This window comes from Apteryx mantelli, chromosome 1, assembly GCF_036417845.1.
Source record: "Apteryx mantelli isolate bAptMan1 chromosome 1, bAptMan1.hap1, whole genome shotgun sequence".
In the NCBI taxonomy this organism is placed as follows: domain Eukaryota; kingdom Metazoa; phylum Chordata; class Aves; order Apterygiformes; family Apterygidae; genus Apteryx; species Apteryx mantelli.
Genome location: NC_089978.1, coordinates 13609879 through 13754057, shown reverse-complemented (window position 1 = coordinate 13754057; position 144179 = coordinate 13609879). Strand labels below are relative to the sequence as shown.

The 144179-nt window shown below is 43.4% G+C and overlaps 2 protein-coding genes and 1 long non-coding RNA gene across 6 annotated transcripts; 1 reads left to right on the top strand and 2 right to left on the bottom strand.

Annotated features, from left to right (window-relative positions):
- Window positions 1–57864: 57864 nt before the first annotated feature.
- Window positions 57865–66383, bottom strand: LOC136991108 (uncharacterized). Of its 2 annotated transcripts, none has more exons than XR_010883138.1 (5): window positions 65980–66383; window positions 64834–64973; window positions 64355–64454; window positions 60465–60643; window positions 57865–58949 (listed from the first exon to the last, which is right to left on the bottom strand). It is a non-coding gene; the product is annotated as an uncharacterized lncRNA (long non-coding RNA). The 2 variants fall into 2 exon arrangements; XR_010883139.1 differs by having other exon boundaries at window positions 64834–64882.
- Window positions 66384–66925: 542 nt separating this feature from the next.
- On the top strand, window positions 66926–106947 carry SESN3 (sestrin 3). 3 transcript variants are annotated; one of them, XM_067289666.1, is made up of 10 exons: window positions 66926–67042; window positions 92627–92692; window positions 95993–96190; window positions 96962–97144; window positions 97523–97759; window positions 99321–99468; window positions 101719–101834; window positions 104529–104719; window positions 105090–105234; window positions 106036–106947. In XM_067289666.1, exons 1-10 carry the CDS (start codon window positions 66944–66946, stop codon window positions 106120–106122), a joined length of 1470 nt encoding a protein of 489 aa, XP_067145767.1. In that variant the 5' UTR covers window positions 66926–66943; the 3' UTR covers window positions 106123–106947. The 3 variants fall into 3 exon arrangements, with proteins under 3 accessions (XP_067145767.1, XP_067145760.1, XP_067145774.1); XM_067289659.1 differs by having other exon boundaries at window positions 99300–99468; XM_067289673.1 differs by lacking the exon at window positions 92627–92692 and having other exon boundaries at window positions 99300–99468.
- Window positions 106948–128225: 21278 nt separating this feature from the next.
- ENDOD1 (endonuclease domain containing 1) lies at window positions 128226–137060 on the bottom strand. The gene is made up of 2 exons (XM_013955980.2): window positions 136747–137060; window positions 128226–129806 (listed from the first exon to the last, which is right to left on the bottom strand). Exons 1-2 carry the CDS (start codon window positions 137038–137040, stop codon window positions 128673–128675), a joined length of 1428 nt encoding a protein of 475 aa, XP_013811434.1. The 5' UTR covers window positions 137041–137060; the 3' UTR covers window positions 128226–128672.
- Window positions 137061–144179: the final 7119 nt, after the last annotated feature.

Here is a 144179-nt window from a genome sequence, read left to right as displayed (position 1 = left end):
CTTTACTGAAAATGATATTTATTAAAATAAATGATGGCTGAATCTCCAAAAGCTTGAAGTTGAATTTGGTTCCCACTGCTTGTATGTTTACCTTGAACAAAGTTGAATACCTGAATCTGAAGCACAGCTCAAAAAATCCCATGGGAAAATAAGACTTTTAATAAGAACCAGAAATATGAAGGGGACACAACTTCTTTGACAGAAATGGGCTCTTTCATCATGAATCCCATCCAAAATCCCAATGTGCAAAGGCAAAATGGGCAGACACTCTTCTGCACTGAAATGAAGTTCATCTCAGGGTCAGTAATCAACATGGTGAAGGGTGGTGGTGGGTGGAGGAAGAGGCACTCCATTTTATCTAAAGGTTTTATCCTTTAATACCTGCCTTACATCATATATTTTAAGAGACAGATAAGGGAAGAGCATCCCCTATGGCTGCTTACACATATTAAGTTACAGATCATTATGTGGAGGAGAGGAGCTGTTAGCCTGCAGCAGTTTCAGGCTATTCATCCTGTAGTGGTGAATGAATTAGGTGGTCTCTCAAGATCTTCCTGTGATTCATTAACCCTTAGGCATACTACTGTGAAGAACCAGAAGGTGGGATTATTTAGTTAAATAGTAGATACAGTTTTAATTAAAGAAAGGTCCATACTGAGGCATCCCAATCAATATCTGAGTTTTCTCAATGCTCAAATATATTTGATAATCTAGAATTCCACTTTGGAAGCAACCCTTTACATTTCATTGAGTATCTACAAAAACAGCTGTCTTCTGCATAACCAGGCAGAGACTGATTCATCTCATCTCTCATTATTTTTATTGCCAACTTCATAGCTTTTGATTGCACAATGTAAAAGTGATAACAACACTGCAGGGCAGCAGAATGACTCAACAGGCACTATTGCTTGCTGTTAGCAAAGTCTTTTCTATTTACCTAGGTGCTTATGTGGCCTTCATCACCATGGTGTTTGAGTGCTTCCCAAACAAATAAAACTGTCTCTGCCCCTGCTCCCTCTGCAGACCCAGCTGGAGCATTGGACTGCCTAGCAGCTTGGGGAGCCATGGGGCGACCTGGGACTCTACCCACCATCCGTATCCCAGGGACCGGAGACTTGTAAATCACAAAGCAGGTCCCCACTGGACCCTGACACAGGCCCTTGCCAGCTGTGAGATGAAGGCCAGGAATGCACTCCCCAAGCAGAGAGGTGAAGAGTGAATAGAGGCAGTGCCTGTTAGTGGCACTCACAAATGTAATTAGCCCAGCACCTTTGTTTTTTTAGACCAATAAAATTCGATATGTTCAAAAAATTCCTTCCTAATCACAGATTTTCCAAGTGGGAATGGAGTCAAATTTAACTCCTGGTTCACTGGACACTGGGTATTCCAGGATAAGAGCAGAGAAAGTAATACATTTTCAGCTTTGTTCTGAGCAGAGATATTCCCAGATGCACGTGTCTCTCAGGGGAAATTGAGGATGGTAGCAAACAGGATTACCCTCATGTTGTCCTGTGGGAAGGGGTAGGAAACAGCTGCCTGCTGAGTGCTGAAAATGAGGACAAGTCCTCTCTGGAAAACCTCTTACACACGTGAACGTTCACTACCATCCCCTTCGGATGCTGAAGGTCAAAAAAGTCACCGCTGTGCGGTAACAGGAGAGAAAAGTTACTCTTGAATTCTGGACCTGTGCAAACACTGATGGCCCAAGGGAAGTGCAGGTCCTGAATGATTATCCCACTGTTTTCAGCCCTTGGCTTACAAAATCAGCATGAAACCTAAGCTGCAGCTTTCAGACACTTTGGGGCAGTGGGTTTAAGTTATGTTCAAGCATGAGCAATTGCAATTGGGCTCAAACCAGAGGATAATTGCACAGAGACTTCTTTGGCATTTTACAGTTACGGCAGGCCATGATATTGAGGACCAAATCAAATCTGAGCTATCCTATGGCCCCAGGAGCATTTAGTCCTGGGTTCAGCTCAGGTACCGCAGGGATCAGCCTAGGTCTGAAATCCTGGCTTTCCCAGTGACCAGATCTAGTTCTGGGACTCCACATCACACCTATCTCTAAAGAAATGATGGCCCAAAACTCCTGATGAGAAGAGGTGCTCACACATGCTAACGGGGCTAGTTCAGGCAGCGCTGCTGCCAACCTGCAGAGCCTCCAGAAGCATCTGCTTCACCAGTCTGGCAAAGCAACTGCCTGAAATCCCAGTGGTGGCCACAGCGTTGTCCTGGTGCAAAGGCAAACCGAGGCCTCGCAGAGGGGAGTGGGCAACAGCTGTGCGTCCTGCATCTGATGTGCAGGATCCAAGGGGCTGGGAGCTGGGCAAGGACTGAGGTCGCCAACCGAGCTGCTCTGAGTCACGAGTGGTTTCCTTCTTCCCTCTCACCCCCAAACATCAGAGGGAAGCCTAGCTTCTTAATGTGCAGAAACAAGATGATACTGAGACATCCAGGTCCTGTGCAAAGGCAATACGTTGCCCTAAATTATAAAGCAGAGGCAACAACTGTTTTGGTTTGTTTTTATGAGAAAATACAGTTTGAGGTTATGGGAATTCCATAAGGGACAATGTCTCACAGTAGTAAAAGATAATAAAACTGAATTACTGTTCAAACCAGTAAGTGTTACATTATGCACGGAGACACGTAGACTGTAAAGCTTAACAATACTCTGAAGCCGCCAACACTAGAAAAAGGCAAAGGGCCTCCTTTTAAAACTCAGTTTAATAGTGCCTGACATAGAATGAGTAATAATGTTAAGCAACAGAGTGGACCATAAAACACTGCTATATGCCATAGTTATTATCCTATGTGCTAATCTTCATATCACATTATTTCCTCAAATAATCATAATATTGTGCCAATAGCCCCTCCATTCTACCTCATTATTTCTTGGCCTTACTTCCTTCACAAGGAATATAGCTTGCTCTAACAATGCCCTCAGGGTCTGTAAGCAAAGCAGTGCACTGCAATATACCCGTAACAGAGGAAGTCTTTTTCTTGGTCGTTCATATTGGTCTTGTTTTCAATTGTCTATGTTTTTTCCTTCATCCAGTTATGAGGTAATAGGAAAAACTTTTGTGGAATAATATATAGAAATCCTCTATTATCACAAGTCTTTCAGGCACTGACCGCTGTTCTGTTTTGTCCGCTGGTTGTATGTTTTCCTCCTTATTCTCACTTTTAATCAATTGGGATCTTATGTTTGCACCTCTCTTTGTGCAGAGTCTCTTCTAACACTGTACAATGTGTTCCTGCTGTGAACTATCAGCATTTACTTTCTGCAAATAAAAAACTCTTGTCATTATTTTGTCACACTTTCAGCTTCTACTAAATAAATAATTCACGACAATAAACCTCCTGGTTGCCATTAAAGGCAGGCTGCCAAGCAGTTTAGATGAAATCTTCTGTTATGTTGTTTTTATAAAGGTTTCCCAAAACCTAATGTGAATAGACTTTGGTTTTGTGACTTAAAGTAGAACATTTGTTTAATTTTGTATTCAAAATATTACTACCCAGGGCTGGAAATGCAAATGTAATGATTTTGGGCTCTTATGCCAGCACAAACAAACTTTTCATGCAGTTCATACACAAAACCAAATGTCTGTTAGTCTACATGGAATGTATTAAAATAAGATTGCCTCGTTCTTTGTGTTTCCCCATCTACCCATGTGCTTTCCCCTATGGCCTGGTCTTACATTTCAACTTCTGGCACTGGCTCTGGGGTTTTGTTTGGTGTTTCGTACAGCACCTACCACAAAGGGAGCCTGGCCTGTGCAGTAAGGGGAAGCAAGTGTTAACAAAAGCAAAGTTGTCACTTGAGAGCACCATGGGCACATGTGTCCTCCCGGCAGCCTGTGTCAGGGGTGAGTGCATCGGGGTACCTGCTGCGCAGGAAAAAAGCCCTGGAAGCTCATCAGAAACAAGGACCGGGTGAAATGCTGATAAGGCAGAGGGAGGTGCAGGGCCCAGGACAGGATCGAACAACCTGACATCCCTGACTGCGCTGAATGAGCAAAATGGTTTTGAGCAACATCAGCAGCACAGTGCAAATTGCATTTTGGAGAACTTGGTTTCAGTGATCTCAGAGGGTGCAAAACCATTGCTCGCATTTTCCTATACTCTTGTTTATGTCTTTCATTTCCACACAGTCCTACCAACCAAGAGGGAACGGCTCTTGTAAGGTTTTTCTTCCACTTGTGTCTTAACCAATTCATTGCCTCCTGCCTGCCTGTTCCATCCATCCAATGACCAAACTCCATGAGTCTTTGCAGGTTTCATGCAGTAAATGTGGCAGCCATTCACTTTCCCTGCTGTTGGGTGCTTGGGAAGATAAAAATCATCTCTTTTTGCAGTAAATTTCTGCTATAAATCCACAGATGCAATTGCACACAATCTAATTTCTGACTCCTGGGCCCACATTCATCCTCGTCCAACTATTCCTCTTGACTGAACTGATTAGATTATGGGCAAGGGCAGGCTCTCTAAATGCAAGGTCATATAGCTTAAATTAAATCTAAAGAAGCTACAGTAATATATATAACAGAGCTTCGACAACTTTACTATAAAAGAGGTGGGCAAAGGCATTCAGACAGCTCCACTCCAGGGGTCATTTGGCCTTGAGAAGAGCAAAGTGGCTTGGCCATCATTTGGAAGTCCTTAGGGACCTGGATCCCATAAAGGATCATACTGTGATTGCTCCCATAAACCAGGTTTCTGGAGCCATTTGATGTTCCTACAGGTAATGTGTAACCTACAGGTGACATGCTATCCACATCACTGTCTGTGGAACAGCAGAGCAGGAGGAAAGGGGACAGACACTGAAAGAAGAAATAATGCGGTCTCCCACAGCAGCGCCTGTCGGAGACTCTGGGTTGTGGTGTATTGTGTGTGCTGGATGGAGAATGAATAAACCTGGACCAAAATCCAGATGCTTCTTTCATACACAGAGGTACTTTTCTACTACAAAACAGGTTTAAAACCTTTTATTTGAAGAGACTTTTTGGCCTGGCATATCATACAGTTATTTTATCTTATAAACAAAGCAGCTTGCCATTTTCTGGCTATCGCTGATTTTTTTTTTCTTTTAAAACAAATGGATGATGGAGTTACACAATTTTTGACAAACGCTGCTTATTTACGAGGAACATAAAAGGCTGCTATTTCCCAACACACAGCACAAACTGGACATGTTTCTGTGCTCAGAGTTCCCAGCCCTGGTCTGGCCAGCAATCAGCCCAAAAGCACTTCCTTTAAGAGTGCTTCTCTGGCTCTTCCTTTCTGCCTTGCTTGCACTCCTTTCTGGTGTTTCTGCTCTTTCTCACTCCCCTGCATTCAGCTTCATCCAACAAAGCATTTTCACTCAGACCCCATCAGTATTGCCATTGTTAACAAGCACCAGAAATGAAAACTGAGATTTCATTCATGGGAATTAAAATGAGAACAAAATGATTTGGCAGAACTAGAAGAGCATTTGAACTGAAAGGTCGACCTGCCGAAGAGATGAGAACAGGGCAAGAGTGGTATGGAAAGGGTAGCTAAACTGCATTTTTCTAAGCTGATCTAGCCAAAGAGCCAAGAGAAGCAATTCTTAAAGCAGAACAAATGTTGAACACTCATTCATTTCTGAAACTTGCCATCATCAGCTTGCAGCTCAGAAAAAGAATTGTTCTGGTTCTTTAACTAGAAGCAACTAAAATTCTAGAATTGGATCTGAAATTGTGCTTTCAGTAAGAACTCAGTCAGAACTACAGCTGAACTGTTGCACAAGGAATAGAATAGGATCTGTAACTCCTTCCTTGCTATAATGAACCGCGTTGTCGCTAGACCCCACAGCAGCCTCGTCAGACACCGTGGCTCAATCCCCAGCGCTGTGTCACACTTCGGACTGCTGTTGCCGTTGTTCTGGCTGCCCAGAGAGACTCCATCAGTAGTTTGGTGGTGATCTAGCATATGAATGAGAACAATTCGGGAGTTAAGTACCTGGAAGAAGCAGGAACCTTGTCTTTCTGAACCCAGCTCTTCCTCCAAGAGCCTGAGCACAGGGGAAGCTGCACGGCCTCTATCAGTTTCGGAAAAGGGGAGTAGCAGCAGAAAGGCTGGAGCTAAAAACCGAGCCTCCTCTCTCAAGTATTTGAGGTGAAGCAGAAACCATTTAGGCACACGTTATCAGATGGGACTGAAAGGCTGGAAACAGTGTTGGCCCTAGTTGCTGCAAGAGGCCAGGTGTCAACAATAGGCCTCTTTCTTTTCGGCACAAGTGTTTTTGGGAGCTTAATGGGGGCAGAGGAGATTTTACCTGGCTGTTCCTTTGCTGTGAGGGAGCAGAGCTAAAGGACAGGGGCATCCAGCAGAAAAGACCAGAGTGCCAGGAAGCCAGAGTGGCAACGCTGTCACCAGTGTGTGCCGGGGCATGTGGGGCTGCTGATTAGCTGCAGCAGGGCCCCGTGCAAGCTGGAGGGACTGATCTATCTTGCCAGAGTTTCTTCTGTCAGCAAAAGAAATGAGAGGTTATGAGCAATATGCTCAACCTGTCAGAGCTGCTCAACCTGACAGGGTAATGTTGTTTTCATAAGAAGGGCTGGTTTTCTGTAGTCATCTTCAATACTGCCCTTGAGTGGGGAAACCACAGCTGAAGACCTTCTGGGAGGCTTTCTGAGGAGGCAGAGCCATACTGGGGCAGCAATGCAGCATCCTCCCATTTTTTTGGTGACTTGAGTTTGGAAAAGTCTGGCACATACAAACTCAGTGATTCTGAACTGACGTTATCCAAAGCAGAAAATGGAAGGGCAAAAGGAGGAAGGAAAACATCAAAGCCAAGAAAAGACCAGAATGAAAAATAGAGTGAAAAAGGGAAGGAACAGCTGAGGAGACCTGACACAGATGGGGAAACATGATACTGAAGACCTGCAAAAGGCACAGCAAAAACCTGCCTTGCAGGTGCCTTTTCTTCTCTTTCACCTGCATGTACCTTTTGACTTCTGTTGTGGATTAAGTTTAAAATTATCAGGTCACAAAACTTGCAAAGGAACATGCCTGGGTTTTCCTTCAAACTCTGATCAGTCACACCAACAAGAATCCCAAGCAAAAGCCATCATTTTGTTTGCTGCAGGTGTAAAGGTTAGCCTCAGTCAGATCTCAGATCAGGCCAGGGGCACAGCAGAACATTTACCCTGCCAGAAGGAGAGATAAATTCAATCCAAATGGTTCATATGCAGGTGGCTTTTTATTATTATTTTCTGCTCTTTAGGGGACAAAATGAAGACGCACATCTTGGGAACAGCTGGTAGCTGCTGATGCATTGTTTAATGCCACGTCTCTACTACCAAGTCTTGCCAGATCCAACCCAGCCAGCTCGACTCCCACCACATAGATACAACTTAAACTAGAATCAAAGTCTGTTCCCCAGACAAACTCTATATGTCTATACAGATATGCCCTGAACAGTCCCATTCAGTTTTCAAGAGTGCTAAATATTCATCCAAAAATGTGCAGCTTATCATGCAGAAAACCCATCCATGTGACCGCTGGGAGCATTTGTTCACAGAAACTTGACTGCTGTTTTCCATGTGGATGCAGTATGACAAAGAGATGCCCCAGCTCAGGACTCACTGAATCTTCACACTCTGGCTAATCTTTATATCCACGTAACATGATTTGGGGTGAGAGAGCCCTGGGCTCAGGTTTGGCATGGTATTCTGGAGTCCAGGGGGAACTGAGCTACCTTGTGCAGAAATAGTCCACCTCAACCTTTGGTGTAAATAAATGAAAAGGGCAAAAGAGGTTCTGCAAGCAGTAGCTGTTTTCATTGATGGGCTCCTAGTATTTCAACTGCTTCGCCCCACTGGCAAAGCCTTTGGAGCATCCATCAGACCCATATCCATCACCGAGTGACCTGTCCCTGATACACAGAGCGGAAGAGCCCAAGCCAACTCCTCTTTTCTGCCTTTCGAATCAAACAGATCTTCATGGGAATTGAAGGGAAGAGGGATATGAGTCCAAGGTCCAGCAGAAACTCCTTGGCGCCTGGGTGGACCAGACCCTGGAGATATTGCAGGGGAAACCTGTCTGAATTTCAGTGCAGCCTCAGGAAAGAAGGCTATAGGTCTGCGGAAATGTTTGCGAACCCTGGATCTGCACAGGAATTGGCTCATAGAGCAGACTCTACTAAGGGCTCTGTTCGCCTCTGGGACCAGCAGAGCTCCCCAGCTGTAGGTGCTGTGGTGGCCAAGGGGAGGCTGCATCTGAGCCTTCAGAAAGGGACGGTTTGGGTGTAAAGAACAAAGCAGAAATTGTATTTTATAGCAAACAAAGAAACTAGATTTCAAGGGAAGGAACATAACTGTAAGTACTCTGCCCTGTGACAGAAGTACTGGGTGAATCAAAAGAATCTTATGGGAAGAGACTAAGGTCCCGTTCCCACTCCAATGGGTACAGCTAGATACTCCACCCTCACTCACAGAATAAGAAAAGAAAATGTGGCAATCCCAGGGAAGAGGCAAGGAAACCAACCTGTAATAGCCCTGAGCAAAACTTCAGTGTCTGTGTTTACAACACAGGCAATATCTTGAAGCATAATTACCTAACTCAGGAAAGCAAGACAGACCCGATCACAGAGACACAGAAGGGTTTGCTGCAGCTTCTGTATTTTCCACAAGGACCACAGATGTCCTTCCTTCCGCCTGACCTCCTGCACTCGAGGACTGAACACCAAAGGACTGAACTCTATGAGCTTTCCGAATGCCATGCCCCCAAAGCCACACAGTACGTGCATGCACGTTTCGGCCTGGGAAATCCCAAGCAACCCTCTGACAGCCCGAGCCACTGGTCTGGCTCATGCACAGAGGGAAAGGTCTGGCATACACAGTTCATACGAGTTGATGAAATGCAGTTCAACTCTTTAAGGCCCTTTCCTGCTGGGACTGTACTGATGGAAACAGGATCCGAAACATTCACGTTTGCAGCTTGATCATCTGCAAAACATACAGTTTGCTCTCTCTCACCGAACAGTCCCCATCATGTTGGAGCTCCTCCTTTTTCTGTCATTCCCCCAGCACCCACCCATCTTGATTCAGGTTAAGGCTGGTGGGAAATGACAAATCCTTTCCACATAAATCTTAACACTGGCTTGAGTTCGTTGAGAAACTGTGGTGATTTATGGGGGATTAACAGATCAGAGTTGAGGAATGTAAAGAGGTTTAGGCTAACTAAGTGGAACGCTTAAGAGCTGGGTCACAGAGAATTGGATTCAGATTTAGGACTATTAAGTGGTGCGCAATAAAAAGTAGAAGAGAGAAGCATGCATTTCAAATGCTCCTTAAAGCATGGAAGGTTGTTTTCTTGTGTTACAATCTGGAGAAAATACTTAAGCAACTTTGTGTGATGCTATTTCTTGGGTCTTAAAGGCCAGCATAAACATAACTGTAAAGGTGCACTTATTTTTGCTGTTGTTTGTAATTATGCATTTCCAGCAGGTGGAGGGATAGTATGATAGGAAAGATAGTAAATTCAGTAGGACAGTGAGTCTATATGAGATGTTAAAGGTAATGCACTCAAGAAAAGGTTAACAGATCACTCTTATGGGAGAAGAAACTGAGTCAAAGAAGAGCACCTGGGAAAAGTGTTCTTTTTTTTTACTCAGGATGGGAAAAGTGAGGAACCATCACCTTGTGCCTCGCTTTGATTTTTCTCTCTTTTGCTTTGGTTTTGTGATTTTTATGGTGCTCTGCATAATAAATAAGCACATGACATTTCCTGAAGCTTAAAGCTTAATTTCAAATCCCCAGGCTCATAAAACAGCAGCTCCTGACTGGGCTTCTGAACAGCTGGGTTCTGCTTTTGGCTTGGCCCAAAATTTCCAAGTGCACCACTGCCTAGCCCTGCACATCACATCCCACACAGAAGGATAAGCACCTCCTTCCCTACCTCTGTGCATGACAGGAGAGTACAACTAGAGAATATCAGTCAGGCAATCAAATACTGAGGTTCAGAAGGCCAGGTGAATAATTACAGATTGGCCAGCTTGAGTAAAATTATTTGGAATGATGCAAGTTGATGCAAAATAATATTCATGTCAGAAGTCCTGATGAAGCCAGTAGTCTTACTGCGATTACTCATGTGATTTATATTATACAGAACTAGACCCTACTTATTGCATAACATTTATATATTTTGCTGCCCTCTAACTTCTAAATAATCTCTTTATTCAAATAGTGATATTTCTTACATATTTTGCAGTAAAACTGCAGGACGCTGCTAGACAGTTCTCTTCCAGAATTATCCTTTTTATTTATTTTTTCTTAAAACCAAAATTTGCTTTAATTTTACCAACTACAAGACAGAGGAACAGCAATTGAGTTCAACTGTATAAACATTTTAATGTGGTTTTAGGGGATTCTTTAATGTTTGTATGCCAGTAGATAAGCTATGCATCCACCCATCCACTTAATTATAGGCTTAGTACCTCTAGTCACTCTGTTTTTTAATTTAATTTGTTGCCCAGTTAGAATCTGCAGGAACCTTTGCCATAACATATCTACCACCTGCATCTTCAATCTATTTTCTTAAGTATAAACTTCAAAAATGAGCAGTTCTTTACCTATGCAAGACAGGGTGAGTAGGTTTATTTTACAGTACTTCATTCTTTCTTCTTATCAAACGTGCAAGAAATAGCATTTCTGTATCCTGAACTCTGAGCAGAGACATATATGCATGGTGGGTTAAATGATTACTTGTCACCTCCATGTTAATGTCATCAGTATTTTCAAATGTGACCAGTAATTCTGATTTGACTTTGCTTCCAGGCGCACAACTTAAGACACTTTCAGAGGACCAAGCTTTCAAGGCTGGGGCATGACTGAAGAACTCTGAACAGCTCAATCTAGGCAATTTACTGATGGTTAACACTTGTCCAAAACAGGGAGTAAAACCAAGATAGGCAGGGAAGAACTGAGAGGAGAAACCTTCCTTCTTTGGAAGGCTCAGTGGCTACCCAGGCAGGGTAGCACTTCTCTTTCAGCTGTTCTGTTTATCAATTGTGATTAGTTCAGACACATTTTACTGGTTGCTGACATTTCCAACCATCCTTGAGGGATAGAGCAATGTGTATTTGAATAACAATCTTCATATCACCACAGACTTTTACTGAGCAAGGTTTCATAAGTGGCTGTTAGCAAAAGCTTGAGCTTGGTGTAATGGGCACATTCATCACAGAGATGTGAAGGTCTGTTGCTGCAGTGTAGCTCTTTGTGTCAGCTGAAAAAAACCCAACCATCATTAGGATATTAAAAAGGAAACAGATCCAATTAACACATGGCTTCTCTACTCATTTACTGCGTCACTGCATGAATTGTCAAGGATCACTTATCTGAACCCAAGGACAGCAGATACAACTTGTTTAAAATGCGTTTATGCATTTTACTTTACAAAAAAGATTATCAATAATAGCATAAGTCGTTAAAAGAATGATTTTGTTATAGTCAGAATGACAGGGCTGGAATGTGGCATCTTAAACAAGTTGATGGACTCTCAGCGATGATACCCCTTACAGAGAATTGCATTTCTACTAGTACAAGGGGAATTTCTACCATTTGACACCAGTGTCAGCAGAGTCACAGCAAAGATGAGAAACTGGTCTCTGAATATTTGACTGCCAAATATCTGTGCCAAGAGGCAATTGCTAAGGGTTTGGGTTTTTTTTCCCCCTCTGCATCAGCAGCTCCCAGGGCACTAATGCAAAATTGACTTAATGAAATGCAAAACCCATATGGGGAAATTCATCTGACTTAGTGCTTCAGATCTCAAGTCTGCACTGCCAGTGACACCTGTATAAACCTCAAACTGAAGCGTCACTGAAGCTTGTACTTGGCCTGTTGGGATGGGGAGCAGCAGAGAAAGGATTAAGCACAGAACTGGATCCAACAAGCAGTAACACAAGCCTCAGTTTGGCTATAGAGTAGATGGGGTGGGAAATACTACAGACAGTATGATGTAGCGTTGTAACAAAACCACAGTTTGTATCACTGCAGGAACATGCAGAAGGTCCTTGAGGAGGATCTTTTTTTTACCCTTCTGGAGTCAAGCTTCAGCCTGAAACCAGCTCACTTCCAGGATGCTTGGATGGGAGAGCAGAAAATCCTTCGTAAGGCTTGGGCATCGCTAGTTAGCCAGACTGATCAAGGCGGGCTCTTTGCATTAGAAAAGGCGCATGACAGTAATAACCTGAGCATGGGGACAGCAGTCCTAACCCTGGCTCTGTCACTGACATTGGTAAAATCATGTCACCTCAGGGGGTATTATTCCACGAGAGAGCTAGTTTCGATGGGTGGCATAAGGGCCTGAATGGCAGAAGCCAAAGCTGTTTGTGTGCCTGACACCCCGGAGCTCGTGTATGAGGTCATGCTGAGGGTGTCGGATACCCTGCAGAGTGGTGGCTGGACAGGACTGATATAGGGACTTTGAGCAGTATCAACCAAGCCTTAAATCAGTGTTGTAATGACCAGCCAAACTACTGCTCTGTACACTGACTCTCCCCTAACAGATACAACTATTGCAAGGTTTAATTAATCAATATCTGTAAAGATCCTTGGACGAATGTTTCTCTAGAAGTACATAGTCCCAGACTGATCCCATACTTGCTCTTCAGGGCAAGGACTATGCTAACATGAGTGGGTTTGCACTGTGCTTAGCGGACAGAGCCTCAGCTCTATCTTGGGATCAGGGTCCTACTGCAAAGTAAATAATGAAGAGTAATGATTACCAGGAAAAGAGTTCTTGAAAGACTCCATCTCTCTCAGCAGATATGTTTGACAGCCAGTGACTAAATGTTCTGTCTTTCATAACCATAATGACTCACAGCCCTAGAAGGGAGAATGAGTGCAAGACAGTGAGTGCTATTGTTCAGAGCCCATCAAAATAAGCAAGGTCATTTTCAGCATTTAAAACAAAATGACAACCCATTGGAATAATTTGTGGGAAAAAAAAGACCACAGGAAAAAATAGGAATGATGAGTAAATCTTCAGAGATTAAAGTTCACAAGCAGATGCAAATCCAAATTTTATAACCACAAGCAAGACAGAACGCGAGCTTGACTTTGATACCATTTGCTCAGCTATAAATCACAAATAAGTGTATGTGAATTTATAATTAACCTTATGTGGATTTATAATGGGGTAAGTCTGACATAAAACAAGAAACACATCAGGCTTAGAGTACTAAGTGCATCTGGGTACCTTCTGCATTGCCTGCCACTACTAGTATCGGAGACAATGTTCCTCATCACTGTGCAGCCTTACAACTTACAGATACATCTTAAGATAAGTAAATCATCTCTATACATGCAAGAGGGATGGCATAAACACAGGACATAACTAGTGTCAGCTGTAACACTCCCTAGAGTATGTTCTGAACAATCTACAACTGCTAGAGTCAGATTGTAAGGTTAAAATTTGAGGCAGCTGAAGCAATACATTTTGGAAGTTGTATTTTGTTGTAATTAAAAAAAAATATGTAATGACTTGAGTATCAGCTCTAGATGAGAATCTGGAGACAGATCTTTCGCTATGATAAACAGACGTAAAGCCATGGATTTCCAATTTACCCTAATTGAGGATACGGATTCTAGCCTCCACTGGACCACAGTCAGCACAAGCCTGTAACTTCTATCAAATAAATAAACTGAGCACTGTGCTAGCTTCTGAACAAGGTGGACTGTGTTTTTTAATGGATTCCTAAAATGGAAATCCATTTGTCTAAGTGGCCTAGTTTCCCTGAATTGCTGAGTATCTATCAGGAGGTGACTGGGTAATTTATGCATCTGAAAATCAGACCATTTTGATGATAACTTTAGAACTAAGAGCTTCTTTTGTGGGACCATTTCTGGGATTCTGATCTGATGGGCAAGATTTTTAAAGTCCAGTGGTAGCCTCCATAAAAAAGGAATTTTACTTGTGGATGCTACATAAAAATCAGTCTCAGCTCATTCTTTCACAGTGTTTCTGCACACCATTTGGTTTCTGTCTTTCACAGAATAAGTTACACCAGAATGGATAAATGATCCATCTAGTCTGACTGATAATTCAGCAATGTTTATATCCTTCCTAAGAGACATGAGATATTCTCTCCTAATCTAAGAAGGCATTCCATACTGCATTTCAGCCAGAAGCATCATCAGATCAGTTTTCTAGATCACAAGAAAGCTATTCCTTCATGTTGGTGTCATATGGCCTGATCCTGCTAACCTCACTCAGGCAAAATGTCACTGATGAATATTCCATGGTATTTGGACTCATCAGAGAAATGGGAATGCTTTGGGTGAGGTGACAAATGCCAAGAGGAAAACATCAGTTATAATTTTCCATCAAGATTCTCAGAGACATACAAACACAGCCCAGCATGCCCCAAAGAATTTTATAATTCTGCAAGAGACAGCTCCCACCAAGGCTCCAGCTGCAGAAGAGGGCTTGTTAGGTCTCTGGCTTGCAGAGTGGCAATCTGATACCTCAGAGACAAGGCCAGAATAAAATTGTGAAATGTAGCTTACCTGGTCATTGATTAAGTGTGATGCCTTTTAGGGTTCCCTGGCACTGCTTGCGGGACAATGAGCCCTATGCCTTACCCTTTAGAAGAGGAAATAACGCCTACAAACTTCAAACAAGGAGAGGAATAAGGGGCAAGTTCGGCATTTGATTCCTGGTGGTAGGCATTACCTAAGCAAATATTTGTTAAAGATAGCTCTGTTCCTTTGAACAAAGAAGGAAAGCAGAGGGGCAGAGACTTGCCCAAGGTCAGCCAGCCAAACTGCAGCAGATCCAGAGTCCTTTGGGTCCCAGACCAACCCTCCGCTCTAGATAGTACCACGTCTTCCCAAGAACCAACAGCTTCACGTCTTGCTTTGAATGTTATGTTTTTCTTCTTTTCGTTACTTGGTCCTTGCATTGAAATTCTGGATGTTATCCCACTTTCCTGAATCATGTCTCTAATTCCTTTTTATCACAGTGAGCAGTGCTTTTGGATGTAATTGCCTGGGACAGAGAGTCCAAAGCATTTTAGAATTAGGAGCAATATCAGCCTTCAAGATATTTAATCAGCAGCTCTTCCCTCTCATCACTTGAAAATGCCATAAAGCTAATATACTGCTTTTCTGTGGACAACCTGATGTCCTCAGTTACCATGGATCTCTGACTAAAAAAGACTGGCATAGAAATGATCATTTCATGAAGGACAGAAATTGCATCTCCATAACTTATGGGTAGCTCACTGGGATTTCTGAGACATGGTGCTGTACCCAGAGCATTATGAGTGGGCTACATTAATATCTGATTAATATCAATGACTTGAGTTTCCCACTCGCCGGAAGAGAGAATAAAGCTGACTAACATTCGGATGAAGAAGAAAGCAAGCCATACTGTTTCCATGGATAAGATATGGTTAGAGATCTAACACAACTTCATCCAATGTTTGGTGAAAGCTGTGGGATTCTCCATTGCCTTCTCTGGGCTTGGGCAGGCACATAGTCTGGAAGAACCAAAATGGTACCAGCTTGATACCAGGCTTCAAAACCCTGCTGGGGAAGCTTTACTTCAGGGTTTCCTTAATGGAAATGAGGTGCACCAACAGCAGTACAGAAACCTTATAAAATCCCACAGCAAGCCTCATTTATCGAAATACTAAAAACAGCTCCCATTCTGTGATACTTTCTGATCTACATTTTACCTGAAACCTGCAGATAATTTGCTAAGATGCACTCAGCTCCACACAGTGGCCACCCACTCTCGCCTGCCCACTCACTGACACACGGGAGTAATGATCAGGAGAGACGGAGAGAAGAAAGGAGAGCTCCTTGCTACAGGTAGGCACTTCCAGGAGCTGCTCTTTTAGTGTAAAGAATAATTGCTGCTGAAATCAATCCTCCCTTTTCCTTGATTTTCCTTAGAGTCTTCTTCTTTCTGCTCTGACATGCAAAATGTCAGCTGATAGTTACAACCACATTGCTCTTAAGTAGTCACACACTGTCTTTAGGGGCTTCCCATATTCCCAGCGCATTCGCTTTGCCTTCTCGTTAAATGAGGAAGCTTCCCGAGGCGCAGGGCATCCTGGCGTTGTCTGCCTGCACGGCGCAAAGAGGTGGCTTTCCTGCGGGCTCCTTTCCCATCCGTCAGCAAGAGAGGGCCGAGCTAAGCTTTCAGCAAACTCAGTTTCTGTGCTTTCAAGCTTGCCAGGCAGCTGACTCCGACTCAGACAAAACAGCAGTAACAAACAGCAGCTACAAATGCATTGCTTCCTGAAACTTAGATTTGGCCTCTCTATATTTACAGCTTCAAACTGCTGCGATGTCTTTTCCGATTGTCTTTGAATTAAAATAAATGAAAATAATAGATGCACTTCATGTTTGCAGTGTTTCTGCCCTTCCTGAGCAGTGAAAATTCAACATAGGGCAGGGTTTTGTTTTTAAAATAATTTCTATTGGGATTTTTGACCCACTTGGGGGAAATATTTGTTGCATAGGCAGTTGGGATTTTGAAGCAAGAGGGTCCAGTGCTGGGAGTAGCCCTGTCAGGGTGGAAAGGCCTTTTTGGAAGTGGAAAGCTTTGCAGCCATCCCCAAAGAGACTCAGATACTGAACTAATTTTTAAGCATCCGTTAGTGAGGCCGCTCTGTGAGTAGCCTCGGTTGCCCCACGGCCAGCGGCGCCCTGCCAAACCTCGCCTTGGCACCTGGCGGCAGCGTGCATTTGAGGGCTCTGCCAGTGGCTAGTGGGCACAGCTCAGAAGGCAGGATGGACGTGTTGCTGGTGGCCTGCTGGGCGCCGCACTCCTGCATATTTCCATCAGCAGTCTGGAATGAACCATAAAGCCACCGCCGATAAGATATGTGGATGGTCCCAATACAGACATAGAAGTAAATAATGAGGCCATTATACAAAGCAATCAGGATCCATTCAAACAAAATATGTTTTAATAAATCCTGATTTGTACCTCTGCCTGTGCATGGAATACAGCTCCGATGATTTACAGCCAGAGCTGAGGAGCAGCTCTCCAAAGCACATAGCAAGAGGGGTTATATGACCTTTGGATATTTAAACAGGAGAATAATGTTTAGAACAAGGAAGGTGATTTTACCTCTTCATATAGATTTGATGAGATCAATACCACAACTGTACACAAGTTAAATGCCAGTATTTTTAAAGGGCTTTTGAAAAATTGTAGAGGTGTTGGAAAATACAGGGTTGTGAGGGTTCCTGCAAGGAGAATTACGGGAATCTTGAGCTGTTCAGTTTATCAGAAAGAAAACTGAGAGGCGGCTTTGACTGGAGCGTGTAAGTACCTTGGAGAGAAATGGAGGGTCTCAGCTAGCTGTTTTGTCTGGCAGGGAAAGACATCAAAAGCCAGAAAGCTCCTCTCAGGGAAACAAAACAGGAATCAAAACACATCAAGCACGCTTCAGGCAAAGCTTTGGGTTGGTTGGTTGTGTTTCTTTTTTTTCTTTTCTTTCTTTCTTTTTTTTTTTTTTTGCAAAATAGTAAATAAGTTTTAAACCTGGCAGGTGAAAGTGTTGCTCAGCAGGGAAGGCCTGTGCTGGGGCCTGTTTCTCTTGCTTTCTTCTTGGTGGAAGGAGCCGCTGGCACTGCGGGATCACAGCTCCCGGGCCCGGCGGGTAACACGCCTGCTGCTTCTCTGGGAAGCCCTGCGCTGCCTTTCGGGATCCCTTCCAGCACTGGCTTGCATTAACCAATCTCTGCAGCAATTGCCGGGCAGGAATCAGTGCACAAGTATAGAGGCGACTGTCAGCGCAACCTCCGTAGCGCGAACAGGAGGTTGGGGACTTTTCGCTGGAGAAAAACTAAATATCTAAAATGATTCTGCATTGGCACCCTGTGTCTCAGACCAGAGCTATAACCCAAGGGCAAAAGCAGTGCCCAACAATGGCTTGGGGAGGTTTTATGCCAATTAAGCAAAGATTTTTCTGTGCACTCTTGTGTATAACTTCGTACAATTAACCTGGGAGATGTCCAAGCTCTCAAACAAGAATTATTTCCAGTGTTTGCTGTGCAGTACACACTGATGAAAAATCCAGCACAGGCCAGTAAAATATCTGAAACAGCTAAATTGAGGCTGATTCTTTCTGCCCACACGACCATGCATGGTAACCCCTGTTTGTCCAAAGCGGATGGCAGTAGGCGGTGTATGTTTTGCTAGGGTTTAGGAGGAGAGCAGTCAAAGAAGTATCTAAAAATTGATAGGACTCAGAGTTCCCACACTCAGAGCAGACCTTTGTACTGCAAAAAGCTCCCTCTCCAGGTCCCCCAGGCGGCTGGTGAGGGCCGTAGCTGGGCCCCTCTCTCACACCCAGCAGGTTTTGTCCTCCAGGTCTCTGCTACCCATGCATGGGTCAGCCACTGGGTCCTCTTGCTCCAGCTGGGGCCTCCTTCTCCCTCTCACTGCTCTGTTGGAGAGGCACAGGAGCTGGGGACAACTCAGCACTGACCCACCGCCACGCTTTGTTGAACTTCATCTTCAAAGGAACGATGGTTTTGATCTTGCTCCAGTTTCACCCTGCTGTGGTTCCAGTGGCATCACAGGAGTCTCTGCTCTGGACACGCACAAACAAGAGCAGAGTCAGCCCCTGTGTCCCTTCCCCCTCAGCCACCCCATCGCTGCACCAGTCCTTACAGATTCCTGAAGCAGGCAGAGATAAGACATCATGCTCAGCTGAGAAGATATCAGTGTCAGCTGCCCAGCAGGTAACAACAGGCAATCGAGTTTGGACCTGTGCACTGAATGAGGTAAATGCTTGACAGGATACACAATTTTGTCCTGCTTTCAACAAGAAGATAATGGTTTCTTTTAAATATCACCAAGTCCATGCTGGTTAGGTGAAGAATATATAACATACCTCAGAACTAATGCAACTAATTTGGATGCGAAAGTTTTACAGACATCCTGCACCCTACAGAAATCACTGTATCTGCTATGGAGGGGAACCAAGCTGTCCACAGCTCTGCCTCCCTGCCCCAGGTCTGTCCTGGGAGTTTGGTCTGCTCTGGCTAAATAGGCTGGTAAAATCGCAGACGTGTCCTTCACTCGCCTCAGAAAACCTGCCTCCAACACATGCTAATCCCCACTATGGCTGCTGCCCCTTTCCCAAGACTTAAAGTGACAGTATTTATCTTGGTATGTGGCTCACTCTTCCAACACTGTCTTGAACTTCAGGCTAGCACTACTGGCTAGAAGTTCAGGCTTGAACTTCTAGGGCCCGCTCCAGGGGAGGAATCTCTACTGCCTATCGTCCTTCCCCTGTGAACCCAGAGCCAGCTGATATTCAGGGACAGCACAAACCTACATTCACCCTTGTTGTAAACAGGAACTCATAAGAACTTCAACTCAGAGCGTTCTGCAGTCAATATTAACTGCAGTCAATATTTAAGACCAGGATTTATATGCCATTTCCTTTACGAGAGCCATCTGGAGATGGCCATGGGGTTCTGTTGCTCTCTAAGACCTGGAAGAGAAGATATGGCTAAATGACTGCAAAACAGGCATTCCAGATTCAAACGTTATCCCTCAGCCTAATGGGATTTTTATCTAGTTTTCTAATTTGGGTCATCACAGAAAAAAATAAAAAGCCAGTAGGGGAGCTGAAATCTGCACTGGGACCTTGCCTAAAATGGATGACTTTGGCACTGGTGGTTCTGCTAGGTCTGTTGCTCAAGATGCTGTCATAACTTCAGGAAAACAAAGTAGGGACAGATTTACTGGGTGGACTTAGGGGATTTCAGCTTTCTTAACAGATCACATCAGTGATGTGGTCCTATTTGTATTTCCCCTACTTGCCTCTATTTCTTTGACATCATCTGCTAGACTTAAGAAGTAAGGTGGGACTTGCTGTGAGATACCAGGGAAATGGGCTCACACCTTTGCCTTGCCACAGTCCCACTCTGCAGACCCTTCCTTACCACGTCATTCAGTGTGGGATGTGTCCCACCATGTCACAGGTATGGAAGCTCACCTCCTTCATTTGCTTGAGAGCTGTGTCCAAGCTGCCTTGTGTGCACCTACAGATGTCTAGTTCTCAGTGAAACAAGGACCTTGCACCCTTCATCCTGTGTCTTCCCTTCACTGAGCAGGTCAGTTAAAATTAAAACTCCTTCTGGAAATCTCTGGGGACAGAATGGGCTGTAGGTGGGTGTTAAAGAGAGACAAGTCTGGCTAGAGCAGGGTGGTTCATGAAATAAATGTTCTTGTGCACATGAAGGACTGAGGAGTACAGCTGGGCCCTGCGGTGCTTTAAATACAGAGCTCTTTGCTCTGCTCCTCCTTGTTTCATATTCCTCACTGAGCACCCATATCTACTGGAGCAGAACTGTAGTAGAATTAATGATGTTCTTTCCTGTGCCTTCCTTGGCCCAGCTGCCTCTGTATTGTCCACTTTTTGTGGCAAAGAGCTACACGCCACTCTGACTGGAGCGGAGCTCAGGATTGTGTGAGGAAAAGAGCAAGCCCACATGCATGGTGCCTTCATTAGCAGAAGGGTTATTTACTTTGGAAGAGCACAAGGTAAAATGGCTCATGTTTAGGACAGGGCACTAGCACTTGGTAAGTACAATCTCTATGCTTTCATGGCATAATGGGTCCTGCCCTGGACCCCGAGGTGCAAGCTCAGCCCTTGTTCTTGATTTATGCTGATGGTCACCACAGCCAATTTCTCCACAGAGCGTGCACTGGACAGTGCAAAGTGCCTGGACAGGACACTAACCTCTTCTCTCTTCATGTGCCAGGATGTCTTCACCACATTAGATCATTAGACTGCTAAGCTTGGGATATCCCTATGACCTATTATTCATTTGACATAAACCAATTACTAGCTGAGAAGGTTTAGAAATAAACTTTTCCATGGTAGATTCTTCCCAGTGGGGTTCTTACATCTTCCTGTGAAGTAGCTTAATTTGCTCCTTTGCTGTTTTTCCCCTATCTGTGCCACAGTCACAAAGTGGGAGAGTCTAAATATCCATGGTGAGGACAAGAGTGACTATCCAGAACCAGAAACAGTGATGCTGATGACCTAAAGCTCTTTCTCACCTTAGCAGCCACTAGTGCTTCATTTAGCAATCTGCTGTGTCAGTTACCACTCCTCTTGACTACTGATACTTCATTTCTATCCTGTGCAGGGAGCAGAGGGGAAATGGAGGACCCAAGGGCATTGTGATCATCTGAGCCTGTAGGTAGATGAGACACCCAGACACTCTCAAAAAGAAGATCAAAACAGGGATGCCCCAAAGACCTCGTGTTTATTTGTGCTTCCCACCGCTGCTGGACCACTCTGCATTCATCCCACATGATAGAAGAATGCACCGACCTCAAACCATATTCCAAACATTCCACCAATTAAATAGTTTTAAAAGCAGTATAATAGTTAAGCATTAAATACCAGATCCTTTGTGATGATTTAACTGAAGGAATACCAGGCATGTAATGGGATCTGTAACTGCAGTCTGCAAAAACATTGGCAGTGTGTGCTAACGTCTTCAGTTTATGTTCTCAGGTTGCCACACTATGATACACTTCTTCAGTAGTGCAGAGATAAACCGTGTTTGTGGGAGCTGTTATTCCTATTTTACTTTGCACACTGATGATGCAGCCAAGTGGGAATGCATAGTGCTGCAGGCAGTCCTAATTTCTTGAGCCAGACCTGAACTCTATAAAATCAGACTTGGACTGGCAGTGTTTATATAGGACAGCATGTGGTCCTTCCACTCTGGCGTGTGAGGTAAGCATCAAAACTTCTCAGCTCTGTAGAGAGGAAATAGGAAATACTTTAAATGTATGGATCTTTACTTTCATTTCCTTTATTTTTTGGAGTATTATATGAAGCCATAAACCTTTACATTTGTTACAGTCTGCTACTTCTAGCAGTGAGACCCAGACTTTCTACGTTCTCCAAAAGTTTCTTGAAGCTATTTGGTTTTCTAATGGGCTCTTCCTGCAGGAGATATTTCAGCACATATCTGTAACATAGCTTCAGATGGTTTCAGAATTGCTTCTTGCCTTCCATCCGTGTCTCTCAGCCCCAACAATTGTAATGCTAGAGTAAACACCCTGAGGTCAACACAATTAATTACTTTTGGTGGAATTGGGATCAATATCTGTCCTTCATATGCACTTTCCACTCTCTGTTGAAGAATTCTTTATGGGCTGCCAGGGTCTCTTTGATGGTGGGCTGGCTTTAAAATATTTCTCCTCTTGGTAGTAAACTGCCTTTTCCAGTGTTTCCTCTGGTAATGTCTAGATTTGGTAGGCCACCTTCATAGGTGGTCTAATTTAGGCCAGATGCGCACACTTGTTAACGTGTCCATGATGATATATAAAAGCTCTACATTTAGAAATGCCTAACAGGGTATTTCAGTAGTAAAATTAAAAAGAAAAAGAAAGAAAAAAAAGCTCTGTTATATGTAGTGCTTGTGACATTAGTAAAATAACAACTCAGAAAAGGTAGCTTTCGATGACCGCTGAAACCAGTGTTAGGTCTTATGGTGTGACAACAAGCTAGTGAGAGGTCACTCTGGGAGTAAAGAGTCTCAAATGCTGATGCCCAGTTCAGTCCTGCAGAAGCTCGGAGAAGCTGTAAGCTGAGTGCCAGATTCAGCAAACTACTCCAGCTTTTGGTTGTCCTGTTCAGCAGGATAACATCTCAGGAAACCTAGAGAAACAGACTGGTGAATCAAACTTTCATTTCTGTCCATCCATTTGAAGCATTCCAGTTGTAATCTTAAAATCCCTTTCCAGACAAGCTATTGCTGACCACAAGAAAATACTGACTACATTTGTTGCAAACACAGTACTCTCGGCGAGTCTGCATCCTTTCGAATTAGTGGACCAAATCTTGACTCATTTTCTGTACAGAGAAAATTTTTGAATACTGGCTAGTAAGCTCAATTTTGCATAATTTTTGAGCTTAGCTACTTAAAGAGACTGTTCCAGTCCAGGTGACAGTAGGTAAGAAACTGAATAAACTGCAAATTGCAACAAGGCCTTTTGCTCAGTTATACTGCTGTAAATGTATAATATTTCAATGATTTCCTTGGTATAATCCCAGACTGACTAGGATGAAGGATTCCATAAGGTTTGAATGGTCACGGATTGCCCCAAACAAAATGGAAATTATTTAAAACAACTGTGCTTTTCCATAATGTCCCCACCATGTATTAAGCAAGAGAATGCTTCTTTTGTCCTATTTGAAGGGCATAGCAACTCAGGATAGTCTCTATATCCTTTCACATTAATTTGTGACAGGCATTTTTCCCCTCAGAGATATATTCTATTCAGTTGCTTTAGCAGATTGGACTTACTTGCTGTGCTGTGGGACATGATCCATCTCCACTCCTTACTCATCAGAGGCAGCAGTTGTCCTCTGGCAACCTGTTAATGCAGAAACTCTCAGTTAAGAGAGCTGTTTGTGCTGTATGGAAATCTCCTGATCTATATGTGCTTGTCAAATGATCATGATTGAGGAACTACTGCAGCAGATTTTCAGAGACATCCAGTGGTTCCCTAAGGACCAGTCCTGGACAGCAGAGCAGTCCCAGCTGGGGCACCACTTCTGTGAAGGTCTCCTTGTGGTGGCACAGAGGTGAGTGGAACAGCCATTCATGAAATGCATAAAATTCATTTAGTGGCAACTAGTTCCCAAGCCATGATCCCGTAAGCCCCCAACAGACGTACATGGGAGGGAAAGGCTGCCATGCCATGATACCAGAACACAGACATTCCTGAAAACTATCTTAAAGTCTTGGAAAGTTTGAGCTGCCCTTCATGAGATAATGGTTATGTTGAATATATTTGAAAGAAAACCAGAAGAAGGACGGAACATGGGGTCTCAGCCCATTTTAACATTTTAATAATTTCCCCTTAAAATGCATACAGATTGCAAAACAAAATCTAGGCAAGAATGTCCCAGGGTTTGAAATATTTGAAATTCCTGAAAACTTTGCCAATTACTTCTTCCTTTTTAAAGCAAGGAAATAAATCACCAACCTCAAACTCACCCTCTCTTATCCTATCTCTCAAATAGTGTAGTTTCAACCTATATCTGTCATAAAACTAATAACTGGTTTACAAGTAAGATATTTTTTTCTCACCACTGCTCTATCAACACTTGTGGGGAGCTAGAAACAAAACCATAATAAAACCATGAACTTCAACTCAGGTTTCTCAGCTAACCAGAACAAAAAGACGCTAACATCACCTGGCTGCCTATTCAATAGGGAGCTCCTGAGCAAGCCTCCATGAGCTGCTCACCATATTCTTTTCTCTTAGAGTGGTCTTCAGCTGCTTAGATTGGTGTAGCACTAAACTAATTTACCCCAGATGGAGATCTCTCTTTTCTCCTTCCTCCTCTTCCTTTACCACAAGTTTTAACCAAACCCAGATTCTTAGAGCTTCTGGCACTGTTCCTGTAAGTCTGCAGGATTTACAATAATCAGAAGCTGCAGTAAACAGAGTCTGAATATAGCGATGTTCACTGTTGATCCACCAAGGATTCATAATATAGCAGGAGCCTTAAAATAAAAGTGTGTGAGCTGAAGCAGATGACTGTAACAGCACTGCATCACATTCAAACTATGATTTGTAAAATACCTGGTTGCCCAGTTGGCTCACAGGACCAAAAACACTCAAAAATACAATTTCAGGGTTTCAAAACTAACTAAGGATTTTCTGCCTTACTCTAACCCTTTTTGGTTCCCTACTTGTTACACCCAATTGCACTAATAAGTCACATACATCTTTTATTCTTCCCTGCCTCTTTCCTTGTCCTTTTAGTAATTTACTGTACACAGGGTAAGTGCTGTTTTTTCTACCAAAGTTCTTGGTCTTTTCAAACTTGATGCCACTCCCTCAGCTGCAGTGATTTTGCTCTCTGTGAGCTGAGATGATGTAGAGAGGTCGTAAAATAATGTGGATATTTTGTACTGCTCCTATCCCCTCACTTCCATAACCCTTCATCTTATTCAGACTACACTTCCAAAGTACTGTTATGCCTTGTGTCCCCCTAAAGACTGAGCATATGTCTGAAGTCCAACCTGTTTTGTGACCATGCTTTCCCCGTGTTTCAGCACAGAGCTGTAAACTTAAACGGGACTCTGGTCTGACGCGGATTTAATAATGATAACACTCCATGCTCTTACAGCGCTCTGCCTTTCCGAAGGCCTGTTTAAACAATAATTAACTCAGGCGGTGTCACTGTGAAGCGGGTGGGCTGGTATTTGTTGTGACTGCCGTGCAGAAGGGGAGGCTGGAGGAGCTGGCCGTGGCAGCAGCCGGTGGGGAGCACTCCCGCACTCCAGCCCTGCAGGATCGCGGCCCCCAGCAAAGCAAGTGGGGTAGCCGGCCCCAGCAAAGTCCCGTAGGGACGCAACTCTCCGATGCTTCCCAAAGTGACTGGTGCATCGCTGCATGACACCGTGCTGGCGCTGGAGACCTTGCCCCAGGGGGAAGCAGATCCTGCATGCGGGGCTGGTGGTGGGGATCGCTGATGATGAACGCGTTGCTGCCCAGCAACTCTGGGGGAGACATACATACAGAAGCATCTGACTGACGACGTTCTTTGTGGTCGTAGGGACTTCATGGGAACGTAGGCACCACTGCCCCCGTAGGAGCCTACGTGACAAACAGCTGAGACCAGCACCAAGCTCGCCGACCACCACCGCTGTCATTATGGGGCATGGTGACAAGGGGAGGACGGGACAGCAGAGAGGTTTCTGTCTTGAATTCGGCCATCAGTGCTCTAAAAAGGGCTATTCAGACTATCAGCAGCCAAATCACTGAGGCAAAAGTGTTTTAAACAAAAAAAATGTGACAGTTCACTTGGAACTGTGTCTTCTATGTGTCCATCCTCCAGAAAAAAAAGGAAGAAGACCATCCTCACTGAAAAGAAAAAGAAGAGCCACCAGACTGGGAAGGAAAGTGTTTACAGTTTTTCTTTCCCTCTGTCAGGGGACTGGTATATAAAATATTGTGTCAGGGTATAACTTGCTATCTTCTATTCGTTAAGTTACAAGCTGGGTTGGTAAAGGCTGTAGTGCTAATGTAACAGGCTCCCAGAAAGCATCTGAATTGCTTTGCATGGCATTTTGACTCACGGACTCAAACGACGGGAAACAGCACAGCACATGGTTAAACAGGGGTTAAACACCAGCTAACTGACAGGTTTCAAAATGTAACTGTAAGCAGGGAAACATCATCCAACAGGATCATATAAGACTGTTTCTTGACCTTCTGTTATTTAACATTTTTAACTATGATCTGGAAAGAAATTTAATAACATTGATAGCACAAATATAGGAGTAACGGCAACTATTGTGGACAACACATCACTGACAGATGACTGGGATCCTATGGTAACAGGCAAATGTATGCTTTTCAGAATATGAACACAAAATTCGACATCTAACAACAAAGACAACTGATTGTACATGGAGTCCGGGGGTGTGATGGAAAACAATGACTAAGACAACCAGGGATGGATCAGCTCCTGAACGTGGGTTCCCAGTAAAATGTTGTTGCCAAAAGTGAATGATGCCAAAGTGAATGAACGAACATGGGAATGCTGAGTTGGAGTTAAAAGGTTACAATAGCTCAGTGTTAGGCACCAGTGTGATTGTTCAGCTTTGGTGTCCACATTTTAAGAGGAATGTCAATAAACTGGACAGGACTCGGAGAAGAACTCTGGGAGCAACTAAAGAACTAGAAAAGACAGTGGAAAACTTAAAGAGCTCAATCAATTTAGCTTATAGAAAAAGAGATTAATGCCTTGATGACACTTTATAAGTTCCTCCCTCACAGGAATCAAAACAATAAAGTATTTATCAGTCTCATGGACAAACCTACAATAGGATCCAATGTCTATCAGCTGACATTTGACAAATTAAGAGTAAAAAAAGGAGAGAAAGGAGATGAATTTTAATAGTGATAGGATTAATCATGGGAACAGCTCACTAATTGTTATGGAGAATTCTCTATGGGAGGAAATTTTAAAATCAGGACCCGTGTTTTTCTGAAAGGCATGCTGTAGTTCTGGCTGATTCACGGAGTCATGGCTTTACCGATTCTGGCTTCAGGGAGTGACAAGAAGTTGTAATATGGCCTGTGTTATGCAGAAGATCAGATTTGAGATGCTCAGTAGTCGTTTCTAAGCTCTACAGTCTCTTATTTGATAAACCCAGCAGATATGAGCACTGGGGTTTGTAGGTGTATCCTGAATCTGTAGCTAACTCACTCAGTAGGACTTTGCTGACTCCCCTCCTTCTCAAAGTACTTAAAAAACATGGATAGTTAGAAATCCAGTGGATCTAGTGAACTATGTTGTTTTTTTAGGGAAGAACTATTTTTAAAGTGGGATATGTTTCATCTTTCAACATCTAAAAGTTAGCAGCGGGGTTCAGTTGCAGATTTCAGACACCTTTATGCAGCTGCCTGCAATATACGGTCTAAATGTGATCTGGGTGTCTACGTTCTCTCTGTAGCCCGTTGAGACCTGAGTCTTGATGCACATGGGCAAGCAGTGCAATTTGAGATGCCCCGGGGTATCCTGCCTACTCTCCAGCTGCTACTCCAAAAGGCCTCTCATTTGTCTCCTGTCTACCAGCCCTGTTTGGACATCTTGATACTGTCAGTCATCTCAAATGTGACTACATGTCATGTGTAGACAACCAAATCCTACCCCAGTCAATGGAACCTAAAGAGTGATTCAGTTTATTTTTAAAGTAGGTATCTATATGTGCCCAGCTGAATCTCTCTATAGGCTCCATGATTGTATTGACTAGTTCTGCACTGATTATAGTAAGAATTTAGACCCCAAGTGACATGCAGTCAAACTCTAAATGTAAGTAAGTGCCTTAATCCAAGACTGCATCCCACCCTTGGGGTTTTGTTTGGTTGCCTACCATAAGCACCTGGTGCCATGTGGCATGTTTTTGACTGTCCTGTCTGCTTCCAGCCACCCCTTATTAGGGCACTCATATCCACCAGCCTCATGCAGATGTCTTGCATGCCCTGGAGAGTCTCAAATGGTATAAGATGCTATGTTTTTAGGCAATCTAATCATGACTTAGTATTCAGTCTAAGATAGTTGTGTAGATTCCCTGGATAGCTGATGAAGACTGAAAGCTCCATTCAGAAGGTGGTCAGTCCCACCTGTTTTAGACAGATCTCTTAGGATCACTCATCTTACACTACACCAGCCTCACAATGGCTGACATGTGCTGTTGGTTTAATCTAATCTTGAACATAATATGCAAAACTTTCTTTACAACTGTATTTTGCGCACTTCCTATCCACATTTTCCTGTCAGAGAACCTGCCTCAGATAGAACAATTTCCTGTAGTCCAGTAATCAGCCAAATAGTCAAATATGAGTTGACATTTTCAACCTTTTCTTTTCCACCTTCAACAGGATGGGAATAAATGGCTAAGTGCTTGCAAATAGCTCCAGGCATGTTATAAAGGAGGTATGAAAAGGGGAAACTATTCAACAAAAGGCAAGCATTTGGGGAAATATCCGTTTCTGTGGTTAAGTCAAAGCCTGCACTCAAAAGCAAGAAGGTACAAGAAATAATCCTTTAGCAAAACAAAATGGAAAAAGGAATTCTTGGGTGGAATTCTTCTCGCAAAGATGCTCTGAAGGGCTGACAATAGCATCCGTGCTTAGTACACTTGGTACTCTATACCGTTATACTCCTTTAAGTCTATGTACTAGGTCCCTACCGGCATCACTGGAAATGGTGCCAGGAATCCAGGACAACTTCATTTGTACACGTGATTTGCATGCAGTCCTTTGCATTAGTGCAAAGAGACCACCTAGTGCTCCAGCTGCAGTCTAGCAGTGTTCAGCATTGCCTTGGCGCAGGTAGAAGGAAGTACACTCTCACAGCAAGCCCCTACTGAGTCACTGAGCTTTTTCTAAGGGCATGTCTACACCAGTGAGTGTGCACAAAGCCAAACTGGAAGTGCTGGGAAATGCGGTGCAGAAGCATCTGAGCTGACAGATCATGAGCTCGCTCTGGCCTGGAAGGTGACAAGCTATGTTAGCCCAGCTAGTCCACAGCTGGACCCACATGGTTAACTCGGTGGACTCACCACTGAAATCTTTGCTAGCTCATTTCACAGTGCAGACATGCCCTGTGCATTCAGCCCTGGCCCTAGCAGACAGAAATAACACTGAGAGCAGTTTTCTGGCCCTCAGCCAAGAGTTATATCATTCAATTCTTTTTAATAGGAAATGTATGTCTTTACTTGCTTGCTGGTGTCCAAGCATTTCGAACTCCTCACTTCATTTGCAAGTTCTTTCTTCAACCTTAAAGATTAGATGTTTCTTAAAAGACAATCCTTGATAATAATTGCAAAATCATTTGACTCCAGAAGCTGAAGCTTTAAGACTGCAGATATTACAAGACTAACCAGTAAAATGCTGAGTCCTGACTGCTGGGCACCCACTGATGTTGACATGGATGAGAGCTAAAGAGAAGTGGGCCCACAGTCCTAAACTGGACATAGGCTCATGTGCAAACTGCAAATCTGCTGCCCTCTTTTACCTCCCGAGGAAACGATACATGGAACATGATTGGACATTATAAATTTCTAAAAAACTTAAAACTTGCATGCTAACACTCTCCCATTGGGAATGGCAACGTTTTCAATAGTTATTTTCTGAACTATTATGTGAATGATAGAATTCTGCGTATCAGAAACACATACACATGTATATGAGAGAGACAGACAGAAAAGGAATTTCTCTCCTGTCCCGTTGGCTGAAGCTAGTTTTTCCTCATTAGCAAAATAAGGTCTTGATAAACTACAAAATGCAGTGATCAGGACTCTGATAATCATCAGGCTGAAAGCGGCACACAAAGCTAAAAATATAGAAAGGAAAAATACAGTGATCTCAGCAAGGCAATTGCCAGTAGGTGAACTAATGAAGCAGACACAATATTAACGTCAATTCTGCAGTCCCATCTGAGCGCTGGTGGAAATAGGAATGGCTATTACCACACTGACATCACCTCAATCCTAGCAAGTATACATCTAAGGAAAAACAGCTCAGAAAGGTCTGCCGAGCCTAATGGCTCTTTGTTCAGGATTCTCCTCAGCATTTAGATAGACTCTTTTTTTAAACTATGAAAGTTAAAAGTGGGTGATTGTGCTAACTTAGCTCTTAGGAGGTTTAGAAACACATGTCCAGACTCCACTTGGAGTGCACTCTTGGCTGGCAGTATAAGGCACAGCATAAAGGTTTTATTGACATGAATATTTGATAGCATGTACCATAAATGGCAATGAAAGTTTGGGATCCAAAGTCTCTTAAGCCTGCAGAAACTCTTGGTTAAGACATTAGTCCAGTTAGGCAAGGCACCCAAAAAGGAGCCAATAATGTTCTCTGCCCCTCAAATCTGATATGCATTTCATGCATGTTACATCAACAAGAGAAAATCTCTTCAGCTAATCAGTTGGGGAGGTCAGTTTTAACATCAGACATTTCTTATACCCCTTTTGTGTTAAGGTAAATCTTTGGTCCTGTAAGTCCAACTGCACAAGACTAAAAAAAAAAAAAAAAAAAAAAAAAAAGCAACTAATGAATTTTCAACAGTTCTTAAAATCATATGAAATAGTTTTCAGGAGCTAAAAACATCATTTTAAAACCTGCTATGTCTCAGTTGTCAGTCAAAGAAGATGCCAATGGTCTCAGAGAAAAGCTGAGATTCACTCTTTTCTAGTCACATAAAATTCCCTTTTTCAATCCTGTATGGTCACAGAATAATTGGACCTCAAATCTGTTTTTGGTCCAGGACTGAATATTGTCTATCCTGCACTTCTATTGCTAATTATAAGAACTGGGAAAGGAATTTCCCCACAAGGGTAAGAAAGGAAGCAGTTTTGTGGCAGGTTGATTTCACTTCAAGGAATGGTGGCTACTGGCAGCTGCTGAGAGGTTTTGGAGCAACAGAAGCATCCTTAAGAGATGGATTAGTGCGGCTGAGTGCGGCAGAGGTGGTCAAAGGTATATGATCAATTTATCAGGATCACTGCCACACACTGTGTGTGTGTGCATGTCTGTATGTATTTATGTGTGCATATAATACATTCACATTGTTGGTTAAAAGGATCATTGCCATCTAGCCAAATATTTCATAATTTTTTATGGTCTGCTTAGCCTTGGATCGGCTGATACATTGAAATGTACCAGTAAGTGCTGTATAATAGATTGCAGACCTCTGTGAAAAACCACTATCAGTGTTTCAGTAACACACAGTACATGCATCAGAGAAGTGCACTGTCAGCAGGATGGAGGCTGGGCGTCTATCCATATTTTCCTTACTTTTAAAAGGGCCGCTGACCTTCCAGAGGCCTGGATTAAAATAGGATGACTAAAACTAGGTTAGGAATTACAGTTCTTGGTGAAACTTCTTTCATTGTGCATAAAATGGGCTGTATGTCCATTTGTGGACATAGAAACAGAGTTTGGATATTTCTTGGGCACTTAGCTCAGTCATACACATACTCTACTATCACACTGCTAAGAATAAACAGCACCTTGCATAACAGAGCTTCCAGAAAAAGATCTGGAAAGCTACAAAACAAACAAGTGGAGAAAAAAAAAAAAACCTAAAGCATAAAACTCAGCCCACATATCCAGATTGTTTTTCTAGTTTGGTTCCTGCTCTCTGTGTCCTGCAGCCCTGTTGTGTGATGGTATGGACAGAATGTGCCTGCTGCTATGTTTTTAGGTGTTTACAGAGTGAAATGGTTTACACAATATATAAAAACTAATGGGTGCATGGGAGGAAGCAACAGAAAGAAGTAGAACCACAGAGAGGCTGAGGAGATGCAAAATGAACATAGAGGGACTCTAGAGATTGGAGGTTGGGAGCTTCTTCCCATGGTCTGGAATTTGGTTGGTCGATAGCTATCAAAAGACTATCAGCATTACTGAGGGACATTGCATGCAGTGTGGGAAAGAAAAAGGGACATTAAAAACTCCTTTTGGATCTCGACTGGAGTCTCTCAGAATCAGTGGAAGTCTTTTTACTGACTTTTTACATTGACCTTTGAATTGGGACTTTCATCTGCTGAGGAATGCTAGTGCTGTCAAGGCTGGAGCAAAGGCTGCAGGAAAGGTAATTAAATTCAGTACACTACACTGCTGTGCTAGTCTACCAGGACTAGCCGAGCTTCTCGAAGTGGCCCGTGTTATTGCCCAAGTTATAATAGCTCAGGAATCACTAGCATTAAAAAAATCGGCTCCCTGGCTGGGTATGGCAACTGTTTGTAGCTACTCTTGGTGAGTTAAGAGGTATCAGACCTCAAATCTCTTGCTTCTTATTCCCATATCTTGTATCTGGGACCTGTCTAGTGTTTATTCTCATGGGGTCAGCAACTCTGCCTGTACTTCTGCCTGGGCAGGAGGCCAACCACCCTTGTCCCATGTTGCTACAGTAACTTGGTCTCTGACCTGATACTGAGCATGTCAAATCTCTAGATGATGACCAAAGAATGTGCAAATACATGTTCAGGTCTGAACAACAGATCTGCCAGGCTTCACTCACCTGTGTGCAGCAAGAGCTGCTTCTGGTGGATTCTCTCCTGTCCCGAGATACATGTCAGGTACAGAGCTGATGTGTGAGCAAGCTGCTGTGCCAGCACAGGAGCCAGGGACAAGCTGGGAATATGCTACCTTGCAGGGCATCATGCTCAAGGCACCTTGCTCAAAGATGTCCTCATAGCCCTGGCACTGTGGTCCTTCCCTCAACACCTGATTTTGAGCACTGGCCACATGTGGGCTGGCAGCAGGGTCCAGACAGCTCTGCACAGAGCACATCACATCTGCATTGCAGGCTTCTGTGGTATACGGACTTCTTGGTGACTAGGCAGAGGAACAGAAGCGCAGGAAAAGAGCTGCAAATGAATCAAACTGATGTATTCTAGACAAAACTGAAGAGACTGATTTCTAGACTTCTAAAGGAGGCAGTCTATGTTCAAAGAGCACCTTGGACAAGGGATCCCTGGCTTTGGAGGAGCTCAGCATGTTGCTGAAATACAAATGATAAATGCTGACTTCAGAGTTTGTAAAGTCAGAAACAGTCCTAAGTACACTGTAGGGCTTATATTGCACTTTAATCTGTAGGTCTGAAGGCCCTTCAGAAAGGAGGCCACTATGATTATCCCCACTTACAGATGGGGAAACTGAGCCATGAGTGGGACAGTGACATGCTCATTGTCACCCAGCAAGCCGGCCAGCAGAAAGGGGGTAGCAAGGAGCTGCCACATACCATCCTTCTGCTAGGAGATATGGCAGCCAAATAGACCAGCCTCATCTGTCCCTTTCCAAAGGGAAAACACTGCCCCCACCTTGATCCTTACTCCTGTGTCTAGCATTGCAGAATTAAAATAGATCCCTCTTGCGCATTGTATCTCGATACAGAAAGGAAATATTCCTTTCCTAAAGCCACTAGCTCCAGAGCCTGCATCAACAATAAGTGAAAGAGTTGCCAGAAGGACCAGCATGAATTACCCAGGCCCGCCAAGGCCTCTGACTTGCCTGTAGCCACTTAGGGAAAAGCTCAAGGTGCTGCTGAAATGAGAACACCCAGTCTGGGTATAGTGCCAGTCGCAGAAACAGCTGCAAGGAATGGGTATTTAGAAACTGTGAGGCAAGCTATACATATTGTACTGTTCAGTTTTGTTTGGTTTCCTTTAAAGCACTCTCTGTAAAAGGATATGGCAAGAAGAAACTAATGAGGGGAAGAAGATCAGAGGGAAAGAGAGTCTTTCAGAGGAGGAGAGGATGAATGATAGGCAGCTTGGTCAGTAATGAGTGGTCTACAGCACAGGTCTCCAAGTTTGTTTTTTTTTCCACAACCATTAAAGCCAATGGTTCCTGTGCTCTGCTGGGCAAGTATCACTTTGAAGTGGTTGATGTATTTCCAGGGGTATCTTACTATATTTTGGGCTTTGTTGGGCTGGATAGATGAAAGCCATTTTTACAATTCAAGTGCCAAAGGATTTGTTGAAACAAGGAAGACAAGCATTTTTCAAAGGCATTTATTTGTACAACGGTTAATCAGTTTGTGGATCTTCAAGATAGCATTATGACAACAAACTTAAAAGAATTAAAAATCATGAGACAATGTTATTGATAAGTATACCACCTGCCATTAGCAGAACATCTGCAATGACACTAGCAAGCACAAACAATCTCCACTTCAGTGAGCTCAGGTAGACTTGGACAGAACATTATTTCTTCTCCTCCAGAAGAGGCTAAGACGTTATAAAAATTATTCTGTCCCAAACCAGGACAAAAGTTCAAAATCTCAAAAATATATACAAATCTGAATGATTAATTCAGAGTAGCTTAAAGGAGAAATTTCAGTTGAGGCACTCTGGAAAGTTTTTTTTTTTTTTTAATTTGACCCCAACAATTATAATTATGATTATGCACTGAAGCATATTAGCAGAAGTGCATCTTCCCTTCAGATGGTGGAGAGCTTTAATGGGACTATACTAAATAACATGGAAGATGTTACATGGACTGTACTTAGCTAAACAAAAATTCTGATTTCAGTGTGTGCCCTGGCAGGTCAATCATCTAAGAAGAGGATTTTGAAACTCAGCTTACACCAAAATATTTGAGATGCTTGGAGTGGGATGCATCTCCTTAACATGAGTTGTGTACAACAGTTTCCATCAGAGTTACCTGTCTAGACCTCACTAACCTCTGCAGAGATAAGCCTCTCTTAAGGGCAATACATCTGACCTACCTAGATGAGTTGCACCCTCAAACTTTCTGTTCCTGTCCTTTGACATGAGAGGGGCTACACTACTTGTCCATATGCAGATGTCACCTTCATAGGTGTCTCTCCTGTCCTTGTTTGCAGCACACAAGCAATTAGCTGTAGTTTGTCAACCACCACCCAAAGATCCTGAAAGTCAAATGATATGTTTCAAATCAACAGAACATTTTAAATGGAAAATCCAACTTTTAAATTTCAAAAATATCAAAAAAAATTGAAAATGTCCTTCAATGCTTCTGAGAAAATGTAAAAGATCACAATCTACACACCTCCTCCCCACCCTGCAAATACTGCTGCCTTCTCCCATCCAGCCTTGGATCCCTCCAGGACTCCCACTGTTGCCTTTCTCCGTTCCCAGCCCTGGGCAGAGCCTGCCACCTCCCTCCTTGCCCCTACCCCTTGGTTACTCCTTGCCCCCCCAACCCATCTCAGATGTCTTCTTTTTACCCCATCCTCTGCCTTCTGCAGTTACCCCTCCTCCCCTGAGGACTCAACCATTACTTTGGGGCACACTCCTATTTTGTCCCTCAGGGGTGAACCACCTCCTGCAACCCACTCCCATGCTTGAAAGCAGCTAGCACTGTCCAACCCCAGGATGGGTTACTGGACACACTGGACTGCTTGTCTGACTCATTGTGCCTGTGTGTATTGTTCTTTGTAAAGGAACTGGGCCTTGAGACCCAGTCCTTATATGGGACCCAAACAGGATACTGAAGAACAACAACAACAACAACAAAAGGATATTTTAATGTGAAAACCACAAAGAAGAAGAAAAGAACTCTTCATTTAGGGTGAAGTCTTGGATCTGTTGAAATCAGGAGGTATTTTGCCATTGTATTCTGTGGGGCAGGGCTAAGCATGTCAGATTTGTTCTGTTTTAACTCTGTTTTCTTGGAATTTTGCTTTTCAGTCAAGCCTAGATTCCAGGTGTAAGCTTTGACAATTAGATCTGAATAGAAGACTGGAGTATGATCAAAGTGGCTATGCTTCAGGGGACTGTGTTTGCAGTAACCCAGGGTGGCAAGAGTTAAAGAGGCGGAAGGAATCCCTTGATCTTGTAGAGTTTCTGTTTTACCTCTGACAGGGAGAGTGCCACTTGTTCTTTTTTAGTAAAATGCTCTCAAAGGTAAGCTAGCCTTTCCTTATGGAGCGCACGTCTTCCTCCCCCACATTCTCCCTAACCCTAGTCAAACTGGAAGAACTGGATACCTTCCCAAGATACACCCCAACTTTTAAAGCACTGTACTGCTGACATGGACTAATTCACAGCTCAACTTAGCTCCACTGAGTACAATGACACAAACTCTCATTGACTCCCACGAGTATGGACATTATGAGCTTCCTGTCCGAATTGCCACACAAACCTTAAAGGCATAATGTGTGCTGCTGACAGCAGCTGGAAAGGCCAAAGCAGAAGTTGCTCTTTGGAGGAGGAGTCAGCAGCAGAAATCATTGCAGAATTTCCTCCATTCCCTGACAACGGGCTTGTGTGGTCACTGCTGGAAAATAATCTGGTGTATCGTGCTCATTTTCCACCAGCATCACAAGTGTTTTAGGACATGTTCTCAGAAGATGACAGGGGTCTGGAAATTATTGTAGCAGCAGGATTGGAAGAATGGGTAGCAGGAAAGATCTCTTGGCTAAAAGGGTGAGCCGGGAGAGTGTTCAGTGGGCCGGGGAGGTAGAAGGATGGATAGATATATTAGTGGCTGAGAAAGCAAAAGGGGGACCGAGGGGTGGCAGGATGCAGGCACTGCTTCTAATATGGGATTGGTGCCCTTGACTGGGAGAAGACAGTCAGTCTCAGTGGACGTAGGAACCAGCCGGCTCAGATTTAATTAGGGTGCTTGGGGAGCAAAGAAGAGCTGCTCCACAGCATCAGCCTCTCTCTCTTTCTAGATGAGAGTAGCTGAGGCAGAGCAGATCCCCATGGGTGCCAAAAGGTGAAGACCATCAGGGCCCTGTCAGTGAGGCCAAACCAGGGACACCATAAGGAATGTGTGCACTTGCAACAGAGAGCAGGAAAGCAGAACAGCCCTGGAAGCAAGCCCATGTCTCCATACCTCTCTCCTCTCTGCTCGAGTTTGATCAGCGATATTTCTGTGCAGACACAGTTCATAGGCACTGGTGAGAACCCTGCTTTGCCCTCATACTTGGACAACCTTGTCTCCTGCGCTCCAAACTCCCCGAGGACAGGACTGCAGCACCAAGATTTATGAGGCCCTGCACAGGATTTGGCCTCTGGACAGTTGAATATAAAAGAGCAATATTTGATCACACAGCTTTGGTATTAACTTACTCAAGTGAAAAGAAATTGGGTCATCTTTTGAGGAGAATAGGATCTGTGCGTAAATAATAGCTCTGAAAATTCAATTTATTTTTTTTAGCTTTCGTTATATTTGATCTGTGATAGTTGAGAGCCCAGACTGACCTTTAAAATGAACAGGTTGCAGGTTTAAAACAAACAAGTGGATGAACTTTTTCACCCAACACATAATTAAATTGGGGAACTCAGTGGCATGGGATGTTGTAGGGGCCAGAAGCTCAGACAAGTTCACAGAGGATAGATCCACTGGTAGCTACTGAATATAATGGTCTGGATGTAACTTCCTGGTCAGGAAGATCTCAGACTGCCAACTGTAAGAAGATTTCTCTTTCCTTAAACTCCTGTTACTGACCAGTCTGAGCCAGGATTGAGCTGGGTGGACTTTCGCTCTGGCTGCAAAAGGCTGCACATCCTTGTGCAGCCTCTCTCTAGTGAACATAAAGCTGCTTTTTTCCAGTGTACCTTACATCGTAGAACCACACTTCCAGGTCAGACGTTGTTTGCTTGTTCTGGAGGGGTATTTGTTTGCTTGGTTTTTGGTTGGTTTTATTTTGAAAAATGATGTGGTTAAACAAAAAAAGCAGCAGGCTGGACTCCTGCATTATTCATCAGAGTTAGGCAATCCCAAACAAAAGCCAGGTTGGCATTAGTGGGAGTTTCGTGTGTTACTCGTTCCTCAAGGAGATCTGCTGCAACAGCATTAATTGGTAGCCTCATCACCAACAGTCAAATTCTCTGTCTCGGTATCTGACTTTCCCAGGGTATGGCAACACGGAAGTCACTCTTAGCCGCTGTAGCGAGCACCCAGTAGGTGCCACATCCATCCCCCCAGGGGTTCCCAGGGGGATAAAGGAAGTAGGAAACCAGCTAACCAATACATGACCTGAAAGACTGGACAGATTGCAAGAAAACGGAGAAGAAGATGAGATGGATGAGTGATATTTGAATAGGAAAGTGGACACATTAGGTTGGACTTTTTCTTCACATACTGTGGTATATAGCAAGACTTGCAGGGACATACAGTGACAAGAGATAGCCCAGTAGAGTATAGATGGAGCCAACAGAGATATACGCAGTTACTCCTGCTGGCGCGGTGATGTGTGAGGCATGCAAGGGCTGACTCATCATAATGCTACTTTGGTGGATCCCCATTGTTGTCAGGGGAGCAACATCAGCATAAAACATGGAATCACACAGCAGTGATTTCAAGAGCCGCAGGAGCTGTGTTTTCATTACAGTTGGCCTCTGCTTGCCATGGTCTTTGCTATGAAGTACAAATAAAATTACAGCATGAACTGAACTTTCAAACTCAGGAGGTTCAAGTGGGTTCAAAATTAGGACCTTCTATACTTAATTAAAAATGAAAGGCTCTTTACAGCATTAAGCTACCCTTTGATACAGTTAAAATTGCAAGAGGGAAACAAGCTAGAATCTTAGCTTGGGTTTAGCAATGTAGTTGTTTCACCTCAGTGAAACACAAGTTGCTTATAAAGTTAATGTTTACAGTAGTAATAAAGAGCCCTCACACAGAACAAGAAAATCCCTTTTACCTGTGGGAAGAATTGGTAACAGGATGCCTGAATTAAAATCCTTAGTTCAGCAGGGCATACTGAAATGAGTTATTTTGTGCTGCTTTCTGTTGATTTAAAATGAGATGACACAGAGACAGATTAGCTAAAACCACAGACATTATAAATTGCAATTTGGCCTCAAAAGCTGAAAGCTTTGATCTGTGACTCAGTTGGGGCCAAACTGAAAGGTATTTGAAGGGGCAAAACATGTACAAGGGAAAAGAAATTGGACATAAATATTTTCTCAAATTGTAGTAGCCAACCTGAATAGGTCTTCAGCATTATTTTCATCCTCGTTTAATCATGTCCATCAGGAAAGACGCATAGCAGCAACTGCACATGGAGTTTCTTGTACGACAAAACAGGACAGTCTCTAATATGTTCATTAATCACAGTTCTAGAGAGCATTTATTCTTTGCCTGGCCACTTTTTGGCCTGTATTTGTTCTAGCCTTTCTGTGAGAAGTGTGGTAGGAGATTTTGGAGCTGATATGTAAGCAATTGGTTTGATTTATTTTTTTAAATAGGATCAGAAAAAAATGGGATTTGGCAGCTTTTAAAGTCAGTATGGGTTAAGAATATGCTTAAAGTTAAGCACACAAATCAGTGTTTGCTGAAGCAGGAACAAAATTGTCCTGCTCTTTAAAAGAAAAAGGTTCTCCACCTCCTTCTCCCCTCTGCCTTCTCCCTCCTTTGGAAACATTTCTGTCTCAGCAAGCCTTTCCTACTTTACCCAGTGGACTGTGATGCAAAAACATGGTTGGTTCACTTTCTCAGCAATGTGTGCCTTTCTCACTGTTCTTTAAGCAGTTTGGCCATCTCCTGCAGTCTCTTGCAACATTTATCTTTTAAAATAACTTTTTATTTTCACCTTGCAAGCACTCCTCCTTTGTACTCCTGAATGCCTTGACAAGTGTTTCATAATTCTTACTTTCACCAGTGTGAAAGGGTGAGTCACATGGGGGAAGTGTTCCTGCTAGGGACCAAGTGTGACCATCCCCAAAAGCTGGGCTGAAGCATGGAGGCAGCCTTGGGGCAGCTGGAAATCCACCCAGGCAACAGTCTCGGGTTCTGGAGCAGGAGCCATGCTGAAGGACACCCTGGGTCTTTCATGTCTGCCTGGGTAAGCCAGCTTGAGGCCTCTCTACTTTGGACGGTGTCTGAAGGGAGCATTTGTGGAGCACAGCAGAGAGAAGCCATCAGATTGGTTTCATTGGGGGTTTGGCATAGGTAGCTTCAAGTCAGAGGATTTTTCTAGTTCCCCATATGTAAACAAAACACATCTCTGTAATCCTTCTCTAGTTGACCTCATTACTGCCTCGCAAGCATTAGCAAACTGTGTTAACCACTCTTCCAGCTTCATCAGCGTTTTCCTTTTCTTCCTTTCCTTCACTCCCATTTCTTTTATTGGCTGTAAGGTTGTACCTGCTTTTGTTTGCACCAGCTTTCGGAGGTTTACCAGCATATTTGGTGTGCCCAGTGCTGTGTGTCTATTCTTCGTCCCAACAAACGTCCTCTCAGGTGAGAAGGGAGCCTGGGAACCGCCAGGATTACCCTTGGCTGAAGGCAGGAGTCTTTGTGCTGCCTGGCGGCAGCATTTGACAATCCAGAGATCTCATCCCCTGTCTGCCTTGGCCCTGATTCTCCACGTACTGTAAGTCACTTGGTTGTTCTGCCTCAGCTTCCCTTGGGCAAAAGGAAAGTAGTCACATTTCCCAGGATAATTTCACTGTTTAATTAGATAGCAGCCCTTGTTTTGTTCTTCTTTTTTTAATTGCTCAATTGAATGCTCCTACTGAAGACAGACCTATCTCCAAAGCAGGACAAGCAAGATTTAATCCAGTATTTCCACAGATCCCCAGTAGGTAATGTTACTAAAGTGTTTGGATGGAAGAGCAAAGATGACTTACTTTCAAAATACCTGAATTTTGAGAGGTTGATAACTCAAATTTAGATACTGATTCAGCATATTACTGAACCAAATGTCCCTCTTTTGTGTGTAATTCCACTCTTACCACTCATGTGCTTAAAATTAAGCATATGCTTAAATACTTTGCCAGATGAGGTCTTTAGAGCTCCATTAGTGCTGTATGTTTTTGCTCTAAATTCACTGTAATTGTTTGTCATTGAATAGATGCTCACTGAGTAAGATATAAAAAGAGCATGGGAACAAAGGGGCCCTCAATCTGAGACTTTGATCCACATATTATTCAAATACATAATGACTGCTTTGATTTATGGATTTATAATTCTATTGAGGCATTCCGGAGATTACCCAAAACATTCCATCTCGAGTCTATGCTGGAGGGTGTTACCAGGCCCCTGCCTGGAATCAGAGGGATAAAATTTAGTTGCTTGTTTGCTACTGAGATTACATCACAGATTGCAGGATAAGAGCAAGCTGCATGGCAATGCACTCAATTATATTTGGTGCTAATTGCAAAGGCTTTTTTCTTCTGTGACCTAAGAAAAGCCTTTAAAAGTACAGACTCTATTCTACCCACAGTATATAGAATTTTGGCAGTATAACAAGACAGCAGACTACATAGTGGGTGTGTTGAAAGAAGGAGCAGATGGTAGATTGCTAGCACAAGGATTTAGCAATGAATTTAGAAAACAGATTATTTTGGAAGATGAGAAATTATGAAGTACGATTATTCCCCTCCCCCCCTACTCCTACTCCCCTCCCCAAACATATCCCTACAAAATGTTCATTTGGCCATGCACCATAAGAATGACTCAGCTCCGATATTCAATAAGACTTTTGCAAGAATTCAAATAAGTGGCAGCTATGATGAAAAATCCCCTCCTTTTCATTTGCATCAGTACCAGTTTGGTTTTTAAATGTGTTTCACCTTACACATTAGACCCACCCTATTCCTAACAGGGAGGATTAATAGTAAAGAGACCTGACCTGTAAGAAGGACCATTCCCAGACAGTGGTGACTCAGGGACCAGCTCAGAAACTGCTGTTGCTGTTGTCTGCTCCCCAATTATCATCACTCTTGTGGGTAAGGGTGAGTCTCAGGCAGTGGGAACTTCGGTCTAGGATGACTTACCTTCATGGCTGTAAAATTTCTTTCCCCCCATTCACAGCACTGTTTATATTGAGAGATTTAGGCATGGGATAGATAGTGATGGTTACAGGTACTTCTGCTGTGTGAGCAGCCAGCAAGAATAAGACCTCACAAAGTGATGAATCTCCTAGTATGACCTGTCTGGTCTGGGATTGAAAGAGCGACATCAGAAATGGGGGCAGCCGGTACTGGTAGACCCTAGGGAGACTTCTACTTATACAAGGAGTCTTCTCTTTCTGGAAAGGTGGTCTTATAGCAGAGAGAAGATAGATGAAGGGTTTGTACTGTGAAGGGGTGAAAGCCCCAGCAATATGAAAAAAAAAAAAAAAGCAGTTCTGGATTTCTCCCCATTGCTAAGACTCTGGAAGCAGGACTTACAGGCTAGCTGGAGATCAACTTGGAGAACGACTGCTAATGTTTCTCTCCACTTGGTCATAGTGATAAAGGGGGACTTAAGAAGGACATAAGGGGAAATTGTAGAACTGTGTCTGAAAAGCCCTTCAATGTGTGACAAGGAGTGGGAGCTGAGCAGGAAATATGAGTGTTTTTCTGGTATGGTGTTAGGAGGTCACTATTAGGAACCCCTTCCTTGCTGTGGTAGCTGTCTCTTCAGGGGCCACTGTCATCACTGCAGTAACAGGGACCCAATACCAGTATTAGCATGGAAGTCTGGTGTTTTCACTCTCTTTGGTATTTTGAAATTAGGTAATGACAAACAGTAGAGACAATATAGACTGTGGACAAGAGTTTAATTCTGGTTGTTTACAGTTCATCTTCTCAGGAAGTCACATTGTTGGGACACAAGAGGTGAGATTCACCTAGAGACGTGTGATCACTTTGGATGTTTCAATTCATGCCTTCCTAAATGAGATGTCTAAAATAAATCAGATGCACCGTATTCTAAAAGTGCCTATTTCTTTCCAAGGACTACAAAAAAAGTCCAGAGCAATCAGCTCAGATATAGATTATTACTCTGTAGACATCTAAGTTGGATGAGATAAATGACACCCAAAGATCCTAGTTAACTGCAAGAAATGTTCTGCTGGCAGGAAAATCAGCCACCTGCAATCTAAAAATAGTGTGTTACCTATACATGACAATAATATTCAACACAGCTGTCATTTAATAGTACACCGTGACTTAAAGGTCATTATAGAGAAGAGGAAGCTGTACTGATCACAGGGAGGACATTCTCTCTGGAGAAGAGAGAAAGTGTCTACTTCAACATGAAATGACACTGGGTTTAGTGTATCATTTGCCCAGATGCACCATCAGATCATTTCATATCACTTCAGAAGTTAACTGAATTCCTCAGTACCGTGACACTGGCAATGGTCATTCCTGGTAATGTCAGCCTGCCTGTAGATGGAACTTAGGAGGCAGCTGAGAATTTTCTGGTCATCAAAGCAACTATGTCTCAATGATTACAAATGGCTGAGCATTCAGATCTCTTTTTGGGGTTGGGAGTGGAGTACAGGAAACGAGATCTTAGATCATGCATCAACCACTACCTCTGTTCTTTGGAGCTGAGGCACATCCCTTCAGAAACCACCTATTTTCCATTCATGCTAAGGCTGTTTCCTTTTCAGTCTACAGAATCATGGGCAGAGGTTTGTTCTGATTTTAGATAAACTGGTAAGTCTGGATGGTCTTGATCTCGCAGCAAAGCCATATGCCATAATCATAAAGGAACTGTTTTTTTGCAGGTAAGGTTGATCTGGCAGCACAACATATTCATAAGGCAACAAAGGCCTCATCTTCTCTAGAAGAGTGCTAACTGGAGGAGCTCCTCAGATATTGAACTCCCTTCCACAGACTTTATCTTGCATCTCTGTCCTCTGTGGTGGATGAAAGTCAGTAGAGAAGTATCAGGTCCTGACTCAGAGATAGTCATCACTGCTTTTGAGGAAGGTGAACTAACTTTGCTTTGAAGGAATCAATAAGATGTTTTTTGCTCAAGAAGTCATTACTGAATATTGTCAATCCTGGTCACTGTTGGCTACAGCATTTTTCTTTTGGGGATCAGATGTGGACAGGTTGTAAAGAGGCAGCTCTCTCAGGAGCCAAATGCCTTTGGTCTCCTTCGCCCTCCTCAGTCTCACTATAGCCCCATCTAAGATGAAGAGTTGGCTTAAAAACCTCCTTTTGGAGACTGGCAATCATCAGGTACATACTGCTGTTAGGATGATTGCATTTTGGAAGCTTTCCAAATTAACATTTTTTCCCCTGGAAATGCTGATCTGTCACAAAGAAAACATATTTTGGGAATGGGATGATTTTGACAATATTCTGATAGAAACCAGGCAAGCTTTCAGTGGAACACCACTTGCCAGGTAGGTTTCCAAACCCTCCTAGTTTCTTGTCAGCTCATCCACACAACCCCTGGCAGCCCAGCTAATTCCCAGGCATATGGCTCATCAGAACAGCAAGTTCTCAGAACTTCCAGCTACTACATGGAAAGAGCCTGGCAAAGGTGAATGATCTCAGGGTTGCAGTGCTAAGACACCCATCCTCCCTGAGTCTCCTCTCTGGAAACTCTCTGCAAGTCTTGGGAATGCTTGTAAATGGTTGACACAAGATATCATCTCAAAGTTTTCTCAAATGACTTCTGGAACTTTGCCATTTCAAAGTTTCACGTGCTTTTGGAATAAACTTTTTTTTTTTTTTTTTTTTGTCTTGGCTGTGGAACTGAGTATGGAAAATACTGCAGATCTTTTTGCTCAAACTACCAATTATCTCTGACACTATTTATCAGGAGGCACTGATAAATTGCCTGCAAATGCTCCTGGGTGTGCATGTGACCTATCCTCAGTAGCTTCATTCTTTATCCCTGGGAGATCTCCACAAATGGTCACACTCCCCACTCATCTTCACGAAGGACTCTCAACTGTGGGGTACCACAAGGTGTTACTTCTGCCAACATCTCTTGTTCCCCATGGCCTCACTGTTCTCATGGAGAGGCTATTTAGCCAGATGCAGTTATCTTTTTCATTAGGCCTATGACAGTCAAATACAGGTCTCTGTTTCTTCTGAACCGGAGGACACAGGTCAGCTTTAGCAAGCACCGCCAAGGACAAGCCAAAGGAAACTCCAAGCAAGTGAGATGAGGCTGATCATGGCAGCCTGGAGACATGGTGGAAGCAACGTTAGCTCTTTGGACTCTAGGATTACATGTTCCCTTAGTTCAGGGAAAATTTGCAATTTAGATTTTAGACTCCCTGCTTGTTCCTTGAAGGTTTTATTACGGCAGTGACACAGTCAGCTTTACAGTGCCTGTATCTGCCTAACAGGTTGTGAAAAGGACCAGCCTATCTTTTCCATACTTTTTTCACCTTATGATCAGGTGGCTGTAATACCCCAGGCCTTTCCATGTAATGCTGCATTTAAAGCCACACAAGAGCCTGGCTCTGATGCAGAACAGCATCTCACTAACTGAGTTCATGAAATCAACTGGTCTTTAGTGGAATTTAAGTGTTGGGTAGATCTTCTAAAGCTCCAAACTTCCTGGGGCTGGCCTATGTGAGAAACACTCTTCTTGGGTCACGGACAAAGATGTGGTCAGTCCTGATGCCAGGAAAAGGTGAGAACATGACTCTTCTCCCTTGCCCCAAACAACCCTATTTTTGGTGACTTTCCAGGCAAGGTTGTTGGTGAAGGTCTATATGGAAGGCAGAGGGCATGATGTTCAGAGCTCAATTGATGCTTAAGGTGTTTGTGGGAGGTCCACTCCCTTCCCCATCAGTTTGTAACTCCAGCAGCACCTTCAGAGCCCAGTGCCCACGAAGTCATGCTTTCCAGGCTCCCAAAGCACTCCCTTCCTCGGCAATACAAGCAGAGGGGTCTCACTGATGGCCTCTTCCGCTTCCTGCAGCAACGCTCCCAGCACTGCGGAGGCTTCACTTAACTGCATTTACTTTTGTGGTTCACCATGTTAGAGCTTCTGGAGCCTGCATTGTCCTTATCTGAACGCTAAGAAATACACTTGTCCTAAGATAAATCAGCAAAGTTCATATGTACCAGATCCCTGGGGAGGGAGTGGGGGACTGGGAAAGAGGCCTGCGGGTGGGTGTTTTCAGTGATTCCTACGTGCATGTCTCTGCCTCATTGGTCTGGACTGCACAGAAAAAAGTGTTTCTGCCATTCCAAGGCCCAGAAAAGAAATAAAAGAGAACCCAAATTTTACTATTTTAAAAAAAAATCTGATGACATTTAAGCCAATCTGGGCTTTTTGTGCTGGGGCGGGAGATGGGGTCTTGGGGCTTTCCTATGTGTGAGATGGGCAAACCTGAATGCTGACATCTCAGAGACCTGCTGCCTTCCCTTGGAGCTCACGTTACAGCACTGAGCACGGCCAAGGGAGCAGCCGGGAGCCTTTCACTGCTACAAGACTGAACTGGCAGTGGACTGCAAGCACTTGGTTCATTGTTTAAATAAAAAACTTGAAAGGCTCCATGACTGGGAGGAGAAATGCAACAGAAGCAGTATGAGGAGCTGGCTGAAGGGCTGGAGACAGGCTGCAAGCTGGGTTTTAGCAGCCGAAATCTATTAAATGGGCAGCTCAATCAATAGCCCTTTTAATGGGAGGTAAAGATTTATACTTTGTCTTTCCCTGTATGGCTTATTCCTGTCCCTGCTCCCCTGTATCCCAGATGTGCTGGCTGGCCAGCGGGAGGGAGGGAGTCTCTGCTATTTAAAGCTGCTATTTAAACCTATTTCAGACCTCCCATAAGACCTACTGTTCTGACTGTCTGTCTTGCTTTTTTTCCCCCACATTTCCTGCCCATCGGTCCTGTTGCCCAGTATCCTGCCATGTTGTTCTTCTAATTCCCAGTGAGGTGTTTTTACAACTCACACCACTGCAACATCTCAGCTTGTCACAGCCTGAGATATGTTTATCTTGACCATTCCTGGAGGGACGTACCCTCCCCTTTTCGCATGGGGAAACTGAGGCACAGCACAGGTAAGAAAAGTTGCATTTCCCTAGTTACAGTCAGAGTAGTACAACATGGTAAAAAGTCACACAATTAAACAAAAGTATCAGATACAAAATTTTGATCAGAATTAAATGAAAGAGAGATGTTATTCTGATTTATACCCAGCGCCTAGAAGGTCACTGTCCTGGTTCCCACAGTGAGCAATGCTGGAACTTCCCAAGACGGGCCCAGAAACACTTCAGTAAGCAGATGTGGAAGCAGATGTGGTCTCTAGTAATTACAGATTAGCTTCAGCCCAGTCATGTCACTTCAGAGATGTTCTATCATCATTTTGCAAGCAGAAAGCCTGTGACAAAGCCTCAGTCTCAAAAGACCTGCCTTAAGCAGCGGCCCATCCTCTGTCTATTTAAGCCATAAAACTCTTGGGTGCAGACCAGTGCATCAATCTGGGTTTGCGCAGCCCCCATAGAAGCGTGCAGTGCTCTAGACATTATTTTTAATCCCAGTCATGAAAATAGTCCATGCAGGCAGACAGGCACAGCTTTGTATTGTTTGGAGCTGGTTCCACTGGGGAACTTTTGAATTCAGATTGCCCAACTCTAGCTCTGCAGGGCTAGATGCCAAGGTATTTGGGCACAAAACGGTCAAGTGAGGTTTCATTCTTTTTTTGTAGGCAGACAATATTTTTATGCCCTGTCATGGCTGGGAAATCAAAACAGCAATTAGGTTGCATCAGCAGATGTGCTTGCTTTTAGTGACTATTGGTCTTAACAGCATACAAGCTATATTCTGTTTTGGACAAAGATCTTTTCATTTCCAAATATAACTTGGACCTTGAAAGTGCTTAGTCAACCATCTGAAAAGCTGAGCAGGGGGTGGCATTCTCTTTCAGCCCTGCATGCATCTCTCAGCCCAGAAAACTGCAGATGTTTATCTTTAGCACTTCTGTAAGGTGGGCAGAAAATGGAGACCTTGCATCTACTTCATTAAGCCAGACTGAGAACAGCCTGTACAGTCACTCAAAGTCCTACAGAAAAGAACAACAGAGCAGATTTTGTTTTCACATGGGCACAAAACCAGCTTAGTTTCACCAGGTTTACCACACTCCAAGGAGCCACGGATGGCACAGCTCCTCTTCAGTATCCTCTTTCCTCTCATGTGAGCAGGCTAAAACTGAAGCACCTGGTCGGAGCTAGTCATATAGTGTCCCTCTGTAATCAGAGAGGAGAGATGAGCCTTGCAGTCAGTAATCTGTCATTAGTCCTCTAAAGTCAACGGAGAGAAACGGTGACTCATCTGATCCTGAGTGTCTTTAACAGATGAGACAAACCGTCTGCTGAAGGTCCCCATCCCTGAAGGTGAGTGGAGAAGATGAGCAGCTGAAACTAGGCACCTAGCTGTTAGGTGACCAAAGCTAGTGACACGAATCCCACCCTCTACCTACACATAACATCTGCAGCCATAAACTCCTGAACGTCCAGCACTCACAAATCCACCTAGCATCAGCAAAACGCCACTTCTGAAAGTCAGGTCTCAGCCATGCCTCCAAGTCCATAGGAATTTTTGCATGTTAGAGCAACTATGGGATTAGGTACAGTAATACATCCAAATTCCACTCAAATTAGCTGAGACACAGCATAAGTGTTGTTTTTCTCACTAGGTAGGTCTCCTACCTTCTCGCAGAGCCAGGAGAGAGATTAGTTTTCTGCTGGCAGCTCACTGTTGGCGCAGACACGTGCCAATCCTGGCGTGCAGGGAAGGCAGCAACATCCATGCAGCAGCACGGGTAGCCTTGATTACAGTACACTACCCTGAAAACACCCTGGAAAGGAACAGTGCAGGGAAGGCTCAAGGGTTGAACACCTAAGAAAATGAGGCCCCATTTTCAGCTGAGCCTCTTTGGTATCAATAGAATATTAATAGAGTTTAATAGAATATCACATATCACTATAGCACAACCTGGCCTGTCTCCAGGCTGACTGCAAGGTGAAAAGCTTCATCTCTCCATGTCAGGTGGGTTCATTTTATTTTACAAACTAGTGTTTCTAATAATGTTTGAAATTAAAACCAAGCCCTTTTTTTTCCATATTGCTTCCATTACATTCATTTTGCTCTTTTTTATTTCTCTCTTTTCTGGCATGCACATGTCAATACGTTCTTATGACGATCAGCTTGCAGGAACTGAATCATTTACTGGACACTACTAGAACATTGGCACACGTAGGGTCTGAACCAAAGCAAGTGAAGGTCACCTGAAAGTTTTCTACTGACTTCAAAAGAATGACCTATATTCTGTAAATGTAAGGAAAAAACAACAAAAAAAAGAAAAGCAGATTCTGGGCCTCGCAGCTTTGGCTCTGGCCCATCAGTCAGTCACTGCATGTCATGGTAGCTGAAGCATCAGCTATGTTGTGAACATGGGACAAGCTGGAGAAAGGGTTCAAGAGTGCTGGAAGTGCAGGGACTTTTCTACAGGAAGTTATGAGGAGCGTGAGTTATGGTTTATGGAGTGATTCTGACAGAGCAACACTGCACTGAAAGCCCAAAGAGTCCCTGGAGCTTTGTCTCCAATGTATCCCTTGTGGGGAAATTTCATTAGATGCAATTTAAGAGATATCAAGCTCTTTCCTAACATCATTTGTCTGCATAAATAATTACTACCATTGACAAAGGGATGTTCTGGGATCCCAAAAGGATGGGAACTAGCATTAAAAGCTGGAAATGGGTGGACAGATTTGAGACCCTCTGAAACAAAGCAGTGTTGTGTTTTCCACATGAGCTGTGTGGAGCTTCGTTTCAGTGCCTGGGAATGGCGGGTGCTGGAAAACTCCCATGAAGTGCAGAGTCCTGGCTTCCCTCCGCTTCTTCCTGAGCTGAGGGCAATTAGGCTGGGCTCAGAGAGCAGGCTGATTATCTTTGACTCCTTATTGAGGATTTCAGTTGTAGTCTCTTTTAGATACACAAAAGTTTTGGACTCATTGCTACTCATCCCAGGTTCATGTGCTATGTGTTTCTATCACTTGGTGTGTGTGGTGTTGTGCGTGTGTGCACGTGCATGTGTGAGTTTCCTCCTCAGCACAGCGGAGATCTCCATCTGTTAAAACCCGTACGGACCATCTCCACTTTACCAGCCTGTATATCCTCCTTGCTGAAGCAGGGCCACCAAGGCATTAAGTGGCTACCAAAATACTCTGCACTGAAGTGCGGGTCCTGCATTCTCCTGTCTGTTCCAGAAGAAGGCTCTCATCAACACCAAGACCCGGGTTATCCTCCTGAGCTGGATCCTGGTCTGGTGAGTGGCTAACAACGGTGGCCTCAAGTATCTGTATTTACCGAGCTAAAGAGTAAAGAACTGATCTGCGCAGAGTCCTAGGGGAACTCAACAGTTTCTCCCACGATGCACAGAGCAGGGCATCAGGACATGCGAGGAAACCTCCAGGAGCCCTGGGACATCCCTGGGAAGGCTGACTGCAGTACTAGGGCTGGCACGGCCATGCGAACGGGACAAACCCACAGTACTGCTGCGTATACTCACATCAAGCCTAGCTGGGGAACCCAAGGGTCAGGCCCAGACAGAAGTAACCTCTGAAATATAGATATATCCTAAAACTTGGTCTCAATCTATATAACCTACGCACTTAAATTATGCACCCTTCACTCTCTGGGTTGTCAGTGGACAATTTTAGGAGTTTCCAGTGGTGCTTCAGATGTCAAACGGGCTGAATCACCCTTTGGAAGGGCTCATCTCTGCTGCAGGGTTCACTGCAAAGGGAGTCCAGGACAGCTGTGGTCCTAACCCAGACTCCCCTGCTCCATGCATAACTTAGGTGAGCTGACTCCTGTCTAAGAGCTGTTCATGGAGGCTATGCAAACACGCACTGGACTCCTGGGAGGAATATGTTTGTTCCCTCATCACTTACCTGGTACACTGAAAATGTCAAAACGGGCCAAGGAATTCAGCACAAGAAAGACTAGGTGGACTAGGAAAAGAGATCAACTTTGTGTGCCAAGCAGAAGTTCTCGCCACAGTTGCATTTTGAACAGGTGGCAAAATGAGGGCACGCACTGCAAAGGGAGAATCAGCGTGCATTTGAAAGCAAGCTTGAGCCTTTTATATTTTTTTAACTCAGTTTTGAAGTTGGTTACACTTTTTTTTCCTGTCTCATTCTTATGCGATGGACAAAGGTAGCAAGCACAGCAGGGGAAGTGCCATCCCCTCTGGGTACTTTGTGAGCCCTCGTGCATCCCCCGCTGTCCTCTGGGCTTCAGAAACTGTGAAGTGACCAGATACCTACCAGAGCAGCTCAGAGCAAAGTTCTGCCTGTTACACACGTGCAATGAGCACAGTTTTTTGAAGTCCTTGGTGGATTTTTCAAATAAGGTTGATATCTAAAGATCTGTGTCAATCGCAACAACTAAGCAGAAACACAAATAATAGGACTCCTATAATAGCGGCTGTTGTAAGAGAACTATTAGTTAATATCTCGTCTTGCATATTTGATACTATCCCTGGGTTACATGTCTCCCTTTATGTGACTACTTTGCAGCAGGATTTCCCGCGCGATGCCCTTAGCTAAAGCGCATCTCTGCCGGCAATTGATTTTTCTGCTGGCAGGGGAGAGCTCCCAGTATGACCTCAGCGCGAGTACAGGCCAACCAAGCGGTGCCCGGAGCGCGCCGCTGCAGAAAGCCCAGTGCAGAAGCTCCGTTCCCGGCCGTCCCACGCCTCTGTCTCCGCTCCAGCCTTTCGCCTCTCTCTCCGCGGCTCGTGAGCGGTGCAGGCAGGTTTGCGCAACGCTCGCCAAAACAGCGCTGCCAGCCCCACTCGGGCCTCCTGGCATTACCGACGGTCCCGTGGAGTCACTGCACACCTGGACCTTCGGTGTCTTTCCAAAGCTGCCTGTTCTGGGACGATGCGTTGAACCGATTTTTCATTTAAGGGAAAGGTACGCTGTGAGGCAAGCTTGAAAAGGCAAGCACTAGAAACTCACACTTTCTAAGGGAAATAATAAAGCACCGAGGTGGTGTTATTTTGGGTGCGCTGACCACTATTTTTAGCACTTGGTGTTAGCAGCGTGGAAGTAATATAGAAAAAAAAACACAAATGCCATACACAGAGCAGTAAAATTAGCAGAGAGTCACAACGTGCCCACTGCACAGCCACTAGGCAAACAAACACCTCATTACCACGGTTTAACAGTATGGAAATGCAGTTAATTTGCCAGGAGTTGCACAACACGCCTGCCTATTTTGCTTTAAAAAAAAAGGGGAAAAAAGCAAGCAAGCAAGCGCGACGCCGCGGCTCGAAAGCAGCGGCGGCTTCGCCCCGCTTATGGGGCCAAGCCCGCGCCGCCGCCGCCGCCGCCGCCGCCGCCGCCGCGCGCGCCCCGCTCCCCACCCCCCCCCCCGCCGCGCGTGTCCGCGCACGCGCGGGGGAGCGCGGGGCGCCCCCTCCCCCCGCGCTCGGCGCCGGAGCCCGGCTCCCGCCGCGCGGCTCGGCCCCGATTGGCCCCTCGCCGCCCCCGCTGACGTCACGCTGTTGCTGGGTGGAAAAGCTGCGGGGCGCCGCGTCGCTCGTGCGGCGGGGAAGCGCGATGGCGCGGGGCGCTGCGCTCTTCGTAAATCGCCTCTTTCGCCCTGCTCCCCCCCCCAAAAAAAAATTTTTGTTGAAGTGGGAAGCGCTGAAAAGCTGCGTTTGTGAATCAGTTCCCCCCCGCCCGAAATGAGAAAAGGGGCAGCTGCCTCCCGGGAGTTAAGGGGCTGTGAATGAGGAAACCTGGCCTTTTCTGGGCTTTCTTTGTCGATGCTGCCGTTGGCCATGTGATTCCTGCCTCCAAAATGGGTATAAGGAGCCATTATCCTGCTAATAGCGGTGCGCATCTTTCTTCAGCCCCCTCCACACTGCAGCGCATCGCACCGCACACCTGGGCGACGCAGGTGATGCGGGCGTCCTTGGCCAGGCGAGAGCGGAGCCCGCCGCACAGCGTGTCCTCTTACCGCCCACGCCAATGAATTGCAAAAGTGGGTTCATCCTGTCGCCCCCTCTGAGGATGGGGAGCAAAGCGACTTGCCCAAGGTCACGTCGGAAACCTGTGGCAAAGTCCAGGCTGAAGCTGGATTTCTTATGGGAGCAAGGAGAGACGAGTCACCCTTCCTGCCCTGTCTGAGTGAGAGTGACTCCCTGAGACCACAGCACTGAAAAGCTTTTTGCTACCTTAGAAATAACTTGCTCAATTCAACCGTGGTTTAAGCAAGCCAGACCGCTCACCTCAGCCGCTCTGCGCTCGATCCCACCTGACAGTTTACGAGTTTCCCAGTTTGTCTGATGTTGGCCCTGGTGAAGGGGCCGGCAGATGCACCCGGCAGCTCCCCGCGCTGCAGCCCTGCGCTTTGCGGAGGGCACCCGCGGCACCCAGGGGGGCTTGATTTTGGCATCGGACCTCGCCGTGCTGCTGTGCCCCATACAAACTCTTAAATGCAGTAACAAGTAAAACGCTGCTCGAACCTTAACACAAAGAAAGTCAAACCCAAAACAATACATGCATTTTCCACAAGGGCAGAGACAGCAGCCATCGAATAGGGATTGCTATAGAGGCGCATAGCTCAGCTGACAGCTAGCGAAGTACTTTAGCACATGCTCAACTTGAGACAGGAGCCGAAGCTTCGTTGAACTCAAAACCATGCAGTGACACTGGGGAAGCGCGGCCCGGCGCGAAACGGCGGGCAGGACGGCGGCGCAGGGCGCCTCGCGCCGAGCAGCAGCGTGGCACAGGCTGCGGCGTGCGAGGCTCCAGGGATGCGATTCGCCGCCCGGGTCAAACCCTGCTTGTCCGAGTGGGAGGAGGGAACTGTCCCAGGCGCCAAAATGTCTGTGACTCTGCTTAGATCATACTTATGTTTTTCTGAATACAGATCTACGTAAGTAGAAAGAAACCATTCATCTCAGCTGGGAGGACTGGCAGCCTTTGGAGTCACCCTGTCCACTGATATCCGACCACCTTATTTTTTGCCCTCTCTTTGATTTCTGCCCTCCTCCCCCACCAGCGCTATTCCCATGGCATCCCCTTCATGAAATGGTCTTTTGTTCATAGGTGCCTGAAGCTTATGTGCTTCTTTGACTAACTGCTTCATTTCACACTGACACCCAAACTGCTGGTTTCGTCTTCCTGGTAGCGATTGTCTCCAATGACGTTTCAGTATCGCTGTTTCTTATCTGCGGTTTCAGAGTCCCATTTTCACCAGCCAGAAGCCAAAACCCTTGCACTGGCCTGACCTCTGCAATTACTGACTGGACGCTTGTTCCAAAACGCTTTAGCCTCTGGCCATGGGGTAGCTTTCTAGCAGGGGCCATATTGATAAGCCATATGAGACCCAGTGACAGCACTTAATTTGTTTAAAATGTCTAGCTCTTACTAAAATTTCATTCAGATTCACTGCTCTGATCTCACTTGCTGTGAAGTACAGTTTCGATTGCAGTGTCAGTTGAATACTGCCTGCGACGGAAGAGACAGCCTGTCCTCACCTCTGGAGGATCTACTTATTTTCTACTGTTTTTGCTTCTTAATCTAAAAGAAAAGGCTCTAGTCAGTCTGGAATGCAAATCTCTAGTGGAGCTTCATGGACAAGAGGCATAACAGACATGCAAAGAAAAGCATTAAATACAGCTTTTCAGGGCTATGTCATCTCCAGTGCATCTATGCAAGAGCTTATGCAAGTCTCTTAGTGCTGATTGGGATATTTCACTAGATGCATGTCACCTTTGGTTTTCATTATACCATGAACATCTGTCTAACTTCAGCCAGCACCTTTTAATAGCCCTTCAGCAAATCCCACACATCTGCTCATGCCTTCAGTGGTGTATGGAGACTGTGGCATGCATTTCTACCATCCTCTTGAAAGATGAAGAGCAAAGTGTGTTAGTACTTCCACAACAGATTGAACAGAAATAAATGCAAGCCTGCCCCATGCCTGAAATGCTGTTGCACCAAGCAGGTCCATCTTTGATTTCAGCTATCACACTTCAGACACAATGCATGGAAGCCTGCACTGGAAACCCAGGTCACGCTACTGCCACGTTGTGGGTCCAAAATGTGCTCAGGTACAAATATGAACTTTGCAGTTGAGTGAAGAACCCAAATGTCAGTGTTCAATCATAGCGCCCTTGGGAAACCTGGCACCAGAGTACCACAGTACCTTATCCCCAAACCCACGAGGAATTTTGCAGCTATCAGGGAACATATTTAAGATAAGCCACTGGCCCAGAACCATGTGGCTGGCTAAAAACTATCTATCTGCCTTCCTATGAACTCTTCCTTACTCAGCTCTTTATTCTCCTGGGGAAGGCTGAGTGTTGGCACATCTACATCATGCAATGGGTGAGAGGCCCAAGCTGCTGCCCCGGAGCTGCAAACAGGATAGCCTTGCAGCACAGTGCTCGGGGAAGCTAGCCAGCTCTGCTAATGGTACAGTCCATCAGCAGCAACCACCTGTGCTGTATGTCAGTACAAGCTCCAGAAAATGCAAGCTTGGAGTTCTGGGCACCATGCTCCAGCACAGGGCACGGGCAGGCCTTGCTCCACCCACGCCAAGAAGTCTTCTCCTCTTTTGATAGCATTCCAGCTTTCAGGGATGGATGCAAGCCTGGTACGGAGGGGGAGGCAAAATCTCTAGCTTAGCTTTTCCCCTGCGCTAACCAGAGTGGCATGCTAATGAGATGGCTAACGTCCCACCGGTCCTTTCACTTCTCCTAGGAAATCCTGACTTGGTTAATCGCTTTAGCATGAACTGCAGGAAAGTGTTGATAGCAGAAGAAAATGAGATTACACTAAAACTATCACACTGCCTTTCTTGGGCAGAAGAATAAATATATTTCAGTCAGTAACTCAGATATAACTTCAGATACTCTGTGCATGATATGTTGAGCTCTTCCTATTGATCAAGAGCTCAGCAGTCACATTGGTTTTGTCTTCAATTTCAAAATTTTCCTGTTTTGCTTTCTCTGCAGCTAATCAAGTGGTAGACACTGTTCTTTGATAACTCCAAAGATAGCTGCTTTTTCTGGACTTTTATTTTCACCATTCAGCACCTTTCTTGAATGGATCTCCAAGGGCTTCAGGAAGCACAAGTCTAAAAAGCTCTGAATGGCTATATTACGAAGCAGAGGGGATCTAATTCTCCAGTGCCTTATGTTTCCTTTTATAACTACATGAAGCACATGAAGACCCCCAAAGCAATTCCTTGGGTGGGAAAGGAGACACTGATTTGATAGAATTGTCTATCATGGCTGGGTTTCACAATGAAGTTGGGTGCCAGTGAGCATCGTGTCTCCAGAGAATAAATGTCTTGCAAAAGATCACACAAGAAGTTTGTGGCAGCCCCAGAAACAAAAGTCAGCTGTCCCAACCCCTGGTGCCTTGTTTTTAAGCCTGAGCCTCAGCACCAGGAGTCAGTGAAGAGACTGTGACTGATATCAGTGGGCTTTGGAAATTTATATTTTTAGCGCTGGTAAGTCTAATTGCTGCCAAGATACCCACCAAGGACAGGTGTCTTTGTAACAGCTGACCAGCAGCCCTTTCCCTTTCTGAATAATTTGTTACTTCCATTGTCCTGCTGGGCAGAAGGAAAACATGCTCAAGAATGGACATTCCTGGAATTTTTTTAGCAGACACCAACTATTTTATCCAGTAATTTTTAGATCAAACGTCAGCTTCTCTGCTTTGGGCAGACAGCTGTAGCTCTCTGAACCCAAAGACATGATTTATTCGCTTGTGCTCCTCTCTCCCACCCGTAGCCAAACAGTGTGATGATGCTTTAACAACAGCTGCACGTGGCAGCTCAAAACACAACCAGCGAAATTACCTGGCATGCTTGCAAGTCGTTCATCACGCTGACAAACAGTTACCAGCCACTTTCTTCTTCTGCCCCCCCCCCAGTTTAGTCATAGTGCAGACGCTGCTTACAAACCACATCCTTCTGTTGCAGTATGACTTGCACCCACCGCTTATGACACACTTGCTGATTAAATGCGTGCATGCCCTGTTTTATCGTGAGGAGAAGTCGCTGCTGAGGTTAGAAGGATCCCGGCCTGCACAGAGGAGGCTTTGCTCAGTTGCTGAATGAGCAGCGTTGCTTGCTCAAGGCAGGAGAACTCCCTGTGCCTTTATCAAACGCTGCCCTTGTGCCACAGCGGACTTTGTGTCACTCTTTCTCCAGTGCTTTTGGCTGACGTATTACTTGGTATCACATCACTGCTGCTATACTTGAAGGGAGTCTAAATATCCTGCCAGGGAAGTAAGAGTGGGGAATTCACTTTTTGTAAACGAACTAGGAAGAAGCAAATTCTCTGCCTACCAACAAGAACATGCCTGCAAAGAGCCCTCCTGTAAACATAGATTACATATTGCAGAACGACATCAAGCATGATTACCACCAGCCATCTCTTCCAGAAACTCAATAGACATTGATATTTATATACAGACTTTAAGGTTTAGCATGCTTCAGCAGAAATGTACATTTATTAATACTGTAATACATTGGGTCTTATTGACTCTTACTGAGTCGTATTTCACTCACAGATAATTTTTTTTTTCCTGGAATGTCATGCTTGAAGTAAGTTAAACCAAGAGTGAATAATCTTTGAACAGAACAAGTAATATGCTTAAGGCTACATTCAGCAGTATTTTTCTTATTTCACTTGATCAAAGTGATTTTTAAGCAGAGGGCTACATTCTGTTCAGCAGTACATTAGCGTTAATGATATGTGACTCCAGTGATTACAGTGGAGTGGCTCTGAGTATATGTCGGCAAAAGAGAGAGCAGGAATTTGGCCCAGAATTCTTAAAATAAGAATACTAGGAATGGAGTTATGCCAGGGAAGAATTTGGTCCATGCTGCTTCTGAAATGATGGAGCCAAATAATACAAAGAAGTAAGCTGATCTGTAGTCTGTTTATAGGAAAATCCATGATTCCCAGTGATTTATGGATCCCAGTAAGAGGAAGGTTAAGTTTCAAGAGCAATATAACATAACTAAAAGAAGCTATTTCTCCATGTAAAAGGACATTTTAATAGAAATGAGGACAAATAAAATTCTTAAGACATGACCTTGTTGTGGAAATACCATCCTTTTATATTTTCCATTTCAGAACATGCTCTTGTATTGTACAAAGGTATTGCTTTGTGTTTAAAACAAACATTTCTTTGCTTCTCCTGTCCAGCATTCTCATGAATCTTTACCCAATATAAATGCTTCCACAGTGACAGTAAATGGTTCTGTGTGTCTGAGGTTCAAGTGATTTACCTGGCAGTTAGCAAAGCAAGATGCAATGACCCCTGTTACTATTCATTTATTTGCCTAAATAGAAATCGTCTCACAGTTTGCAGATCTCGGACTCCACTGTTGAAACTTGTACCGTTAGAGCTTCACCAGTGGAGCAAGGTGGGTTGTTTACCTTCCTTTTTTTCCTTCCCGGCTGACCTTTTCTTTCCTCTCTCCCAACATTGTAAGTAGAGCTCATGTCTGCTGCAAAACTGGGCTGAAATAGGTCAGACAGTCTTCAAAGGAAAATCCACGTATAGGAATTGTGGCCATCCTGCAGCAGGCAAACACGCAGGCTAGAAGGAGATAGGAGACAAGAACTGGCTGATGTTAACCCAGGGCAGGAATCGAAGCTGCTGCTCCTTTTCTCTTGCTCCATGGTGCCAGATGGCTGTGCCTATTCTGGTTTCTTTATTTTTGTATATCACAGTAGGCACTGCCTGGCTTTGCAAACAGGGTGGGGGAGATAGAAAGCACCAGGTTAGCTGGTTTTGTGGATCCGCACAGAGTAGCCAGTGAGACACACTCCACTTCTGATTAGATCAGCCAGTTCTCTTGGAAGGGTGGTTCTTTAAGGCTGAATTTCAGAATTTGGGAAATATTCCTGGCATCCTGATAGTGTTTGATGCAATGAAAAGCATGCTATGCAAACACACCTTCAATGCTGAGCCTATTTTGTTGGGGAATATCCCATGTGCTAACTGCCTTCAGTCACACACCTAATTGCTTTTAAGTGTGGTACCTTCTGAGAAAATCCCACTCCCACTGACACTCTGGTTTTTCAGGGTGTAACTGTCAGAAAAATAATGAAACAGGGTAAAAGCATTTTTTAATCAAAATAAGTCAAGTCCATAACAGATGCAAATCTTTCAGCACTTCAGCTCTTCTTTGTCTAGAAACAAAGAATAAAACTGTGTCATAATTCAGCATGATCTTCCAACATACTTACGTTCATATCTTGGGGGTTTCAATGGGAAATGGACCTAAACTATGTGCCATATCCCAAAAGCTGCTGAGTTTTGTATTTGTTGTGAAAATAATGAAAGTCACAACATTGCCAGTGAATACAGGAAGCTAATTTCACTGATCATCTCCGTCCTTAATGTGGCATCATGCCGTACCATGTGTTTCATTTGCAAAATGGGAACACACAAGTTTTGCTGTATGAGAAATGTTGTTTTTTCCAGCAAGACAAAGACATTTTTGCACTTCACACTGGCCAGGCACTGAACTAAGCCAAAGCAGCTGAAGGATAGAGGCAGCAAAGTCTTTACTTCCAGTTCACTTCTCTAACTGGCAGGTAACTGAGCCAGCTCCCTCTTGCTTGCCCTCTTTTTGACTCCTTGGCTTTTGAACTCTTGGCTTCACAGGGCCCTGGCTGCCAAAGGACTGTTCAAGGTGCTTTTACCCAGCCTAACCTATAGCCTCATGGTCAGGTTACTCTACAGGGATGTGAGATTTAGCTGGGAGACAAGGGAGGTATTGAACAAGGGCCTCCCACTTTCTAGCGTTGACTGCTCGTGCAAAAGGCCAGCCAAAAAGGCAGACCCCCAACCCGTCACACTGGCTGGCACCTATGCTTCCCAGAGATGTCATTACTGCAGCTTTGACAAAGGCACCTGTGTTTTGGAGAGAGATGAACCTTCGGACACATCCTTCCCAGTGCTAGGGGTGGTGGCCTGGCAGCAGTTGTGCCGAGCCCCCAAATGCTGCCTGCTCCAAGGATATGAGCGCAGACATCAACATCTGCCTCGGGAAGTCCACCTCTAGACTTGGGCCCCTAACTTATAGGCACCACAGCACTGTGTGCCTTGCCTTTTCCCTACTTTATTTTGCAGAAATTGTTATTAAAGCATTGTACATTCAGGTGCTGTGGCCTGATGACTCTGATGGAGCTGTACCACTCTGTCCATATTGTACTTATTGCAATGCTTTTGACTGCTGCAGTTGTTTACTCCATCAGAAGGGGCTCCTGCACACGTTCCTGCCACGTTTGCAGGAAGGCACATAGAGGCTTTGGGCAGCCCCATCGCTGGTATTTGATGCACAAGGTGACTGCCAATGCTATTCAAGTTTTGACTATGGCCAAGCTGAAGCCAGGCCCAGCTGAAGCCAGGCCGCTTGTCTGCAGACCACATTCAGGAGTGCAAAATAATACATTCTTGACTAAATTGCCCATCTGAGATATAAATTCAAGAAAGGAGCAGCATCTTCAGGGAAATGAAGAAAATCCTGTTAACCAAAAGAGGACAGAGTAAGGAAAGTGCATGGGATGAGTGTGTTCAATAGCTGAGAAAGGAGAGATGCACATTAGACTGCTTTGCTGCTTTAAGCTTTTTCTCAGTGGCTGTGTTCCTACTGGTGAACAGTTTACTTTGAAGAGCTTGTTTCAAGTCATTTCATTTACCTCTTGAAGCAAAATTTCTTGCAGGTACCAAACCGAGCCTAATCTGCTCTGGAGCCACAGTTAGTCCCTGAGAAGGTCAGCATGCGGGAGGGAAAGAGCAGCCGGGCGTTGCAGCCAGCAGGGAGACAACGCCGGAAATCCAGCGCAGGGCGAGGGAGGCTGAGCCTGGCTCCAACAGCCTACAAGCCGGGGGAAACCCACAAAAGCCAGTCAGTGAAGCCAGGATCCTCTGCCCTCCACCTCCACCTTCAGCTGTTGTTTGGGAGGTTGGTGGTTGGTGGGTTAACAGACTCCTGTCTGGCCATGAAACCAAACATTGGCTTTGCTAGCTTGGGAGCAAATCATGCCGGGGACTTTGCAGCTTCCTCTTCTACAATAAACAAGGGGGCTCAGGAGAGGTTCAGTGCCCACTGACTACCTGTGTAGCATCGTCACAACTAAAGGAGAAAGACATTTCTATCACCCAGTCTACTCCTGCTGCAGTTGTTAAATCTGCTCAGTAGGAAATCCTCCAGTTTGGCTCAGATAAACAGACGGGCCAGAAAAAGGGAACATATTAGCATTTTTAAAATATGTTAATTAAAAATGCATAAGAAATAAATCAGAGGCGTTTGAGGGAAATACTGCTTAGTGTTCCTGTCTTCTCCTGCTTATGACTAGTGCATGTGCCTTATGGAGATATGGACCCAAAACAGATTAAACATTAAGACTGTTGAAATTCTTCATTTGAGTTTTACATGTCCCTTTCTAATGACATATGAGAACCTATGAGACTACCTTTGTGTAGGTACCACTAGATTTTTGCCTTTTTTTTTTTTTTTTTGGCAAGTAATGCATTTCCCCACTGTATCACTCCTCAAAATTGTACAGGCCAAAATACTTCCAAAGTTAACTTGAAGCATAATCTATTTTTTCCAGATGATCCCTATTTGCTGTCTCACAACATTAGCCAATGTGGTCTCAGAAGGCTGAACTGAAGTAAACAACATGTCGAAATATATTTAGTGAATTATCATGCAAACCACAGAAGAACATAAAAAGAGAGAGGAGAAAAGATTTCTTGGTTGGGTAGTGATTTAATATTTTTTAGAATTATATCACTGTCAGAGAAATTAGATATTAAAAAGGCCTGTTTGGTCAGCCTGGGCCTCATCATCTCTCCTGGGCCAGGATGTAATTGTTTCTTATGATAAGCATAATTGTGAGTACTTTTATCTAATCAGGCTTTAAATGCTCCAAAGAAAAAGGTGTGTTCTCCCACCCTTGAAGAAGGATTCCACAAACTATCACATCTCACTGTCTCATGTAATTATCTGAACACTCATTTTGCAAATTAGGATGTGTAATCATAAGGATGGGAAGTCATTTTGTAGTGTCAAAGCATGTGTAATGCTACTCAGGGCACAAACTTTACCTGCTGCCCCTTCTTCCTCTAACAATGTAATATAAAGCCTGCACAAACAACATTAACACGGTGCAGCAAAAATTAGGATAATGAATGCAGGACTATCACTTGACATACTGGTAATGCACTGGCTTTTTTGGCCTGGAGAAATCATATCTATTTTCCTATATATCCATGTTTGGTATGGTTTTACTGAATGAATCATGGATTCAAGAAAAGTAAGGCATGTGACGTGTCAATCACCTAGTCTTACCACTTGCATAACACTTTATTGTGGCAGTAAGATGGGGAAACTCGCTAAGGCACTGGAGCTGGGTCCTCTTTTTCTGCCCCTGAAGTTTTGCCTGAACAAAATTTGAGGATCTTTTAATTTCATCTGGGATTTCTAGTCTTGCAACAATGCAGTCAGAGCTATTGCATGGTAACCATCCCCTCCCTTCCCCCCTCTCTAAGCTGCTGGAGGTCTATGAATTGCAAACATATTCACTGCATGGCTAGTTCAGCTTTACAGCACTTATCTAGTGAATCCAACCCTTGCAGGAATCATCAAGCTTTTACATTGCCATATTAACAACACAAGCACTGCACACCTGCACGGTGGGTCCCATTCTTAGGGACCTCTTACTGATTGCTCCCGCAGCACTTGCACAGCACGCTGTGGCCATGCTGACTTTTCCAGGACGTGCGACCTAGTCAATACTGTATAGTCCAAGAGCATCTTGGGATTTGCCATGCATGGACAGGTTGGCTGTGCAGTTCACACTCATTAGTTGTGATGCGCTCTGGAAGGTAGTGGTGATGCACTCTACAGCTCCCAGCTTCCTATTCAGAGAATACCAGGCAGAAATAGCACAGTCCCAGCCACAGTGTGAGTTCAAAACTTGTATCAGACTGGTAAACCATGATATAAATCCTCATTCTGGGGAAAGAAAGCAGCTTGTTGTTTGGATGAGCAATGTCTCTTTGCTAATATGCTTCAACCATGTTTGCTTGAAGGGTGAATAAGGCATTAGTTAGAGCTTTGACCTTCTAGCAAATGCCATCTACTTTTCATCCAGCTATTCCTATGGTGAGTGCAGCAATCTGTGCTTGGCTGCAATGTATCTGTCAAAAATGCATCTGATTACTTCAGGAGGCAGAGAAGTCCCTACTTCCCTTGGAAATTTGTTCTTCCTTTTGTTTTGGTTTGCTATTTGTTTTTGAAACTTTGCAGAAGTTATGATCATCGATGATAAAAATCTGTTTAAACCAGCAACCACTTGCACAGCTCTACCACAGCAGGTCAGTAATCTCCCTGAAAAGAATGTGATAGTTGCATGCCAGTATCTTCCATATCAAGAAAAAAAAAATATCACCACCTTTCACATATATGGCAATAACTAGTTGTCTTTCTAGGTGATCTCAGCAGAGGGGACTGGCTGTATTGGTAGGATTAACCATCTTAAATTTTCTGGGAAGATCAAGATTCAAACAACCTCTACCAGGTTGTTTAAAACTAAATTACCTGTTAATTTCATGATTCTGCTTTCCTTCATGAATCAGTAACTGGGCTAAAACTGAAGGAAATCCACAGCAGAGGATGGGAAGTGAAGTACATAAAATCATGGATCATAAAAGCTGCCAGACAATTGTGAAGGGAACAGTGAGTATTTTTGTAATACTTCTTTGGAGAAATAAGTTTACAAGGAGAACTTTCAAGAATGTGGATATGTTCACCAAGAAGCCAGCTTTTACAAAGAGAGGCTTTTATTCTGCAGAGCTTATGCATATGTTTAACTTGAAATGGAACAAGCCAAGAGCTTAAAATCAAGTACACACGCGCAAGTCTTTGCAGGCAGTAGGACTCTGCAGATGGCATAAGCTAAGCACATACACGGAGTTTTACAGGATCAGTACCACAGGGACCACAATTACAGTAATAGTTCATTTCGATATACCACATCTAGTCAAAGGGTTCACATATTCTGAAATATTTTGTCTCTAGTCTATGCACTAATTATCTAATGTGGATACTGGATAATTACTGCATCTCTGCCCTGTTAGGCACATTTCTGATTTCCATTAGGAATGAAAACCTCTTATAAAAGGAATATATAAAGGAAAAAAATAAACTTCAGAAAAGGCAAGGGAAATAATTTCTGTTGGATGCAGGAAAGGAACTTAGTCAACTTCTATTTGCTGTGTTGTTTCCAAAAACAGTGAAATGCTTTCAGAGTTTATGCTTCTTTTGACATTTCTCAGATGCTGGAGTACTAAAAGGCAAGATTAGAAGCTGCAAAGGTACCTAAGTGGTTACGGTTTAAGTGAGAGTTAGTCAGCTAAATACTTAATGCATCTGGGCATGCATGTCCCACCCCCTTTTACACAAAGTCTGTGACAGAATAGAGACTAGATATCAAATTTCTCAAATTTTAAGTTGCCTTACAAGTCAGCCTACCTTTCATACTTGGTTAATGGAAAATTTTCCCTTTTTTAATGGGCTTACCTAAAGGTCTGAAGTTGTCACTCAAGATGGGAATAATTTCAATATAGAGGAATGGGACCCAGTCATATTTCTGACTATGTCCAGTCATATGTACTTCCCTCTGTGGAAATGAAATAAATGAATGCATGCTATTATTGAAATCTGAATATTTGCCAGTAGTCCCATGTTAAATATTAAGAGTAACTCAATCAAAATCATTCTCTTACCTGTGTGTTCAAACTTGCCAGGTACTATCCTTGCCAACACGTGTGAGTTTTGGGCCAGGCATTTGACAATAAATGACTCAAAGTAATCTTACTTGAGCTAAAGAATCAACTCTATTGCTTGTGGCTACAGTAATTCAGATCCTCCAGTGCTTGTTTTAAAGCTGCTCTTTTCAGATAACATTGAGTTCAACAATAAATAAAAAGTCATTTACATCATTCGTGCTGTTTCCTTACATTTTAGCGTAACATTCAAATTAGAGGATGGAAACTAACCTGTTTGGCTCCCGTTGTCACTTCAGTTGTAACAGCATCATGCTGCAGCCTGCGGGATGCAAACACGGCGTACATACACTGGTATCTGCACTCGAGCAGCCAGTGTTTTCTCATGCTGGGATGGCATTTCTACTACATTGCTGGGAGAGAGGGGGAACAAAACCTCTTTCATTTGTTTTTCCCTAAGCATTTTGCATGGCTGCCTGTGACTATGCTATTTGGATGCATTACACGTTAAATAGACTGGCAATAGTGAAGTCCATGGTGTCTCCGACTGCTAGGGACAACTCTGCTTGAGACAGAGACTCCTTTTCAAATGTATGGAAGGGGAAAAGATGGATGTTGCAGTGGATGCGGTTTTACTTACAGTGGAAAAGTCTGATTTGAGAAACTTTTCAGTGGTTCTCAAAGTCAGGTCTGGGTTCATTTGACCTCCTTTAAGAGATGTTAATTTTTATTTGCATTGTGCCCTTTTTAGCCAACAAGTTGACTAACGCAAGTTCACAACGAACTAACAAGTTCACAATGCTTAGTTTTGCAAAAACAGATAGTATTCCCGTAGATGAAAGTATATAAGGCAGATCACAGCTCTCAGGCAGCCGATTTACAACTATTTTGACAGGAAAAACTTCTGAAACAATGTACGTAACATCACAAAGCTTCTTAGAAATTTCAGAGGGCTGTAATAACAAAATCAAATCCTTCTATTCCATAATCTTTCAAGATAGGAATTATATAATGCTCAGCATTTAATACACAAACTTTTGTTGATGTCAGTGGGACTACTCACATTAAAGTGTGTGTATATATATATATATACATATTTAAAATCTGCAGTTAAAGGGCATATAAAAAAGGAAAACTTTAGTGATGCTATGATGTAAAAAGGAGGTTTATACCCCAGCTATCCTACGCCGTAGATTATAGATTTGTCTCCGTCCTAATTACACACTCCATCTCAGTGCATTAGCATGGAGTCTAGAAAATCTGACTCATCATTTTCAGCAGTCCCTGCGACCCGAGGCAAACACCGTCCGCTGTTTCTCACACACACGCACTCGCACACGCTCTCCAAACACTCCCAACTTCCCCTAAAGCAAACAGCTAATCCTATTCTGCCTGGCAGCAGAGCCGTCTTGTTCCTACATGAGCACGCAGCTGCCTCAAAGCCGTTTTTTAGCAGAAAGCAGCTTTTCCTCCAGATCAGCAGCCCTCTGCGTGCAGCTCTGATCGCCACCAGCGGGGATGGTCCCTGTGATGAACGGACCGGTGGATTCCGGGGTGTGTGTGTGTGTGTGTGTGTGTGTGTGACTGCAAGAGGGCTGGAAACGGGAGCGAGGGGCTGCGCCGCCCGTGCCCGGCCTTGCGGTACCGGGGGATGTGCGCCCACACTCGCCTCCCCCTGCCGACCCGGACGTGCCGCTAGCTGAGGCCTCCGCACGTCGTCACACCAGTGACTCCGCACCGGGGTGACGGCGACGGGCCCCTGGGGGCGGCCGCTGCCTCAGACCGCGGCGGGGCGGCCCGGGGGGCGGCGGCCGCCATTTCCCTCGGCCCGGCCGGGGGAGCAGCGCGGAGCCCCCCGCCCCTCCCCCCGCCCGCCGCGAGGCCCTGCCGCTCCGGGCGTGGCCTCCCGCGCGTCATTTGCATGCCGCCCGCAGGCCCGCTCTATTGGCCGGCGGAAGACACGCCCCGAAGCGCTGGTCCCCGCCTCTGGCTCCAACGCTGCCCAGAGATGCGGCCGGCCCCGCCCCTCCGCGGCGGTGGCCCCGCCTCCCTGCCCGCCCCTGGCTCCGAGGCTGCCTGGAGATGGGAGCCGGCGCCGGCGCCGACAATTGGTCGGCGCGGAGCGGCGCCTCGCATTGGCCGGGCGGCGCGGCGGCGGGCGTGGCGGCGGCGCGCTGATTGGCGGAGCGCGGAGGGGTGTGCGCAGGGGGAAGCGGCCGGAGCGGGGTGCTGGGGCAGCGGCTGGAGGATGGGGGCGGCCGGCGGCGGCGGCGCGGGCTGCTGAGCGGCGCGGAGCGGAGCCACCCCCTGCCGCCTCCGCCGGCGGCTGCTCCGCCGCACCCGGCCCTTCCCCGCCCGCCCGAGCGCCGCGCTGCCAGCCAGCATGAACAGGCTCAGCGCCGGTCCCATTGGCGGCGGCAGCGCCGCCTCCGCCGCCGGCCAGTACCGGGTGTGCGGCAATTGCCGGAAGGTGCCGAGACAGGTACCGGCGCCCGGCCCGGCCCGGCCCGGCTCGGGGAGGGGGCGGGGGCGGGGGGGCGTGACGGGGTGCGGGGCTGCGGGAGGCCGCGGGGTCTGTGGAAGGGGCGGAGGGGGGTGTGGGGAGGCGCTGGGGGAGCGGTGGGGCTGGGGGCGGGGAGGCACTGGGGCTGCGGGGGGTCTGCGAGCGGAGGAACTGGGGCTGTGGGGAGGCAGTGGAGGTGGGGGGCTGTGTGGCCGTGTGGAGGAGCTGAGGCTGTGGGGGGGGGCACCGGAGCTGTGGGGAGGCAGTGGGGCGGGAGCTGTGGGGGGAGGCACCGGGGCTGTGGGGAGGCAGTGGGGTGGGGGGCTGTGGGGAGAGGCACTGGGCCCGTGGGGGGATCTGTGAGGAGAGAAACTGAGGCTGTAGGGAGGCAGTGGAGTAGAGGGGCTGTGGGGGGGAACTGGGGCTGTGGGGTAGAGGAGCTGGGGGGGATGTGGGGCTGTGGGGAGGAACTGGGGCTGTGGGGAGGCAGTGGGGCGGGGGGCTGTGGGGGGCTGTGGGGTAGAGGGGCTGTGGGGGGGAACTGAGGCTGTAGGGAGGCAGTGGAGTAGAGGGGCTGTGGGGAGGCAGCGGGGTAGAGGGGCTGTGGGGGAGAACTGGGGCTGTGGGGGGCTGTGGGGTAGAGGAGCTGGGGGGGATGTGGGGCTGTGGGGAGGAACTGGGGCTGTGGGGAGGCAGTGGGGCAGGGGGTTGTGGGGTAGAGGGGCTGGGGGGAATGTGGGGCTGTGGGGAGGAACTGGGGCTGTGGGGAGGCAGTGGGGTAGAGGGGCTGTGGGGAGGAACTGAGGCTGTAGGGAGGCAGTGGAGTAGAGGGGCTGTGGGGGAGAACTGGGGCTGTGGGGAGGCAGTGGGGTAGAGGAGCTGGGGGGGATGTGGGGCTGTGGGGAGGAACTGGGGCTGTGGGGAGGCAGTGGAGGTGGGGGGCTGTGTGGCCATGTGGAGGAGCTGAGGCTGTGGGGGGGGGGGGCACCGGAGCTGTGGGGAGGCAGTGGGGTGGGGGGTCTGTGGGCATATCTGGGAGTGGGATGGAGGAGAGGACCTGGGGCTGTGGGGAGGCAGTGGGTCGGGGGACACAGGCTATAGGCAGGCAGTGGAGTGGGGAGGAGCAGGGGCTATAGCGAGGCAGTGAGGTCAGGGGGCACCTGGGGCTGTGGGGAGGCTGCGGGGGGGATGTGGGGCGGTGGGAAGGGCTGTGGGGGTATCTGGGGTGGTGGCGGGGGGATGTGGGGCAGGGATGGGGCGGGAGGCGTAGCTCCAGGTGTGCTGGGGGGTGCCGTGTCCCACAGCCCCATTGCCACAGTCTCCGGGGGCTGGTTGTCACTTGCCCCGTCTTAAGGCTGCTGCCCCCGGGGCCTGGGGTGCGCCTGGCCTCCGCGGCGGGGGGGGGGGGGGGGGGGGGTTGTCTGGGGGCCCATGCGCACCGAGGGGTGGTTGGAAAGTTTATCCACGTATCAGCTCGGTAAAATTCATCACCGCGATCTCCAGCAAGTCTTTGTGTCAGGATCATCTGAAATTAAAGCTCAAAAAAAAAAAAAAAAAAGGCCCTAAACCCCAACCGTACTGTTATTACCAGCCCCACTGAGTGGGCTCTCTGTTCTTTAGCAGTAGTATAATCGGTTTACCACCTCCTTTTGACATCTGCTTAACTGGGAGCATTAGTTGAGGTGCTTTTTGTTTGTCCAGTGCAAATGAATTAAAATTGCTGAGCTGTGCAAATGCATCAAGTCAGAGAGACTAAGATGAATGCAATGCCATTTTTTTAATTCAATCTCTTCTGATACATTTTTCACCAGGTTTGTTCTTGTACATACTAAGAAAGCCTGTAAGTCAATGAGCTCAAATATTTGCGCTCTTTGTCCAAAAACTGTTTTTCTTCCTCTGTGGGTCAGGCCAAGTGCCAATCAAAGTTGTTTTTCAAGCCTCTCTTCCCTGCAGTAGGACTGCTTTTTTTTTTTTTTTTTTTTTAAGGGTTTGGTTTTTGGAAAGGAGGTGTGTATTTAGAAGAGGGGGGAGGAGAAACATTAAAAATCGGTCAGAGAGAGAAGTAAATCTTAAAAATCATGTTTCTAGAATATTTTAATGGAAACAAAATCTTATTAAATGTGCATGCTTGGTATGTGCAGTTATTTTTTCCATAAACTCTTGGATCATATTACAGTTGATACTTGGTGCTCAGCTCTTAGCTCAGCTTGCGAGAAATGTAATGGATCAGAGAAGTGCACATCAGCACAGTCTGATTTTTAACCATTTCATTACGGGGTCCTTTCTTGGCTTTAACTTGCTGGCATTACTGCTTTAAGAAAAACAAATACTTAAAGAGAGAAGTTCTGTGGGGTTAAAGCCTGAAACAGCTTCAGACTTGACATATGTCTAAAGACATACCAATTAACCAGTGCCAAGTATGTCTGTGGAGAAAGCAGGGAGGGAGCTTGCTTTGTTCTGCCAAATAATCAGAATGTTTTGTTGACAAATAAAGTGGTGCTTGGCAGCAGCTTTATACCTAAAATTAATTTTAAATTATTTAAATTTGTGAAGCTGTAGTCTTATCCTGCTGGGTAGGTCTTTTTTGTATACCTCTTTAATATCAGCAGGGAGGGGGGGAAGAGTGGGGTAGATGGGACTATACCTTACTTTCCTGGTAACAGGAAACTTGTTGGATTAGATGTTTTTCAAGTAATATAGGGAGGGTGATGGTTGTATGGTAATACATAGGAACCTGGTTGACTGTATTGAGGAAGACAGCTCAGCGCTGTCCTGGCCTGTCTGTGATCAGTTCAGCTACTTTTGTTACAAAATTGAAAATAAATTCTAGTAGCTGCTGGTGAAGCTGAGACAAACTCTTAACATATAGGTTTTTCGTGTTTGCGTTGGTTGTAGGATGACATTACTGCATCTCTTATAAGGCTGGACAGTAAATGTAGAAGTACAAAGCTTCTGACTACATCTGTAATCATTTAAAAGTTGGTATAATAAAATCACTGTAAATTTTAACCTTTTGCACTTCATTGGCAAGCATGCAAGTAGAAAACAGGGAAAAAAAAAAAAAAAAAAGGCTTGGTGGAAGTGAGATGCAAATTTGACCTGAGTCTCGGTGTAATAATCTTCAGATAAGTGCTGCCTCATCTGTTCTTTTGATGGTATTTTTTTAATGCTCATGTGATAATATACCGGAAAAATGATTGGCTTTAAAACATTTTGAATCTCTTCTGCCCTCCTCAGTTTTAAGGCTTTATTTCAAACCACTAGAATGCTTGCTGTTTAGGTAGTGCTGTCGTCAGATATTATAGGGAAGAAAAACAAGCCTTCTACTTGGTGGCCTGTAAGGAAATTCAGAACAGTTTAGCAGACTTTGAATTCTCATGGGTGAGGGCAGATTTCTCTTTCAACAGGAAAAGAAAAAAAGCTAGATGCAGCACTTGAGGTTTCAGTTAAATTCAAATTAATCAAAGTTATGTTTTGTTACAAGAAGCTCTATTAGGGTAGTGTTAGAAACTTGCTAAACATCCCCTAGGTATATTTGCCTATGAGGAAGATCTGTAATATTAAAAAGATAAGAAATTTCCGGTTGTATTTATTGTTATGGGACACTTTAAATAACCAGATAAACTTGCAGAACAATTGCTGCTAATCATAAGGGCTTAGATATTCATAGATATGAGAGCTGAATTATTGGTTTTTTAAAACAAATAATGACAAGCAGTAATAATGATGCTACTTTAGATTTTGTGAGCAAGCATCTTGAAAAAGACAACCAACGGTAATGTTTTGATTCAGTTTAAAATAAATGGAAGAATGAGCAAAACTAGATCTATAGTTAAAATTCTTGATATTGATGGGCAGACTTTAAGCTGTGGTGTCGGATTGCTAGAAGTAGATGAAAGTACTTAAAATGGTACCTGATTGCTGTAGCCAAGTTTTCCATAGAGGTTGCTGAGAGCTGTTGTCATTGCTATAACCAGTAGTAGTTCTCCAGCTCTAGAGTTTAAAAATCCTACATGTGAGGGAACTGAGTAAGGAAGTCACCTGGCCTGGGGATCTTAGGGCCTTAAATCTGAAGGAGATCTGGAGCCTGTTTGAAATCCAAGATTCTTATACCTGAAAGGAATCTGTTTCCCAAGCAAGACAGCAAAAAGTATAAGTAGAGCTCAGTATTTATTTGGGCAGATAACTCTCTTGGGAGGGATTTTAAGAATAAGCAGAGTCTTCAGAGGATGGAAAAAGTCTGATATTTCAGGAAATGTAGGAACAGGAAGAACATGCCAAAATGTAAAGCTTAGTTGCAAATTGCAAAGCACATGAAGCAAAAGGTTCTTTTGCATATAAATACAGGTCATTGTTCAATGACAGTAGGATAGAAAACAAAATTAGTATGAGAGCAGATCCCAAACTAAATATTTGTTTTGTGTTAGGCTTCAGTGAGAGGAATATAAGGGCAACAGCTAAATGGATAATGGGGAAGTGTACTCTAGGAACATCTCGTACTGTTGGCAAGGTGGAATTGCATCTGAATCAGCAGATACTCCTAGTTTGAGCCTATGTCCATGCTAGAATCCTGGAAAAAACTGTATGAAATCCTAGATCTAGTTCTCGTCTTTAACAGACCTGCCAAATCAGGGTGATCCTATGAGAAGGAAAATAGTACTGAATATGATTGACATGAACAATTTTCAATGCTTGCCACTCCCCATGCCAGTTGTCATCTTTAACACAAATCTCAAATACTATGCAAGCTATTACAACAAATTTTGAAAGAAAAGCATACAAATATATGAGGAAAAAATGGCATGGTATCACCAAAAATAGGTCATGCTAGACTAATGTGGTAGTCTTCTGCTGATAAGTCATCTACTATAGTGTCCTCTTGTAAAAGCTTTAGAATGACTAAATCTAGATTTCATTCATTAAGTATCTGAAATAATGCCAAATACTGAATTCCTTGTTTCACTAGCAAGTCAACTGGAATTAAACTTTGGGACTTATTAAGACAAAGTGTTCTAAATATGAAAAGTTGAAATAGGTTTAAGAAGTAATCGGGCAAATTCATAAAGGAGAAATTAAATGCAACCTGTAAATAGGAGATAGTGCCTATTGGAAATGCGTTGCTGCATGCTTTCCTGACTGTTGGACTTCTGTTATGGCCCCCGGTCAGTGATAGGTTACTGGGTGATATGGACCTTTGATCTGACACATTATGTCTGTTGTTATGCTCCTGTTAATTAGTAAAGGAATGGTAAGGAACTGATTGAAGTGGAGATGACAATGGGCCCTGCTGAAAGGGGAAGTCACTGTGCTGAAAGGAGACGATCTGTGGGCTTTTAAAGGTTCAGTTTTGAAACTAATCTGGCTTAATGCTTTCGTGAATCAGGATGAGAATGACTATTAACAGAATACGTTCATGAGACAGACGTGGTAGATATTGTCAATCCAGGGAAAGACCAGAATGTTTCTTAGAAAACTGGGAGACCTTGAGCACTGGAGTAGTTGGAATTGGGGTGAAATCCAGGGGCATGAAATGTAGAGTTATAGTCTGACAATTTGTTACTCATAGCTTTTTGGTAAAAGCAACTCTTTGGAAAGGCCCTTTAAGAAGCAGCTTAATGTCACCCTGCAAGGCAATTTAGTTGTTGGGGGGGAAGGAGGAGAAAGGAAGTCAGGAAGGATGGATCCAAACTAAACAGGCACGGAGGTGAGCTGGTTGGATGCTCAGAGAAATAGAGTAGTTATTTTGCGGAAGGAGACTAAGAGAATTTGCTTTTTTAATTCAGCAAAAACAGAAATGTCTAGAGTTGTGAGGTCGTGGTAGAGTTTGCGCTAGGTCTACTGCTGTCAAAAACCCACCTACTTTTAAGATAGAAAAATATGTGAAGGTTGTTAAATAAGGCAGTGCCTACAGTAGCACAAGCCTGGCCTCAGTGAGCTCTGGACTCAGTGAGGTCATGTCTTTATTTAAAAAAAAAAAAAAAAAAAGCTTTATTGTGTTCTGTGTGGGTGAGTAAGAAAGTAGCCCAAAAGTGAACCAAAAAAGTCTGATGTCAGATCTCATAAGTCTGTTTAAGCTAAAATATGTCACCATGAGTCATGAAGGTGAACGGAGATGCCAATACAGTTTTGCAGAATTCAAGAGCCCTTTCAAGGATGTCTCAGCTACTTTAAGGAAATTAAACCTGGTTCAACCTATTCTGAACATATGCAAATTAAACTAGCTATGTCTGTTTGAAAAAATACCCCCAATTTTCACAATACAGCATCTCTGTATTATCAAGTTGCATAGTGTATTTTGCTTTAGAAATCTTACTATCAAACTTGACTGCCACAGACAATGTTATTTTGTAAAATGAAATAATGTCTTCCATACTTTTCACCACTTTCATTAATAAGACTTGTCGCTCTGTGGTCTTAATTCATGGTTGCCTAGATCACTTAAAATCTCTTCTGTGCCTCTTTCTAAAGGATTTTTCAAAATGATTTGCATACTTTAACATGAAAACCTGTTTTTATCAGTTCTAATTCTACCAACTTTCTGTTTTATAAAAAATAGTGTATATGTATTCAATATTCCTGTATTCCAATGCCTTGGAATTCTGCCACGATGAAACTAACTCAGGTCACTTCTACCACACACCTAGTGTGCACAGTTGGAGACAAAAGATTGGAAATATGAGCTCAGAGGGGTCCAAAATCTAAATGTAAAACAAACCCAGCCTTTTAAGGCAATTTAAGGATCTTAGCAACAGGTCCCTCACTGCCATCGTTTGTTTGTATTTTTTCTGGAGATATTTGTAAAAAAAATTTTGCAGAACAAGATTCCTCCCTGTGAAATAACTGCAGTGAAAATCCAGTAATGATTCTGGTTTCTCTCCTTGCCCATCCTCACAAGTCTTGCAGTAATCTGTGTCTTTTAGACTTTGACCTTTTTAAATAATTGTTCTCCCACCTCCCTTTGTTAATTGTTGTCTTTGTTGTCTGGAATCAGAGAGAGCGATTGTTCTTTTAAGGTGTGCGCTGATATTGAATGTTCCCATGTTCTTCCACTTTTATCTTAAATTTATGTAAAAGGTTTTCCTCTTACTTTTCTTGTTTCAACTGCTGAAGATGAGAACACAGACCTATTAAATTTTCAGTAGACCTGTAATGAGAGTGACATGAGTGAAATGAATCCCTAGTGAAGGAAAATGTTTTGCAATGAAAAGCTGTAACAGTTGACCTTGTAGGAACGGCACTCATTTAGAATAGTCACATTTTCTAGGTCTTTCCTGAATTACACGGAATTAATGGAGGTGGGAAAGGATAGGAAGAAAGTGGGGAGGAGGATTGTCTTCAAAAGAAACCTTGAGATTTAGTGTCCAGAATGGGTTAGTCAAGCATGGAGGTTGTCCTCTATTAGGACTTACTGTTGCTGGCAGGAGTGGTGCATTCCATCAGCCAAATCACAAGCTGTGGGTAGGGGATCAGGGTTTTGTGAGCATTTACTTTAAATTTATGCATATTACTTGATTAGTGCTTCAAATTTCTCATCTCTTTAAATGATGATGTTTTGAAATCTTAAAAAAAAGTATATATGGAGTTCATTAAGCATCCTTGGTTTTTCTTCTCCTCCACCTTGGTGAGGGAGATGTTAATACTCGTTCAGTTCTTTATTTGAACCATTTTTACTGGCTTGGGATAGTTGAGGGAGATAAGATAGTAAGGTAATTCTCCCCTGGCTTTGCTTAGCAAAGGGAGTTGGTCTGGAGGTTTCATTATCAGATTTTCATTTCCAGGGCTGGATAGTAAGAATGGATCACAAGCATAGTTTGCTTGGCTAGACTGAATATTTGCTCTCGTCTAAGTGGGTCAGGATAGAGTTGGGAGGGTTGGCATTTTCAGTAGAAAAGAAATTCAAATTGTCAGGAGAGACACCTTGGTTAATGAGAAATTGTACATCATCAGCTGCACAAAAACCTATGTGGAAATAATCTTTACTACTTGATTTTTCTGTTCTTTGCAGGTATTCCTGTTTGTATGCAGAGGTCGCTTCCATTGTTTTCTCTTCAACCCAGACTGGTAGTCTGTGCACTTAAAGTAGAAGTTATAGGAAGCCTTATGCAGATAACGGAAAGATTTTGTTGAATGCTGTTACAGAGAGGTGGGAATATTCCCCACGAACAATTTTTGCTGACTATTTATCAGTCAGTACATTGAATGTGCTAGGCATATTTCAAGAAATTCTACAGTGTTCTCAGTATGCTACCCTGGGCAAATTAGTCCCCAGGCCAGGGGAGGCCATGATCAAGGAATATTAATTTTAAATGTCTCCATTAACCACTAATTTCCTATTTTTATTATAGGGTACTTCTTGCATATCAGACTTTGGATAACTATCAGGGCAAAATACCAGTGCAGATGAGAGTTACTATTGCATGTTTAGGATGCTGAGAAACTTTGTTCTTCGTATAGACTAATATCAGCCATTGATTTATTCAAATATCTTTGTTCTCACCTCTTATTGAAATGGAAGGAAAGATGGTTTGAAGCACAGACTTTTGGGGGGGGGCGGAGGCGAAGGGTGGAGTGCTTTTGACAATTGTGGACTTAACCAGATGCAAATTGGGAGGGGGGCTGAAAGAGGTATAAATGATAGTACTTAGAGTAAGAGATTGAAATCTATGTTCTTAATCTAGAAAGATGTCTTAAGTCTTAGTTCTGAACTTCCCCAGTTACCTGAATTAGAGTAAGATAAATAATAGATACAGCCTCCTGACTAAACCTGTTTTATCTTGTTGATGACTCCCTTGCATTTCTCTCAAGATAAGCGTCTTGTTTTGATAGACCAGCAATAGACTTGTATGTCATTCTGAACTCAGTGCCCAACATAGTGATTTTGGTAACATAGTATGAGGATACCTACAATCCCTTTCCCCAGGCGATAAGATGGAAAAAATAAATAATGGAGAAAAGCACAAAGTGTTTCTGGCTTGGTTTGCTGTGAGTAAACTGGACCTGAAGGGCTAAGCCTGCATTGGATGATAAGTTCCTCATGGTCGTACTCCATATGGTGGTGTTGAAGAATAGACCACCATTAGAGTTGTGGCTTGAATCTTTTAGCATGCACAAATGTTGGGTTAACATGTGTGAAGGTCAGGAGAATGCCAGGAGAAATTGCCGCCTTGAGAATTTTGTGGAACTGTAGCTCTCTGTTATCTCTTCAAGTACAGAAGACATCTGGAGAAGTAAAAGAAGACTTTAAACTCAGCATTTTCACCTATTCAGAATGAGCAATTAGTTCATAAATACAATCAATATAGCTCAGTTACTGCACTTTGCAATCAAAATGTGTAACTGTATGTGTTTTAAAGTGTTTTAAATGTGAACTTACTTTTGACATGAAAATAGAGAGAACTGTAAATTCTTCTAAAGTTAATTGATACTTAAAAGGATCAATGAAATTCTTCCTCAGAAAGGAGGACTAGTTACAAAGATGACTTCTCACTTAACATTCATACACAAAGGAACATTTTGTGTGATTTGTAGGTAACCTGGGAATTAAGAATTTGTGCTTCTTAGCAATGCCACACAGACAGAGTAAAACAGGACTATACTGATGACACTGAGGAAGTGCTAGCTCTCTTGCTCTAAACCATTTTTAGAGCAGTACAGAATTGCTTACTTAAAACCATCTTTTATCTGTCTCTGAGCTATTACAGCATTGGATTTGCTCTGGCTGATATCGACAAAACAGAATTCAAAGCCAGCATATGTTCTCTCTTCTGTATGAATTGTGCAGTTAAAAATTATTTAATAAGACAGTATCTTAACAGCACTGAACCTAATTTAATAGCATGTGCCTGTAAATATGTCTAATATCTCCTGCTTTAGCATGTGGTGAAGGGAATATAGTTATATTATTGGCTAAATATGTCTGGAGGGGTTTTGGCCATGTGGTTCTAAATCTGTTTTAATATAATTATCTCTAACTTAAAAAATATTCCGTCAGAGTTGATTGACATTCTTCTCAGTAGAGCACCCTCGTTGCTGATTAGAGGTGTGGAAATAGTAATTTGTTCTAGCATTTAGAAATTTGATTAGACCTCTAATGAAATGGAACGCCTACACGCTGTCTAAATATTCTACCTGACGCCAGTTGGATCTCATCCAATGTGAAAGAACACTTGAAATGTTGCTTTACTACAACATGTTGTGTGTCTTGAAATCAATGGTGCTGCCTGCGTGCAAATACCCACTGGCTGTTTAGCAAGCAAGAGTGAACCTTGACCTTCCCTGGAAGTCAGCATAGGGATTTGATTATTCTGCTGAGCATTCACTACCTTACTGCAATACTAGGTTAGAATTAGAAAATTAAGGCAACTCTTTATATAGAAATGCCCATACTCCATAGCTCTGTAAGTTAGACCTTAGAATTGTTCTGTACATATGTTACATGTAGTATAAAGTGTATATAAAGTAGAAGCATGCTGGTAAGACTCACAAGCTGCCACTGTTCTTGTAGAGTAATAACTTGATAAAAACCTACCAAAATTAAAGTTTTAAAACTACCACATCTCTCTCCTCTATGAGCTGGCTTGTTCTGTTTCCTCCAAAGACTGATTGAACTGACTGTTGGGTGTTGGATTGACTGATCATTGGGTGTCTTGGCAGCTGTTCTAGCACCCATATTTTAAGTCCTCTTTAACTCAGGTACACACACTTTTTGTTCCAGAACCGTACTGCTGGAATACTCTGAATTGAGGATCTTCATTAGGATCCTGTAATGGAAATGTTCAGTCCTCAGTCATAAAAACCACCTTAAAACAGCACTTCACTTGTATGATGTTAATTAGTCAAGGGTTCGTTTTGACTGATTAGCTTCCCACTCTGTAGTACAGAAGATCAACTCTAAGGCATCTGGACTGGAATGATATATAGCTTTTGTCTCCTTCTTTGTAGCTTTTTCTTCTTTTTTCTCTGCCAATGTGGACTTTATTTTTACTCTTTGCAATCTCCATATTTAAAGAACTAAAGTGGAGGAGTATTGAACCAAAAGAACCAACTCATTTATGCCAATTTAATGCTTCAGGAGACTCCAGAAGATATTTTCATCTTTCTTTCCTTCCAGAAAACCCAAGCAAACTGTTCAATTACATTAGTAGTTTAAATCTTTCCCACGTGATCTTAGTGGGAGAATATAGGATGAGAGGCTTTTAGGCAGTGACATCAGGCATCATGCAAATAGAACCTGCTCAGAGATGAGTGATTTTTATTCCAGCAATTCAAAACTCGTTGTTTCACTTTAATGCCAGCGCTTGCCAAGTCTTGGAAGAAAAAGCGTGTTGGTTGAAAAGGTCAGCTGTTAATTAAAGGCTGAAGGAATCTGCAGTCCACGTTGCAGCTCTTCAGGGGAGACATTGTACAAAGGTACTTGTTACGCCTAAGCAAAGAATGAGAGGAAAGAGAGCAGTCTTCAAGGAGAAGGGAGGATATGCTCAAGCCATCTTTCACACACAACTTAAAAGAGAAAAATGGGATTGGAGGTGGAAGGCTTCCCTCTCTGTCTCTCTTTTAGGTCACCTGTGCAAAACATTAGATAAAGCTTTAGTTACTTGACCTATTTATCCAGCAGAAACCTGCAGTACAAGCAAAAGCAGTTCGACTATGCAGTGCTGTTGCTGTTCTATATGGGACACTCCTTTGGGTTAAGCTGTGCCCCCTGAATGCACGTAGACAGCATCTGGCCATCCAATGTGACTAATTTGTCTTGTTTTAGAAGGTAGGCCCATGGCTTCGGTTCGTATTTCCCAGGATCCTTGGAATAGATATTGCATGGTTTAACTTCTGTCTGGGTAGAGCGAAGCTGGGTACAAACAAAAAGCTGTCAGCGTGTCTCTTGGGAGTTGGGCTTACTCTGATGCACAGTTTTGATCTGGTTACTTCATATAGAAAAAGGTCAAGTATTGCTACAGAACAGGTTAGCCAAGCAGGATATAAAATAAGTGTTTTTATTATTTTGGAGAGTCATTAAGTCACTAAAATGCAGTCAGAAGTCTTTTTAGTAAAAGAGTAGACAGTAGTCTGACTTAGACAGTAAAGTCTGTGAAATCCAAAGTTGAAGGTAAAGTTCTGACAAAAATAACTGCATATAACTGCAAATAACACTTCCTGCAGAAATAGCTGCTCTGTCTCTGGACGTGTCTCCATACTTACATACAGTAAGTTTTCTATAATGGTTGTGAATTTTTGTTTTTGGAAAATCAGCATTTCTTTTGATCTTTGGCAGGAAAAAGTGTGAGCTTTTTACCTTAGGTCTTTACTTTTACCAGCTCAGCCAAATTAAGTCAGTATATTTGGGAGATTATATCATGGTAATGACTCACATAGGTAAGACCTAGGTAAAGATGCAAACATTCTTTTTTAAAAAAAAAAAGAGAGAGAGAGAAGAAAAAGAGGAAGGAACTGCCTGACTGCCAGTATTATGCCATTTGCAGCAAGCGGGCGGCTTTAGGAAGTGCCACTGAGAATGAAGCCTTTCATCTGTTGGTCTCTTGTCCGAACCTAGCCCAGATTGATCAAACGTAAAACAGTTAGTTTGTCAGCTCCTTCTTCATTGTGAAAGAGTCTCTCCAGCCTTTGCAAACAAGACTCCTTGGTGAAATAGTTTGCCCTAATTAGTACCTACCTGAGGAGTTCCCGTCACGTGAAGAATGGAGAGGCCTTGCCCATCTCTGGCTTTCCCTTTGCGGCCCCATACCTGTAAGAGTTGTGCCGATTCCTTCTAAGGAGACTGTGGAAAGCTACGTAAGAAAACTTACTTCAGTAAGTTCATATGCATGGTGTAGATATCACCTCTTTCTGAAAAATGCTTTGGAGTCAACTAATTGAAACAAGCTAAAATGCCTGGCTCAGCTGGTAAGGCACTTGCTCTTAGAAACTGTACCTTTAGGCTAGAGTTAAAGTGCATTAGTTAAGGAGACTTTATTTTTTGTTTGGCACATTCTTTCTGTTCAAGTCGGCAATCAGATTAAAAAGGCAAAAAGCACGTTCCTCTTAAAGGAGGAAAACACTGTTCCTTTTGGCCCTCCGTGGGGACTATCCCTGTCCTAGCAAAGCTGAGGGAACAGCATCACAGTTTCTTATGCTATTGGAACTGTAACAAGGATGCGAAACAGCCATCAATTGTGAATGAGCATTTGGCTGAGAAACTTGTGCTAAAGGGGTTCTCATTTTTTAGAAAAGCTTTTCAATGGATTAACTTTTAAAATTCGGTGGGTCATGTTAACATTGACTAAATGGAGTTTTAAGGCACTCAGTGAAGTTTTAGGCCTCAGACTGAGTTTTAATGTTTAATGAGCTGAAGACCTTCATTATGAGATAGCGTAGCTTATATTCTTCTAATTAGATGTCAATCTAAATAAACATCATCCATCCCTCAGGTGAGTAGGGACAGTACATAGGTATATTGTCTATGTGTCTTAACTCTTCAGAGGTTTTTTTCTAGTTTGTTTTTTTCCCTTTTTTCTGATCTAAATTGATGTAAATTCTGATGAGGGGCATTCAGAAAAGGAAAAAAATAGCATTTCCTTCATAAGAACAGTATTAGTAAACAACTAAAGTGTAATGTGGGTATAACAGTACTGAAAATTACAAAGTAAATGATCTGGTACCATCTGTGTTGAATAGATAGTGCAATAATGTGCTCACCCAGGTAACTAAGGAGCTGTGTCTAATGTGGGCTGCATCTTTTAGACTGGATTAGTGCAATGTTTGTTTTTACAACAGTCCCATATAACTAAAATGTCTCTTTGTATTGGGGTGATGCCAATTCATATCTATATTAGAAAATAAGTTTCATTTGTTTAATAGCCTTTGTAAAATAAATAATATACTTGAACCAAATTTGAATTATTGCTGTAGCTAATACAAGAGCATCAGAGCAGCTACAGGGATGAGATCAAAAGCCCAGTGCCCTGTGTCTGACAGTGGCCAGGAGAAGGTGCCCAGAGAAGAGTAAACAAAACAGAGTGAGTTTATCGTGGCACTTCTTCTGAGCTGTGTTTGAGTCTCCAAGCATTTGCAGCTTGAGGACTTCCTGGACTTGGAGGTGTTTTCTCCATGCTTAATAACTGTTCATGCATTTCTTTTCCATGAACTCGAACAGTCTACTTGGAACACACGCAAACTTCAGGTGTCCACGGCATCTTGCAGCAAGGATTTCTGCAGCTTAGTTACATGTTGTGGAAAAGATTTACAACCTTTATTTGAGCTTGCCACCTGCTAGTCAGTCCTAATCCTTTCATTGGAAGTGGTAACAGCACAGTGTATGTGGACTGTGACAGCCAGGAGGCAATCAATTAAAGTACCTTGGCAGGTTTGTGACAGCAAGCTCAGCAGTTCAGAGTTGCTTTCGAAGACACAAGGTACTGCAATCTTCTGTGAAAAATATGTCAGGAAGCTAGCTGTGGGGACTGTAGTACTGAACTGAACGCATTGCCCTCTTTTTTAATGATCTGGATGAGAGGATTTGTTTTTCTGAATTTTGGCAAGTTACTTTCGTAACTTCTAAGATAGTTCTTGCACATGGATCTAAAATAACTGGTATGATCATTTTGTACATTAAATCTGTGGAAAAAGCATGATTTTGCCATCTGCATGATTTTCCTGTGTCTGAGAATAGAACTTGGTTTTATATAGTACCTAGTAAATGAAAGACGCTTGAAAGCTTTTTCTTTTGCTTTTTTTTTTCCCTGCAGCAGTATATGCTGGGGCAGTATTCATTTGTTCGGTAGTAGTTTTTATCAAGCTGAAAACGCTAGAAAGACACACCAAGAGGGAATGTTGGCTGGGACACATGATGAATTTACTTCCTGAGTGTGGGACTCTGGGAATTTTACCTTCTTCCTTGAGATGCAGTAAAAAAGCATCTGTTTGATACCTTCTAAATAATAAAATATTTCATATGTAGCAAATATACTACTGTTCTAGCAGAACTTAACCATGATATTTAAGCAGAATGTTTAGATGGTTTTCAAGAGTTGGCTGAACGCAGGAAACAGCAATGTGCATTGCCTTCTGCATTTTAAGAGAACAGCTAGAAGAAGCAAGAGCTGTAACGGGACAATGACTATGGTGACACACTTCATAGTGAAATATTTGGTGAAAGGTAGTTGGAAGTGACTGGGAAGCAGGGCAACGTGGTCTGACATCTCATAGCTACAGTTTAAACAGATTTCCTGTCTTTTCACATTAGAAAGATGCTCGGCCTTTGCCTTCTTGTGTTAAATTCTGTGGTGGATTTCCACACTTTACTAATTAAGATTTTTCTGTATTTGATAGTTAGTAGACATTATGCAGTGTTTGACAATAGTCATGAACATTGCTTGACTTCAACCAGTAAAATACTTTGTGTAGCCAGGACACCAGTGCAGCCTTGTTACTTCTGGTGGTCTATGCAAGTAGTTGAAACTAGGAAGGAAACAATTTTTGTGAGGTGGTACAGAGGTCAGAGCCCAGCTTCCTCCCCTGCAAATGCATGGGGATTGAGATGCTAATCAGAGGAGGAGATTGTTATTATTTTTTTCGTTAAATTGCAAAGATACAACTTTGTATGCTTGCTCTGAACAGATCTCTTTATGATACTGTTGTGTCTAAACTGTCTTGCTTCATCATGTCAACTGAAAACTCAGTAGCGACTGAATTAACATCTGCCTAGTTTCTCAATCAGGTTGTGTGGATGAGGTCAATGAGCCCACCAGACTTAAGTGCTGTTAGCCAAGGACTTATTTAAAGCTAGCTTTAAATATCTCTGGAAGAGCTGCAGCTGTGCGAGTGACTGCAGTGTAGACTAAACCTTAAGAGTCTTATCTTTGGTAAGATCAAACTCTTAATGCTTTAAGGCACACTGTGTCTGAATTCTGTCTTGCTGTGCTCTCTGTTTTAATGAATGCAATGGCAGTGCCAAAGAGGAGAGGTGAGAGAATGCAGCCTTGATGCCAGTCTCTGTTTAAACACTCTGTCTACTTTTATAGTAGCTTACAGCTAAGTGTACCTTGCTGTAAATCCTTGATGATGATGATGATTTCTGCTGGAATAGTGTAACACTTGAAGATGGTCCCATGTGAATTGCAGTGAAGTCTGTTAAAGATTTTCTTTAAAATACATTGTTGGAGTATTTTGCTGTTTCCTGCTCGTATATTTATCTTACATTTTGAACATTTAGCATATTTGAAATACATTTTAAAAAAAAAGAAACTTCAGCATCTTTCTTCACAGTAGTAGGATGCCATTATATATTTATGAAATGGATGATACCATTCAAATTTGCTTGCTTACAAGGCATGTATTTCCAAACAATACTTCTATTAAAAATTCAGTTGAGCATTCTTAGGAAGCAGTTCTGCCAGAGATGTGTGATAGATTTGCATAACCCTAGGGATTTGTCTTTTTTTTTTTTATATACATATATACATATATCCACCGGTTATGCTTCTCTGGCAGTGTGCCTATTAAATGTGTGTATGTTTATGAACTGAAGTATTTAACTGTTCAATCACTGCATGGTAAAGAGACTTTGCTATCAGTGGTTAATTTAGGTATTAATTCAGGCCTGTCAGAGCAGCTTCTGTTTTATCTGCTCGTTCTATCAGACATTTGCTCTACCTGCTGGCACTGGTTTGCTGCATGGATCAGATGAGGAAGTCTGTACGTTCTCTCTTTGCAGGACGGCCGAGACCACATGCGTGACCACAGCACTGCCCTTGCCCACGCTGAACATGCAGCCTCCAAAGCATGCAGGACCCAGCTGGCAGAGTGAAACCAGGCTTGATTAGACGGGCTGTGTACAGGCAGCGTGAGGCAGCCCTGTGCACGGGAGACAGGTTTAAAGGATATGCCTGGCTGCTTCAGAGGCTGTGCTTTAGCAGCACCAGTGTCCTTGCTGATGAGGCAGATGCACTTGATGCAATTCTGCCTATTTAGTGGCTTAAAGCTACATTCTCCAAACTAGATAACGTTGGTCTGTCTCAGTATGTCAGACTTGGGCTAAATCTGAAGGTGGAAATGGGCCAATGTACAGATAAAACAAGTTCCAGCTTAAACCACTGAAGTTTTCCTCTGTAACTTTTGCCCTTGATATCTGATGCTATTGAAACCTAGAAAATGCTGTCCTGCTGTGATCTTAGTATTTTAAGCCATCTTCACAATCACTAGGTCATCTTCTGTCTGGAGGGCGTTTTTTGGGCAGCCTACAAACCTACAGTGCTGACCGTTTGCTCTCTGGTGGTGGTACGCATCTTGCCTAGCTTTAGATTGCTGCACCTGACCTGATTACCCCTGGCTTCCTCTAGAGTTTACGGAGGAAAAACAAGCCTTTCTGTAGCACAACTGATCTCATCCTGAATTAGACATTAGCTTTCTTTTTAAGTTGTACACAGTGTCTAGCTGTCTAACTTTGATTTGGATGTGTGCCTTGTGGATGTCTGTATCTGATCAGTTGAATTTCACCCTTGCTATCTGATAATGACTGGAGCATGGATAAGAACTAGTATTTTGAGATTTGGCTCAAATTAGATGGAAGTAAATCTCTAGCAACAAGTAAATAGAAGAAGTGGCTGCAGTATTGTCTCTCTTATCCTTTCCATGTGTTAATAATTAGTGTTTTGGCTTGACTGTTAGCACGTTTTAGTAGAGCAAATGTTAACATGAAGATTTTTCTGTCTGTCTGCTCAGGAGTCTGAGCCTTACTTTCTCAGTTAGATGTGTTCTCTACTTCAGTTACATGAACATAAAGTTGTAGCCATGTCTTTTACCTGACATGCTCAGGTCTATTCTGACCCCCCCCCCCCAAAAAAAAAAAAAAAAAAAAACAGAATACAGTTTGGTTTCTTATTTAAGGGAGTGTTTTGCAGTAAACCCATTACTCTGATGTTTGACGTGCACTCCTTGCCTGTCTGCTTCCAGATGCAGTTGAATGTTGGCTTTGGTTAATAGCTGTAAATAACTTGGAAATTACCTCCAGGACAGAGAGGGTGATACAACCCGAGTATGACTGAAAGCGGATGTAGGCGTAGGTTTTATTTATGTAAAAAGAAGACAGGCTTTTCTGCCAGTAACTGCATGTTCATTTCTGAGCTTTTCTCCTTTAGGTTGAATGTATCAGATCTCTTTCAAAGACTGAGAAACTCCTGTTGGACTTCTGCTGCCTGGCCATCCATCGTGGGCTGGGTAGAATTTGCTGCCCTTTGGTTTGTAGTTAGCATGGACTGTGTTTTTAATAGTGGGTAGAGGGGATGGGAACGTGGGATAGGCTTCCTTTTATTGTGTGAAATCCAAAAGCCCTGTAACCTGTTACCAAAACAAACCTTCCACACTGATTGTGCTTCACTGGCTTGCTTCCCAGCTCCCTGCACCACTTCATCAGATGTCAAGCACAAAGATGCCAATTTCTTGATGTTAAAAGTGGCTGTTTTAACTGTTTTGAAATGCTGTTCCATAAAAACAGTCCTACAGTTTGACTTCCTCTGATAATTTTCATCTTATCGCTTAGTTTGCATTTTTGGAGTCTGTTAAGAGGAAGAAAACATTGCAAAATCACATGAAATACCATTAACAAATGACTATATGCCAGGGCTTCTACTTTGTGAACTCTAACATTTTGACATTGTTTGCTCTGAACATGTCTTTTATTGCTTGTGGAGATATGTCCTAGGTTTATATATAGGAATGGGTTAGTCTCAGAGGAGTTCATACATTGTCAAAAAAATAAAATGTTGTGCCTCACTTGAATAATTCCTTTTCTTAATTTCAAATGTGTTTTGAAAGATAGGACACTGATATTTATGCTTTTAATGTGTATTCAAATTTTTTGAAGTTTCAGCACAAACCTAAAATTTGAGGTGAATTGCAGATATGTATTCTAAAGCTATAAATCTCCTTTTACTCATAAAATGCCATAATCACTTTTCTTTAAATTGATACATCAACAGATATTTCCTAATACATTTCAAAATTTCACAGCTTTGTTATCTACTTTTTTGTTCTTGTCCGTTAGTACTTCCTAGTAATACTCAATTGTGAAGACAGGTGGGTTGGTTTGTTTTTCTTTCTTAGTGAGTAGGACTGTGTGTCAAACTTGAAACCAAAAGTAGGGATATAGGACAATGAGTCCATGGGATGGAATTGGCACATTTGGTCTTTGAAGAGCTGTAAGAGCTGCCCAGCATGGGCTTTAAGTACCATTTGAGATGCACAAGGTTATCTGAGACATCCTGGGGAGCAGCAGATGCTCTACAGACCTATGGGAAGCCCCTTCCCTCCTGGAGCAGTGCCTGGGTGCCCAGCAGGGTGCTCTAGGGTGTCTCAAAGAGCACCAGATCCGTATGTTTGTGCTGCTGAGCCTTGCACTCACTCCCTGCTGTGAAAGGGGTTTAGGCACCTACCTTAAATGTAGACCTCGACATTTAGGTGTCTTAATCTATGTTGAGTCCATCCATTATTTCCCAAGATACTAATGTGCATTATAAAGTTACAGATCACTGAATTTAAATAACCAAGATCCTTAGAAATGCTAGATGGTGACAAAATTACTAGTAGGCTGTAATGTAAGAAAAAGTAAAAAGGCCCTTCTGTCAAGAAAGAGGGGAAAAATGAAGTTTGTGGCTGCAAAACATTCTTGCAAGAGTACATTACAGGCTTCTCAGAGTAGTTGGTAATAAAAATTTGACCATGGAAATCTTCTAGAAAACCATTATTTTTCAAAATTTGAGCTGGCTGAACATATTCAAGCCCTGAACAAGACTTGAACCATTTTATTAGTACTGCAAATTACTACTTTTTACAGCAGCATGACTTGGTACTTGGAAAATGCAACTATAGCATTACTGGGAAATTGTCAACTAGATTAATTGCTTTTCTTTCATAGAACAATCTTCTGAATAGTATGTATTGGGCCTGAGTAATAAGAAGGTATGTTACTCCCTCTTTAAAGGTCTTCTCGGAGAAAAAACAAGAGACAGTTACTGACTGGACAATGTCAAATTGTCAAAAGTAGCAGCAAAGCTTTATTCTTTGGCTACAAAAAAAGTCACTTCACTAATTATCAAATGTATTTGATTTTTTTTGGTTTTTTTTTTTAGTTGAGTATCTCTTTTAAGTAGTAATCAGAAGCTAATGCAGGATATGGGTACAAGAGCATAACTGAGCAACAGTGACAGCAGTATACTTTGTACCTGAGCATTCACAGCATAGAGTACTTTAGAGAAATTTTTAAAGGCAGATGTTTAATATCTCATGAAAATGTTTCTCCGCTTGCTAAATCACAAAGATTTGTGTGTGTGTGTATATATGCACATTTTTATGAAGTGTAGAGTGACTTAAGAGGCAATTTAGTAAATTGCCTTAAAATACATATGCTCTTAGTGCTTTTCTGGTGGGAAGACAATAAAACATGAATAGGTAAATAAACCTAAACTAGAATCTTCTGTAAGATCCTATGCTGGGAACTTGCAGGTATACAAAAATGACTTACACAAAGTACCAGTAAAATGCAAAAGATAAAAATTCAGAAATGGGAGTAAAGTTCATAAATGTAATAAAATGCTTGAAAGATGGTGGATATGAGGGAGTAGATGGAGTCTGCTGAACTAATAAAGATTTAATTAAAACTTTGTCCGTCTGCGCAATAGAATGCTGTAAAGACTTTACTACTCCAAAGGTACACTCCGTGCGAGGTCAGAGAATGACCTTGGCAAAGGTAGAAATATCTGAGGAAGAAGTATCATAAAGCAACAGAAAAACAGAGTAATAAACCAGAGGATGGGTGGTATTTATCCTTTGGAAGCCTCAGATAAAAGGCATAAAGCAGAATATCAGGAAATCTAGATATGAAACAGCAGACTAACTCTTGGAAATTGGAGCTTTTAATGATTTTATTTTAAATAAATAATGATTACCTGGATGCCAGAGGAGATCCTAAGAGTCAGATGGAGAAATACAACCTCAGCACTAGTATGGCTTAGAGGTAGAAATAAAACCTGACAGGGCCAGGCTACTGTAGTGTGTGGGGAGTGGCGGGGAGAGATAGTGAGAGATAGTAATAAATAAATACACATTCATACCTTTTCCCCAAAAACCCTCTTTCTTGTTAAATAGAAACTTCAAAAGGTGTCTGTCACTCGTCGGGAGAAGCTAATTTCGGGATACCATTAGGACTTATATTTGTTCAAGTGCTATTTATTAGACTGATGTCTTCATTGTGGTTTAATTCTGTTGAAGTAATGAATCTGAGCCATATTATCATTTACCATATTATCAGTATTTTGGGGCCGTTTGCACTTCTCTAGTAGAGCAAAGGAATATGCAGCTGGCAGAATTGCTGCAGCTCACAAAATTCGCTATTGAGGTGTTTCTTTCTGGTGTTTATTTTAAGTCACAGCATGACCATCTTGATGTCAAGTTCAGGATGAATTAGCTTTTATACCCTACTTATGTGAGAAGTCACCATACGTAAGGATCAGTGCAGCAGCTTTCTGCTCGCCTGTCCTTTGCACGTTCACGGGTATTAAAGCCCTTTCTCAACCAGCTGTTTGATCCGCTCCACCAGATAACAGCTCTGTTTTGTGCTGCCTCAAATAAAATTAGCCTCCTTTTTACTGCACTTGCTAAAAATAGCTGTTTCTTTTAAAGTCTCAGAACAGAGTGACTCATGTGCTTGAGAAGAGGAAGAAAGCCGTATTTCTCTGCACCAAAGGCTTTGGAAAGGAAGCTAGCGGGACTCCCCGCGCGGTGGCTCCGGCTTGCTGCTCCGGCTCGCGCGGGCGCCTTCCACTTGTGATTCACGGCGACGTTTCCAGCCAAGGCCTTCTGACTTCCCTCCCTTTATCGGCGCCGGCCGCCAGCTATTTGAAATGCAGATGCCATGTTCCTCTGGCTCTTGACAGAAGGTGCACAGTCACTGCTGTAACTAAAAATAAAACTTGGAGACGGCATGTCGCAGCTTTTGGCTCAGGGACGTTTTGGCAGGGCTCGTCAAGGATGGAGATGTTCCTTGCTGCACGGTGCAGATTAGCTGCTCCAAGGGAAAAGCGTTCTGATTTGTAATTGTTAAATTCGCAATATTGGGCTCACGATGCCGTTCGAAGTTTAGCTGAAGGACAGAAAGCAAGGCACAGGGATAATACACCCAGGCCTGTCTTTTCATGCCCACTTCAGCAGCCCTTCTGTGGTCTGTAGGGCCATAGCTCCATCTTGCCTTGATGGTGCCGCCCTATGGCAAAGGTCGCTTTCTAGGCTGACGGCTCGAACTGGGCTCCTCTCTGGGTAACCCTTCCCTGACTCAGTTTTCTCTGCTTCTCTTTGAAGCTCTTCATTGTCTGTCTCCTTCCGAAGAAGTGCCCCCCAAAAAGACTCTAATTTTAATGTAAATGGAACTTGTTGCAAACCTTTTAAGATAACTTATTCATACAACAACAATGCATTTATGGAGGAACATGAAGCAGAAAATGGCTTATATATGTGCGTATGGTGTTTTGGTTGCTGAGCAACCTTTTTCTTGGTTCAGTCGCTTAGCATAAGAATCCAATTTCAAATAAGATATTTGGGGACCCTGGTTAACTTAGTATGCACTAGCTAGCTTAACCTGTAAAGACGAGTCGAACAGGAAATTGAATCAGCTTTCCTGGGAAACAATAAGCTTTGCAAGAAGAACTTTTGTTACGAAGGACCGTATATCTGAAATGTTGCTTGCTGTCCAATTCCCATATGTATTTTTTCATATCTAAGTTCTTGGGTAGGTCTTAAATCACTGCTCTAGATAATGGGTGCCCAGAAGCAGTGGCTGTTATCTAAAGTCTAAGAAAGCCAGTGTTATCTTATTTAATGCTTGTAAACTTCCCTTGTTTTTATTAATAGTAGCCTGAGAACTTGTATAACTAGATTGTGTTTGCTCCTGTTCTTCTGACAGGCTTGTTTTAACCGGTTTTACTAAAATACATGCTTTGGCATGAAGGGAGAATAATCTATGTTGACGGAAGGATAGAGTATGTGCTTCTTTTATATTTATATATATATATATATATGTGTGTGTGTGTGTGTGTGTAAACACACATGTATTAAAAAAAACAGCTTCTTAAAAGCCTACCATGATTAGACTCATTAGCTTGGATTATCTTTTTTTTTTTTTCCAAACTTTTTTCTTATAATTGCCAGCCTCCAAAAGGAGCTGGGTTTTGTCCTTTGTGGAATATATTTAATTCAGCTCATTTTTCGTGTTTGACTATCTCCTTTACTTTCTGTTAGTGTTCACATAAATTAATTGGAGATCCTTGCATATGTTCATTTACCTGAGTACTCTTTCAGCTCCATTCATTCTCAGCAGTCGCCTGTCTAAGGCTCAAAGGAGTAACAGTCACGTTGAATGGGGAAAATAGGCAATGAAGCCCAAAGCCTGCTATACGGAGTATATGCAGTTTTTGGCCCCGGTCTGGCCTGGATGACCAGCTTTACAGAGCCTGAAAAAGCAGGATATAGGTCAGACAGTAAAATGGAGAAAGCAGTGGTTCAGCTCTATTTTAGACCTGAGCTTGAGCCAAAGGCTAAAGATGTTCAACTATCCAAGTTGCTCACTCACACAAGCTGTTTCCTCCAGATTATTCAATGTGAAATGAAGGTTTTTAAAATCTAGTATTAGGATAACCTTCATAAAACTCACAACATACATTGTTAATAGAAATCCTGGAAAAAATTTTCTTTTTAAATGTTGACAAAAATGACTAGCAAAAATATGTGTTTAAAACTAAGAGATACCTTCCTGTGCCTTGTGTAGCTGTATGAAAAAGAGGTTGCATATGCATATATCCAGTCTCCGTACACCTTTTTTAATTACTTTAGGTTGCATACATTTGATTCATAAGAAGTATTTTACAGTATTGTGGGACTGTGACAGTAGGCAATTGTTACAGTAAGTCATGTCCTGACCACTTGATTTCACACAATGGATTCAGATTATTTCAGAAAATGAGTAAAACACGCATGAGTACATTCTTCATCTTTTTACACCTGATTATTCCAAAGTAACAAATTTAATTGTCAAGCAAGAGTTTGTTTTGGAATATCTTTCCTGAATAATCTGTGCTGACTTTTGTATGTGTTCTCATACGCTAATTTTAAAAGGATGGGATATTTTTTAAACAAGTAGGACAGTTGTTATGTGTTTCTAGTGTCGTCTTTTCCTGTGTGGAAATCTGTGGCACACTCATTCTCAGACCAGTGCTGTTATTTGCATGCATGACCATTAAACTTAAGCCCCTCTGGTAGAATTATTGAGATATTTAAGGGTCATTTGGTATGGAAAAGCTTAGACTTTTTATGTTAGGGGCATGAAATATTTGGTATGCAAATGTGATACAGTTACTGATGGATAACTTATTAAAAGTCACTAACACTGCAGTGTAATTAGTGACTTTAGAAAATGTGCAGTCAGAGTTTCCAGGAACGTGGAATATAACTGTAAAGAGGAAAAGCATAAAGACAAACAATACCAAGGGAAATTTAGGTTAGACATTAGAAAAAACTTTCTAATGATCAGAGGAGTTAGTCACTGAACTAAGTGACCTGCTGTGGAGGTCCTTAAGAGCAGGTTAGACGGACGTTTGTCGGGAATGCTGCAGAAAGTGCTGATCTTGCCTTTAGGCAAGCCAAAGAGCCAGACAGCATCTCAAGGTCCCTTTCAGCCCTCTTCCCATCAGTGGCAACTGTATTAAGACCTCCAGAGTTTATCTTAGCTTAATCTCTTTTCTTCTAATAAATCAAAAAATCCTCTAGTCCTGGTTACTGCTATCTGCTTATTGTATACTAAATATCTGATCATCAAAGGGAGTTTTTGTGTTTTTTTCTTCTCTCTTTTAGGCCCTATCTCTTCTTTTAGCTCGAGTTTGTGCCCAAAGGCTTGTATACTGTGTTTTGTTCTCTTCTGGACTCGGCAGCTAAACAACATAGTCTTTTTTGTCGTTTTTCCAGAGCAAGTTTTTTAATTGGTTCTTGCTGTTTTGGGGGGAGATGGGGGTGTGAGTGTGCTTTTCATGCAAATATTTGGCACACAAAGTGCTTATAATCTTCCAAACACTTAGAATATAATTAGATTCTGATACTGAAGAAAACTGCTTCTTAATTTCATTTCCCAAGTGTGGCCTTTGCACATGCAGTGATAGGTCTTTTTTTTCTTTTTGCTTTCAGTGCTTCTGCTCAATCCAGCAAATTGCTAATTTTTACATGGTGCCATATTTTTGATTGCTGTTGCTTATATATCTTCAGCCTGGTCTAAAAAACAATCATGGTTAGATTCTTGTGTTGTGGTTTTTTTTTTATCTTGCCAAAATTCAAGCAGTTCATTAGAGCAAAGGACGGGGAGTGCTGAGCTGATCTAACTAATGTGGTGTGATAGGCTCACCTGCTCAGTGAGCTGTAAAACATGCAGGTGGCCTTGTGAAGAGAACTGAGTCAAGGCCTTTAAGATCTAATCTGGTAAGATAAAGCAAGTTAATATGTTATTCTTGATGCTGATAGAATTATGCGACTGTTTTGCAGGAAAAAAGAGTGCAAGTCTCTCCACCTTTAACAAGAGGACCAAGTGCCTTTATACCAGAGAACGAAGTAAGTGTGCAGTGAAGTGGGCTGGGTGCGCGATAGCTTTTAGCAAGGAGGTGCTGAAGGCCAGTCTGACGATCCTGTTTGCCCAGAGCAGTCCCTGGATATGTCCCATTGTGAGCCAAAGGGACGGTTTATCAGGAGCAGGCTCCCAGGGGTAAGAACCAGCCTGCCCTTTTGTACAAGTGGTGCTATTTGACTTGCTCTCCGTTGTCAACACTCCTTGAGACACGCGTAAATGCTGTGTGTGCTCTTTTTGTGGGGGGTCATCGGTTATTATTCTTAATGTCAGGCCTAAGGGGAGGCCTATCCAGTATTACAGCATTATGATTATATAACTCTCAGAGCAGTGTCTGACCTTCAGTTTGAGAGAACCTAAAAATCTGGCCAGCTTCATAGATCACGTCTTTGGCTCTTAAGAGGATTTATGGTTGAAAGCTACGGTGTGACTTCAAACTCAAGATTTTTGTGTATGATTTAATGTTCAATTTAAGCCTTGATTTGCAGCTTGCTACAACTTTCCTTTAGTGTCGTTCTTTTCCCATGATATTAATCTCCACGGAGTATCATTTACTGATGACTTATTTGGGGTGGCAAACTATAAAAACAGGTCCTTTTTCTGTTCTGCTTTTGGGTAGTTGCTAAGGCCAGGCGATTCATATGCTAGAACAGCAGAGCCAAAAATAAATTTTTGAAAGACATGAGATATCTGCTGTTCTCTGAATCTCTCTCTCCCTACACAGGGAAGATCTGAACCTAAAAACAGAGTAAGTATAAAGCCTGGAAACAAGAAAACAGAAGCAAAAAGGAATAGAGTTTAAAATGAATCTTCTAGATTGGGAAGCGGGGAGCACAGAAAGAATTACAGATAGTCAAACTTGTGAAGAGTATTTTCCTTGCATTATGAAATGTGGACCTGAGATGCCAACCTTCATAATGACTTAATTCTTCTCATTAAGACAAGAATTGTGTAAAGAGTGGAAAAATAAATGTAATGAGAATGATTGTATATAAGGTTTTGAGAGAATTGTTAATGAATTTACTGCACAAATGATATGCTTGTTAATTGGTGGCAGCCAAGGATGCAGAAGGAAAGCACTGAGTAGCCTTCAGAAAGCAGTAACCCCAGTAGGTACCCTAGTAGAAGAATGGAACCTCTACCTGAGTTGATAAAACAGCTATTTGATATCAAGAACAAGTGTTGAATACTGTTTGTTAAGCACATGACTGGTCTTTTTCCCCTGTTCCTTGGCCGTTAAATAATACAGTTGATAGACAGGATGTAATGGTAAATTTGTAACACATTTAATGTCTCACAAATCTTGATAAGTTAATTACAGAACATTGCTCTTATCAAAACCTACTCTATTTCGATAATGGAAAGATTTTGATATGGACAGAGTAATAACAACTTAATTGTAAAGGTTCCCATTAAGGTGTCATAAGGCTTTACCAGGAGAATTAAAAAAGCATGTTTGTGAATCCATGGATGGTAATAAATCATGAGAAGGTATATATACAGCCTGAAGAGTAATATAGGTGGAGAAATTTCAGAAGGAATAGTGTTGCATATTGCTATGCCTAACATAGCAACAATGCAGTCCTACAGGATTATATTTCAACTTTGTCAGCATAATTTCTTCTCTGTAACTTGTACTAAGTTACAAGGAAAGCTCCTGTCACAGAATCACAGAATCACAGAATCACTGAGGTTGGAAGGGACCTCTGGAGATCATCTAGTCCAACCCCCCTGCTCAAGCAGGGTCACCTAGAGCATATTGCACAGGATTGCATCCAGGCGCATTTTGAATATCTCCAGAGAAGGAGACTCCACCACCTCTCGGGGCAACCTGTTCCAGTGCTCTGTCACCCTCACAGTGAAAAAGTTTTTCCTCTGTCAAAGTGGAGAAGATCAGAAATCTTACCAGAGCAGTAGCAGGACTGAAATGTAGTTTCCCTAAGAAATTAGTAAATGAGACAAAAATCTCTTAAATATCTGGAAGATGCACTTGCTGAAGAATAAGGGGTATTACTTACAGTGGAGTGAGTGGTATGCCATAATATATAGGCTTGGTCTCTAATGTGTGGATAAACTTCTGGTGGTAAAAGTATTCTTAATGATAACTGAAGAGGCATCTTTTTGGTATAAAACACAAAAGAGTTGTAGAGAAATTATGGGGCTGCTTAGCTGGATACTTCTGCTTCTTCCCTTTCTTTCGGGGCCCACAAGTAAAACAGGGAAGTACATTAGTGAGAAATGAAAATGTAGTAACTTGTTCATGTTATTTTATATATAAACTTTCATATAAAACTTGATTGAAAAATAGTTGAGACAGTCTTGAGACATCAGCCCATCATGAAGAAGGACAATGTACTTTAAATAGAATCCAGTTCAACAAAAGAATGGTGTCTTGATAGTTTCAAGCGCTTTCTAACTTCATGTGCACTAAACTAGCTGAAATGGTTTCCCATTTCATAGTGCTTGCAATAATAAGCTAGCTGGTCTAATACTGTGCAGTTTAAGAATAAACTACTGAGTATTCTAGTCTTTTGCTTGTAACTTTAATGATGAATGTGTTTCAAATGGCTGTTCTTGCTGATAAACACTGAGTAATAGCACTAATACTGTGTCAGGGCTTGCAATTCAAGAGCTACTTACTCTTTTACTACTGTATTGCATTTCATCTTGTGCCCAAGGTCCAGGTTGGTTGGAATAATTAAAGAACAGCTCTTGTTTAAAGAAAACATTAAATTCCTATTCTAAATAATACTTGAATGTTATGGACAAATGAGCATTTGATCTCCTCTTCAATTATACAAACACAAAAGTGGTGGACTGCCAGACTGTTTCTATAATTTGGTTATGTAACCCAGTTCCTCTCCATTAATTTTGAAGTCTGTTGTAGGGCTGAGTGCTCAGGTGGTGTGTGTCTATACAGACTGACTTCCATACAGACTTGACTTTCCGTTTAACTTCTGCTTACTTCCAGACCTCCGTACAGATTTGATTTGTGTCTGAGAGTTAAGCCTTTTTGGAAAGATGTACAGAAAAATGTTCTTGGTTTTTATAGGAATGTATTAAAATAACAGGTGTAGAGTGTTCATCAGTTCTCAGTATACAAGTCGCATTTATATGTGTGTATTCACACACATGCATGCACATATGTTTTTATATATACATCCAGATTTCCAGAATTGGCTGCAAGTTTGTACAAAAGCAAACCTTTCATATTGCAATATGTTTCTATCCAGGGCTAAAGCTGAAGAAAACCTCTCTCAGTTAAGTTTCTCCATCTTATTTTTAAGGTTATGCAAGCAAATGGTTTGGATGAACGTACTAATCTTCTTGTGGAAGAATACTCTACATCTGGTCGCCTGGACAACATCACGCAGGTCATGAGTATCCATACTCAGTACCTGGAGTCTTTCCTCCGCAGCCAGTTCTATATGTTGCGCATGGATGGGCCCCTTCCTTTGCCTTATAGGCACTACATTGCTATAATGGTATGTACCAACAAGCTATACACTTCCTCCTGTCACCTTGACTTTCTTATTTAAAAAACAAAAAAGGAAAAATGAAAAAATTTAGAAAGGAGGGACTGGTGTGATATTTTAGGTAATGGGTGTATGGGCATGAATATTTTTTTGATTTCCATCTGAATAAAGCGTGTCTAGCCCCAAGGTTTTCAATGAGAAGAGAGAATTGGCAAAGTACACCTTTTCGTGTTAGTATCCCACAGTGAGACCCTTCTCACACACCCACGGGAGTGAGGTTTTGTGGACAGCAGTTAAAGCTGTGGCCCCTTACTTCTGGAATTATAACCATCAGTGCACAGCAATAGGATGAGAGGCAATGGACTCAAGTTACAAGTTTCAGGTAGATACTAGGAAAACAGTTTTCACCCTGAGGATGGTCAAACATTGGAGCAGGACCCAAGAGAGGTTGTGGGGTCTCCAAGGATGGAGATCTTGTCTGGACAAGGCTCTGAGCAACCTGGTCTAAGCTAGCCCTACTGTCAGTTGGGAGTTGGACCAGATGACCTCCAGAGGTGCCTTGCAACCTAAATTACTTTACTTTGAATCACCAAATTTAATCAAAATTTTTTTTTATTGTGAACCCTCCGTACTGGTTAGAAATGCTTCACAAAACAAAACATGGCTCTTTGCAACTAAATTGTATTTTCATGTTGTTTATGTATCCTGTTTTTCACCTGCAGTGAAATCAGATTATACTCTAATATGCTGCACCTTTGCCTCTGTGTTTAATTATTTTAGGCTGCTGCCAGACATCAGTGTTCCTACCTAATAAATATGCATGTTGATGAGTTTTTGAAGACTGGTGGAATTGCAGAATGGTTGAACGGTTTAGAATACATTCCACAAAGACTGAAAAATCTGAATGAAATAAACAAACTCCTTGCACACCGACCCTGGCTAATCACAAAAGAGCACATTCAGGTACCTGTTAAATAATGCCTTGTGATAGCAGTAAATGTCCAATAGTAAAAACTGCTAAAAACTATGCAAGTATGTGGTTAGGCTTCATTATCTTGAGTTTAGGAATTCAGGGAAGTATTGGAGTATTGAATAACCCAAGAAAGTCTTCTATGTGACAAAGCCAACAAGGTTTATTTTTTAGGAATAGCATTGACTAGAATAACCCCAACAGAAAAGTAGTAGTATATTAGGTCTCTCTTTTTTGAGAATTTGTGTGCGAGAGAAATATGGTAGTTTTGGAAATAAGGAATTGATGCCTTTTTAAAATATGTGTAGTCTTATACAAACCTAGGGGCCAAAAGAAATTTTATATTTACACTTTTTTTATTCTCATTTCAGAAACTTGTCAAGACTGGGGAAAATAATTGGTCTCTTCCTGAACTGGTGCATGCTGTTGTCCTGTTGGCACATTATCATGCCTTGGCAAGTTTTGTATTTGGTAGTGGCATTAATCCAGAGAGAGATCCGGATACATCTAATGGAGTCAGACTTATAGCAGTCAACAACTTCTGTGTCTGTGATCTTGCCAATGACAACAACATAGAAAATGCATCCCTCACAAGTAGCAACTTTGGGGTTAGTGTTGCAAGAAGATTCTTTTGCTTGCCTCTGTTTTGCATTAGAAAGCTTTCTTCCATTCTTTCCTGTTTAAATTGCAGTCTAGTTTGAAAGTTTTTTTGTCTACTTTACTGGAATGCCTGGGTCTGGTAACTCTTATGTTAACTCTAGCAGTTTGCAGAGTAATGTTTCAAAACCACATTGAAATGGAGAATTGTAGTCAGAATAATGTGATTTTAATAGTTAATCTCACAACCCATTGAGCAAGAACTAAAACTTTGCTTCCAGTTGAAAGCTGAAAGTTTGAATTTGTTCAGATAGTGTATCATTGACTGCAGCATTTTATTAGCCATTTTCTTAACATGTGGAATGAAAAAAGGAAAGGGAAAGCCCAGGGGTCATAATACTCCTTTTGACTTTGGCAAGGCCTGTGATCTCAAAACAGGTTAATCTTGAAATACTTCCCTGTAGATAAGAGGAAAATGTCTGAAATAAAATGGTTTTATTCTTCACACTAGTGTTCTGGTCTTGAATGAACCAAAAGAGAAATTTGATTACTAGTTAAATTAATTTAAAAATGGAAATTTCTCTGAAAGTGGCTTTATAATACTTTGAAGAAGAGTCCTTGAATTAAACTACTGATTGCTGAGTTAGCCTCATCTCCTTTGATGAAAGATAGGGATTATAAACCAAGTCACTGGATAGATTTTTAAAATTAGCAGTAAGCTTACAATGTGAGCATGTGATCAGTCAGTTATTGCATCTTTGGTTTCTGTGATGTAAGGCATGCTAACTTAAATCATCGGTATTTCTTATTATGCATTTGTAGTGAGCTAAGGGCTGCTTCTGGCTGTGTGCTGCTTGTTAAGCAGTGAATAACATGATATAAGACATTTTTAGCTTTGGGCAGAAGATCAGAATCAAAAGAAAAAGATGGAAAAGAAAGACCAAGCAATTTATCTTATGAAAAATCTGAATGATCAAGGCAGATCACAGAATGCCAAACTTTGATATATTTGATATATTCTAGTAAAGAGGCATAAGAGGAAGGAAAAGGTCCATGTAAAAGTTGTTTTGAGTACGTAGAAAAAAACATAACAAAAAGTAAACAAAAAGAATATTGATTTGCTGTTTCAGGTTGTGTTCTTGTATTGCAGGGTTACACTGTATCTCATCAGTAAGGTATTTTGCGTTAACAATTGACTGAGAAAAGTTACCTTAGTGTTAAAAGTTGTTTTCTGATACACATAGACCACATAGATGTTTTTTTTTCTGAACCATCTATGTGGTAGGATATATATTATAAGTGACTATGGTTTCCATGTTCAAACATCATCACTTTCGCTATTAATCTTATTGCAGTAGAATACTTTGATAGATTTAGAGCAATACTTACCCGCTCCCTTCTTCTTTCTGAAAGCTGTTTCTGTCTTATATGTGACAAAAAGTGTTCTGGCTTGGATTTTCGTGTTTGCTGCTGATATCTTTTCTTGAGAGCATTTACTGTAGAGCATGAAATCTGAAGATGACACGTGTTGTCTATCTTCTAATTTTCCAGAATGTCATGGTGTTTTTGCAGATTGCAGATTCTTTAAGTGAGCTGGAGGCCTTAATGGAAAGGATGAAGAGGCTACAAGAAGATAAAGAGGATGAAGAAGCCTCTCAGGAAGAGATGGCAACTCGCTTTGAAAAGGAAAAGAAGGAGAGTCTGCTAGTAATTAGTGGAGGTATTTGTACTTTTCCAGTTCCAGTCTGTTTGTGCTTCCTAAACCCTAAACACTTGAGTTCAGTTCAATGACTACAACTCTTTCTGTCAGTTTCTTTATTCTGGCCCTTGCTTTAGTAAGGGTGGTCCTGTGACTTGGTTCATCTGCTTAAGATTTCTTGATTGGCAAATGTTGCCACCCTTGTTGCTACTTGAAATTTAGCTTTTTTTATTTGGAAAAAAGCCTGTAGGCTTCTTGGAGTTGGGTGTAAATTTCTATTTCTTTGTGTGCTCTTCAAATTAATTCCTTTGTGTAAATATTCAATAATACTTCACAATTTTAGGTTCTACAATGCTTAGAAGTTTTGTGTCACTCATAGGTAGCCTTCAGATATGACACTTAATTCAGAAAAGAGATTGGAACAGACTGACGACAAATAACTCTACACTAATGCAACAAGACCCAATTTTTTACTGTTTGAATTACTCCCCCCTCTGGAAAGGACATCTCAGACTGACTGTTTTGAGTGATCATTCTGCTATGCTGTTTCTATTACCTGTGTTATGACAGAGATTTCTTAGCATTCATTTTATTCTTAAGTACTGTTCAAAATTAAGAGCTGAAAGCCTCTTTTCCTTTATTTTTCATTTGTTGTAAAGGCTTTCATCTCTAACAAACCATACGATGAAATCTGTTTCATATAAACAACAGGATTTGGGGGTTTTTTTCTTCCAAAGAATGTCTTAGAAGAAACAATATGATGAGGACAATCAGAATTTCCAACCAGCTCCACATATTAGAGGCTGCCTGAAGACTGTAGCTCATATCTTTTTAAAAAGTGACCCATAAAATGCTCCACATTTTCCCAGAACTCTTCCTTGTGAATTTAGATCTCAATAGCTTCAGAGAGAATTTGTTAAGAAAGCTGAAACTACAAGCTAGTAGTTAATCAAGTCTGGTTATTCAGAATACAAGTCAGACCACGCATGTTTGAAGGTATTTAAGTTTCTGTGCTCTGAGCCCAAAAGGGAGAAAGGATGTACTGTGAATCATCAGAGAGATTTTGTGGCTCTCTAATACTCAAAATCTCTGAAAGGAAGTATATCCAAAATCATCATTACTGGATTTTTAAAAATGGACATCATCCATTCTTGTTCAATTTTTCTTTGGTCAAACAGTCTTGAGATAGTGTAGACAAACTGACACCCGCTACAGTGTCATTATTAAACTAGGACTTCCGTGAGTCTCTGCAACTTCAAGCTTGTTAGGATGAGGTGTTGTTTGGGACAGAAAGATTTCTTGAAGGGCCCGCTGGTAGTTTTGTTTACTTTCCTCCCTTTCCTCCCTGTATGCCTGTAGGTTTTTTATTCTTCACTGAGGAATAGCGGAGCAGATGCTGTGCAAGCTTCTTCTTACACAGTTATGTTTTGATTGTTTAATGAGGCAAAGCGGAGATAAAGCACTTCTGCAATTCTTAGATTAACTGACTTTTTAAGGTGCTAAGAGTGGACATATGGCAACTGTTCTGTCAATGCATGTGGAAGTGAGCCAAGATATTAACATCAGGGACAAATGTAGTCAGCTATACCGTAGTCAACTCCTGCAAAGGTAGTTGCACAAACAAGCCACCTGTTTATTCAGGAGGGAAAGATTGATTCCTGATAGAGAACCTGCACTTGCTTAGTGACACGTTTTGGAGCTCTTTGAAGATGCCTAGTTACTAGAGCTTCTGGCAGAGTTTCAGCCTGATGTACTGTCGAGCGCTTTCCTTTCATATACTCTTCAATCGGTATTTACAGGTGGAGTGTTGCACTGCTGTCTAGTTGCTCGTATTGTGGGTTATAGACTAGAGCTGGTGTATTTGCTGGCACCATGCGTGCTCAGCATAGCAATCCTGTTGTCAAATGTGTGTTCTTCTGTTTCTTATCCTAGCATAATGGCTTTACTAATGGAACACATCTTGCCCAATTTAAGATATCTAGCCTCCCTCAGAAGTCAACAGAGAGAAAAGCATATCTCCAGATGATAGTTCAGCCCATGTCTCCCCATTTCCTAGAAGGACCTTAGATGTCTACTTTAGGTTGACATTCCAGTGGCTCAATGCACAAGATGAATCCCATACAAGCAGATGGGTCAAGTGGAATGCAGATGAAGTGAAATTTTTCCTTCCTTCATTCCATTCTCTTCCTTTGCAAGACTTAAAATCATTCTCTAGTCCTTCAGTAGAGTGGTAGTATTTGTGCTGACTTCCACTTTGCTGTTCTTTCACAGCATTTGATGATGAAATAGTTTCTACAGATGTCTCCCGCTATATTGAAGATCCTGGGTTTGGGTACAAAGACTTTGCAAGGCGAGGAGAAGAGCATCTGCCAACATTTAGAGCTCAGGTAGTGTTTAAAATACATTTAGTAATACGTATTTCCTTACTGGATAAATAGTGTAAAGTAATTGTAGTGGAACATGTTTGTCACATGCACTTTTTCTTGCCATGGTACGTTAAATAATTCACAGACTTCTACAAATTTATGAGAGATGAGTCTTCTGCTATTTGTAGACAGACAAGGATTTATTTAGCTTTTGGTCTTACTTCAAATATTAAAAGAATTAGTGGGAAAACTGTAAAGCATATCGGTAGATCTGGAATACAAGTGAAAGCTGGGAAAGGAAGAATTTATTTTCCTTTTCTATGAATATAGAAAAATGCTACTGGAAGAACACTTCGTTTCTGACATATTTTCAAGTATTCCCTGCCCAGTGGTTATCAATAAACAGATGTATATACATTTGTGAGAGTGATTTGGTAAGTGTTGTTTTCATATATGCACCAAATCACTGAGCTTTGAATGTCTGAAAAGAAAACGAGTACTTAAATAGGATTACTGTTTGGCTACGTGCAGGGAGGGAAAAAATGTGTGTGTGTGTGTGTGTGTGTATATTTAGTGTGTTGAAAGAACTGCCCTTTTGTCTGTATATTGTCCAACATATTGGGACCTTTAACCATGGCTAGACTCATAAATGTCTTCATAATATAAATAATAGCAGGCAGGTTCGAGGTGGTCCTGTTCCAGGTTGTAGAACAGAATCAGTAGTCTAGTAATAAATTGCAGGCAATGGAAGAAATCTTGCACCAAATCAGAAAACTTCCAGGAAAAAAAAAATAGGTACAGGAAAACTCCATAGTCAGAAGATTTATCTAAGACTGAAAAGTAAAAGAACCCATGATCACTTTCAGGAAATGTATTTAGCTATATAGCAGACTTTGCTGTTCTGGATGATTTATTCTGCAGTCTTTATATGAGCTTAAAGTAGGTGGATATTGCCAAAAGAATAAGGCAAAGTCAGTGCCTATAAATCAAACATACTGCTTAACTACTTGGGAACAACAGGCTCCTATGGAAAAAAGCTCTACCAAAGTTGAAACTATAACTAAAATGTCTCTGCTCTTAAATACATAGGACAGCTTCTGGCCTACGTTCAAAGGAGTCACCCTGAAAATTTAACTTTATTAGTATGTCCTTCTCTCAAGCAGTTAGATGTATATACCTGCAGCCTCTCAAATGCTCTATTAATGCTATTCAAATTACAGTAGCATCCCAAAACACTCTAATAAATCCAATCCTTGTTCTGGATAAAACATCTTTATCTCTGTGGGTTTAAATTCAGTAATAGAAAAAGGTATTCAACAAACAGCAGAATTAAAAAAAAATTTTTTCCCCTTTTTTGTGTTTAGTATGGATCAACTGCTGTTAGTGAACAGTGCTTCCTCCCTCCTGGGGCTTCTGGTTTTCAGAGGCTGATACCCTAAAGAGTACTAATTAGTATTTTTTCTACTTGAAACAAACAAAAAGCCCCCCACCCACTCCTGTCCACCAGTGTTTGAGAACCATGACACAATGCTGTGAAGCGACGTCTCAGATGAAGGTGCCAAATTAAAATATATATATATATATGTATAAACAAAAAATATGATCCTCCAAACCTGCCATGCACTTGGCACTGCAGCATGGCTCCTGGCAACTTCACTGTTTACGTTTTGGGGATGCGAAATTCTGTTTCTGCTCTGACCTAGGTCATGTCTACACTGGGCATCTTGCATAATAAGATCCACTTGTTAGAAATCCCCTGAGGCTTCAACACGAGAAGCTCAATTCAGTTAGCTGAATGTCAGCGTCCAGGGCCTTTTGTGATACCCTAGGTTGTTCTAGACATCTGTACAGGGCTAGTAGATATGGGAGATGTCTCACAAGTCTTACGGCCTTCTGGACTGGCAGCTAGAGGCCAAACATGGGGCTTTTCAAATGTCACAGAATGCTTTTGTTTAGGCAGCTGAATATTGTCCTGCCTACTCTCTCCTCTATCCCAGTCAGGGGTTCAGTCGAATAGACGTGCTCTAACGTGAATCTACAAGGGCCCTTGCCTAGCAGTTCTTTTTGAAAACAGCCAGACACGGCAGGAAGTGGAGACGATGCCGTCGGCTGTAAAGAGGGCATGTGATTGAACGACTGAACACTTGCCAAGGATGTGGGCAAACTAACATGTTCTCTATAACCGCAGCATGGAGAGTGGTTATACACTGTTCTGGAGCAGGGCAGTTTTCCTCTGCTGTTGATGCTGTGCCACCACTTTTCAAAGAATTCACGTTCCTGATGTGAGCAAGCATGGTTCTACTCTTGCAATCCAGGTGTTTCTCTAAGACCAAAGCAACCTGGATTTTAATACCTTGTTCCGGGACTTTTTAAACTTACCAGGCCCATTCCAGTTAGAATGGTGCTGGTCAGAGCGGCATGGCAGACAGTGGCAAGTTGCCTCAACACCTCAAGAACAAGGGTGATTTTTTTCTCCTCATGTGTCCTATAGGCTAATGGTATCCAGACTGAAAGTGAGGTGCAGCAATGTGACATTTATTGCCAGGAAGCCTGGCGGAATGGAGCAGGTGATACAGATGGAGGATTCAAAATGCAAATTTTTTGAAGAGAATAAAATTCTAACTAACAGACAACAGAAACTATTAAGCTGTAGAGAGGACCAAATAGGGGCTTCACTTCACCTGTATGTTTATATATTTCTTTCTGCTTCTGCAGGACTATACTTGGGAAAATCATGGCTTTTCCCTTGTAAACAGGCTTTATTCTGATATTGGGCATCTCCTTGATGAGAAGTTTCGGATGGTCTATAACCTCACGTATAACACTATGGCAACACATGAAGATGTTGATACAACTACGCTAAGAAGAGCTTTATTTAACTATGTCCACTGTATGTATGGAATCAGGTATGGAACAAAATGCGCTGGCTAAGGAGTGCATTTTAAAGTGTGTAAACATAGAAAGAAAAACTAACCACGTGAAAAGCATTACTTTAGAATCCAGGTGTTAAAGTGGAGATGGTATCTCAGTCTGCAAGTTAGAGTGGTTTTGCTGGTGTATTATTCATATAGCTTTTGATTTCAGTGAAGAAAATTATTATGAATCAGGACAGAAGTTATTACAGAAATGTCTTTTCAGACGCCGGCCTGTATTCTCTGTTGCCCTGTTCTGTTCTAGCATATATACTAAATGCTTCAATACCAAAACTTAATATGCTGCAAAAGACTATGCTTTTAAAGACCTATATCCAGCAGAGTGATTGCCTCTGTTATTTAGGTATGATGACTATGATTATGGAGAAGTTAATCAGTTACTTGAACGCAGCCTGAAGGTTTACATAAAGACAGTGACCTGCTACCCAGAGAGAACTACCAAGCGCATGTATGATAGTTACTGGCGTCAATTCAAGCACTCAGAGAAGGTATGTATTTTATAGCTAAACTGAATTCATGGAGATGCCAGTGCATTTTAAAAATGAAAATACAGTGACTTCTAAAAATGTTTGTATCTGTCAAACTAATTGTTTTAACCAGAGAAATAAATGAGATTAATTCAGTGAGTGTTAAATGTCAGTTTTACAAAAATACTTCCTAGTAGATTGGAAATGTTGTTGGTCCTTCTCTTTATTTTGAATGACTTCTCCATATGATTGAACTGACATCTGTAATAGAAAAGTGTATAAACTTGGGAATGCAGAAATGGTCAACCATGCCAATACTTTTGATTTTGGGACAAAAAAGAGTTTATTTTATATATAGAGTCTTCATGGTGTTTTTTCATCAATAAACAATGTCAGTGTATCTGCAAATATCTAAGTTAAATGCCTGCTGAAAAGAGTTCAATGCTTGTATGCCTTCTAGCATATCTGGCAGATGAACTGTTCCTTATATTGTGCAGTATGGTGGTCGTAGGTGGTAGTAAACAAAACAAAAATACCATTTATTGAGAATTTGTACCATTAGAATACAAAGTTGCTTTATTGGGACTTCTCAGATGGAAAGTTGTTTAAAGTGGCAGTTAAGGATGGTTACTTGGAGTTCTAAAATGTTGTCTAATACTAGATAGCTATTCTAAAAGCACTTGGAGTCTTGCAGCAGAGTACAGCAAGAAAAGACCTAATTTCTTGCAGTGATAATTTACTAAAAGTTAAAAATTTTATCATAAATGAATAAACAATGATGGACTCAAAGGTGAACTAAATGGCTGATTGAATTTTTCACAGGTTCACGTAAATCTACTTCTAATGGAAGCTCGTATGCAAGCAGAACTTCTGTATGCCCTTCGTGCCATAACTCGTCACTTAACCTGAAGCATTCACTGGGAGGGAGTAAAGGAATTTTTACTGAGTATGTAAAGACCTTTGGAAATAGATACACGCCAGAAGTTGTTTGTGATGTAGCATCAGGTTATTCAATTCTCTAGTGTCAAAGTTTAGCCGTGTTTCTTGACGGCTGTAATGTGCAATGACGTGTTTTATTTTCTTGATGCTTAACATTACTAATAACAAAAATAACACTGAGGAGCACTACTCTACATTGTTTCCGGTTGGATTTCTGCACAGTGGTCAGAATCCTAAAACTATTTTTATTATACTCAATTCTAGCGCTTTGTTCTTTAAGCACTGGAATAAAGTGCTTAGAGACTTACTTTCCAAGCAATCATTTTTCAGATTAATGGAATCCAGCAGAAGATCTGTTTTGAATGTTCTAAGAACTTACCACCAAGTCATAACTCTGATAGAGATGCATGTGCTGTGTTAATTTGAATTGCCCACTGGATTCATCTGTGTCTCCTGGAGACTGCTTGCCAGTCACTGTCTTACTACAGCAATTGAAGGTGATGTGAAATGTGGATGCAAACATTGACCACACTTTAATGTGAAATTAATCGTGATAAATTCTATGGCATGCTACTGAAGTACAAAACTCATCTGTTTTATCTTGTCTCTTCCCAAGAGAAGAGGCTTCACAATTTACCATTTCAGCTAAACTTACTGTGTTTCAATCATGCATAATCTTGTTTTACTGACAGTCACCCTCAGTTGTCTTTACAATATCCATGCTCATCACATGTTGCAATTTGTTTAGTTGGCACCTGTAAAGTTAATACTCTGACTGACCAAAAATAGGGTTGTGGGGTTTTTTGCACTCTCTTCTTTCTCAATATTTTAACTAAGGAAAGTAAAGGAAGGCTAGCATATCTGTTCTTTCATATTGGATGTATAGAAATTTATTTCCCATAACTTCTTCATAGCATGAAATTTTAATATTCAAAGTTTTAAAAGTTTCTATGCATTAGTGTGAGTGAACAAATGAAAAGTGCAATATTTAAAAAGAAGCAAGCTTTTTTCCCTGTCATGTCACTGCTAAAGTGTCCTTCTTATATAGCCATAAAGAAATTTTGAAACCAAATTTCTTTATTGTCTAAGGCCTAGCAGTTTTGTTTTTAGCTTTTGTGGCTTAAGACAACCTGATACTGAGATGCCAAAGCATCCCCAAAACAAAGCATTCTTGGCCAACTGATAATATTGGGGAAGGGAAGAAATAAGCTGCCAAAAATGTCACAGTTTTGTGCTGTTTTCTGTTGCTTCTGACAAATTCATAAGAGCACAAAATGTTGATATTTATAGCTTTATTTTGTATTGCATTTAATGAACCAGTGAAGTGCCTAAAGAGATGCTTAAACTTACCCAATAGGATGCAAGTTGTCACTGCTTAAACTTTTGTCTGTTGGTTTGGGCTTTTCATTTTACTTTGAGGAGGGTGACCATTCTTTCTGTCACATACATTCAAAACTAGCAGGATAGATTTATTTTTAATGTTCTATTGAATTGTAGAAGATGATACAGGATTTTTTTTTCCATTGACAATTGCAGAATAGCTTTTAAAAATGATAATATTATATTAGCCATATTTTAACACCTTTCATTGACAAAATCATGGACCAGTATGCTACTAAAATTAGTTTTCTCTCTTCTTTACTTTTCCTGATACCTTGCTGTGACTTTGCATGTTGGTGTTTGTTTTTTTTCACTTTATCTGTCTGTTCCAGATTGGAAAACTAAATGATTGTACGCTTTTTCTGCACCTTCAGACTGCAGACTCTGTGCATGAAAAGCTTTTGAGGAAGAAGTCAGTAACGTTTTACGAACTTTAACATTAGCTATTTAGAAAACTACCCAGTAGCATCAGAATTTCTTCTAGCGAGAGCTTTGCATAAAACATCAGATTTATTTATCTTTGCAGTTAGCTATATAAGATTTCTCAGAAGCACTGAGATGCTGATACGTATGAACTTAGGTTAGCTTTCTAAATTCTTATAATCCTTTTTCCTCCCTATTGTAACTGTAGTGGCCACACCTAATATTTTTTGTGCATAAAATGGTTCTGCAGAAAGAACTTTTCATGCAATAGTTTTGCTTTTTTTTAAGTAATGGGAACTGTACAGTGCTAGTTTAAATTCCTTTATTATGAAAGTCACATAGTTCTCAAGAAGCACAGCTGAGCTTTGGAAAGGAGGTGAAACTAGATTTAGGTAACTAATATGACCACTTACTTTCCCTTCAGGAATGCAAAGACTCTTAGAGTAGGTTGAGTTTTATGTTTGGAAACATGAGTGCCTTTACTTCTTTCCTTATGAAATATACTTGCCAGCTCAAATGCCTTCTGAGCAAAGTGCATGAGTAGATTTGAAATATAGAAACCATAAATGAATTGCTTCATAAAACTTGTAGTAAATCAGTAATTTTTTTTAAGATGCCATATTGAGTCAAGTATGGCCTGCAAGGCATTCCATCATAGGAAATGTCATTTTTCAAGTAGTTTGCTATAACTTTTTTTTTAATACACAATGTAAACTTGAAACTTCTGAAAATGCTTTCCAGGTGGCTTTTTTTTTCCTTCAAAGTATTGCATTTACAATATAACAATTTATAGCCTAGTTTTTATACTCAAAATTATGATTTTTAATAGATGTTTGTTCAGAATAGGTGTTTAAAGTCATACAGCTATACCATATGTTTTACTCACACTTTAGGCTCACATCGTGCCAAATTTTAATGTGCAAGTGTTCTTGGATTTTGGAGAGGGGGGAGGGTTTAAAGCACTCATGAATGTGAATCCTCACACTTTGTTCATTAATACTATTCTTAAGAGTACCGTAATCATTGAATACTCTCCCTCTGTGTTCCTTTATGGGAATTTATATTTACCAGCATTAATGTTAGTCCACAAAATCCCAGCCATGACCAGTGTTAAAACAAAGTGTACAGTCTCCTGTCTACTGAAGAGAAAGCTTGTTAGGTATCAGTGACCTAGCTATCACAGGAAATGCTGTAAGTAGGGAGTAGAGCTTGTGAGCATGGACAGCTTGCTAACCCTGCAGAGAATCACGCTAAAATGTGTGTTCTGATAGAGTACATTCTCTTTGAAATTGTTGCATTTTTTTGGTAATGAAGAGAAGTGACAAAAATACAAATTGGAGAATGCATTTGCGTTCTCCAGAATACACTGCCTGCAGCTGAACATCACAAGAGTGTCATCATACAAGAATAGAAACCATTTTACAGTAAGGTACAGTTTGTGCAAATAGCTGTTAAAACTAGTGTTGCGGTATCCTGTCAGAATTTTGGTGAGCTATAGATGGATTTCTTTTTAACAGTTCATCAAGACTGAGCTGAAGCATGTATACTTTGTCCTAAAGCCTTCATTAAAATGAGAAGAATGTACTTTAAGCTTTGAAAATGAAAGAATTGCCACTATCAGCCCTTCGTATGTTTTAAAAAAAAACTTTACGGGCGGGGGAAATCAATGATTATAAATAGTTATAAATGTGGGTCTCTCTATAAATTTATAATAGATCAGAACTGAACAAAAAGGAAAACATTTTGCTTCTCTATTACTTCACAGAAAGTCAAAGCACCAGATTCTTCAGAGTATTTTTGTTCATAGCAGTGCTGATAGATGGTTTAATGGGATTTGGAAAAAGCAGCTAGTTGCCTAAATTGCAAAGGGAATTTAAGCACCTAGGCATTTAGCAAAATCCTGCAAGGTGCCCACTTGCATTTTGAGTCATATTTTTTAAGATACTTAATCATCTAAATTCAACAGAATAAAATCAGTTTCCATAGAGATTAAAGGAATAATATGTTGCAGATCCATGTGATTTGCAGCAATTATTAATGAAATGGGTTGTTTTGGGACCTTAATATATAATTAGAAAAATCTTTCCAAAAGAAGTTAAAATGTAAGCTCCTACTCTTGCAGAACAGGTTCTCAGTTTTTCTCATGCGTGTGTGTTTTTCATGAAGACGTGCATTTCAGGCTTACACTCAAGAGTTTGGACTCTATTTTAGAAGAGCTGGATTATTTAACCTCTACTTGGAGAAAAGATTTACTGGCATCAGCAAGTGTATGGTTTGCGCCAAGTCTTAAAATTTTTGGCCAAAAGGGATATATTCCAAATCGTCTTGATTTCAACTGATGTACTTTCAGTTACTTTCCTTAGAAGTTCAGATCCTTTTCTCATTAATAAGGAGTGAAGTTGCAGAAGATGGGGAGTTGGGGGGGTTTCTTTGTAAATGAATTTTCCCAGAACTGATCTGAATAGACAACTGTTAGGAGTGGCTTGCCTTTAGCAAACAGTCCAAGAGCTGGACAAAAATGTCAGTTTTCACAGTCCAAACTTCAGATTTATCCTCCCTGGTGTCCCCAGCATGTATGTGTGTCTGAAGAGATGCATCCACCAGCTTCTTCACATTTGGAAAGTGTAAATGAAACTTTTTATCCCCAATTGAAAATTAATTTAGCATTCCATACCTGCTGCAGGGATCACAGGTGTGGGAGATGGAAAGAACACAGTAGTATGAGGAAAAATTAGGACCGTCTTGAACAGTGTTAATTTGTCTCCTAGAGCAAGTTTTCTTGACATGTGGTCATAATGCTGCTCCCCCAACACACATCAGGTCTCCCTTGCAGATATTTAATCCTTCTACTTCTCATTAGGGGCATAAATTGTCATTTTACGTTGCCACCACCACCACTACTCTCTGCATCAAGTGCTTCCTGTTTTTCCAACTCTCAAACCCTAATAATCTTTGAGAGACAACCTCCTAGCCTTAACCTCGTAAAATAATTTAAAGTTCCCATGTTACCATTCTTTATTGAGTTCATAGGATCCTTCTTATGTTCAGAAACCCTTAATTACAGTATTAAGTTATTTCTGGACAGGAAAAATCTAAATCTTGTTTGAAAGTGTGGTACTTAGTGCTTACTTAGAATATTTAAGTAGTACTTGCTAGTAGCGTGTCATATTCCATCTCTGGAATTACAATAAAAATCCAGTGAATCCACTAAGAAAATGCTTTCTTTGGCAAAATTCCCCTTGCTTGAGAGCATTTTAGCCATGCAGGTTTCTTTTAGGGAATTCTTACAGGGAATTCTGAGATATGCTTTTGCAGCGTGGATGGGAGTAAAGTGGGTGTTAATGGGGTTGTCCTTCTGGACTGCTCCTCAGACTCCTCACAGTGGGACAGACTGCAAATGGCCTTTAGAACAAACTGATTTGGGTTTTGTGTTTATGGGTAGATCCAAATGCAAAATTTATAGTGATTGCTTGAGACATGGACACATTTTGGTGTTCTTAGTCCTACCTAATACCATAAAACTCATGGATTTTAATAAAAACAGAATCTGAATTCTGCCCTTGTTCTTGACAGTAGTTAGAGTCAGTATTTAAAATGCCAATGAATAGATTAAATGTGGGCTTAAGCAGGCAGCAACTCACCCTGTCAGCATCTGAAAATAAAAATAACAGGGGACACAAGCAGCCTAAGAGGAAATCAACATTTTTGTCAGTTAAAATAGTTTCATTAATGTGTCCAAAAGGTTCTTCTGTATTTCTGTGTATAGGGGAGACAGTAGAAAAATACCCTTTTCCAAGACTTCCGGTGAGTTTCTATATAATAAAAGATGAGACTCTGAGTTGCCATGGAAAACCTTTCCCTTTTATTATTCTGTGGATGTAGGAAGGGCAAGTGTAACATTTCATTTTTGGCTGAGTAAAACATGCTGCTGTTGAATTGCATTTTCTCACCTCCATCAACTCTTTGAAAGGAATTTTAAAACAAAATAGATGAATTATCAGTCTGTCTCCAGCTCACAGCCTGGGAGACCGTGATAGCAGTACAAACACTCAAAGCCTAAAACTCGATCCACTGTTTCTCATTTGCCACTTCATGCTCATGTTGTGCCACCAGATTTAAACCCAGCCTTCCTTTTTACTTCCCTCCCAATTCGCATGCTACGTGAATGGGTGGCTACTAGAAACGGGCTGCTAGTATTGACAGGAGATGCAGCTACTCGAACGTCTAAGGCAAGGAATTTTTCCTTTAAAAAAAATTAGGCTACAGTCTTTGGACTCTGTGGGGAAATGTAGTCACAAATATTTCATGATTGTGACCGGAACTGGATATAAACTGTAGCTTAAAAAATAGGAATTTTGTAAACTTGAAATCTCTCAGTTTTACCCTTTCTCTTTTTGCTGGAAAGCTACATAATGAATGTATATGCTTTATCTTTTTATCTGACATAACTGAAACTCAGACTGCCAACTTCTTGTTTTGTATTAGCCTTTTTTTTTTTTTTTAAGTTTGTGAGCAATATATGTAGCATGCTGTGAACGTCTGTTTTGATCCTTATAGTTACTCTTTAATTCATCAGTATTAACACCAGTTCTTTTTCGTGTTTTCTTTGGTACTTTGTATCCAGTGTAATCAGAAGCTGTGATAGGCTTTGCAGTCCTGTGCTTTGTTACTGTAAACACTTTGATTTATATGAAGCAGGTGACTGTGGGCCAATGTGAGGCAGACAGTGTGACCTTACATGACTGCCACTTTTCAATCTCTTGTACTATGTATAGTTTTAAGTAGAATAAGCTTTTTAACAGAATATTGATGCGGTTTATGATTCACACAGGCTGCAAAGGTCTGATGTGTGAGAGTCTTTGTATTTATAGTTGTTGGGTTGTGTTTTGTTTTTGTTTTTTTTTAATCATAAAGTAGCAAACTTGATAAACATAGCCACTTTAAACTGCTCTTGCTAAACAGACCCTGCTGTAGATAAAATACCACTGTATATATGGGGAGGATTACTGGCAATGTAGGGAGACCTCTCTAGACTGTTGATGTGCTGAGCCCCTTTCTAGGAAAAGCATGGTGAGATGTGTAAGGTCCAAGCAGCAAGACTGCAATGCGTTTGATCACATTTGGGCCAAAGTGCTGTGAAGGCCATGGCTTAAAGTATATTTTAACCCTTCTTGCCTGCAAGTGAGCCATTTGTTGCTCTCTGCAGTACAGTAACACAGTCAGTGCATGTGGAACCTGGGTTTCATGTAAGCATTGGATAGAGTGGAAGGAAAATGGACATATGGCCCAGCACTTGGACTGACCTATTTGATGGAAAATTTGGGCACAGTACTTCTGCAGCTGATAGATTCCAAGCCTCTCCTAAGTACAAAAATTAGCATTTGATTTGATGTCTAAAAGGCCTTGCTTGTGAGAGGTAAGAAGCAGTGTTTGCTCCCCATTGACATGACTTCTCCAAAGATGATTATGGGTCTAAGTCTCATTAACGTAAGGCTGGATAGTGACGTAAGGATCTATCTGGAGTCAAGGGCAGTGATTTGTTGATCATCCCAGGAGGGAAATTGTTTTGTTTCCAATTGCAACTCTCACCTCTCATCCTCTGGAGAGGGAATAAATTGTACCAAGTCCCTGCCTTGCAGCTGTGAGCTTCTTGCTTTGTACTGTCACAGCTGCATGGGCATTTTGGGATGGAGGATTAATGACAAAGCTCTGATCCTGCTGCTCTCTCCCACCGCCACCAGTGATATGGGGGAAGCATAGTAGCTCTGAAGGTCCCATGTTGCCTACCGCGTTGCTACCTACGAGATGATAGCTGGCACAGGGTGTCAGGGGCACTTTACTTGTGTTGCCTCTCGGGCCACCATGTACCCAGAGCTCTAGTGGGATCTTACAGGGTCCTGTGCTTTTGCAGGTGGTTTGCCTGCTAGGTGAGTCAGCCTCTAGGAGTTAACTGTGGGATTTCACAGCAGCTTCTATCATTTCTTTCGGGGGGGGGGGGTGTTTTGTTTTTTGTTTTTTTGGCAGAGGACAGACTGACCTAGTGGGATCCATTTTTTGTTGTGTGACTTTTTTTTAAAGTTACCCGACTTGAATTTATCTGAACAGATGCAGAAGGAACTTTTTTGTGAGTTAAGAGACAAAAATGCATTTTTAAACAAAGGAATCGTGTATTAACATTTTAACAGCAATTCATAAATCTGCACTTTTTATGAGGTTTTGAAAATTCTATTTATAGGTACGGAACAATGGGGTTTGTTTAAAACTGTATCGCATTTATACTTGCTGAAATTACTTTCATTGTTATCAGTAGGAATTTCATTGGTTAAATAAAATTGATAAAACCTGTCTCTTGTTTGATCCATTATTTGACATGTGTTCAGGAATACTTCTTTGCAACAAGACATATTCTGTTTTGGAAAGAGTTCCAGTCCTGTAAGTGTCCTTCCCCTCCGCTCAGTTGTCCTGGTTTTTAATCCAGTTCTATTTCTATGGGACCTGTGAACACAGGTCCTGAAAAATATATAACGCTTGCTGAAGATGGTTGCTGAAGATATGCAATTGTTAGTGATTGGGGATGGGGATGGACATCATGATCTTTGCTCTTGATGTGGGGAGATAGTTCTTCTTCAGATCTGATAGTCCATAAATAGAGGAGTAGAGATCATCTTTTATTGGACAAGAAGCTTGCATGCTCAAAAATTAAAGAAGTAAAAACTAGCCCTTGACCTTCAGTTGTCCAGAACAAGCACTTCTTTGAGGTAGGATTTTTCCTGCCAAAGGATTACATTGCATTATTGCACTGACAAGATTTGAAGTGAGCCCGTCTCGGGGAAAACAATGAGGTGAAACAAATTTTTAGAAGTTTCCGTTCAAATTCCTGGGTTCTGCATCAAAAGTCCTATTCTGAGAGGTACGGTTCCTGTCCGGAGAACAAATCACACATGGAGACAGTAATTCTCCTGGGGATGGGGATTTTGCTCCTACACCAACACACCTCTAGACTGGCTCTTCAAAAGCTTGTTCCTGTTGCAGTCCGGTGGGTTTTCAGTCCAGGGAGCAAGGGAGACTTGCTGTGCAGGAAGGCTGACTATTTCAGTCCCACCCCTCTCCCACCGCCACTCATCCCCTCATTGCTGTCCTGGCTGCATGTTGCAGAGGGAGCTCAGTAAAGCCAGCGCTTGCTCTGAATGCCACAGACCTCTTTTCTGCTATCACCTGCTACTGATAATCTTTCCTTTAGAAAAGAACAATTCTGGAGTTGGTATGTTTAAGGGTTAGGGAAAAAGGAGAGTGCTGGGAAAGACATGATACAGGTGCAGTAACATTGGCACCTGGATTGATCTCAGCAGATGTCTTAACGCTTGTCAGCAAGGGAAAACGAGGCAGCTCAGGAGGCAGAGCTGGTGGGTGGGAGGCAACCGGTGGCACTTCTGTGCCAGCACAACTTCTGATCCCTATGCATGCAGCCGGGTTTGCCCTACCGCTTGCTTTGCTCAGCCTCGTGCACCTTTGCTACTACGCATTGCACCTCTAGCAGAGTTTTGCTCATGTAGTGACACTGGCCAAAAAGGAAGGTCCACCCTAAGTGGCCAGAAGGAGTGGATGTTTCAGACCTACCATGCTCCAGACACGAAACTTCCTTCCCTAGGCACAGGGTCTGTGTTACCATGGCGTGTGTAAAATGGATTTGGGGTTTTCCTTACCTCTCAGTCACTGTTCTTTAATACTGATTGGTAGAGAAACCTTAATTTCAAATACAATTTTTGTTTGTTTGTTTGTTTGTTTGTTTCCTGGAGCTAAAAGCCATAGCTATTGGGGTGTACCAGGGAGCTGCTCCCTCCCTCTTCCAGTGAACTTTGAGCAAACCTCAAATCAGCAGTGCCTGCAAAGCACCTCTGGCCTGGCCATATGTAAGAGCCGTAAAACCATGAAAAAAATGCAAAGGAGAAAAACAACATGTGCCAAATGTGCTGGCTTCTGGCAATGAAAAGCTTATCCAGCAGCTGAACTGCTCACACCACCTTTTTTTTCTTTTTCCCCCCAAGGTCCTGCCGTTTATCCAATACAGACCACAGGGAGGGGCAGGGGATCCTATTGTTAAAGGATCACCAAAGGGTTTGCTCCAGGGTGAGTCACAGTTCTCCCCGCCAAAGACACAAAAGTATTTAGTACAAACTGTGCATCTAGGAGTGTTTTTGGTATATCTTATGTTCCAGCTGCTGAAATTTAGTTGGTCTGTCATCACCTCACCATGCCTAGGAAGCTTCTTCGTTTCCATTTCTACCTCACTTAACTGGAAGAATAACCCTAAAAAACAAAATAATTCTGCAAAGTCAGGGGGGTAATGTGTGCCCTGAGGAAAGCTATGGCTTGTGTGGTTTTTACTAGCACGCAGGTTAGCTACTTGCATCTTCCATTTCAGTTTTGTTGAAAAATATAATTATCACAATAAAAACAGCAGATCTGTAAATACATGAAGTGCTCTTGGATTCGCTTTCAGTGGGAGCTTAAAAATACTGAAAATCCCACTCCTTCTCATATGTAGCCTCTCGGTGTCCAGGCAGAGCCCTCTGCCCCTGCTCCGTCAGCACCGCTGTCGCAGGCAGAGGCCCAGGCTTCCTCGGCTGCCGGCCTTCGCAGCTGTGACTGAGCAACCCTTCCAGGCTGAGCGTGAAGGAAACCACAAATCATCTTATACTTGGAAAATGCAGCTGCAGGGTGTTGGGTCGGAGGTGTCGGACAGTCTAGAGAGGCAGAATCATGTGGAAACCCGCTTCATGCTTCGCTCAAGCAGGCAGCAGTGAGCAGGACAGAAATAGGGCCAGGATGCAGGAATAACCCTGCCTCTTAAAATGCTGCTTTCCCTTTCCTATGGATAGGGAGCAGAGCTTGGACTCTGGCCGGAAAGCTGCTGCTGGAGCATTTCTAGCTGCCCGCAATGAAAGCGGTGGCTCAGCTCTGCCGAAGGCCTACTGGAGCGGCAAATGCTGTTGCCACTGCGCGGTGGCCCCGGCTCTGGCGAGGGGGTCGCCTGGTGAGACCTCCGCGCTGGGTCCCCCTTCTTCCTCCCTGCCGCGCTGTTCCCCTCTTACTTCCCAGTTGATCCTGGTACAGGATCCTCCAGACCCCAGAAGAAACCAGCCAGCGCCAGGGCAGGACGGTGTCCAACCTCATCCGATCGCCCCTGTGGTGCAGCCGGTGGCGAGATGGCCCAGCGGGTGTCAGCTGGTGGTGTGTCTTCTCGCAGAGTTTTGCTCAGGAGCAGCTCGCGATCCTCCAGGCGCACTGGAAATCCCGACAGCCAAAAGGACCCAACACGTCAGAGTCTGGCCCAGCTAGCAAGGTGTATGGTCAGGCTGGAGCTTATTTTTGGAAGTGGCTACCAGAGCCTTTCTTTGGGTCACTGAAGGGTTTCTGTCCTGGGAGCAGAGCAGGCACAGCCCTGATTTTAGTCCCTACTTTTCTTCCAGGGCTTAGTGCAGTGTTCAGAGGTGGCCATTCAGTCCAGCTTGGGGACAGAGTCCTGCTGCCTGGCCACGACCGGCCTGGGTAAGGGCAGGAGCTTTCCGTGCATCCCCTACTCCGGCCCCTGCTGGTCCCTCTAGGGAAAAAAAGTTTAAAAACGATTTTCCACTGGCTCCTGGGCCAGCATCTCACGGGACGACTGTATCGTGAGACAAATTGCCCAGACCTCCGCCTCCACCGGCGGCTCCGCTGAAGCGACCCTTACGGGAGAAGCCTCCCGGGAAAACAGCCCCGGGCCGGGGCTGCGACAGCCGCGTCTGGCAGACGCCCCCGGCGCCGGCGCGGTGCCGCTGGCAGCGCAGCCTAACGACGGGCGCAGAAGCGGCCGCGCTCCCCGGCCGCTGGCGCCGCCGCCGCCGCTCTGCTGCCACCTAGCCGCCGCTCCCGGCTCCCGCTCCCGCCTCCCGCTCCCGCCTCCCGGCTCCCGGCTCCCGCTCCCGGCTCCCGGCTCCCGGCTCCCGCTCCCGGCTCCCGGCTCCCGGCTCCCGGCTCCCGCTCCCGGCTCCCGCTCCCGGCTCCCGCTCCCGGCACCGCAGCTGCGCCCGGCGGGAGCCGCGCCGGGGCCTTCCCAGCCGCTGGGACCTTCGGGGTGCCCGCGCGGGGGCGCAGAAGGAAGGCCTGGAAGCCCCCACAGCTGCGGTTCCCGATCCTCCCTGTGCCCGCGCCCCCGGGGAGGGCCGGGACGCGGCCCGTGCCCGGGGACGGGACGGGCGGCCCCGTGCGGCGCCGCTGCCCTCCTGGGAGAGCGGGTCCCCGGGGAGAGACGGCACCGCAGACCCCCAGCCCGTCCCCCCCGAACGCCGCCGGGGCCCCGGGGTGGTGCGTGTCCCTTCCCGGAGGCGAGTGCTGCAGAGCAGAGCGTCGGCACGTTCACGCTCATGCCACCCTCATCTCAGCAGCCTTCAGCTAAACAATAAAACGCATTTCGGAGGCCTGCGCTGCTCCCCTGCCGGCCAGCATCCTGCGGCAGACAGCCAAGGACCACGTCTGGGGCCAAAGAGCCGGCGCAGACATGGCAACTGTCCGCGGGCCAGCTAAATATTTGCCTAGGAGATAATGGATGCTGCTGAGCCTGAACCGTCTGTACCTGGACTGCTGCTGTAAGCCCCGTATAAATCAAAGGTTACATCCTTGTCACACGTCTGCTGCACTTTAGAAAGCCATGTGCAAGCAGGACCAAGTGACCTCCCCAAATGTGTCATACCCTTGTCGTCATTTGGTTTTTGGTAAAGAGCCTGAGCTCTGGAGTCCTCGTGCTTCCCGCCCTGGTCCCATCCCCAGATGATATCGTGTCCTTGCTGAGGGCCAGCTGAGGCAGGGGCTGTTTGCAAGGCCTGGGCTCGTGCTCTCTCACAGCTGCCCCAGCTCTCCAGCCCCATGGGAGACCCTTCTCACAGCCTTTCACTCGGTCGGGATGGCTCAGTCCTTCGCCTCTGCCCACTTTGTTCTTTCGGGGCGAGGAAATACGAGCGCGAGTCTAAAGAAACAGTAATGCCTTGTGCAAAGGACCTGGGAAAAGGAAGAGAAAAACAAAGTCCTGTTTGGCCGCATTAAGTCCTGACAGCAACTTCAGCGCTGCTGAAATATGCAGTACTGTGGGCACTCTCACAAATGTCAGAATTGCGCTGAGGCACGCTGGGCTGAATCACGGATCTTCATGTGCGTTTTCCTACCGATTTCCCCAGCAGCAAGACTGAAGCCTTGTTTCATCTCTGAATTTGTGTCTTTTCCTTGGTACCAGTGCTCACGTTGTTGCTCATGCCACCGCAAGTAGAAAACAGATGCCCATTTATTGACCTAACAAGTGCCCGTCCATAAGATTGGACAACCTTGATTTCCACTTTTAACGAGGGCTCCTTGGTGACCAACACAGAAGGGAAGGTGGGAGAGGATCCCACTTCCCTTCCCAGCCCTGCCTCTGGTTTCTTGCTGTGACACTGGGAAAAATGATAACTAGTCTATGACTTTTATGGGACAAATAATGGATCTTCTCTACTAAGCATCTATATTAATTACTACTGATGAACTATGGCCTCAGACCCACTAGCAAATGACTTGATTTCAACTCTGCAAGCTAAATTAACCCAAATTACAGGGCAAGTGTGAGCTACCACAGATCAGTTGCTCCCCACCCAGTTACTTTAATGGTGACTGAGCAATCTGGTGAGATACATGGACAGCAAAGCAGAGGTTATACAAATGCAAGATATGATTATAATTATTATAAATTACATCATTCATCACACTAACTAGCTCACCTAAATACCATTGACTTTCTGTAAGCTTTTCAACGAATAAGGAAGATAATCACTGGATTTCTATTTGCTACTTGATTAAAAAGCCATCCTCTGTAGTCTCCACATGTGCTCCAGGTTTCCTACAGCCCTTTTAATCCCTGTGTATCCAAGAATACGAGCCTGGAATTACTGCTCAAGCAGAACCTGTCCTCACTGGCCCTTGAGTCAGCAGCTTGCTGGAGCAAGCCCTTGGGAAATGTCAAGGAAGCTCTTCCCATCTCCAGGGAGCAAGCATCTCTTTTGAGCAAAATTTGAAAATTTCTGACCTGCAGGAAATGGCTTTTCCAGAACTGAAGCATTCTTTTTCTACCTGACTGGGGCTGATATTTATCAGCATTTCAAGGGAATAGAAAGTTGCCAAAAGTGGGATATAGAAAATACAACAAAATGTGTAATTTCAGCTGAAACTGAAGCGGTTCAGCAGTCATGACCTGCAACATTCACTTTTGACTTGTCTTTAATGTGTTGCTCAGCATGAGTTCATCAGCAGTTTTCTGTTGCAGCAAATGACCCCACAGAAGAGGGTTTGGTTTGCCTGATGCTGCCTGCTCAGTCCACATCCCACGTTGTCTTCACAGCCTTGTGCCTGCCTCTCATGATGCACCAAGAGCTCCAGCAGAAGAGATAGGCCTGGGGAGATCACACCACCTGCATGTAGACATCCAACTTGTCTTGCCAAATTGCCTAGCTAATCTGCTTTGCTTCCTCAGCACCACTGGAGAGACAGAGAGACTCCACCAGAGGGAGAGTTCTGCACTGAATCATCTTTTGGGGGAGTTTGATCTTCCTCCATCCTCCATGTCATGGGCAATAGAGCTGGGTTGCAGCATTCAGCTTACAGAAGATTAAACTGCAACTTATATCTGCAATACACTACAGTAACGTTCAAGAGATCAATTGAAAACAGTTTTATTAAATTTAAACTAAGTCCCATTTTTCTTTCATTTTCCCCACTGAAAAAGAAAAAACAAAAAAAACCCCGTAATTTTTGCAGAAATGGTCTTTTCTTTTGGAACAGAAGATGTTCAGAAGAAGAAATCCTCACTAGCTCTAATTAGTAGACCCTGCTGTAAATTACTGCCACCACAGAGGTCTAGACTCTCATTACTGTCTTCCTGGGAGTCTCAGTAGGTGCTGGGAAAGCACTTTGAGGGAATGTGCTTGGTGCTGAGCATCTGCATCCTCTCACAGCTGGGAAGAGAGTGATGGAAAAAGGCTGAGATTTCTGAATACACTACTGAGAGAAATAAAGGACAGGTGCCAGGTTCCTAGATACATCCCCCTCCACAAAGTCTCAGTCTGACTGAGCTTGTGGGGATGATTTGCAGCACTACAGGATTTGGGGGTGAACAAAATTATCCTCTGTCTCTGGAGTCCTAGGGCCTGTTCCCTAGTCCTATATGACACCGGGCACCTCGATCATCACCCTTCTTTCTCAGTTGTCCACTGGTGGGTTAGTGAGCCTCCAAGACCATTTATGCCTCTCTGGTGTCAGGACACAAATTGCTACCATTCAAACTTCCTCTGCAGCCAGCAGGATCTGTGGTCTCATAGATCCATGAGAAGGTAGTCCATTTTCTCAACATGAAATAACTCATCTCAATTTTGCAGACAGCAGTGTTTTTCCAAGTGCAGGCTATTACCTACACAGTGCCAAGGTGTTCATTTACACCAGGGGCCCACACCCTGCTGATGCCTCAGGGGTAAAGGATGTACTTAGCTACCCCGCAAATATGCATGTTTTCTATGAACTCAAAAAATGTGGGCCAAGTTCTCTGAGGTATGTGAGCACTCCACACAAGTCAGGCCAACTTGTTGAGTTTCAAGCACCCTTGGTGGTTAATCACATCTGTTGCATCAAGTCCACACACAAATCCATACCAGTGGCCAAATCTGGCCATCAGCTTCGGGGCTTGTTTCAAGAAGCACTCAGGAGACAGAGTCTCTGTGAATCAGTCCTACCCATGTGGAAGGACCAAGTGACACAAGAGCCTCCCATGGGGCTGTGGGAAAGACCATCCAGCCTGTGTAATGTCTTGGGAGACCTACGTCAATGGACTCCTCAAAGGTGTCAATGATGGGAGAAGTCCCATCAGCCGTAAGGAGTAATCCCAGATTCATTCACTTTAGCTTTAGGCATTTCGCTGAGATGCCCAGGTTAAAGCGTAGTGATATTTTTATACTTAGTATAGGGAGTCTGGTGCCTGCAGAGAAGAAGTTTTAAATGCCTGAAGTTAGGTGGCATAAATCCAGACAGCAATGTCTTCCTCAGTCTTCCACAACATTCATCTGTGGCTGCTCTACTCCTCTCAACAGCTTGTTGGCGCCAAAACCAAGCAGAGACCACTGAGAAGTCATTACTGTTCACTATTTAGCTCCTCACCATTTGAAACATTTAGTTGCTGCATTTCTCCCACCAGTGAAAAGCTCCTGCTGCTCCTTCCTTGCCTTCTGATGTCTTCTTGCCCACCTGCTGCAGCTGCTGGGTTTGGCCTCGAACCATTTTTACCAAGTGGACAGTAAGAGGTTCAGAACAATATGTAACATCACAGTAGTAAACACACAGTGACATCTGCTCTAAATGTCCATTTTCTGCCTGGTTTGAATTAGTAAGTTTTTAATAAAGATAAAACTGCTGCAGAATTTGAAGCCACTGCTTCAGCTTTCCAACTGATCCTGCTGCTGGCTCGGGGAGATTCTGGGCTGTGCATTGTTCAGTGGAGCAGGGTGGAAAATGGCTTCCCACTCTCATGAAAATGGTCACAAATTCAGTACTTTTTCTCCTTCCACAGTGGAACAAAATAGGCTTCTTTCACATTTACAAATGAGAGAAAATGAAATATAAGCTAGGATGGGCAACAGCTATAAGAGCCCTCCTCTGAGATGGAGATAGCTATGGTAAAGTGCCAGGCTTGGTTTTAGACAGAAGAGAGTATTGAATGTCCTAAAGCTCTGTAATCCAGACTATTCACTGTTGTTGGATGATTCTGGTCCTTGTTCCAACCTGGACCTGAAAAATCCTTTCCACTAAAAATGGCAAATTGCCATAAAAATTCCTCCTTGATAAATCATCCCTTTCTGACAAAATAGATTTCTTTGGAGATTTTCCAACCAGCTGTAATATTAACACTGTTGGAAAGTCTGTAGGCCTTTCTGTTTGGCTGAAAACACCAGTTCTGTTGAAATCAATGGCAGATGTTACCCAGTGTGAGATATATTCATAAACTGAAATAAGTCCAACTGCCTGGAAGACTGTACAGCAATGAGAAATCATTCCATGCCAAACTCACAGTATCACAATCTCACTAACATGCACGCTGCAGACACACCTTACACTTTATGCTCTCAGGCAATCTTTTCTGCCCAAACAAGTTATACTCATATTTATTTTCCAGTATCTTTTTCATTTTCTGGCACTGACAAAGCTAAAGAGACACTTGTGAACAAGTAGGGCTCGATTCTCTTCTGAACTGGAGCAGCGCCCTGTTGAGACAGAGATACCAAGCTCGTGACTGGAGCTCCATGCAGAGATGAGTAACTCCAAAATGGATGATGGCAGCAGAAATGTGATCCAGAGGACCTGAACCCAGGCCTGTGATCTACAGGCTGTCATGATACTGGGGCTGCTGATCCCTCTGTGGTGGATAGGTGGATGCCTTGTTTCTCTGGCCCCAAATCGGATGAACTTAACACAGGTCAAAGTCACCTTCAAGGGCATAGAAGCTCCTATGCCGTAGCATTGGGCAATACAGCCGAGGTGAGTTTAATTCACATTGTCTTCCCTGTCCTGTGAGTGAGTCTGGGCCAATATTCATCATCTGAATACTGCTTAGCCTTTTTCCTCTTTGTCCAGCCATGGTTTAGGGCTCCTGTCACACACATTGAACTCCTGCAGATCTGAAAGGAATGTAGACTCTTCTGGAGGAGGTTCATCTGCTCAAATAGAGGTATCTGCAAATGCAGATGCCTGCATCTGGGCTAGCCACCCCAGGCTTTCTATATGGTCTCTGGAGGAAAAGGGTCCCTTTTAGAGAGTGATTTTTCTTGTTGTAAAGAAGAGGTCAAGTGAATGGCATGCCAGAAGAGTGAGTTTCTCTCTATCAGCTGTAAAGGAATCCAAGGTGACTTGCCAGATGCAGACACTGTGGATCAGTCCCACCCTTCTCCTCTTCAGTCACAAACTCCAGCCAAACTTAGGAGCTTTTCAAAGGCAAAAATGAGCATACAGCACCAATCCCTGCAGGGCAGTGGGTGCTCAGAGCCCTGGCTCTCCATGCATTTGAAGACCTCCCTTCCCTTTCTGCACTGATCCTTTCCCACCTCAGCCCAGCCCATCACTGAGTAGGCAACAGTCTGGGAGAGTAACTCACTGCTCAGGCAATGCTTCTGATCTACTGTGTGGCTTCCTGCTTTCAGAACAGGGTCAGCATAAACCCTGTCAGGGAGTTAAGGAGCCCTTTGCTGCTCTTCAGCTGGGAGCAGATGTCCTCACCTGCTCAGTGACTAGAGACACGCAGAGTTTCTTTGTAAGAAGTGAGAGGTGGGCTGGTGTCCTGGTTCTGTACAGTTCAGGCACTTAAATCCTGCCTCCCTGTGTTGCCTCAGCTGCTGACAGCATTTTTCATCCAGCCGTAATGTGATTTTTCTGTACTAAAGTGGCCCATCATGCTTCATCCCACTAGGAGCTGCATCTCTCAAAAATGAAATGTTCTCTTTCAGCACATACAGAGCTGAACATGCTGCCTGTAAACTCCCAGCTTTCACTTACATATTCTGCAGCTTAATGAATTAACTCTTTTAAAGTGCTTTGAGAGAGGAAACATGTTTTAAAGGTACAAAAGGGCCATTAATATCAGATGTCAAGTCATAACAAAGAACAACTGTGCTTCTGTTACTTTCTTGATTAGTCAGAGGTCTATGGGTTGCTTTATCTTGTTTGGAAAGTGTGACAGAAATGTGATACGAGTCTTTCTTTGGAAAGGTAACTTTTATTTTGTTAAAGCCATACATTTCCAAGGATAGAATAAAGCTTACAAGCCATAAGTCATGCCCAGATAAGGATAATCTCAGACAACAGTTAATTTGTAGCAGGATGTTGCTTGTTCTGTAATAATTACTCAGTGTTTTAGGCAGATTTTCTATTGCCTGCTCAGACACGCAGCAAAGGAGAAAAAGGACCTGTGCTGGTTGCAGTTGTTAATGTTTGAAATCTGAGCATGTTAAAACAATTTTAATAATATTGCTCAACATCTGCCCAAATCCTACAGTGGTGCAGCCTCTTAGATTTAAAGGACTGTCCACTCTGCAATCAGAAGACATGGTTGCAGCATGGAGACATGGCTCGTGGGCTGGCCTGAACCTAGCTAGGCTGGGTAGCAATGGTGATGGAGATGAGGTGAGACAGACCTCCAGGTGCACTGACACATCTCATCCTTGCTGCCTCTCAGTGTGTGAGCTCCCATGTCACTGTGACCAGGGTGCACTGGACATGCTGGGTCATGCTGGGATAAACAGCCAGGGAGGGGTTGTGGCTATGATCACGCATAAGGCACGAGAGAGGCAGCAGTGTGCAAAGCAACTGCCTCCTCCCTGACTCTAGGGTTGCGCTCGAGAGATGCTGGGACAGCGCGTGCCTCCAGAGGCTGTGGGGACCCTGGCTCTCCTATCCTGATGCCCAAGTCACAGCTTCTGGCACCTGAGCTTGTTGCTCTCCTGCCTGGGACTGCCGTCACATACCCTGAGAGGAGAGCTCAGTTTGCAACAGGATCTCACTCTACTGCTGACGCACCCCCGCTCCCGAAAAGGAGTGGAAATCCAGGTCTGTCAAGACCAGAATCAACAGCTGGCTCCGTGGCAGGGAAGGCACATTCAAGTATGCAAAGATGCAACGTTTGGTTTGGAAAGAGTTTTCCCAGGCAGTCGGGGGCTGTTTGCTGCCTGCTGGGAGCAGTGACCTGGAACTTGCCCCTTGCACCCCAAATCCCTGTACCAAGAGCTTCAAGGCATAGGACTAATTCATAAAACACTGCCAAATTTGCCTGATTAGACCCCTACTGGCACACAAAAGTTGCCCTTCCTTTGGAATGAACCCAACACTGCTGGCAAGGAGGCCTCTCCTTCTCCACGAACTTCCCCCTCACAGCCCTGCCCTACCAGCATGCCTCCCCCTGAGAGCTAGACTGCTTGGGCTGAGACGATGAGGTGATCTCTAACCCTGCCAGCCCAGAGCCTCCCCACTGCTGAGCTGCTACTAGCAACGTTGCTGAAGGGTGTGTTACCTGGTAAGGACACACCTTCACGGCGTGCTGGTCTGAGACGTGCACACACAGTCCCCTGAGCTAAGGAAACAACCTGCCACTTGAGGACAGGGCAGATATGAACCGGCCAACTCTCTTTCGCCCCCTGAACCTGATCTCCTCAGCTCAGCCCCTTCTTTATTCAGTGTGAGGGAAAGAGGCAAAGTTGCCATCTTGAGTAATGGGTTTTCTTCAATTCAGGGTTAGTCACAAGCCACATGGCGCAGGTGGTGTCCGCAGCACAGATGGCAGCACTGAGTTATCTCCAGGCTAAGAGTGTGGTTCATTATGTGCCGCTACATCAGGCTGGGGGTTCACAACTAACCCAGCACCAAAGGGAAGGAGGACACAAGTGCGGATCAAGGGCAGGGGCCATGCATGGCCTTGTCAGACTCCTGATGGCCTTTTGCACACTCCGAGTCACATGCCAAGTCTGTCAGCCAGACCCAATGCTGCTGCTGACACCAAGAGTGTCTCCCCAACAGACAGAGCTGTAGCAAGAAATTAGCACTCCCTCCCCTAGCCCCTACCTGATGGAAAGAGGGAGCAGAGCTGAGCGAAGCCCTGGAGAATGGCAATGCCACTGTGCCCTACTCCGCTATCAGCGTGCGTTTCTACTCTCCTGGCTCAGCTGTGACGGCGGGGCTGGGTGTAGCTAATCGGTGACTGTTCCCTGCAAAGTCTCCACACACACCCCAGCTCTGGTGTTCCAGATTTGGGGAGTGCCCAGGAGTCCCGGCTCACATCAGTGAGGACTGCATTATTTCTGGTGAAGCAGTGAAGAAGAGGGGTTGTGGCCCCTCCTGACATAAATAAGTCTGCTTGTGGAATGACTTATGGGCTAACTAGGGAGGTAGTTATGCAGCAGAATGAGTGCTGTGCCCTAGATCTCCCTCCCGCCTCTCCTTCCCCTTAACAGTCAATAATCCTCACATAAGAAAGGGGCGACACAACCACTTTTTCCTTTCTCCAGTTTCAGAAAACAAATAATGAAGGGAGATGCCCAGATCTACGAGAGGCTTTGCTGCTAGGACTCAGGTTGAGCTGGGCACTGCTGATTCCTGTAGCTGAGAGCCACGTGGACCTTTCCCCTTGTCTTGGATGGCAGAAGACCTCTGTCCTGCCACATCAATGCTGGCAGGACTTCCAAGTGTAATTAACTTGCCATGAGCATCCTATTCCTTTTGTCATTTTCCTCCTGATTCCAGACTACCTTCCTCAAAGTCCTGCGCGTGCCACAGGTCTGGTTCCTTAGATCATCTCCACTCCCTGGGATGTAACACAGCACCAATGGGAATCATCTGCTCTCCCTAGCACGGAGCCCTGCCCCACTCTGCAGGCTGCCTGCTCTCCTGGTAGGGTCTAGAAAAACATGATAGCCCTCAAAGCAGCAAAATTCCCCCATGCCCTCCCCATGCATCTCCTCTCCCATGTTCCTTGCGTCCCTGTTTGTAAGGACTTCCACTGATGCTGCCAGTTCAGCCAAGTGAGAAAGGCAAAGCTACTTTTCCTCTGTCCCGGAGAAAAATGTGGGAGGATCATTTTCTCCATGTGAGCACTTTCAGGGCATACCTAAGAAGGATGACTGTGACTTTGCTGCTTTCCAGCCTGAAAGTATCCAGCCTGGGTATCCAGCCTGGGTATCATCTCGCAGAGATCTCAAGCACATAAATACTGCTGTATATTTGAAGTGTCAGCTCTAAAAGGAGGCAAGACAGGCTGGTAACTGAAACATGGGCATCTGATTCAAAGCCAAAAGCATGACTCATGCCTCTTTTCTGGGCTTTGGAGCAGGCCAGCCAGAACAAGGACTTTGGGATTTAGACCTTTAGTGGTCACCAGAGAGCAAGGAATAGTTCAGAGAAAGTGAGCTTGGTATGGCTAAGGGAAAGTATTTTCCCACTACGCGAAAGAACTGGCAGCTGGTATTTCCTCAAAACAGGATCCACGTGATTTCAGCTGCCTTGAAAGGCCAAGGCTTGAGAACTATCAGATAAAATACACCCGGCCTAACTCTTCCTTGGGCTCCACCAGTGGAACCCCAACGAAATGAGCAGTGCAACAAACAGCAGAATTTAGCCCTGTGTTCCCTCCCCCCTGCCTAACATTCCCCACCATTTCCCAACCCCTAATTCTTGCACCCTTAACATCCTTTTCCTTTCTCCAGGTTTAAGAAAACCCTTTGCAACTAAAATCCTCCCCTTATTACCACCTCCTCCCTGACAGGAATGTGGTTTTGTAGAGTTCACTGCCAGTGCATAGGTCTCAGTGTTATCTTAGTCAGAAAGAAATAACCTGGTACCATATTTAGAGTGTATCTCCCAGAGGAAGCAACTTGATATTTGCAAATCACAGAAACTCTGTGACCCACGGTTCATAAAGCTCAAATACTTTACAATAGGTAGAACTTAAGTTACAATGGTGGTGTCCCCTGGTGAAGTTACCTTGGCCCTCCCTGTTACTCCCCAATTTGTTCATTATTATTAATGTCACTACAATAAATATCAGAACAGAATTGACAGCTTTTGGCCACATATCTTAAAGCATTATCCCACTCCTCTTTCACTTTTTGTCTTTGAAACTTTGATTTCTATCCTTATCAGTCATCAGAGGAGCCCTTAGGGACAAACCTTTTGGCTATGTGAGCAGCAAGGTAGTAAAAGCCATGCAGAAGGGTGGCTGTGGCATCAATAACCAGTGAGAAGGTGCCCCCAATCCCAGTGGCTATGTCTTTAAGGACAGAGGGAATGGCACAGATGGAGTAATAAGGGAAAGCAGCAAGGTGAAGGACAAATCCCATGGGGATGCTCAGGATCTTGTAGGTGAAAATTGCAACATCTTGAATATTTTCCAGAAAACCCTGCAGGATGTTGATGATGACTTTCCCCACATCACATGGGATGCTGATCAGCACCATGCTGATCTCTGTAAGGTAGAAAACCACCCCATTCCACAGGCTGTAGACTCCATCCAGAAGAGTACTGACAACCCGCTTGATAACAAGCCACAGAAAATGAAACATGAATTTCACTAGCTCCACAAACACGTAGATGAGGAGTTCCAGAAGTTTGATGAAAGGGGTGGCAATGATGCCAGCCACTTTTCTCACCAAGCCATTGTCTTTGGCCTCCTGGCTATCACTTGTTCCTGCTTGCTCTTTAGACCGGATCTGAGTAACAGCTTGCACTATTGCTTCCATTTTCTCCTGCCTTTGGTTATCTTCCCCACAGTTGCCCTTGAACAACCGAACTCCTGCTAGAAGCTGCTTCTCCAGCTCTCCCACTGCTAGGTCTGCCAAACTGTTTTCATCTTTCGTTTTCTTCACCAGTGCTAAAGACCATCCCTCTGGAGCATCACAGCACGCTGCCAGCCAGAGGGTCTCTGGCACTGACACCTTGCCATTAACTTGGATGTTGGAAGGAATAGCACCTACAAGGAGATACAGATGATCCTTCTTGGAACAATGAGGGACCAGAGCTTGCTCCACTACCCTCCTGATGTCTCTGTGCCAGCTTTTGCTGAGGGATGGGCTCAGAGGGACAGCGTTCGTCAGTGTGTAAGTGGCCATCTGGAAATCTTTCTCATTGAGCAAGCTGGGATTCAGCAGCCCTCTCTCATAACCAGAGCCCACATAGTCCGAAGTCAGGGCTTGATTTGCACCGAGGTTAGCCACAGAGCCAACAATATCAGCTTCATGTACCATCTCCTGCAGGTCATTTTCTGGATCATCTATCTGAAAGAGCAGAGAGAAGAGTTACTGAATGCAATTTATCTTCCTCGAAAGCAATGTGTAAAATAGACCGTGAAGTGTATTTTCCATCATGACTGCTACCACAGTGTTCCTCAGATCACATCCTGTACTCCTTCCTTATTTTCCTTTCAGTATTTCAGAGGTGCGTATGCTGTTCTTAGCTGTCCTGCCAAGCACATAGGTGCAGGGCAGGGATGCTTACAGTTCTGCACTTTGGTCCGCAGCACAGCATGGCCTGCAGAATTTCATCAACCATTGAGCACTAAGCCTCTAACTTGTGCTTGTTCTAGAAGATATTTTTTAAGAACAATAGATGGCTTGATTTAGGGCCACATTCATACCACCTAAGACGGTGGTACCTCCAGCTCACTAAAGCACCTTAAAATATGAATGAGCTGAGCTGTCAAATCCAAGCAATGAAGAAAAAAGCCATGATTTTTAAGGCATCTAAAGAAGGCATTTACCCCTCTCCATTCATTGTATAAGAAGCCAGAACCAAGTAGGGCAGCATGGCAGGTGACCTGAACTGTCCTTCACAGTCTTGAACGCAGACGCTGCAGTGAGGTCATAGGGCACTCTTAGGGCTTGTCTTTAACAGTCTGAACCTCACCCTTAAAGACCGCATACCTCCCAGGGGCAAAATGGCAGGGACACTGTCACCACAGGTCCTCGGTGGAATCTGTGCTATGTGCTCGTTTGTCATTCCTGCGCCATGGAGTTGGAAGCAGTAACTGCTGCACCGGGCATCCCTTCTGGAGCCTTACAGAGAGTCGTGCACCAGGAGGTAATAAGCAGTGGGAGCAAGAGCTCTTAAACACCATGGTGTGCTCAGGCCTTTTTCAGAAGACTACAGCTCTGTCTGCCCCTTAGTCACTCCTTTTTGACACTGTCTGCAGCCTTTCCAGAGGGGTGTACCAGACTGTAATTTTCTTCCTCAGATTAGAGGTTGTGTGTGTTGATAGAAATTCAGGGGTGCAGCCAGTCTCTGTAGTCACTGCCTCATGTGGTATCTGCTTAAAGGCCATGGCCCTGAACTCCCAACACTGTGCTGGCCCAATTAAATCTGCTGTCTTTGCTCCTGACCTAGAGACTGTTTGCTGCACTGTATAATATGCATTTTGGAAATGGATATGGCAGACAGTTCATATTCTACTTTGAATCACTCTCCGCTCATCCTTCCTAGTCCCTTGGCTCCTCTGTAATGCACTTGAACAGATGGTTCTGACCATTTATGTCCTTGAGACCTTTCATAGGGTTTGCACCCTCTTGGTACCTCAGCTTCCTGCAATATGTCTTGATAGCTATTATGTCTACGTCAGCTTCTGCTGAGAAACAGTGTAAAAGGGACAGTGCTAGTGATCATAAGTAGCTATCCATCATCCTTGTTGTGGAAATTGAGGTTTGGCTGGCCTCTTGCATCACCCAAGTCCCTGCAGCCTAGACTCAGGAGACTCTGCACTAAGGCTGGTCACAGTGTCATCAATATTAACCGTTTTTGAGGACCGCATTACCCCCATTTGCCTGCTAGGAGGTTTCAGCACTTTGTTTTGAAGCACCTGGTGCTTATTGCTACAGGGCTGAAAGGATCAGAGGCCTGACCCAGGTTAGTAACTATGTGCTGATGCACAAGTCTTAGTTTTTCTAAATGCACCACTTAAGAAAGACTTATTCTGTACTTCTGCTTTATTTTGCACCCTCTTCCTCATGCTCCCCAGCCTCTCCCTAAGGAGTGCAGCTGTCTGACAAGGCCAGATTTGTTGAGTAGCACTCCATAAAATCACAGCCCCTTCCTGGGCTTCCCCTGTTTTCCCTGTTTTGACGAGATGACAGTGTTGTGTCATGGGATGGGGGATGCACCTGGTACGTTTAATCACACAGTATATGCGAGGTGGGAGCAGGCACAGGTGCTAGGCTGTGCCTGGGAACTGCCTCTTGTACCAAGGCCCCTTTGAGCATAATGTCATTTCAGGGGCACCCATCCGCACTTGCTCCCATTGCAGATCAGTGCTGCAGTCTCTTTCCTGCTACAGGGACCTGCAGCCTTCTTGACAAATTAAAGAAAACAATGGAGGGAGATTGAGGTGCTGTACCACAAAAAGATGCAGACCTGAGACTAGTCAGCTCCGCCTTACTGTGGAGATTCCCAGCCTACTTTAAGCATATGGAATAAACTTAAATTTCTCTGATTATGAGCTAGTGCACGCAAACTTTAAGATGCCTATTAAGTAAATATGTTTTCAGGTACCTGTTCAGCTGCAGGATTTTGCACATACCATTGAGATTGTTTAGGTGCAATTAAAAAAGAACAGGAAATACGTGGCCGCATGTTGTTCATACGTCAGAAAACAAAAGCAGGCTCTGACATCACCAAGGGCTGTTGCTTTATAATAACTCATATTATGCTTTGCAATAACTCGTGTTATTGAGCTTTTTTTGCCTCCTCTGACAGAGCCCCAGAGGCAAGCTGTCTCCAGCACTATATTTAATCTGCATGCAAGCTGCCTTTCCTCAGTGGCTCAGAAAGCTTTTGGTTCGTGGCACAGGCAAGCATATCTGCATTCATGGAGTCAGCCATGAATCTACCTGTCCAAAGAATCTGTAATAGCTAAGGGCAAGCTCCAAGCAGACATGTAAGCACCTTACTCTTGGGGAGATTCAAGAATAAATTACATATCTAGATACCTGTACAGATCTGAGTCCAACCACCTAACAATATTATATGTGTTTATCCTTGCAATACACAAGGTGAGAGCTGTCATTTTACAGAAGGGGCAGAGGAGGATTAAAGGCAGATTTCCATTACAGGCAACAGCTTGACTGAAAAATTGAGGCAGGCATAGAGATGTTATGTCAGCTAGTTTCAGTCAAGTTTCTTCATTTAACAACACAGGACACTCACCTCCCACCTTCCCTACCTTAGTACTTACAATCCCAGGCAAACTTCAGCATCCCACTCCACAGCATTTTCCTCACTACTGCCTCAGGCATGCTTACATCTTTGATTGCAGTGGAGATATTTCATTTAGCCTTAGTGTGGGATTCATTTCCCAGGAATTAGGCACAATGCATCTTACACCAAGGTTTCTGTTGTAGGAAGTTCACGTGAATTGCCTCAGAAGTACCTGTTTCTCCTGACTGACTACCAAGAGAGATGAAAAGAGTAGCTCAGATGCAAACCTCTGTGGTAGAAAGGGTCTATAGCTGGGTGACAGAAAGCCCACCTTGGTCATCTAGCTGATGGTAGTCAGCAAGTAAATGAAAGGACAAGGAGACTCATCCAGCTTATTGTATTTTAAGACAGAAAAAGCAGCTCCAGAGTTCTCCATCTCTCTCTAAGGCACAAAGAGAGACAGACATAAATACAGTTTTTAAATGACTGAAATCAGAGGAGGTGAAACCCACCTAAGTAATTTGCTCTTGACCCCTGAAGAAACCTGTGGCATAGCAGGTTTTCAAACCCAAGCCTGGGGCATCACATCAGTATCCTGCTTATCAGACTACCCTTCCTGTTCTCTAATTTTTCACAATCTTCATTGCTGAATTAATTCAGTTTCCAGCTGCCAATCAGCAGTGGGTGGTGCTGACATTCCTCTTGTTTCCCATCCAATTACTGCCTCTGTGCTACATTTGGCATTTGTTTCTCAGACACGCATTCCTGAGGAGGTAGGCATGCAAGGAGTGAGACAGTGCCCTCACAACTTACATCACGATCTATTACAAAAAAGCATGTGACAACCCTTAGTCAGTCATCAGACTGCGCAGAGCATTTTTACAGTGATTTCTTCCTGCTTGCTGCATCCCTGCATGTGCATGTAAGCAAACACATGTCACTATGCAGCTATGCCTGTTTGTACCTGGCTATCCCTGTCTCAGTTAGGAAGCTATTCAGAAAATAGCCAGTGTAACCTTTTGGGGTTATGTTGCAGAGCAGGTGTTGCAAAGTGTTCCTTTTAGTGATCATCTGAGCTTTTTTAAGTATCTGACTTAGCCTTGATAAGAACATGCAGAACAGGTGTGAAATCTGTTCCCCACTTTCTCCCTTCCAGATCCTGCATAGCAGATGCCTGAGAGATGTGTACGTGCTTTTTTTCTTGAGAGACTTCTAGGAATTTTTTAGTCCTGATTTCTTCCTCTGACAGATTCCTCTGCCAAATTGCTTCTCCTAGTTTTCTTCCTTGAACTGTGGCTCCTCCACTGAACTACACAGCTGCTATCTTTCACCACAGAGGTATCTGTATTTCAGTAATGGGTGAAGGGGACTCCTGCACATATTGTAGCTGACAAAATGAAAACTACAGTATGGTCATGTTGTTGAGTATGGTTCCTTCATTCATATGTGTGAACTGGAAGGCCAAAACAACAGCAAAGAAAACTTATATCCTGTCATTTCCTGGCTTTTGGGTGCTGGACTCCTTTCACTCGTGTTCTCTGCATGCAGTGTGTCATGGATCAGCCCAGATATGAGCCTCCACTGCTCACCCAAGGCATGGTCCTTTTTAACGAGAAAGAAAATGGAGTGGCCTGTCCAGCCACTTAACAGCCTTGCTCCTGCCTTCATCCCATCTCTGTACTCTAGTAAGTGGGTCTACAGCCAACGGCCAGGCCATAAGGACTTGAGCATGCAATTAGCTGTGGGCAAATTCCCTGAGTAAATGTTTTTAAACAAAATAAGAATGGCTTCCAACCCCTAGGACTGTATTGGGGAAATTAGTATAAGCAGGACGGAGATGATCTTTGCTCTGCCCTCCCTGTTCCCCCAGTGATGCCACCTGATGTGATAGAGGTGCTTTCAGTCTTGTGGCTCAGTAAAGATGCCCCCCATCCACAACACAGCTTCCTCTAAGTTGGCCATACTGAGATCTTTCCTTGTGGTCAAAGGCTAAGTCTTGCTTAGGAAGCATTTCCACAGGTAAAGCATTTTTGCCCAAGGCTCTCTGGTCCTCAGTAAAGCTCTGCATCTTGTCTGTCTAAATCAGGAGTCAGATGTGTGTGGTTGCTGTGTATCCTTCCAAATAAGAACAATGGTGTCAGTTAAAGGATGTTTTTGAGTTGAAAAAGAACAAAACAAGCAAGCCAGAGTAAAAAGGAGGCAAAAGAATCCAGGGGACTTTTCTTGTTTAGCAGAGGTCAGAGTAGTTTGCTCCATGGAAGAAAAATCCTCAAAGCTCTCAGTTTATTCACACTACCACTGATCAGTATGGCCTAAGTCAGACCCTGGTGTAACAGGGAAAAGATCCACAGCAACCCATGGGGTTACACTAGTGCAAAGTCAGAGCAACTAAAGGTAGAGCCTAGCAATAATTTTGGGGGCTCAGGTAGATTTCTGAAGCAGGAAATGTAAGAATTGTGGCTCAGGTGTTAGCAGATGCAAGGGGGGGGGGGGCATCACTAGGTGAGGTGTGAAGATGGAAGTGGCAAGGGACAGAGCAAGCTGGCTGCAGAGAGGTGTTGGGGACCTGAGCAGGGAACCTGCTGTGAAGGGACTTTGAGGAGTTCAAAGAGCAGAAAAGGCATTTGAGCCTGCACAGATGCAGAAGCAGCTCTGGTGAGTCAGACTGCAAGGAGCAGGAGGAGATATGGTGGCTAGAGGTGACGATGGCTGTCGGTGGCTGAGGCAAATGGGAATGGATCTCATCTCTGCCACTTTGCCTTGCTGTCTCCACCGCACAGACAGCAGATGTTTACTTGTCTAGGTCTTCTTTGCTCTTTAAAAATTCATCACACTTCCTCAACTCCATAATGACAGAGTCTGCAAAAAGGCTTCCCTCTGTTTAAAAAGAGCAAGCAGACACCTCCTACAGGCATCTGCAAAGTGGAAGGAAAGCAGATCAAAAAGCCCCCAGGAACTCCTGCAATTAAAAACCCAGCCCTGAGAGCAGGGAGATGGTCCAAGGTGAAGACAGGGGTTTTAGATCCCTGCCTTCACTTCCTACGACCTTGTGGGAGGTGTTTAAAGCCTTAGTATTTCATCACCCCAATAGGAAAATGAACAACAGTCACTCTTTTGGGACAAGGATGGAGCTTTGTTTCTGAGTACATACAGCACCTAGCACGTGAGAGCCCTGCTCACAAACAAGCTGCTCTCATAACACGACTGTTTATGGTCTAACAGAGCACCCTCATGTATTGTCAATCTTTCTTGAGCTGAATAGACAAGGGTAGCTTGGTGTCTGCTACAATATTCCCCGTGCTCACTGCTGAAATAACTGCAATATTGCAGAAAACTCAGGTAAAGTGTGCTTGTTCTCTTAGTGCACAAGCAATTTTTTAAGGATTCCCTTTAAATATAACAGCCTGAAGGACCTGGTTAAACATGTCAAGTGCCAGAAGAGACAAAAAACACTGCGGCTGTAGTGATGTTCTCTTTATACTGCACAATTCTGACTTGACTGAAACATTTCTATTCCAGGACACAGTAATTCACTTCCCTATCCTGTATCTGCAACAGAGGGACACAACAAAAAGCTGCCATGTCAACTTGGTGAGCCACAAATGTATGTTTTATTCCTGTGCAGTGAAGCTAAAGAGCTCTTATCAACACCGGGATCATGCTGGCAACCAACCAAACTTCAGCTTGACACTGAAATGTTTAACCCCATTATCCACCAGCAGTGCTCCCTGGCTGTGATAGCTAGCTAAACAAGACAAACAGATCCTACAGGGTAAAAGATGATTTTCTTTTCCCCTCACATTCCATAGCGGATGCAGCAGCCTCTCAGTTTTCATTGTAAGCTCCGTGGGACAAGGAACTATTTGTCCACTTCCAAGCACAAAAATAAGTTGGTTGTGGTAAATTAATATTAAAAGAGGTTCCACAAGCTCTTGACTCCTTTGCAAAATCCCATCCCCAGCTAATATCTTCACCCCAGAGGAAATGTTCTCAAGGAACATATGCTTTACAGTGAAGGAAAGGCTGACTTACCTGCGGTTCAACCAGCCAGTCCTCCTCCTCATTTTGGGCTGGTTTTGCGTACTTAAAAGCTGAATAAAGAGGAATTTTGTCCTTAGTACTGTAGAGGGTTGCAAACCGTGGCTCTTTGTTGTACTGCTGACAGATTTTCACATGGAACGGCTCGGTAAATCCTTCTGGTGGGATTTGTCCAGAGAAGAACACATTACATTCAGCAAAACCAGTTTCATCCTCTCCAACAACTCTGCCCTGGGAAAAGCCTGGGAAAACTGAGAGGCAAAGCAAAAATAAAATTGACGTCTTCATGGTCCACTCCCTTGAGCTGAGGGAAGCCCTATCCGTCTCTGCTGGATTCAGCAAAGGACCTGTGCTCTGAGCCCATGCAGCAGTGAAGCCAGAAAGCGTCTGGAATTCGGGTGTAGTGTACAAGGGAAATGAAATATGAAACCACAGCCGTTCCCTTCAGGGAGCGAGCGCTTTCTGCAGGCAGCACATTGTGAAACCAAACGTGCGCGAGGCTGCGCTGACACACGCTGCAGACACCAACTGCCCCAGGGAGACAATGCCAAGCAATCTGAAATCATCGGGGCTAATTTGGAAGAGGAGGAGGGAACTCCATAGCAGTGCAGGTCTGTAGCTGAGCAGCATCAACTGTCCAGGCTGGAGCCCAGCACCGGCGGGGGTGTGGTGTGCTGCATTGCAGCAAAGTCCCCAGGAGTTTTGGCTGACGCAGCCAGAAGTCTTCCTGGGGCTGCCAGGGGGATGCTGCAAAGTCAGATCCACCACCCAGAAGAAGGTGTTAGCTGCCCTCTCCAGCCACAAGCCTGGCCAAGAAAGAGGGAGAAAGAGGGAGAGAGAGGTAGCAGGATATTGGCACTGCTGAGAGTCCACTTTGCCCCTTTTTGGGGTATCTATCACCACTATTTCTGCCAGCCATGTGCTGCAAAGGAGCCTGGGGAAAGCATTCTCCTCCCATCTCTCTGGAAGCTGTACAGGGCATTCAAAATCCTCCTGTAGAGCAGTATCACCTCACCTTGGCAGAAACGCCCTCAGAAGAGATTAACAAGAGGCAGAAAGATACAGACCCTCAAATCACATACCCTTAATCAACACACACCTCTGAATGTTTTAGCCAAACATATAGAACTGGCAAAAAAAAAGCTACTTAAAGGGAATGAAACCACTCCTCTGCGGTTATGATCAACAGAGGTATTATCTGCCCAGTGAATAGCTGCTTATGACACCTAGGCTACTTCTAGGTAAAAGGCTGTATTACTTCAGTGACTGGCAGAATTAATGTTTTCAGAAGACTGGGGACAGAGAGGAGACTACAGAGCATTTCCTCAGAGCCAAGAAAATATGCAATTTCCCACCCAAGAAGTTAGATATGATCAGATGTATTGCCAACAACTTCCTCCTCTCACCTTAAAAAATTCTAGGTGCCAATAAGGTGCAGGTCCCTTTTAGACAACACTGTTTTATACTGTTACCATGATTTCCAAGAACTTCCAAGTGCTACAAACCCACAAGTGCTCTGCAAACTAGGGAAGGAGTAGCCTATACTGCAAATGAAGAAATGGGACAGAGGGCAGTTCAAATGACTGGTCACGGTCAGAGAAGGAGCCTGTAAAAGAGCTAAAAATAGACTGAACTCTAAGACTTTATGCAGAGATGACTTCTAGAAGTACCAAGGCAAGGAAATACGTCAGCACCTTTTAATGTGATGTTATCAGCTGGGGGAGACAGAGGCAGGCTGGACAGGCTAGGGAACAACAGGAAATGTGGTAAGTGGGCTTGTTTTGTTTTCAGACAGATGCCTGGTCACCTAGCCCTGACAGAAAGAGTTAGTCACATTCAGGAAAGATGATGGAAATGAGAATGCAGACACAACCTGACCTGAATACAGCAGCTCCAGAACACAGGCTCAAAATGTCATTTTCCTGGATGTAAAAAGGCTCCTGGCAAATGAAGAACTGAAGCTAAACCTGAGCAACTAGATGCTGATCTGATCCCAGCCTTGCAACTGTCCAGGCAGCAGAAGGAAATGTTCTCCTGAGTGTTGTAAGCCCTGCTCCCAAGGAGAACCTAGGTCTGGCAATGCAGTCAAACACCTGCTCTAAGAGTGACATGCATTATCCCAGGTTAGGCATGCTACCAAGGTAAAGGTAGCATGAGGTGTTTCAAGATAGGCATGACAGCAACCAGCATGCGATGTTTTCAACCAGGGAACACTGACATCCTGCCTCTTTCCTGAACTTAGGCATCAACCAGCAAGTGGGCAGCCTCTCATTTCTCAGGAAAGCTGGCACGGAGCTACAGTCCTTTACTCCCTGCTCCCATTTTCTCTGTAAGCTAAGCCCCTTTCCAGGAGAAAACTCAAGGTTTGTGTGGCCAGTTTCTTCTTAATTTAAGGTAGCTGTTGTGACCCTTAAGCATGGGACTGTAATATGTCCTTCTGTTCTTGTTAATGTTATTATTACTAAAAAGATCAGGTGCTGCCATCATGGTGTGGGACTCTCTGCGCCAGGCAGATAAAGGCCAAAGGACTGCCTTGCCCTGGGAAGACTACACTGTCAGACAAGGGCTGGCAGAGGAGCCGAACAACAGTGAGAGGAAGCACATCAGCGTTTCAGAAAACTCAGTGCTCCCGTGTCTTATCTGCTATCCGGCACCTTTATAGGCATCACAGCAAAAGGGAGTATTAAGATCAGATATGAAAGAATGGCCTGAAAGACCCTTAAGGCTGTTTGTGTGAGACAAGCAGAAGGGTCCCGGGAAGATGTACATGGGGTTGGAAGTGAGCTGTGTGAGAGGAGGCCTGGGAGCATGGCCTCCCTGGACCCAGGGGCTGCCTCCTCCACACCACTGAGGACAGCAGAGTGCCACAAACCCGAGGGGGCTGGCTGTGAAGATGACTACTTGATGTTTGATGTAACCAAAAAGAGGAAGCCCATGGAGGATGCGAAGAGGGAGGTGATGTGGTCAAAGGGACAGGTGAGAAAAGTGACCTCTGAGCAGCAGTTACAGGTGTGTGGGTGGACAGGAAAGGCTGTACGCAAGGGATGGTAGGCACACAGAATTTGCAAGGCATGACAGAGATAAAGTACATTGGGGGAAAAAGCTTAAAGACAGAAATTGGAGAAAGGCAAGAACAAGGAAGGAGGAAAGAATCTAGAAAGTGGTGTTGGCAGAGAAAGAGAAAGAGATTAGGGCAAAAACTGGAGCTGAGAGGGATCTGCATGCCTTAAAAATGGGGAGTACTAAAGAAAGGTTAAGAAGAACGAATAAGAAGAGGTGTGAGGAAACCCAGGAGACAGAATGTGATGGGTCAAGTGAAGGGACAAGAGAGAGAACCAAAGAAAGGTCTTTGCTTCTGTGATGAGAAAATGAGGAAAAAATGAGGAGGAGGGGGAAAGGAGGATGAAAGGAAGCTGTCATTGATCTAATGAAGACAACCAGTCCTCTTCTTCCCCAAGGGTCTCAGGCACCAAAATGAATGTCTCAAAGATGAGAACACTTCCCTAAAAGTTCGTGTGACGTGAACCTGAAAAACATGTCAGTATTCAAACCCCGCAGCAACAAGAAGCTGCCGGGCTTGTTTGCCTGCTTTCCCACACTGTGCCTCCAGCCCTGTCCCTCAGTTCACATGGCCGACACTGGATTTGCTGCAAATAGTTTCTTCCTCCCAACATGCCAAACCCCTCTAATCTAGTCTATCCAAAGCATACTTGACCCTAAATATTTTTCCAGGCCTGACCTCCTGTCTCCTGTCATGACCTCTGGGCAGGACTGTGGTACTGTACATTACTGTCTCATTCTTCTGAGAAGAAAGGGAAGAAGAAAGCAATCCCAAGCGTGAGCAGTCCCACTGGAGCAACCCCATTTGATTCACTGGAGATCCCACTGCTGAAGATTTGGCTTGGAACATGACAGTCCCAGTGCACATGCCACTACATGTCCTGCCTCTTTGTTGTCTCATGGGGAAAGAGTCTCTTTAAAATTAGCTTAAAAACTCAGTCTGGAAAAAGAGCCCAGTGCTGAGCTAGGGAGAAAAGGAGGAGTGAAATCATTTTTATGCTCAAACTAAGAGATTTGGGATGGGGAGGGGGCATCCTCATGCCTTCCCTATGCCACCCCTCATCCTGGGAAGAATGCCTCATGGCCAACAGTGCTGCTTCACTGCTCACCTTCAGACCCCCTTTGCCTTGGTGCTTACAGAAAAGGTGGGCAAGGCGTGGCCACTAATCACCTAGAGATTAGTGCCAGTGATGCTGATCTGGTTTCATTATTTCCACAGACTTCTTCCTGGGCGTACTGACCGCAGCAGCCAGGGGATACCTTTCAGTGCTGTCACAGCTGAAATAAGAACAGAAAAAGACAGGGAGGATTAAGACTAGAAGGTGACATAAAATGATGGAAGTTGTCACCTGTGGTGCCCAGCCATAGGAAGAGGGTGAAGATGGGGAATGGTGAGGCATTCACACTGCTGTCTGGACTATAGCATCTTTAGGATGGGGACCAGGTCTTGTGGGCTTGTACAGAAGCTTGCACAGTGAGAGCCTGATCCTGACAGGGGTTTGGAAACCAGGAAGTATAAATGTATTGTATAAATACTGAATAAAATTAATAAAACCCAGAGGCTACATTCTTTGGCACTTTATCACAGCCTTAAGACTCAGAATATTTCTGTTAAACTTCAGGCTGTTAGAAACAAGCATAACAAAGATCCTGTGTTTGACAGCAGAAGTTGAATAGATTTATACTAGCAGAACAAGGCAACATTTTTAATCATGCAAATAATTAACTATTGGAATGAGTTATTTAGGGATGTGCTGAAAGCTCCAACATTTTCGTTCATTAATCCAAGATTTAAAGAGATGATGCTTTTTAACAGAATTTATTGACTACAATAAAAGAACAGATGGTTCAAATTTCATGGTCTTTGTTTTACAGTTCATCAGTTTATCATAGCCATAATAGTTTCTTCACAACTTAAATCTGTTTTTAACAGGAAAGTCAGTCACTTGTGTGCTTTTCTCCTAGGTATTATTGCTTACTATTCATTTTTATTTGTTTGTTAATATTTTATTTTTCAAAAGTCCTTTGTGGTTCAGTCAATGGTGAGACCTTGCTGCACTAGGTGTTCTGTAAAACCAAGATGTGAGAAAGTTCCTTACAGTGTACATTGACAGAAGACTAATGGGTGGGAATAAAATTAGAAGTACAGACTTGTTAGGATTACATCATCTCAGAAGAGGCAATGTGAAAGCCATAACTCCTGAGAAAGCTAAACCTGTTGGCAAGGTCCAGAAGCTTTCATCAACAGTGAGATAGCAACCACACGCAGGACTGCCTGTCTCTAGCAATGCAGCCATATTTTGGAACTAAGGAGCAGGAGGAGGAATGAGATATTCTGGATTAAGGGTTTAGCCGGGCCAGTGGGGAGCTCTATCCAATAGACAAGGCACAGTTACAGCTGCCCCCCAGTTCTCATGCACTCTGTGAGGCCAGGCAGCGTGGCACCTGCCTTCACAGAGCTACAGGGCAGATGCCTACACTGAACCTCATTACTCTTCATAGCCTAAGCAGACAAAAAGGCACTTCTCCTAGGCTATAAAGAGTATGATTTGTGTCATCCTTGATGGCTACATGAGGATGAGATGACATCCTCAAGAAGTGCCTGTATCTCTGCACTGGCTACAGAGTGAGCCCAAGATGTCTATAGTTAGTCGGATAAACCTTGGACAGGCTCTGACATATTTCTGCAATCAGAGGTATTAAGTGTTCTTGTAAAATCTAATGCGTTGGCTGTTCTAGGGAAGAGCGAGTAGGTCTTTCTCCATGCTCCTTTCAGGCCTTGGCCTTGCTACTGAAATACACTGCTTCTGCTACTAGAGTTTACAGAATTGCTTCTGTACACTACAGTCAGTACAGATCATCACCTTTAAAAAATAAGAGAAGCTGTGCTTTTAGATGCAGTAACTGACCGAAGGATGGAAGGAAATACTGGCCTTAAAATATTGCTTTAAATAAATGGGTGGCTGGTTGGGATCTTAGATTGAATTGCAAGTGCAAAACTCTAGGTCTCTGGAGAGCAGACCTGGGAGACTTCTGATTTTGCACACAGTTTAAATGAAGAAAAGAGACTGACTTTATAGGCTCTACTCAGAACGTCTATTCTGGGATCTGCTGTGTAACTGTTACCAATTACTTACACCGTCCGATTTAACTTTCTTGGGAGGTGGCAGTAACTTGTCTGTGGCTCTGCAACAGTTGTCATATATCACAGCTGCTGAGGAGGTATCCAGTCCCTGATCCTATGGTTCATCAGGTGATATTTACAGTGCATGCTCAGCTTCAGTACTGTGATGTCTCTTGTTTAGACCTTTTCCCACTCAGTACAATCAAAGATCTCTGGGTAGGTACCATGGCTCCCTAGACAATGCAGCAGAAGAATTAGGTATTGAAAGAACAGAATTCATTAAAGTCAGGACCTTAAATGGGGACTCTCTTAAGATAAACAGTAACTAATGACAAAATATGAGGTTTAGGCACTGCTCCCCAGAAAGCATTAAAAGCCTATCTATGTTTAAAATTTGTAGCCATGAATCTTTTCTTGGATGCAGGCACCCAATCCAAGCTAAGTTTGTTCTCTCTCTCTTAACCTTAGTATTAGCTCCTATGAGACTGAGGTTTTAGTCCTTCTCCTGTCTAATAGGCACTAGGGTTTGCAGTCAACTGTCTCACTCCCACAAGAGTGCTCCAGTCGCTGTTCTGCTGCCCTGAGACTCTTGCAGTTTCTCCTCAATTGTACTTTGCATAAATGATTGTCTACTCAGGAAATCAGAAAGCAAAACACAGGACCTTTCAGTCCTGTAGTAAAGCACTAGAGCAAGAGCATCATCAGTCCAGCCTTGCTTTCATGAGGCTGTACTCATTGGTGGAATAGCTGACCCTGGTCACCACCTCGCTCACCAGCTGGGACCTGTGCCTAGGAACAAGCCCTGTCAAGAAGATTTAAACTTGGCCTCCAACATCTCTTCTGGGTATTTTAACCAAGAGCTACAGCATACGAGGCGGACTTCCCTGCATTTTTTCTCTCAAGCTTGCCTTTGAGTACACCCAGCTGGTGAGGTCACAAGAATGAACTCAAATTATTGAATTCTGCTCAGAAAAGGCCTGTCAAACCTGAGATGGTTTTGTTCAGAGTCAACAGCAGACACTCAGGATCCAAGAGAATTTAGGAACTTCCAAGTTTTGATTTCTGGGATTCAGGTCCTTGTGAAACCAGTCCATTCAGTTGGCTTTCCTCTGAACCTAGAATCCATTCATTGACTTTTCTTTTAGAAGATGAATTCTGTTCAAAGAACAGCAAAGTGTGAGAAGTACTTACAGTCACTTTGAGCAGCAGTCTGTGCCTGAAGCCATGACATGGTGCTCTCAAT

Bases quoted from the DNA above. Each gene is read 5' to 3' on its own strand.
- SESN3 (XM_067289659.1), top strand. From the start codon at position 66,944: ATGAACAGGCTCAGCGCCGGTCCCATTGGCGGCGGCAGCGCCGCCTCC. The intron at 67,043-92,626 runs GTACCGGCGCCC...ACTGTTTTGCAG, and splicing joins GCCGGAAGGTGCCGAGACAG to GAAAAAAGAGTGCAAGTCTC. The intron at 97,760-99,299 runs GTTAGTGTTGCA...CTAATTTTCCAG, and splicing joins TCACAAGTAGCAACTTTGGG to AATGTCATGGTGTTTTTGCA.
- ENDOD1 (XM_013955980.2), bottom strand. From the start codon at position 137,040: ATGAAGACGTCAATTTTATTTTTGCTTTGCCTCTCAGTTTTCCCAGGC. The intron at 129,807-136,746 runs GTAAGTCAGCCT...CTGCTCTTTCAG, and splicing joins ACTGGCTGGTTGAACCGCAG to ATAGATGATCCAGAAAATGA.